The 117,032-nt window shown below is 44.9% G+C and overlaps 5 protein-coding genes across 10 annotated transcripts in view; 2 read left to right on the top strand and 3 right to left on the bottom strand.

The window, feature by feature from the left end:
* The window catches only part of VSIG1 (V-set and immunoglobulin domain containing 1), a gene marked incomplete at both ends in the record, with an annotated part of 22,468 nt that extends 17,902 nt beyond the window's left edge, over window positions 1-4,566 (bottom strand). Inside the window, 2 exons of the mRNA XM_084293801.1 lie at window positions 1,474-1,634; window positions 4,518-4,566. Coding sequence (XP_084149927.1) covers window positions 1,474-1,634; window positions 4,518-4,566 — 210 coding nt within the window. The remainder of the gene's footprint in view (window positions 1-1,473; window positions 1,635-4,517) is intronic.
* A 22,499-nt stretch (window positions 4,567-27,065) lies between these two features.
* LOC311213653 (synaptotagmin-like protein 2) lies at window positions 27,066-48,964 on the top strand (the record flags this gene model as incomplete). Its single annotated transcript, XM_084293794.1, has 16 exons — window positions 27,066-27,166; window positions 28,810-28,961; window positions 33,531-33,624; window positions 34,874-34,967; window positions 35,442-35,535; window positions 36,156-37,262; window positions 38,543-38,641; window positions 40,314-40,405; window positions 40,801-40,902; window positions 42,827-42,996; window positions 43,905-44,007; window positions 44,181-44,342; window positions 44,610-44,688; window positions 45,264-45,363; window positions 46,510-46,715; window positions 48,496-48,964. The coding sequence occupies 16 exons, from the start codon at window positions 27,066-27,068 to the stop codon at window positions 48,639-48,641; spliced, it is 2,901 nt and encodes a 966-aa protein (XP_084149920.1). The 3' UTR covers window positions 48,642-48,964.
* Window positions 48,965-56,990: 8,026 nt separating this feature from the next.
* On the top strand, window positions 56,991-65,149 carry RAB39B (RAB39B, member RAS oncogene family). Its single transcript, XM_084294390.1, has 2 exons — window positions 56,991-57,765; window positions 61,411-65,149. The coding sequence occupies exons 1-2, from the start codon at window positions 57,551-57,553 to the stop codon at window positions 61,835-61,837; spliced, it is 642 nt and encodes a 213-aa protein (XP_084150516.1). The 5' UTR covers window positions 56,991-57,550; the 3' UTR covers window positions 61,838-65,149.
* Window positions 65,150-66,311: 1,162 nt separating this feature from the next.
* Window positions 66,312-72,403, bottom strand: VBP1 (VHL binding protein 1). Its single transcript, XM_084294395.1, has 6 exons — window positions 72,300-72,403; window positions 71,566-71,690; window positions 70,469-70,535; window positions 69,918-70,016; window positions 68,046-68,184; window positions 66,312-67,521 (listed from the first exon to the last, which is right to left on the bottom strand). The coding sequence occupies exons 1-6, from the start codon at window positions 72,375-72,377 to the stop codon at window positions 67,451-67,453; spliced, it is 579 nt and encodes a 192-aa protein (XP_084150521.1). The 5' UTR covers window positions 72,378-72,403; the 3' UTR covers window positions 66,312-67,450.
* A 1,262-nt stretch (window positions 72,404-73,665) lies between these two features.
* LOC311213806 (phosphatidylinositol-binding clathrin assembly protein-like) lies at window positions 73,666-103,826 on the bottom strand. 6 transcript variants are annotated; one of them, XM_084294051.1, is made up of 22 exons: window positions 103,540-103,826; window positions 96,693-96,835; window positions 95,538-95,613; window positions 94,631-94,733; window positions 94,377-94,470; window positions 94,165-94,276; window positions 92,938-93,044; window positions 92,352-92,399; window positions 87,959-88,044; window positions 86,942-87,065; window positions 85,022-85,158; window positions 84,656-84,759; window positions 83,642-83,788; window positions 83,129-83,188; window positions 82,926-83,036; window positions 81,953-82,069; window positions 81,794-81,824; window positions 81,173-81,293; window positions 79,042-79,098; window positions 78,589-78,696; window positions 77,989-78,043; window positions 73,666-75,089 (listed from the first exon to the last, which is right to left on the bottom strand). In XM_084294051.1, the coding sequence occupies exons 1-21, from the start codon at window positions 103,667-103,669 to the stop codon at window positions 78,029-78,031; spliced, it is 2,031 nt and encodes a 676-aa protein (XP_084150177.1). In that variant the 5' UTR covers window positions 103,670-103,826; the 3' UTR covers window positions 73,666-75,089; window positions 77,989-78,028. The 6 variants fall into 6 exon arrangements, with proteins under 6 accessions (XP_084150177.1, XP_084150178.1, XP_084150176.1 ...); XM_084294052.1 differs by having other exon boundaries at window positions 73,666-73,968; XM_084294050.1 differs by having other exon boundaries at window positions 73,666-78,043.
* Window positions 103,827-117,032: the final 13,206 nt, after the last annotated feature.

Here is a 117,032-nt window from a genome sequence, read left to right as displayed (position 1 = left end):
ATCTATAGCTACGACATACAGCAGGAGGGTAAGCAGTTCCCCTGACCTGTGTTAAATTGCTCTTGCTTGCATACTGGCTATTGCTCAGTGCCAAATGTAGTAAGTACTGTACGTTCTGCAAATTGCACACAGTCTAATTCTGCTCTAATTGATAAACTGAATAGAAGGTATAACTCTATCAGCCGTGGCAAACCTCTGAATATAATGTTATTAGGAAGTTGTTAAACACGACAGGAATATCATCAGAGTGGGCTGTGCCAGTGATCTAAGTCAAACCTGTTTACATCAGCTCTCAGGTGTAACACCGAGCAGGAAAATTGAACTTGTAGGAAAAAAATGTTAGCAGTAATGTTAAAACTAGGGGGGGAGGGAGGGGGAACGGGCTGATTGTCTTAAAGGCCAAGCGTGACACTAGGGTGTCGAAAGAAGTCACGGTCTTCAAGGATGCAGTGATACTTCTAAGCAGCATTTCTTCTTATAAAGGAAAGCATTGCTGACTGCTCAGCACCTTGCTGGGTGAGTTAAGGGGAACTCAGAACCTGCATGTTATGCTGGATTAATTTCACACCCAAACATTGGATTCATTGGTAGCTCTCATAGTCTGACTGCTAGCGTGGGTATGTACAGAAGTTGCACATCCCATCCCTGACTCCCTGGAGGCAGTCCAGGCTGCTCTGCAAGGCCTTCAGAGCCACGTGAGGGGCTGGGGCAATGCTTACAGCAGGCAGCTGCCTAGTACTTGGTGTCCCTCACAGTCCTGCTGCCCTCTCCATGCTGATACTCCATCCTACCACGCTGCACTGCTGCAAGGGGAGCTGCTGGTCTCAGGAAGGGCAGGGAGCACTTGCCTTTGATCTGTAATTGTTCTGCTACTGCAGTGACACCCACGGGATGCTGCGAAATGCTAACCCAAGTTAACTGGGGCAGATTTCCCACTACTGCTGCTGACTTGGGCTGGTGGTCTGTTACGCACTGCTCTCGTCCGAGCCACCCAATATCAGCGCTAATGGAGCTCGCATTTGACCCTGAGGTGGGGAATGCATTGTCATAGGCAAGGGCGTCTCACCAGGAAAACCACGTTCACAATAGGAGGAAGTGTCTGCCAGACAAGAGAAAAGGGAGCTGGTCCAGGGGCCGGAGCACTTGTGTGATTTTTGGACACCTCAGCTTTACTCCACGTCACGCTTCCTGTGTGACTTGGAGCAAGTTGTTGAAGCATCTGAATGCCTCTCCTACCTTCTCATAAGTTTCCATGAGAGCCCAGGCATGCAGTAGGAATTGGGAGCCTCGGTAGCTTTGTACATCTGCCCTAAAATTCACTGCACCTCAGTCCTTTGTCTTTAGTGTGGGAACACCAATGTTACCTGCCCCCAGGTATTAGCGAGGATAATGCTATAAAACATAACAAGATTCTTTAAGGACATCAGGACACCTTAAACATATCTTCAAATTAATAACAAATAAATATCTTACGGTGTGCAGCTGGCTCTCTTTGGCACTGTAAAAGCTCCACTGGATAAAGAAATTTCCCAGCGGCTGAGAACTCGCGTACGTACAGAGGAGGGTTGCGTTGCCGCCCGTCGTGACATTCACAATCTTCTCAGGAACGGTCACCACAACGCTGCCGGCGTGACCTGTGGGCAGTAAGCACGGTGAGCAGGGACCTGCTGGGGCCAGCTCCGGGAGCAGGGCAGGAGAGCCTTGCTCCTGCTTTATCCAAACAACCTGAAGGAGATGTCTGTCCTTCTCCTTTCAGCAGTTTCCCTTGGGCTTGATGGGGAAGTTTTCATGATAACGAGCTGGGAGTGGGTAAAGCTAACAAGCACATAAATCCCCAGAATAGCTGTCCCCTTAAAACCAAGAATATTCTGACAAAGCAGAGCTGAAAGCAGGCCTGTTCTCACCTGCAGAGGCTTGTCTTCTCATTGAGAGCCTGCGGCTCAACGGAACCTTTCTTCTGCACTCTCAGTGCTCTCCTGAACCTCACGCTCTCGCTCACAGCTGTCCTGAGTCCTCGTTTACACCTTTGTTGCCTTCTTTTCTGCAGTTACTCCTTTAGATGTCTGATCTTTATCCGTGGCTCACCATCTGCTACAGCGTTGTCTCTTATTGTATTCTTACGTTCTGTTTCTGACTCAGTGGCACTGTTGGGTTCCCCCAGTTTGGAGCCTAGCAGCCCTTCTCCATTTTCCTTTTGCTAACTACTTTGCTTATGTTTAGGTTCCTTATGGCTTCCATGCAGAAGTTGTGTTTTTTTTCCGATGTATGAGTGACAGAGGCAAACATACAAAATATCCTTCTCTTAATGGAATATCTGTGCATCTTAGGCTAGGGTGCTGCTTTTTAGAATTTAAACAGAACCTTCAGCAACATCAAAAGAATATTTTGCTCAAATTATCACTATCACCCACATGAGAGAAAACATAGTTTAAGAAAGAATATATTTTGGCATTTTTAACCATGCAAATGTTGCAGATCCATCAGCTCCTACAGTAGGTAAGCCTATCTCAACCTAAAATCTTTGGAGTCTGACTTCCTTGTTCGATAGCTTGAGTATTAGAAATTCAGTGGAAGGAAGAAGGCAATAATCCACTTTCCATGTCAGTGTTGGCTAGGATTAGAACTAGCAAGCTTTAACTACAGCGAGATTTGCATTATATGTGAGAACAGTCTCACGGGAATGGTTGCAGACTGACCTAAATTAGTGTGGATCCTGCCTTGGGGAAAGAGGGCATCCCAGTGCTATCTGTAAGTCCTGCTTGTCCTATGAGTTCCCAATAGCTTAATCCTTACTGTAATCTAATATGAAAGCCATGTAATGTTATTTTAGCTGTCTCAGTTCATTGTTCTCAGCTTTAACAATTAGAGTTGGCCAGAAGATTATAGTTTCTTGCCACAATAATACTTGCAAGTATGTGCATTAATTTTCTCTTCTTCATTGGAATTGAGCTATGGTCCTTCAACACAATGGCAAACTACTGAAAACATAATTTTTCCAGTCATCTGCTCTGTGTGTTTCCTTCATCACTCTCTGTGTCTGGAGTCAGGAGTGCCACAGCTTGAATATTACAAGCTTTTCCACAAGAAGTTAGCTGAAATGACTCCATCTTCCATAAAGTTATATGTTTAGGATAAATACATTCAGCTGAAATATACTAGCATAGTTCTAGTAAACATATAAGGCCAAAACCTATAAAACTTTATTTGTCCAGCAAGGTTTTTAAAAGCCACTGCTAATTCTAAGATGGTGCTTTTGACGGGAAATGGAGTAAGCTGGAACCGCACAGCCTATTCCCACATCATGGAAGTTAGAGAGAGCTTTGCTTTGTGTTTAATTCACTGTTTATGGTTTCGAACTCATAATCCCATCTCATCCATACAGCCCTTTTGATTTCAGTGAAAAAAGCACATGAATAAAAAGTGACCCCATAAAAAAGGCTAGTGTGAGCAGGACTATAACTTCTTGTTAAACCATTGCTCTGTCTTTTACTCAGCAATATAACTGTGTGAGCATTTCCTTGCTACAGAGAAAGTGACTGCAGTTAACTGGGAATCATCCACTTTCATTGCAGTCCCATGAAGTTTTTAATGCTAACAAATAAATACCAGTTTGCTGATATTTTGCTGGCCTCCCCAGAAACCTTCAGTCAGTGGTTCCCCTTGCTACGGCCACACTGCTAGCCTTAAGTCCACAACATTGTTTTGCAAAGTATTTGTACCAGCACTGAATTCCTTTTAATTTCTAAGGCAAAAATCTGTGGAGTTTGTGTGCGTGAGAGAGGTGACATTGAAATACTAGGAGCAAATATTTAAATTATTTCTTTGGCATCCAAAATAGGTAATTCCATCTTGAAAAGAAAACGCGTAATCTAACTTTCATTTTCTTTAGTGGACACAGTTCATCTCCTCCTGGAGAATTAGACTTAAAATATCTACTACTGCGTATATTAAAAGTAAAGCTTAGCACAATAAATTGTCTTTGAAACATGAATAATATATTATCTTTAATATACCATATATTTCCTAGATTCCAACGAGTATTACATCCTCACTTAACTTCACGGAAACCCAAATGATTATATGCATGCTTAAAGTTAAGCATAACCCCCAAAAAATGGTGGGGATGAGCCCAAGGCATCATTTCCCAGGAATATCTTGAAGAGATAAAAAAGCCAAATGTGATGAAACCAGCCTTGAAGGTTAGGTTTTCTCACATTCAGCTTTTGGCTCCTCTTGAAACAGTCTAGCACTCTACATGTGAACTCGTTGCCTCGTCCTGTCTGTAAAGCAAAGCATTGATTTACCAAAGCTAAAATTCCGTTCTTGAGCAAAAAATTACCAGTCAGAGGGCAGCTTGCTGATTTCCACAAATTAGCGTGGCATTGTAGCCACAATATTCATTCCATCTAGAAATAAATCCAGAGTGTTTTCCCAGTTTGCCAGTCACGTTGACCTGCTCTCTTATTTCAGTAAGTTCTTCTACTTCAGTGTTATTTCAATCAGTTTGTTATTCTTACCTGCAAGGGTGGCTAGGATTGGAAGTATCTTCAGCATCGTTGCAAACATCTTGATGTTTGGAGAGAAAAGAGACCAGATGCAGGTTCTGACTTCAACTAAAACTCAACCGTGGCTTTTTTTTTTTTTCAAGTGGGTTTTTGTTTTCCTTATCAGCTATGTATCAACACGTCAATAAGCTTTTTATTCTCCTTTATCACATGTATGCCTTTCTCCGACTAGTGGCGTGATTGTTCAGTTGAAACCATTTTGTGGGGTGTGAGCAACTGAGTGTTTTGTTAATATTAAACTTTTGAGTCAGAGAAGCCCCAGTTCTCCCACCTTTAGCAAGGCCCAGCAGTATTTGCCCTCATAAGTACTCCCGCTGAGCACAACCAAAGTATTTGTGGATCTATTAACAGTCAATCTGATTACCAGTGTTGGAGTCGGGCCTAGTATGAATAAGGAATAATCTTTATTTCCTGTTAATTCAATCATTTTTTTTAAATGTGTATCTGGAGATAATACTTGGCTAGTACAGTTCTGTTTTAAAATTTATTTCTCACACCATTTTATACAGAATGGTTATGTTGGACTCATGATTGCCTTGAAATTTCTGTACTGAACTCATCAGGAAGATAACACACCAAAATAAAGACAAAATAAAACAGTTTATCCTCTAAACTGATAATAAAATTAGTTTCATCCAGTCTGAATGCATGAAGTTGGATGCTACTAACACAAAATGTCAAGGTGAATATATTGATTTTTATTTAAATCTTAATACCTGATGTATTTAGCAAAAAACAGTGGATGAAGGTTAGGACTAACTGCAGTAACTTACAGTAGATTAGTTTGTCCTTGGTGAATTTAAAACACCTTCTCTAATTCTCTGAGGCTCGTGAGGAACACGAGGTGCTCAGCTTCTTGAGGAAGGCAGCTTTGCTGTCTTTATTCCATGGCATTCGCCTGACACTACTGCAAAGCCCTGGGCTGAGATGGCAGTAGCTGGCTGTGCACCTGCAGCCATGCGGCAGTAGCTGAAGACATAACAGAGGGCAGCATTGCCTTTTAGATGTGTGCCTGCAGCTCTGCCCAAGACAATGAAAACAAGCAGTGACTTTTTTTCTGTGCTTGGTGAAAACACAGGTCTAGTTCATGCCTGATAATCCAGCCTCCGTAGTGATGGGCCACCCTTTCCACGGCCAGGGCCTTGGTGCAGCTGGTGAAGCCCTTTTGGGAAGTGGGGCTCAGCCTCTGGCCGTGTGTAGTGGGACAGCTGGGAATTTCCAGGCTCACCCTCGTCTCTGATGGCTTGTGAAGATTCTTCACAGTAGAAGCAATGAGTTGCTTGTTGGGTCAATTATAGTCAGGATCAGGCTTATGTAATTAAGTGAATTTTATCCTGCCTGCTATTGCTGTGGCGATTCCTGAATAATCTCTGGGTGGATGTCAGTGTTTGGTTGTACTTTTATATGAACCATCTCAAAAACAACTTATAAAAGAGGTCTTTTCCTTAGTTCTGACTTTCAGTGCTTCATGCAGTGTTCCCACGGGATGGGCAGTGTTTGCCTTTTTGTGACAAAGAGGACAAGACTTGGAACAGCCATATGTCTCACCGTGGATGCACAGGAGACCTCGAGTCCAAAGAGAAATATCACAGAATCAAAGAATGGCTCGGGTGGGAAGGGACCTTAAAGATACCTGGTTCCATGCCCCTGCCATGGGCAGGGAAGCCACAGGGATGTACACACAAAGTCTGACTAGGCAAAGCACTGATCCACTTGTGGAGCGGGTATGCCAGAGGTGGAGCAAAGACTCTTATCTGCTGATAAAATGGAAGGGGCCAGTACCAGGAACTGTATGTTAACAGGCTTTGTGACTCAGGTCTGTGTACACTGAAACATACTCAGAAATGTTGCCTTCCAAGGAACTCCCTTGTGCTCACTCTATAAATAGAAGTGTCAGTCATCACAAAAATGAAGCCCAGAGGCACACCCGGAGCAAAGCAGCAGGCTTTTTTCTGCGCTGCCTTGCCTAGACAAGCACTTGGATGACACTTGGGTTGCTTCTGTTGGCCCAAACACCAATTTTAATCTTGCTGTAGAATTCCACATTTAGCTTGACTAAGAGCACTTCAAGTGCTTTGTGTTTCTGAAATAGTCTAAGTAGGCTATTGTTCAAAGGCACCAAACCCAGCATAACGTGATTCAGAGCTCTCTAGTTCTGCATCACACCTGATTGCTGGGGATGCAGGGAGGAATGTAATTAAAAATTCAAACAAATGCAGTAAAGGAGCTGCCTTAACCCTCTAAATCCATCATCAGATTGACTTTCAATTACACTTTAGAGTTTATTTACTTATTGTGCAACCCTATTTGTTGTCTTAAAATATTTATAAGCTTTTGTGGGAGTATTTGGAGCCTAAAAGTAAATTTCTGTACTCACTGTTAGTTTCGGGCTCTCAGATAGTGGAGGTCTGTAAAGATACCAATAATATAAACTCTTCTGAGGAGAGCACCATGGTTTATTCCCTCAAAATAACTTGGTCATAAATACGCATAACCATCTGTATCAATTTCCAAGGACTTTTTCTTATTTGATTAGTACTTAGCAACCCATGTCAGGGGCCGTGCTCACAGAAAGGGAGTACCAAATCCTGTGCAGAGGGTTGCTCTGGATCAGCTGTCCGCGTGTAGCCCCCCTGGGGCTGGCAGCGTCCTGGGATGTTATTCCAACATTCCCACAACCCTGGACTATTGCAGTTGGTGTAGCGTAAACATTTTGAATTTCTCCAAAATGTGGCAGGCAGTTAATTCAGTGGGATTTTGCTAAAGGCATGCAAAATGCTAGACCTTTGCTGTCTGATCTGGCCTGTTTGACAGCCACAGAAGAAGTAGGAAGTTTTCTTAGCCTGTATCAGCTGTGGGAAGCTGATGCTGCTGCCGCTGAAGGCATTTATTTGTGTGCAGTGCATTCACAGAATCATAGAACAGCTCAGCTTGGAAGCGACCTTAAGATCATCTGGTTCCAGCCCCCTGCTATGGGCAGGGACACCACCCAGCAGATCAGGTTGCCCAGGGCCTCATCCAACCTGGCCTTGAGCACCTCCAGGGCTGGGGCACCCACAGCTTCTCTGGGCAGCCTATTCCAGTGCCTCACCACTCTCTGAGTGATGAATTTCCTCCAAACGCCTCATCTAAATCTCCCCTCTTTTAGTTTAAAACCATTCCCCCTTGTCATTATCTGCCTGAGCAAAAAGTTGTTCCCCATCTTCTTTATAAGCCCCCTTTAAGTATTGAAAAGCCACAATGAGGTCACCCTGAATTGTTCTATTGCAACAGAGCCACAACACCTGCCTCCACACAAGTGTTTATTTACTCCTCAGAGTCTCATGTGAAATTGGTGAAGAGTTAAGCACCTGGATACAGCTGTAGATCTGGCTTAGGCCTTTGGGGTTGATGGTAGCTCTCTTTCTGTCTTTCCTGCCTCCTACTCTGAGAAAAGCCTACAAAAAAGCAAAACAGCTGTAGCTGCTGGTGCTTGTGCTGGTCTGGGCGTGCTGGAGAGAGGTTTGTAGCAGAAGCAGAGGGGTTCACAGCAGTCATGGTGGTAGCATAAATGTTCGGTTTGCCCCCCTTGTTAGGCTGGTGAGGTACGTGCCACGAGTGCTCTGGCTGCCTCAGGCTGAAGAATGACTTTCTAACAAAAAGTACCACCATCAGAGAAACCCTTTCTGTGTCAGAACCAAAGCAAGCTCTCTGCTGCTTGGTAAATCACACTAAAGTGGTTCTGTCTCTGTGGAATTGCTGTTCCCTTGAATTTGCATTGGCTGCATAACCTTTTCAATGCCTATGATTAACTTTAGTTGTATGCCTTTTTTTTCCCCTCTCTTCTTTTTCGTGCTGTTTTGAAACTGAAGCTAATAAAGCAGAGCAAAATAGAAAATTCACAGTGAAAATCTGGGAGTTGAACTGTCTCCCTGATCAGAGGGAAAGGTCTTATTTCTAATCATCAATTGCATTTTCTTAGGCAAACAATTTTTGAAACTGTAAAGTGGGATCATTCCTTGAGTGGCAGTATTTGTCGTACACCTGTCTGAAGTGAAATTTGCTTTCAGATTAACGGTGTGAATAACCGAACTGTTTGTATGGTGCCTGCATCTCTTAACAGGTATGGCAATGTAATTTTAAGGCTAAGCTAAAACCTGAGATAAAATTCATGCAATTGTCTTGAACTTGATGGTTTCCACCTGCTTCTGTCATCCCTGAAATGGAGGTTTTGGGTAGATATATGTTAAAATGATGTTAGAGTTTGGTGCTTTTTAAACAGACCCGTTCATGTTGTAAAATAGAAGGCAATCTCACTTGTTATTTAAAAATTAACTTTTAATTCTCAGTGTTTCAAGGAAACACTTGGACACAGATATGTTGGTGCACTTATTTACATGGCTGCAGCACTCTGCAGCATGTTTAATGTGTATCTCTGCATTCCCTGAAAACCTAGCATAGGAGCACAGTACTGGGAGAAGGTTGCTGGTTTAATTAGTTTTAATTCTGGCTGAGAATGATATGACACTTCCCATCCTGCTTTGGTAGTAATCCCATTATAGCTGCTTAATTATTTGAGTTACACTGAGTATGGCAGCGTCTAATGGTGTTATGTGACAAAGTTGTCTAGCAGAGGATTGGCCATCCTGAATAACAAGACAGTGCAGAAGACCGGTGGAGAGAAACCTACACACGTTTTTGTCATGTTTTTGATTTGCCTGGGGCAGACAACCAACGTTATTCATCAGCTGATCAGGGCTCAGATCCTGCAGCCCAGCAGCTTTATGGTACACCACACTAGCAGTTTGAATTCTTCGGGAGCACTTGTTATCCTTAGGTGCTCAGGTAGACAGTGAGATTGCAAACTGGAGGGAAGCGATGGAAAATGAAACTGCCAGCAGCCCGTGTGCTATGGGAGCAGCTGGGAAAGCTGCAGGGTGTAACCTTTCAGTAACAACTCTTGTCTGGTGGCACACAGCGATGCGATTGGGATGAACTAATAAAAGTAGTGGGGCAGCCTGGCCTGGCTTGCTTCCACCCCTGTCCCGCCTTCCCTCGCGGCAGCAGGATCCAGCAGCCAGGCAAACGTGCTGCTGGTGGAGAAAGCACCGACCTTGGCCTGTAGCTGGGGCATGCTGTACACCACCACTGGCTTCGTGGTCCAACCCCTACGGCTGCACTCCATGCTGTCTCCTGGCTCCCATGTGGCAGCTGCCTTCCTCTGAGCTGATGGGCACCAGTCCCGTGGGCAGCCTCCGTGCCCTGCAACTTCCTAGCCTCCATTTGCAAGCTGCCCCGTTGTTCCCTGGCTCTCACAAGCAAAAAAAAACAAAAGCCTCAGGTTTTCACCAGCCTCCCCAAAGAATCATATTGCTTTTCAGGTTTATCAGAAGTGCAGTGAGACTCTTTTTGCTCTTTTCTGTCCCAACCACTGAATATTGCTTCTGTGCCAAGAATGATGTAAAACTCCTATTGGGTGGCCTCTTCTGTAATGTTCGATGAGTAAAGTGAAATGTTCTTGGAGCCTGTATGAAACACTGAAAAGCTTCCAATTCGCTAAGCAGACAGCTCGCAGAAAGAAATAATGGCTTAAAACGTGGTTTGTGGACTTATACCCTCTGCACTACTGATGTGACTAGCATTGAACAAGCATTAGCTCTTCATTGTGCCCTGAAATGCAGGTTAATGCCCTAGATCCAGTGGGGACTGTTTCCTTAGCACACATAATGACCACTGGCTTTGCATCTCTAGAAAAAGCTCCTTTGCAGTTTGCTGTGACTCTGGGAGTCAGGTCACGCCCCAGTGGACAGCTGACCTGTAGCTGATGGATTGGAGTGGTTGTATGTTGCTAACAGTAATTACATGTAATTAAAGTGGCTTCCTGGGACAGCAAGACCTTGACCTTGCAAGCAATCACTTGCAGCCTTGATTTTAGTCCTGTGGCGTCAGTGAGACTGCTGTGGCATTGAAGTGAGCCGTGGGGCTGGGGGCTGGAGGGGGCTATGTGTCTAACCGGTGCGTTCCATCATGGGGATGGCAGTGACCTAAGATGCAGCAGGACTGTCAAATTTCTCATGAGCCATGTAATAATTAATGCTTTTCCCTAAATCCCTAGCTCCAGGCATGCTGGTAGTGAATAATGTGAAAGTTCAGTTTGTATTCTCTGCTTCCTTAAAGTAAGGATGTTTCTGTCATTTTGGTTGCATTAAAAAAAAATCTTGAAATAATTCCAAATACATCCCAAAAGAGCATGAAACAGAAAACAAATCAACTAGGCACATTTATTTTTAATATTTTTATTTTTTTTATAGTTCTGTTCATAGTTTTTGACTATTGGGAGTGGCCCTGTGTAAGCACAGAGCTACCACAAACGTGTTGTCATATGGATTTAAGAAGGATTAGAAAAGATTAGCAACTTCTTGCAATTTGGACTTTGAAGGCAAACAGGACAATGCCTATTCCCAATTTTTCTACTTCAACATTGCATTAACAACAATAATAGTAGAATAGTTGATAACTACTTGATAATTTGTAGAAAGAAAATTATGTGAATAACATAATCTTTCTTGTAGTTCCTATACTGTTCATAGGCTATGCTCATTTTTGCAGGTGTTTCCTTTTTTAAAACATGATCTGAACAAAGGGATAAGGGTGGCAGTCTGTGAGTTCATTGCAAGGATGGACTCTTGACACCTACACCAGACTTGCTTAATTTTGATTGCACACAACTCCACGTGCCTTAAATATGTTATCCTATCCCTCTCTGTAGCAGCTTGATTTCCTATCCCTCTCTGTAGCAGCTTGATTTGCACTTGCAGAGAACGAGCAGCAAATATTTCCCGTTTCCTTAGAAAATGCTATTTTTGTGTTCTCGTTCCTGTAAGTAAACTCATTTTGTGCACTAGTCCCTGAAGGCAAATACAGCAAAAGCATTGTTTCCTCTATGTAAATAAATGCATAATACATTTAGGCATTTTTAATATCTGAATTGTATAAATTTCAGGCACAGTTCTGTTTTATGCCATCAATGTTAAGCATACAGCCTATTTTGACACCTTCTCTTGTGATGCAGAAGCTTTGTGTAACTGGTAGGTTAAAAAACCTCATTGCACCCATCTGAGACTGGAGAACACGCAGGTGAACGCCAGCCTGGCTTGGATTGGTGGAGGGAGCACAGGAGGAAGGGAGGGATGCTGCCCTGTAGCAAGGGGACAGGAAGAAAATGCTCCTGATTTCTAGCGATGAGAAATTCTAATGAATGTTATTCCTTTCTTCCTTTTTTCCTTTTTTTTTTTTTTTTTTTTTTAAGATTTATTCTTTAGAATTTTCTTCTCTGACTGCTTATAAAGACACTAAGCAAAATGCAGTTGGTCCTTGAAAATTCTGGCTACAAGCAGTTGTAAAATCCATTTGTTTTTGAAAAAAAATAATCATAAAAATCATAGAACAAGGGTTCTCACGCTAAAGTTTGGCAGTTCAGTGGGACTCCTCACAAAATAGACATTTACTGAGAGCACTTAAGATCTACTGGGCAAATGTGGACTTCTAGTTCAAATTGAGTATTTACTAAGGGTCTGGCGTAAGGCCCAGTTCAATCCATATAAATTGGCCTAAGGGAGAGACTGGGTGATGCACAGATGTAGCTGAGATTTTGAAGTGCCGGCAGTATATTTATCCTGAAACAAGTTATGCTGTGTATGCCTGTTAGAGGGTGCAAAAAGAGGAAATGGCAAAGCTGAGCAGGCGTGCCAAGGAGTTTGGTGCAACTTAAATGTGTGTGCCGAGCCTTGTGCTGGAGGAGAGCACAATTTCGTATTGCTTAGCAACACTGCTGCGTACATTTCCCATTTCCTTCCATGTTGAAAGCCAGTGAGCAGCAAATGTGCGTTTCTGGTGGCTTCCTGCTGATGTGAAGGGAGCGGCAGTGCATCCAGGGGCGGGGATGGGACGGCATGTGAAAGGGGCGTCAGGCAGCATCACTTCACCACCCGCAGCGCTTTTCTGTCTGAAAATGGAAAGCCTTTACTAATTGTCTCTCTTTGAGAAGCTACCTTCTCCTCCTTGTTGTCTTCTGCTATAGGGGAGGTTACTGCTTGTGTTGGAAGGCAGGGAACAGATTTCTCAAGATGCTTTTGGCACAGGCACCCTATGCCTAGCTTGAAAATACAGCTCTTCAGTTCAGCACTGGAGCAACGGTGGTGTTAAGCAGAGCCACACGGTGTTTCCTTCTCTGTGGTGAGTTCATTCTGCTGTACGCTGCCCTCAACCTAAACATGTATGGCCACAAATATGTGTATTGCTTCCAGAGCAGTGTGTGTCTGTACAGAATCAATGCTATTTTATTGTGTGCACATCTATACTCTCACCTGTTTCCTGTGCTACCACTGATCAATACTGGTCTTGACATGTGGTTGGAGGTCTCAGGCTTCAAGATCTGTTTTCCAGAAGTATTTTCCTTGTGCCTGCCAGGCTTTGCATGGTTACTTTGCATGGCTTTTTAGCTGTTGGAATGAAATAAGCCTTAAAACCCACCTGAGGTCTCAAAGGAGTCACTGATCTGGGGTTAGAGCTCATCTCATTTAGGAGCAGAACTCACCTCATTTAGGAGCAGGCTGTGTTGTCTCAGCTCCTTACGCAATCGGTGAAGGAATATGAGGCACCTCAGGAAGGAGGTGTGTGCTCCTCCTCACCTTCTGGAGGATGGGGCGGTTCATCCCTGCAGATGCCTGTGTTCCTCTGTGTTCTACAGAGCATCCTCACCTGCAGGACCCAGCTCCCCCCTCCAGGTGCAAATCAGGGCCTTGCCCAGTGACTGGGTACAGACTTGAGCCCCTCCTGTGGCTCCCACTCCGTCACTGTGGCCCTATGACAATTATTGGCTTTGTGATTAGCAGGCGATTAGTAACTTCTTTCCCATGACTTGGGCCACGTAATTTGTAAACCTCTCAGAAAGTTCCCTGAAGCATGAGCCAATTTCTCTTTTAAAACTGTTATTAAGTGGAAAAAAAAAAAAAAACAACCAACGAGCCTTACAATACTAACAGTGCTCAGCCAGATAGCATCAAAAATCATTCACAGTTCTCACTGCCAACCAATACAGATTTGCACATTACTGTGCAAAGGACACAGAGGCTCAGTTTTTGTTTAAAACAACTTGTTTTTTCATCAGTAAAAATTGAGGTCCCCAGTGCCAAGTAAAATAAATCCAGGTTCTTAGCTGGTTTAAACTAGATGGGCTCCTTGTAGCTTCAGTGGACCTGCAGTGTATTATTCTTGCTGAGTTTTAGCTGCTACCTGACTTTCCTTCTCTACCCAAGACGTACAACAGGCTTGCAAGGCATCAGTCCGAGGAGACACATAGCTCTTCTGTACCTGTTCAGCCCTAGATGCACAGTTCCTGCAAATACAGGTAGGATCCTGCTTATACGCTGTTACTGTCTTTTTTTTTCTTTTTTGCTTTGGAATCCAAAGTTACATTTATAGCTTGCTAGTGAAGTGTCTGCAGTAATGGATGAGAAATTTTTATCTCTTTCATTATTCCAGCACACTGTAAGCTAACATTTTAACACTCAGTAAACCAAACTGAGCACCAGTTCGTTCTCAATCCAATGTTTTTGTGACAAGACAGTGGGAAGAAAACAGCATCTACAAGCACCACGTTCTTCCCTTGGTACTCCCAGCAATTTTAGCACCCCAGCTAAATAGCTGGGGAGGAAAATTACAGAGACCATCGGTATAGCAAAAATCTGAATGAAAAGCCCCAATGAAATAGTTGCTAGTGATTTCTGCTGTGCTTCCACATTGAAGTTCCTCCAACACTGAGCCAAACATGAAGAAATGCTGAGAGCATTAATCACACTGCTCTGTACTTTTCAGCTATCTTTTGGCAGCCTTTGAAAGTCACAGCTAAAAATACTGAAAACACTCTAGGTTCAGTGGGAATCGAGTTAAGAAAAAGGATAGCATAGAAAGAAGATGACTGAGAAAGAGTTGTATCATGACTGTACTTACTGAGGCCTCAGTGTAGGTGGGAAAGCAAAAGGACTGCTCATCCATGTTAAAGGCACACCGATCCAAAAAGCAGCCAACCACTGTAGTCCAAAACATTTTCTAGGTTTTGGGGGACATTTTTCTGTTACTGTAACATAGATGAACAAACCTTTGTCGCTTCAACCATGGCACAAGAAGAGGAAGCACCCCAGAGACAAATCTCTGGCAGAGGAGTAATGCCTAAAGGTCACTGCAGAAATACTGGTGTCTTGGAGCAAGCCCAAAGCTTTTTTTTTTTTTTTTTTTTTTTTTTTTAAACTTAGTGAAGGCTCAGACAACTGTAAGTTCCCACTTCTCCCTGCTTGCCCATCTGGACTGGGTGCTCCTGGCAGTCCTTGGCAGAGGCACTGATCCAGCCCCAGGATACCCAGTCTCCTTTCCTGGGCATGGAGGTTGATGCACTTGGGCAGTATCATCATTCATACCAATCACCAGGGATGTACGTTGCTATCAAGGACCTGCCAGACGATTGCAAGAAACTGTTTAGTGTTTTACGTGGCTGCTGCGAGCTGTTCACACAAAGACTTTAAAAGAGTGAAAGTTGTGAAAAGCATAAGCGTAGCTGGCTACAGCAATAAAATGGATTTTTTCCCTGATTTTACAAGCCATTGTAGAGTTGTTCCCACTGTGTTTACTTGCCTAAAAGTGCCATTTTTCACTGTCACTGATCAGGGCTGGCCAGAAAATGAACCTTTACTAAACTATCACTCCTTCTTTTGCTTAATGTATGAGCACTGACTCTCCAGCACCCAGAAACTCACCTCTCAGTGATGCCTGGAGGCTCTGTAAGCCTGCCACTTGCGGAGTCTGTGGCATGCTCTAGGGCTGTTATTCTGTACCTGTGTTAGACATCAGCTGTAGCAGCCTGGGTATAAGGTACCTGGCTAAAAACATGAAAGCACAGGCTGCAAATCCAAGCAGGTACATGTTGTACCGAGCCATCCTGTCACAATTCTTTCTGCAGCTGCAGGATCCATCTTACACTGCTTTATCTGATGCCAAACCCTCCCAAACGGGCTCCAAGCATCCCAGCCAACTCCCGGTGTGAGCACAGCGCTCTCAGCGACCTCGCCTGCCTCAGTGCTGCTGCCACTCGCTGCGGCCGGGACGTGAGAAACCAGGCAAGTTCTGCAGTGCTTCAGGGAGAGAGCAGCAGGGCTGGGGCCACCACAGAAAGGAGCTCACATGGGAAAAGCCCTGGCAGCCCTGGGTGGGAAGAGCAGTGAGAAGATGCCGGCTGAGGTACCGCTCCCCTCGCTGCCCTCCCCACTCCCTCCCTCCGTCCCCAACCCACCTCTTTGCCTTTGGCTCTGCCGGCTGCCAGGTGTCATGGTGGTGGTGCCCAGGGGCCTTCCCGCAGCCCTCTGGGCCCCGTGGCCACCTGGGGCTCCTGGCTCAGCCCCCATGCGTGGAGAGGGATTGTGACCTGCGTTAGGAATGAGTCCGAGAGGCAGCTGCTGGCCCTCAGAGAGGAGAACGCAGGCTAAAGGCACAGCTGCCTGCTGGAGGAGACCTGAGACAGTGTTTGGAAAAAGAGGGCAGCCCTACAAAATAAAGGACGTGTCTGGTGCCTGGGCAGCCCTACAAAATAAGGGGTGTCCCTGGTTCCTGCTGCACAAACAGTGGCTCCCACGGGACGCTGCCTTGTGCACTCTGCTGCTGCCTTCCTGCTTTGTATTGCGAGTTACTGCTGAAAGCCCGGGGCATGAGGTATCGCTGCCCAGTCACTTCTCCTGCTCTTTTGTCTATATTTCCATAGCTCCCCCCTCCACCCCGCTTCTGTTTACTTCCTTCTTCAGGCTGCATTGTTGTACGTAGTTGGCACAGCTACAGGAGCAGCGTTCGTGTACTGCTGCTCCCTTTGCAGCCGGTTCTTTGTTCCCTGGTGTGATCGATGCAGTTATACAAGCTCTGGTACCCTGTGGCTGCCTCTCCTCCATCTGTTACGTCTTGCGTAGCTTTCTTTGTGTGTGCTTCTTAAACAAAACAGCTGGCAGCAGAGCTTGTCCTGCCCAGGTACGTTACGGACCGCTCTGTGCCTCTGTGCCTCTGTCCTGGGGCAGACCACACGCTGTGGGCAGAGCAGTGGAGACCTGGTGTCACACTGCTGTGGGGCTTCTCTGGGGATGCCAGCACCTGAGGATCAGCTGGTTACGAGGGCTGACCTCATGCCATTCCCCTTCTTCCTGCTGTCCTTCTCCCCATCCCACCTTTGGTAGAATATCTGAGAAGCTCTGCGTAGAGAACTAGGTCTCTGCTCTCCTGCAGGGTTCTGTAATTGAAGTGCAAACTTGTTGTTCCTCCTGAACCCATAGATCATGTCCCTTCAACAAGCCTACGTCACCGGGAAGGAGGCAGCCCTTGCCACAGGATGGCACAACAAGGGTGAAGTGTCCGCTGTGTGGCAGGCTCACTTTGCATCCAAATCAATCTTGTTATCTGTGCTTCAGAGACGGGAGATCAGTGATACCTCCTGCTCAAAGGGAGCATGAGGCTGTGCTGGGGCTGCCAGCAGGCAGCAGCCCACACTGGGAAGCAAGCGCCTGGCACTGGCCCTTGGATCAGGATGAAGTTACCTTTCTGTGAGGCAGCCCCAGCTTCACCTCGGAGGGCAGAGAGCAGCCAGCTCAGGGAGTTTTCCCTTTCAGGGGATATTTTCTGCTTGTGCCGTGGCTGCCGGACCAGGGGCAGCTATCCTCAGAGGGACAGCTCTCACTGCTCAGATGGAAGCTCCTAATACTTACTCAGCTGGAGCACCCAGAAATCAACCAGTGTCATTCAATGCTACAGGTGATTGCGTTATTCTTATCCAGAAAGTCTGGCCTCCCCACCTCCTTGCAAGATTTGTGGGTGTTCGTGGAGCTGCACAGATGGCAGAAACACCTTGTCTGCGCAAGAAAGTGGTGCCAGATCATCATCTGAAACTGATTTTATTTTTGGTCGATTTAATTAAATTGGTACAATCTGTTTGGATTTCTCACTTGAGTTTACCTAAACTTTCTCTTGAGCTAAACTAAATGGCGGTTCCCGTCCACGTGCAGGTTTGTGCTACTTTAAACACAGTTGTCTAGAATCACACCTGCAGTTAGTTAGCTCGCTGAAACTTCTTCCTGTCCTCCTCATGTCTGTGGATGTTGCACATCACCCTTCACTGGGGACATTTAAATACGAGATCTCTCACATAACTGAGTGCTGTAGGGAACAGACAGTGGGATCTGGTGTGTTTTTTTCTTGTTGTAGATAACAAGTGCTGCCCAAAATACCTTCTGTCCCACGCAAGTCATCCGGCTCATGGAGCACATAAATGGCTCTGCTAAATGAGTTCACGCCTGGGAAGCTGCATTATTCCTGGGAGAAAAGTGGCCAGTTTATTAAAAACTATTCCCATGTGTGAATTTGTTTGCTCATGGAGAAAGATCTGTGACAGAAGGTGAAGCCACTGCTTTGGTAACAGGATTACTGTTTTACAGCCACCTTTATTCCATTTTTGAGTTATTTCAGAATCACCCACTCGTGGCTGGAGCTTTAAAAGTCATCCTGGACACAGAAGGGAGGATGCTGCATTATCCAAAGTTTCCTCAGCAGACAGCACTGGTTTCCCGTGGGTTTTAGCACTGTTCTCTGTCTCATGTCATCGAGCTCAGAAGGCAAAGAAATACGAAGGAATTGGACCCCCCATGTTTTTGACTTCTGAGCTCATACCATGTTAAAAAAAAAAAAAAAAAAAATATATATATATATATATATATATATATATATATATATATATATATATATATATATACTTGTTTGTTTTACAGCAGAAATAGCCTCAGGTTCTGCCCTCAGTGCCAAGGCCCACTAGCTGGAGGAGCAGGGAGGGATAAATCACCAAGCCACCCCAGTGGAAATGCGTGCAGGGCTGGGGGCTCTGCTGTGCGTGGCTGAACTGAGCCACGGGCCCTAACCTGCTCCAGAGCACCAGGCAAGAGGCGCACACTCAGTGTTACTGGGGCAGAACAGGCAAGGTCAGGAAAGCAATTTGTAGTAGGTCACCACTGGAAGCAAACACGGGGAAATCATTCTTGGAAGAAAGCAAAGTTGTGGTCAGCAAATATTTTTCAGGGTCAAAAAATAGCAGCCAGCAGTTGTCGTGAGTGGCTGCTTTTTTCCTTCATCTTCAGGCCGGGAAGTTTCTTTGTTTGAATTTGGCCAAAACTTATTTTCTGTCTTTTCTACCAAGTGAAAATAGGTTCTGAAGAGGAGTGAGTAAAAGAGTGTTGGGATGGTTAGTCTGGATAAGAAACCTTCACCTGCAATGGTCCAGCTTTAAGCTGCTGCTAATTTCCTACTTGCAGCTACCAGGTATTTATTTGTTGTTGAACTTTCAAGTATGTGTCACAGATTAACAGCTAAGAAGATGCTCTTAGGAGTAACTTTAGAGGTGTGTGGCATCTATAGAGAATGTTAGCAGGAGAGCTGAGCTCTTTCAACATGCCTTTTCTCCCTTGGCTGAGGGGGAAGCCAGGACAGCAGGGTATTTCTCTGATGGAAAAGTCAGCGCAGCAGCAATGCAGGACAAAAGGTGTGTGAGGAGCTCAACACTACCTCACAGCAAAGGTGTGGGGATGACGGGTTGTTGAAAAACAAAAAATCTTTTAAATCTCTGTTATTTTGCCTTTCTTGCCTTACTCTTTCTGCCTGGAAGTGCCGCCTTAGTGCAAGCCTCTGCTCCCCACCCCACAGCCAAGCACATTTAGGGACAGCACGGGAGCGCTCCCCTCTGCCCTACACAGAAAGCCCCGTGTGGGGCTGGATGGAGGCAGAGCAGGGCTGGTCACAGCAAGGCCTCTGAAACGCTGCCGTCCTCTTCTGCAGCTGAGACCTGGCTGTTCTTGTTCAGTGGGGTGTTGGAGGTTTGCTCGGAGTCCTGGGGCTGTGCTTGTTTATTTGTGTTCTGGCAGCACGCGGAATTACAGTGAACTACATCCTGCAAGATCTGCAAATAGTTCCCACCTATGAAATAAACACAAGCCTCAAATATTTAAACTAAAGCATCAGACTGCCAGTTTATTACCACTGAAGGGCTTTGTTGACCTTACAGAGGCTGAGTCACGCCTTTCCTCTGATGGGGCTTTTTTTTTTTTTTTTTTTGGTGATCCCAGCTCTGTGAAATAATGGCAAAAGACTGAAAAGCACAGACTTTGTTTACCCTAGGTAGGATGTTTCATTTAATTAAGAATGGATAAAAGGAAGTAAATTGCTTGTAATGCAAATTTCACTGTGTAATTCCTTGCTGGAGGGAGATGGGTAGAGCCCAGTGTAGGTAATTATTCAGCTGACAGTTGCATCAGGCTGGGTAGAAATGTGTAAAGGACAAAAATCCTCATGCATCATTCTTTACCAAAGAACACTGAAGCCTTAACAAATCTTTCTCTAATGCTGTGGATCCGTCCTTCCTTCAGAAGCAGAGGTGTTTCCGAGGGTAAATGCAGATAAGCAGATTTCACCCACTTCTGATGTGGTCAGTGGCATATTTCCTCAATTATATATTCCCGAGGTGTTCTGAAGAGGGGAGTGTACTCGTCTTTTTGCCTGGCGTGCTGGTGTTGTTCAAATGTCTGTGACCAATGGGCTGGGCTAGAGACCCTATTGCTCTGTTAGATTCCTGCAGTTCCTAAGGCCCAGAGCATCTCAGTGCCATTCCTGATCAGTGGGGAGGAGGAGGAATGTGGTATTAACAAAGCAGCTGGACTTCTCCATCATTAGAGAAGTGTCATGTGAGACAACAGCAGAAACTGAGAGAAACCCACCCAAGGCTGTGCTCTCAATGAACTGAGAGGTATTTTTCCATTGTCGGAGTGAAAAGCCATCACCGGCCTGGCTCTTGCATCCAGCCAAAACTGCCCTCCGTGGTGCTCTCGTCTGTCCTTTCGGTGGGACGAGTCAGACAAAAGATCTGCAGCCACAACATTTTTAATGGGATGACTCTTCAGAAAAAAAATGATATTACATACGTTGTACTACCTCACAACCACTCTTGTCTGTGAAGAATCAGGCAGTGCAAAGAGAAGAGGGTGCACCATGGAGGAGCCCTTGTGGTGCCGCGGAGCTGCGCCTTGCAGTGGCTAGCCAGAAGACAGTATTTCATTTCATGACTGAGAGAAGGGAGAGATGAGCACAGAACGGAAGAAGGAGGGTTGGTGCTGTGACTGTGGCCACAGGACAAGTGCATCTGCTGCTCGGCCATGTGCCGTTTCAGCAGGACAGCCCTCAGCTGCCATCAGAGCACCTGAAGCTGGCGGTGTGCAGGCTGCACTGCCTGCTCACTGGCACCCCTCAGGGCAAGGAGGCACAGTCTGGCCCCCACAGACAGGTTTTGTGCTGCTTTTCAGCCCATCCCTCCCAAAGAGAAAGACTGTCCTGTAGTTTGTGTTTTATTTCTTCTCTGCTGCTAAAGGAGGCCAACCAAATACCATCATATTATGCCCATGAGCATAATGGCCATCACTGTTTTGGCTGTGTGATAGGGATGGCAACGCTGCTGCATATTTCATGGTGCTGACACCACAAGAAATAAGGTGAGAGAAGGAGTGTGGCTGGACCCTCCAGCATGAAACAGGGAGAGGCACAGGGCCCAGCAGGAGGAGTCCCTGCTCATGGCAGGGGGTTGGAATGAGATGATCTTTAAGGTCCCTTCCCAAACCATTCCATGATTCCGTTCATTACAGCAGAGATTGGAAACTGCTGTGTGACTCTGGTGCCAGGACCGCGTCTATCGTCAGTGACACAATGCTGCTTTTGGTTTTGACCTGCCCTACAAGAGCTGTCATGACTAATAAGGGCACTGGGAAATGTCCACGCATTGTAAAGCATAAGGAGGTTATTTCCTTACGTTGTGACAGGATATGTGATAAAGAGGTATGGACAGGGGAAAGCAGCCTTTCCCGCTTGCTGCTATTTTCATCTGGCTATGAATAGCCTGGTGAGATCAGTGTTATCTGTTCCGGGTTTTGTTATGTTTTGGGGAGGGATGTTTTCATATCTTTATTACATGGACCTATGTGCAGCCCCCGCTCTTCGAGGCTGAGGTGAGTCTGGATGATCCTGCACTGACCTTGGTGATGAAATGGGGGTGTTAAACACCCTGTTGTCGCTCGTGGCTCCTGCCTAGCTAATTGGCAGGTTAAAGTTCCTAAAGCTGTCCTCTTCCTCTGCATGCAAAGCAGCGTCTTGTCCTTGCGATCTGGATCTGCTCGTGGGGTCTGTTGTTCGTCTGGGCACATCCCAATGTGCAGTGCTGGGAAGGAGGGAAAGTACACGGTGAGAAACCACATCTGAGCATGGAGTGCCCTGCAGATGGTCTGGAGATAATTTGTGTCTGTAGGCAGATGCCAGCAAGAGCACTGAGCTGGTAACGTGCATCCGAGCGATTTGTGCTGGGGGTAGTTATTAAGAGCATTAACACAGTTCTGTTTGAGCTGGAGCTGAGTTAAATCTCCTAGAAATAAAATGAAAATGCAGCATAAAGAAGGAGGCAGCCCCTTCAGTGTCCGTCTATCCAAAAGGAGCTATGTTTTGTACCTGCCAAGCATTTAATTTCCACCCAACAAAACTATTTGGAGGCGAGTTTCCTAGAAAAACAAAACCCTCTAGAATGACACCCTTCTTCTGCAATAAGAAGAAAGGTAACTCGAAGACAGAGGATGCATTACTCCAGGCGAGAGGTCTGTAACATTCCTTCCTTCATGAACAGCTCTTACAGCTGCAGAAACCCTACCCAGCGCTGGACAAACTATTTATTTTGGAAGGCTCTCCAGAGCTGCACCTTGCAGAGCTGCGTGCCCGTGACCCCGCGCGGCCGGCAGGCTCCCCTGGGGGTGATTCACCTGCGTTGGGTCACGTGTGGGCACACGCCGCCGAGCGCCGAGGAACAAGGAAATGAGCATTGTCCGGGCCAGGGGCTGTCCCAGCGAGCTTGCGCTTGGTGTGCCCCAACGCTGCTACGAGAGGGTGTCGCGCTCTGCTGAGGAAAGGTTGGTGATTGCTTGCCCCTCCAGTCTGGGGGTTGGATGTTGGTTTGGGGCTGGGGAATGCACGTAATGCTGCTGCTTGGTGCTTTGCTGGAGGGGGAAAGGGCAGTTCTGGACTGATCCGAGATTGTCACGTCTGAAGGCAGGTTTGTTCCTTTTGTTACCGTCTCTCTGAGCTTTTCCACAGATGCTTGGTGCTCTCCTCCATCCGAGGGGTCGGCAGAGCTGTTGGCTCTGGCGTTGCCCAGCTGCAGCAGGGCACAGTGTATGCTGCCTCTCGTGGCACTGCAAAACCAGCCCTGCAGGTGAAGACAGCAGGAGCTGCAGCTGCGGGGAAAAGGCTCTTTGCACCTAAATGCTGGTAGGCAGTTCTCTGGTTCACTAGGTGGGGGCAGAGAGGGGTGTGAGGAATGATGGAAGCTCCCTGAGTAACACCTGGAACGAGCAAGCATCAAAGTCCCTTCCTCTGGAAGAGAAGCCTTAGCATGACATGGGTCTGCAGAGCGAGCAGCGTGGGGTGGGTGGAAGCAGAGCAGTTGTTACCGGGTTTTCTGATAAAAGGCTCGGGGATATCAGACGAAGCAAGCAAGCAGCAGGTCAAAACAAAACACGGGCAGATACTTTTTCACTGACTGTGGGGCTTTGAGGATATTGCAAATGCCTCGATGTGAGTTCAGCAAATAACAAGGAGGGTCTGTGAGGTGCACAGGGGTTGCTCTTGCTGCAGGGAGGCCCTGCCCTGCCCCTGCAGGATGCTGAGCATGGGCTGGCTCGCTGTCCTCTCCCCGGCTTCATCCCCTCATCCCTTGCTGAGGATGAGCTCATGTGTCACAGGGCAATCTAGCTGTCCGTGGCCATCCCTCTGTCGTTAAACTGGGCGCTGGAGAAGCTGCTGGGGGACAAGGTGTGCAGCTCCCACTGGGCTGGGTTAACAGAGCAGCCCTCGCTGCTTTGCCAGTGCCTGGGCTCTGGGCTTCCCGAGCTGCACAGCAGCTGAACGTGCTGTCACAAGTCTGCTGCTGGCTGGAGCATTTGCTTCTTCTTGCTGTGGCAGCCAAAAGAAATCAAATGCTAACAGAGGATGAGGCACAGCCAGTTGTGCCACACAGTAGGTCATGCCTCTGCTTGTCTCCGCACTGTCCTCAGCACCCACGTTGTCAACACTGCTGGGCGTGCAAGTTGATCTCTGTGATAATCTCTTCCCCCAAAAAAGCAGTTGGAAGGAAGTACGTTGGACATCCAGTGTCCTCAGATTTCTGGTTGTTACTGGAGCCACGTTAAGCTGCTTTGCCCACCCTTGTGTCATGACAAGTGGCAGGACCTGCGGGGCTGGTCCCATCACGGTGCTGCAGTGCCTGAGAGCAGCCCAAGTGTGCTCAGTGTGGGTTTCAGTGGATGCCACTAATCCAGACCCAGGTAATTCCCTCAATACTCACCAGTTTGGCTCCTGCTGCCAGAGAGCTGGGAGGGGTCTCCCACCATCAGGGGTAAAGGAGGGAGCAACTTCTTTGTGCTCAGCACTTTGTGCCCAAAGACAATTTGTTTCAGTGCGCTAACAAAGACATTTGCACCAGGAAAGTCCCAGTCTAGGATCAAATCTGCCCCGGCACTGCCTGGTGGCTCCCATCATCGCCTTACAAATCTACAAGGATTTTGTGTTTCCCATGTTTTGCCTGAGGCCCGTGGGGTCCCAGCTTTCTTGCGGCTCTGTGGAGGTGGGTGCCTGCACTGTGCCCACCCCCGTGCTCCCTGAGCTGTTCATTAGCAGGGCTTTGAGGGGGGAGAGGGTTCCAGGTAATGTCACAAAGCAAATCAAAGCTGTGTGGTGCTGCTGAAGGAGTGAAAGTGTCAGCTCTGGGATTAGGCAACCTGGGGGAGTTTTAGCCTTAATCCACTGCAGTCACAGAGCCAAGCAAACAGGCAATGCACTCTCCTGTGCCCTTGGGGGGGTAACTAGGGGTTCTCCCATTTCAAGCCTCTGAGATGGGACATCACGGTGTGCCCATCGGAGACTGCGTGGCTCAAGGCACAGCAGTGATGGTGCCGCGTGCGGGGATCCTTTGTGAGCTGTGTTTGCTCCTGTGGGCCTGGGTCGGCAGCTTTGTGGCTCCTGAGCTGCCAGCAAAACCTCCAGCTGGAGCAGTCTGCTGGACTGGCCCTTTTTCCCACAGCAAGCGCATGAAGTGGTTTGATTTTTAACTATTTTGAAACAAAAGAAGGATTCGGCTGTTTGATTTCTGTTAACCTTTTCCTTCTAGTGTAACTGTTCCAAGAAGATAAAGCATTCCCAGAAAAGGGCCATTTACAAAGAAGCATTTTTTGCAGTTTTTCTAATTGACTGCCCTCCTGATGAATAAATATGAGCTTCTGCTGAAAATGTTTTCTGCAGTAATTTCAGCCCACATGTCATGGGGTTGTTAAAAATAAATAAAAATTCTAGAGAAGCAAATACTGTGAGAAATGTGTCTCTAGATAGCTTAAAAAAAAAAAAAAAAAAAAAAAAAATCTGTCCCAGAAATTTTTGTAAACCTGTCTTTTTTAGAAGTAAGATTGTGCCTGAAAGCCAGAGAGAATAGGAGATGGGGACCAGACGTGGAAGTGCCTTGCCAAGGGGGGTGAAATACAGGTTTAAATGGTAGAAATTTATCGGTTTCATTTTTTTATTACTGTTTTTGTTCCAAATGAAGTGGTATCAATGGTTTCTCTGATTATAAAAGTTGTAAATGTAGTGTGACATGCACAGCCATGGTTGCTTTAAAGAAATATATGAAATGGTAAACTTTCTTCTTTCCCTAAAATGCTTTGTAATAATTACAGTGTTTTTATGACAAGGTCCATTCATTTCAGTGCTCAGACTTTTATTATGTCCTGTGGTGTTTGTTGTAAGCATTACAGACAGATGCCAGTTCTTCTACATGTTGTTACACCCTTTTGAAACAAACATTTGGGAATGTATCATGTGGAAAACACCGTTAATCTGTAAAATGATGTCAAAGGAGGAAATACCTGCACTTGACTTCACATAGGCCAGGTCAAGAAGAGGTGCATCAGGTGAAGGCAGTTGCAGGCGGGGTGACAAAAACACTCAGAAGCGGAGCTCTGAGGAGCACGTGAAGGAGCTGGAGTGGTGCTGGGTGGCTCGGGAAGGCTGGCTGCCACTGTGGGCAGGAGGACAATTTGGGGACAGGCAGCAGAGGAGGCTTCCTGCTGCAGTTAGCTTTTCCCCCATCAGGGGAGAATTTAGTGACCTGGCTCCCAAGGCTGTGGCTTTGGGAGAAAAAGCCACATGATGAAAGCCACAGTCACCTGACGGGCTTGGACACGGTGGAAAAATCCCACCTGGTGAGCTAGAAACTGCTTCCACGGATGGGAGCAGAGCTTCTCTTCCCTTGGAGGTGCACCTTCCTGCCCTCAGGTTGGCCGGGGAGAGGAAAAGGGATAAAGCAGCAGAGCAGCACATGATTGACTCTTCCTCCACACCCTGCAGCCTCTGGCTGGTTTTGGTGCCTGCTGAAATACCGAGTGCTCTGTTCGAACAGCAAGTATCAGTGCAGCTGAAGGCACAGCGCGCTGGTGTTAGAAGGTGAGCAGTCTCTGGCATTGCACGGCCTGACATGCAGCAGTAACACTTGCAGATTGCTGGCCGGTCGTTTTCCAGCTGCTTTGCAAAGGCCGGCTGCTTATCCTTGGTCTCATTTAGGGCAGGAAGAAATGAGGAACAGAAGAATGGAGATAAAATGCAAGCAAGCAATTTGGTAATTCATATGCGTATCTTGCTTATAGCCCGCTGAGTCAACTGTTTACCTGTTAGCAGGCAAGCAGCTAAAATAAAATCCTGCCTGGGTTAGGTTAGCACCGTGTGAGGAGCTGTAGGACGGGGAGGAAAGTAGGGCAGCTCGTTTTGGAACTTGTGCTGAAGAACAAACAAAAACCCCCAACGTACACATTCGGTTACCATATGGCGCGCTTATCATGAACGGCATCTCGGCGCTGTTTCTTTGCAGGGATGCTTGAACTCCACGGAAGCAGACTTCGCCACTGAGGAGAGCACACGCTGGAGGTGCCGGGGCTGCCGTTGGTGAGACGAGGCAGCTAAGGCGGGCGGCGAGCTCGCTCCTTGCCGTGCTGCCTGATTGACATTGGCTTCCAAATCGCTGTGACTGTGCCTGAAGAAAACCGAAGGAGCATCGTTTTGCTGGGAGAAATTTCCTGGCAAGAGATGACATGCGGAGCAGAGAAACGTGCCAGGGAAGAGCTGCCTAGCGCCTGCAAGTGCAGGTCCAGGTGCTAGCACAACTTCCACCCAAGCTGGCCATGCTGCCGTGAAGTCCTTTTCTCCCCAGCACCAGGGCGGGCTGCACCGGGGGCTGCCCATGGCACTGCGGCGTGCTGGGCTGGATTAGTTGTCGGTGTGTCACTGCTTCGGCTGGCTGAAGAGCTGAAGAACAGCACAGGAAAGATGTTGGACCTGAGCTTCCTGACCGAGGAGGAGTATGAGAAGCTGATGAAGGTTCTGCAGAGGGATGCGGAGCTAAAGAAGAAGGACGGGGATCGCATCAGGTGAGAGAGCATGCAAAACCAGCCAGATGTGAGCTCCCACTGGGGGGATTTCTTTACTTCTTTTAGAGGAGGATGTGTGTGTGTGTGTGTGTGCACAGGGAGAGATGCAGGCTGCAGTAGTGCTGTCCCTTCATGCCTGGGTCCCCAATGATCTTTTCATTGCACCTCCTGCTTTTGCAGTGAGCCTGCTGTGCTGCCACCCCTGCTCTGTGGGATTGAGGGGCTGGGCTCTCCTTTTGCTTAATCAGTATCCCTCAGAGATGCCAAGGGGAATGCCCCTTTCCTGCTTTGGGGGGAAGATGCCAATTTCTCAGTGTCAGGGGTCAGAGCAGGGCAGTAGGTGCTGTGCCGCCTTGTTTTCCTCACTCAGCAGCAGGAATCCCTTGCGGTGTTTCTAAGTGAGAGTTTACATCCTGATCCCCTCTCTGCCTGTACACAGCAGGCAGAGAGGGGCGGTGAGAGGCTACGTGATCTGCCAAAGGGCTGCGGGGAGCCAAGAATCACTGTGAGTCCAGCATGCTCGCCTCCGGGCATCCGGGGGCTCAGCTCGGGCTGATCGGGATTTGCTTGTTGCTGCTGTCACTTTTTAAATGCCAGCCTTTCCGCCATCTGCTCTGACAATATGCACCAGGCTCAGGAAGCTGCCACCAAATTCCCCATGGCTAGGAATGAGTAGCTCAGTGGGTGGGGATGGCACTGTGCCACCTTACCCTGCCCCCCAGTAAGGATGTGATTCTTTGATTTCCCATTGAGTCAAAAAAAAATAAAGGGTAAGCCCCTTGTAGGAGGGATGCATGGGGCTCGAAGGGGTGAGTGGCTTTGCAGCAGGCTTTGGGGAGCCTCTGTGTCCTGCCCACTTGGGGTCAAGAGCTGGTGGTGGCACACAAGCGGCTTGGGTACCTGTGGTGGGGGTTTCTTCTGGCCTCTGAGGTCTCTCAGGGCTCCTGAACTGTGGCTAGCTGTAGGAGGCAGTGCCAGCTGAAAGGCAGCAAATCCACTGAGCAGTAGTATAAAAACAAAATAACTGGAGGAGAGTTAGAAGCACAGGGTAAGCAAACAGAGCACTGAAGGATTTAGGTGCCAAAACCCAGCCCTGGGTGTGCCCAAGCTAGTTACAGTAAGAGAAGCTGTGCTCAGGAAGGAGAGCTAACTGTTTGTGTGCCAAAATCAGCGTGTCAGGAGGAGCAGGCTCTGGGGAGAATGCTGAGGGCCAGGTTAGCGCCCTGGATAGCCAAATTTATTCCCCCAGTGTGCATCAGATTTGATCCATAAAGAGCAGCTCATAACGACATGAACAGACAAATAAAATAAAGAAGTGCAGGACTTGTAAACAACCCCACGCCTCTTCAAACCCTCAGGGCTGCAAAGGAAATGGACAAATCTCCTTGCCAGGTGACTCGATTATGAACATGCAGTTTGTAAGAGGTGAAGGCCTGTGCTTACAAGGCTCTGTTCCTTCTTCAAAAATAAAATGTCAGCTTTCACTTTTATGCTTGTTTGGCCCTTCCGATTGCAGGGAATAACCTCTGGATCCTTTGTAGTAGCAGATAGGAGAATTGTACATATAGCTGCTATGAAAGAGCTCAGGGAAAGTTGAAACATTGGAGATCTTCTTAGTGTGTGATGTTCTCGTTGGCTTGCAGGAGGATACAAGGCTCCATCAAGGATGAAAAGAAGAAGAAGTTTGTGACAGGCGAATGGTTTTCGGAAGTGAAGGCAAAACGGTTTCAAGAAGACTTGGAGGGGTCGGATCTGCTTCGGGCATCGATAAGAAGGAAAAAGGGCAAAGTAGAAAGTAAGCATGTTACTGTGTGCCATAAGTAAACCAATTGATGGACCAGGAAACAGTGGCCAGGTGTGTGGGTCTCCCTGCACTGGGAGCCTCTTAGGGACCAGTCTTTATGTTTTAAGAAAGAGGTTCTCAGCCAAATTGTCAGTACTAGGAAAAAAAAAAATAATGCTTGTCAAAATCAGGGCCCAAAATAAAAATTACAGTGTGGCAGAGGACCAAGATAAAAGCTGTTTACCAGCTCCATGCAGTAAATGTCTTTTCCCCATTTCAACTACTTTATTCCAAAATATGTATTTGTCGGAGGTCAGTGGTATCATTTCTTGTCATGGAAGCAGGAAGTGAAAGCAATGATGTGGGGTGGTTTCTGGCATCAAGCTGATATGTGTGGGTCAAAGCCCCCTCCAATTCCTAGAGTGATCTGATGGAAAACAGCCAGCTGCTCTGGCAGGCCTCCAGGATGGAGGGGTCAGTCTTGCCTCTTGTCTCCTGGCAGAAAATTTGCCCTCTCTGAGAGGAGAGTGATGGCCCTAGCTTTTTACCCGGGAGTAATTCCAAGGCACAACATGGCTTTCAAAGTAAAAAGGGCTTTGGGGCCAAGTCTGAGTGGTACCCAGGCTGCTGTGCTGCAGTGTGGCTTGTCTGGCACCACGTGCTGATTTGAAGCAGATGTACTGCATGATGTTCAACGTGCAGCTGCACTAGTGGTGGCATACACAACAGATCAGGTTAGATTTGCTGGCTCAGGGCAATGGAGAGAAGAGAGCAGCCCCACGTGAAATGAGCAGGGCTGTGCTTCGAGTCCAAGGTAACCAGCCTAGAGCTGGCACTCGGTGCTGAACATTTGTGCAAGGCAGAACTGACTCACACCCAGTCCTCAGCGTGAAGACAGGCCAGCCGACTCTGCAGCAGCCCTGTGGAACTGCAGTCCGGCCTCCCACAACCTCCTTGCTTATTTATCAGGGTGGGTAATCACAGATATGCAGGCTTGGTGGTCTGTTAGTGGCTGTTGCTGCTCGAAAGCAATAGCCATGATAGAGAGCTCCTCATAAAGTCCTAATACGAAGACCTTATAACTGGGCTCTGGGAGGTTAGGGTTGTCTTCCATCTGTCCAAAACTCAAATGTCTCCTCCACCAGTTTGGTTCAGCCAAACTGGGTCCATATTTCCATCTTGGGGTTGCAGTAACATAAATCACTCCTTTGTTTGCTGGGCCTCATTGGCCAGGATTTCTCTGTAACATTAATTTCCTCCCCTTTCCAAACCTATTCAGGTTACCCCTCTTAGCTCCACATTACTCAGACATACTCAAAGCTAAGCAGTGGCCAGGGACTTCACTAACTGAGAGCTTCATTTTCTTTTTGCATTTTGCTTATCCCTCACAGCTCTTGTAACTCAGCATAGATTCATTGGAACCTCTGACGCAGAACTGGCCCATCATATTTCACATAGAGTTGCTTTTATCCTTGGTATTAAGGATTCATTATGTCATTAAATTTACTATTTTGTCATCCCTCCAGAATGCTAAAACATGTAAAACCTTTTACAGCTTGGCAGAGTTGCCTGGCCATTTCTGCAGGGCATACTCTGTTTGCTGAGGATGTGCATTTGTGATTTAACTCTTACTGCCAACATGTACGTGTGAGATATGGCCTGGGTACGTATGAGATATGGCCTCAGGTTAATGTCTAAAATAATCTCTTTATTAATCCAGCAGTCGTATACAAGTTATGTTTTTGCATGTGCATTTTCAGTACTTGGCTAATGCTGTTTTAAAGAAGGATGAAGCAAATATTACTGAACTACTTTACCAATTATGTTTAGACTTAGTCCTCTATTTCTTTTACCTTGTTATCTCCTCTCTCTTTATCTTTTTCTATTCGTAACCTTATTATGGTAAAGCACAGGTATAATATGACTTTATTGCCTCCTCTTACTTTGCCCACTGCTACTTTACAGCAGGGGCTGAGGACCGAGACTCTGCAGCTAGTATTTTCACCTTGCTGTTACCTTTTGCACGCTCAGCTCCCACAGTCGTTATTGCATAGGGATTGCCTCCCCTTGCCCACGGGGGCAAGCACTTCTCTCGTTGACTTGCCAGCAACAGGATTGCTCTGGTGAGAGCAGCACTTGCCCCACTGGGGAAGGACAAGATTTCCAAGTGGTTTGGCCACTCAGCTCCTGTTCGATCTGCAGTAGGTGAGATAAGGGCCTTTGCTCACCATCTTGACACCTTTTCAAGGTGATGAAGGGGTTTCTGTTCATTTGCTCAAATAAATATAACATATTTGTGGCTTCAGGGATATTAATGCTGATTTAAGTCTTTGATAATTGTGTTAGGGAGTGAAATGAGAAAACTCCTGCCCAGAAGAGCCCCACCGAGGTAATTGCTGGCATTCCCTTTGCATGGCAAATGGGCTGAGGAGAGTGGGCATCCATGCCTGCACAGAAAAAGGCCCAGTGACCTTTCCTCGAGGTGGGTGTTAACCTTCAGAAGAGACTGCTGTGTGGTTCCCTAAGGGGTTCACAATTGCTATTGATTGTAACAGATGGCAGTAATAATTGGCATCAATATAAATCTATAAAAGAGATACCCTGTATTCAATCTACAGTCTGCAGAGTGGCACAGATGGATGAATTTGGTGCTAACTTCTCCTTGAGCTTGTGTGCAATGGATGAAAGCTAAAAATTGTCTAGCGGAGAGGCTGTTTTATCCCCCTGCCCATGCAAGTCAGTCCTGACAGCACACTTAGTGCTCAAGTGTTGGGTGTCTGTGTTTTAGAGTGGTAGGAAATGGGTGAAGCAACTAAAATATTAGAGCAGGGGTGTCTCTGTCCATACACATACACGTACAGACAGGTTGAACTGGTCAAACAACCGCTAGTTTCTGCTGGAATTTGCCTCTTAGTCTGTCTCCCGCTGAAGTTACCAGGGGTATTTTGCTCATCTTGATGGATTATAACGCACTGTTAACCTTTTTGTTTGTGGCTGTCGAAGCCAGGTGTAGCTGTGTTGGTGGCTGAGCTGTTTTGACGGACAGGGAAGCGAACACCTCCTGCTGCTGCTGCCAGCCGGAGGTGGGAGCTGTCTGAGGAAGTCTCTGAGGGGGAAGTATCAGTGAGAAGCAGATTTGGTGCAGTGCCTGTGGAAGTGAGGTGAGAAATGAATGCAGACTTTGGTTGTTGAGGTCTTTTCAGTCACAGCAGGCAGAGGGAAAATGTGGGAGCCCTGTGTTTGGTTTTCTGGTTCTCCGGCAGTTATGTGCTGGCATCTCCCTCCCTTGGACTGGGGCAGAAGAGGAGGATGTGGCTCACTGTGTAAACAAATGCTCCTCAGTGCGTTTTGCTGTGCCTGCAGGTGACATGGCCTGCATGTGCCACCAGCCATGTCACAGCTTTTCTGTCCCACAATGATGTTCTGCAATGTTTTTTTGCACAGTGATGTTTCCATGGACAAAACACAGAGTTCCCAGTATGGGAACACCCAGCTGCAATCTCATGCGCACGGTCCTTGCACAGGCAGCCCCGAGCATCACCTGCGGGGACACGGGAAGGCAGGTAGGAAGGGCTGGGACAGCAGCATTGTGTCAGTGAGGACACACAGACAGCAGGGAGTGATGCTCCATCTCCTGACATGCCCCTTAGCCCTGGGCTGACTGTGCTGGCAGCATACAAGATGCACTGGAGGAGCGCTGCTGTCACAGCCTGTCTGCAGGCCTGATCTGCCCATTGGTTTTCTGCACAAATAGCAAGCAAGGCTGTATTATTTCAGGTCACATCTGAATCCTTTGAGCTTCTGCTTCTATTATAGAATGAAATATAGCTGAAAGAGATTTGGCAGTTTTTGTAAAAGGTAAATTTATTCATTAAAACAGACCAAGATGCAAGTGAAAAAATATGTGCAATCCTTTTTATTTTTATTTATTTATTTTTTTTTTATTGACCAGACTAAGCTTAGTTTGTTGTCGTTTTGAGAGTTTAATCCTTCTGGTTTTGCAGTAGCATGAAAGCCTGTTTGCCAGCTGAATGCCTAATGCAACTTTGCACCTTGGCAGGCTGCTCTAAAGGTTACCTTCTTCTATTGTTTTTTTTCTTTGGGGTCTTTGAGAGCTCAAAAGAAATAGCTGAGCCTTGTGCCAGTAAAAATAACAGGGATCTCCTCATTAACTGTATTGGCCTCCTCCTTTGTTTGCCAAGATCGGATGACTTGGAGTCAAAACAGGAAGTGGCTGAATTTAAATCCTGGAGCGGATTAACTTTATTGACAGCCAGGGCAGGGTCCTGCTAAGGTTTCCAGCAATGCGGCAGCTCCTGGCATGAGCCAGGCATTGGGCAGCAACCTGTGGGCTCTCAGGCACATGGGGCCCGGAGGAGCCACGTGGGGAACGTGGGTGATGCTGCTGTGGGGCATCCTCTTCAGAGGAGGCAGTGGGCAGGCCCCCAGGCACCCCTGCTGAATCCCCAGGGTTTGTGCTGGTGGGGCTCATTTCCCAAGCCTTTGCTTGCCCCAGATAGCACACACTGGCCATTGCAAGGTCAATTAAATGTAATTTTTCAATTCTCTGTTACATTACAGATGAGGTTAACGAGCACATCCGGAGGGGGCTGGACAGCAGAGATGCCCCAGGTCCTCCCGTCCATGAGCACGCTGCTGGCACGGGAGAGGAGAGGTAACTGCCACTGCTCGTGCAGTGCTCTGGCTGCTGCTCGCATTTCTAATGAAAATTGAATGATACGCATTAAATCCTGGTCTTTAACTGAATTTCCAAGCCCATACTGGTAATAGGTTGTATAGGATATTTTTAAAATCCTTTTTCCAGGAATTGTCAGAGTATCAATCCTCTACTACTAACTAAGTGCTAATGTGCTTATACCAGAAAGGTCTTTTCCTGCGTGATTTGATAAGGGGTCAGTAAAATGGAAGCCGTCTCTAATGCCAGGATATTCTGGGTACTTTTTCAAAGTAATTATGTTTTTTTATTTATTTATTTTTGCCATGGAGCAATGCTAACTAAATGAACTGTTTTAGAAACTGTTTGTTTCTTGCTGGTGCCAACCACTGTGTCCAGTGCTCAGTACTCACTGACGCGGCTTGGTAGATTTCAAGTTGTGCTGACTGTGCAGAAACACCCACTAAAAGAACCTCGGTGAGCAAATCAGTGACCTCACTCGATGTCTGTGGACTATGGAGAAGCCAATTAAACACCCACATTTTCATTTATTGTTGCTCCCGTCTCATTTGCATTCTTTTGTCAGCAGAATGAGGAATTATTCTTTACAGGCAGCAGTTGCTACAATTAATTGTTAAATATGGGCCTTGACAACAGTTCCAGACCTCCTGCAGCTGAACAATGGGTGTTGTGTGATGGAGGACCAGTCACATGCCCAAGACATTTGTGCTTGTTTCGGTCCTAATGTTTTTTGTAGGATTTACTGAATCCTGAGAAGCTTGCTTCATCTTCCTCATTCAGCCCTAAACATGAAGCATTTCCATCTGAACTCTCACCAGGGGTCCAACTTGACAGTTCTCTATCTGGAGAGCAGCCACCACTAGACACTAGCAAGGACAGGAGAAGCAGTGGGGAAAACTGTGATACGTGTTTCTTCCATTTAGTTACCAGGCGGATAGTAATTAACTTATATTCCAAGTGTGAAGATCTATATCCCGTACTGTAGTTTTGCCCTGACTATTGATGGCATAAGCATTCCTGGAGTTCCTGTATGCTTGATTAATCCAGTTATACCTCTGGCACCAGATCCGGGTGGCCTTATATTAGGCTGGGTTCTTAGCTAAAAGTGGCAAAGCAGCCGAGCAGAACAGACACAATGCTGAAGACTGCATTGCCTGCTCAGAAGACGCCTGATCAAGTACATCCCTGCCACTGATCTCCTTGCTCAGATGCTTCTCTTCTCCCACAGATCCAGCACACCCATTCTTGATGCTGCAGAAGAGCATAAAATCTTGCCAAAACCGAAGCCGAGACTTTCTGTCCCGCTGTCTGCATCACACAAGGTAGTGTAGCCACAGCCTCTGTGTTTGGATTGGTTATTCCTTGGATTTTCACAGCCTGTATCTACTGACAAGGACTCCACAGACTGTATGCCGTGGTATCTGTGCTCAAATAAATGTTTTTCCAGACTTACCAATGTATATAGGGACTTATAAAAGATGTTGCTTTGGCAAATAATAATAGGACAAGGGGGAATGGTTTTAAACTAAAAGAAGGGAGATTTTGATGAGGTGTTAGGAGGAAATTCTTCACTCAGAGGGTGGGGAGGCACTGAACAGGCTGCCCAGAGAAGCTGTGGATGCCCCAGCCCTGGAGGTGCCCAGGCTGGATGGGGCCCTGAACAACCCTAGTGGGTGGCATCCCTGCCGATGGCAGGGGGTTGGAACCAGGTGATCTTTGAGGTCCCTTCCAACCCGAGCCGTTCTAGGATTCTGTAATTCTATGATAAACACTGACAGGGTTTGTCTTCCATGCAGAGATCCAGTATCCATGATGTCTCTTCCTCAGAGAGTGACACTGGAGCAAGTCCATTCACGGCTACAACAGGCAGCTTACATTTGTCTAGAAAAGGTAAGGTTTTGTTCAGTGAACCAGTGGCTATTTCATTATTCGGAGTCAACACCAAGAAGCATGTTGCTTTTCTTTGTGTACAAATGAATAACAAAGAGCATTTCTTATCTTGGTGTATAAGAATGGGCTGCCAACATTTGTGTGAAATATGCCCAAGGCAGCAGCAACCAAGAAAAAAATCTCCAATGACTAAAATTTCTCCTGGCTGTCAGTATATTTTACACTGAGTGCTTGGCTAACAACTCCTTAGCGCACAGATCCAAGTTACCTTCTCTTTCTTCTCCTGCCTTGAATGTGTGGTGTATTTTTGGTTCATAGCAAATAGCCAGTAGGAAAGCTGTCAAGCTAAAAGCAAAGCTGTGAAAAAATTCCAACTCACAGCAACAATTTAGAGCTCAGTGGGTTTTTTCCCTGTCCTGTTGCAGAAAGAAGAGCTGTCTTTTTCAGGATTTTCTTCAGAGGGAAGGGGGTTTGCTGGACTCTCAAAAAAGGGGAGAATTAGAAACATATTGGTGGTTTCTGGAAACCCCTCCTGGCTTCCCTTTGAGAAACTGAAGCCCAGACCTTCCAGGTGAATAAGATGTGATGCGGTAGGTTGTGAGCCTCTGTTGTTGTTGCAGGTAATGGGCGATCTCCACTGCCTGCCATGCTTCCAGAGGATGCTGTGCCTCAGCCCAGCTGTGCAGCGGGAGGAGAAGCTGTTGATGGTGCCACTGGCACCACAGCAGGACCAAAAACTCCACCTGAAGAAACATATGCTCCCAGCAAGATACCGGTTAAGAGGAAATCAAGCAGAACTCTCCCCAGGTCAGAGCAGTTCGTGAATCACCTGGGGCCAGCAGAGAACAGCGTGGCAAAGAGAGAGCTGATGGAAAGCCCCAAATCACTGACTGCAGAGGGGGAAAGCAGCCAGTCTGTGAAGCACAGCGTGAACTATACAATCTCGTCAATGAGTAATAAAGAGGAGGATATTGGCCTCGATCGGGAACACTTCAAGAACTTGAAGAACTTCTGGGAGAAGGGAGCAGACTCTGTGATGATGGGAAGCATGCCGGAGGACTCAAGCTCGGGGGAGGCAGACGGAAAGCAGTTCAAGCTGTGCCGCTCGCTCTCCGTGCAGTCAGCTCAAGGCCAGAATGGTGAAGAAAAACCCGGTGTCTTCACCAAAACAAGAGCCCCTCACAAAAGGACAATAACTTTGTCTTCCAGCGAGGAAGAGCCAAGCTATGTAGCCCCTTCAAGGAAAGGCTCAGTTGCCTTCATTCCCAGATCCACCTACGCCAAGAGCAAAGGAGGCCTGGTTACAAGAAACAGCTTGCTGGGTGAAAGCAACGGGAAGCCGCCGGTGCCAGAGGAAGAGAAGATGGCACAACACAGCTCCAAGAAATCCAGATTGCCTGTGCGAGCGCCTTCCATCAAAATTGAGTCGCCTACCAAAGAAGTGTCTGGCAGCACATCTGAGCCAGAGATGTCTGCAGACAAGTTCATCGCGGCAGAAAAACACAAGTATGCAAACTGCCTGGCGAGCAGGGTGCAGATACTCATTGACCCTGCGCTTACAGATGATGAGAAAGAGCGAAGAGCTGACATGGGTACTCATGACAGCATGGAAATAAACGGAGAGCCAGCTGAGGAAAAAGCACTTGAGTCTTCAGACAAGCCAACAGGCAGAACACCAGGCGGAGAGACAGAAGTTGTTCAGGGAACGGACTCAGCTGTTTACTCAGGTACCAAGGGTGTAACTGCACTCTGGGAAATCCTGATAGGGAGTCATCCCTACACCTGTTTTATTCTGTGTTTTGCACATTTTATTCTCTTCTACATTTATCCTATATTAAAATTAAAAGCATGTGAAGAATGTGGTTAGCAAACAGCCCTGAAAACCACCATTCTGTGTACTGCAGTGAAGTGTAAAAGTGGGCAGTGTGATATTCCCTTTCCTTCTCCCTACTGCCAGCCCTCATACCTTCCCTGCAAGCACCTCAACTCAGGACAGCTCTTCATTTCTTAAGCCCTACCTACAGCAGGTCACAGGAAGTTATTTTACTAATTGGGAAGATTGTAAACATGTTTACTTGCCATGTAAATTCACTACCACTTTCTTCAAGTGTGAGTCTGGAGGAATTCCCTGTGGTGGTAAAGATAAGTCTGACACAAACAGCAGAAATAAAACATGAAACAAAGTTTAATAAATACCTTGGCCATTATCCTACTTTGATATAGCTGCTGGCCATTTGTTTTTAAAGGACATTTTGGGCCTTTTGGGAATCCACAGCTGAGTTTGCATCTTAAACTGCACAGTGAACAAGGAGCCTGATCTTTTGGGGTTCTCCATCACAGTGGTGTCAATAATACCAGCACTTTATCAGCCTCTTCCTCCAGGTTTGACAGGCTCTTGTAGTGACTGCTATAATGGGCAAAAGTTCATGTTAATTGCAGTTCATTTTAAACCTGGGCTCTGCTTGCCTACATCTCTGCTCCCTGCCAAGCAAAAACTTACCTATGAAGAGAGATCTCCCTATCTCCTTTTTCCAACTTTTCAGTCCTCATGTACCAGGGTAACATCTATTTGAGAGGATTTTTCATGGACTCATCTAATTCTGATCTGTAACTGTGGCATTTCCCTCCTTTTTTTTAACATGTCCATGAAAATCCTCAGTTGCACTTCAGCTAAACACAAACATTTCATTTCTATACCAGGTCATTGTTGTATTTCTCATTTTTTTTCATTATTATTTCATTAATTTCAGGTTGATATTAGCAGATGGCTGTATTCCACTGGAAGCTCTTCACAAGTGCTGGTCTCTTTTGGGGACTGGGTGAAGAGTTTTTTTCAAGGAGAGATGTTAAAGCTGATGATGTGAGGGTAGCCCTGTGTAATGTAACTGCAGCGTGCTATAAGCAGAGCTAGCAAGCCAGGAGAGAAACACACATGCATGCTTGTTGACACACTGCCCATTTGTGTTTATTTATTTACTGTGTTGATTTGGCTTTTCATATATTCCAGAGGAAGATGGAGATCATTCTCCTGCTGCTCAGGCATTGGCCCGAGCAAATAACATCAATCTTGCAAAGAGCATGGTGAACATTTACACAACCACAGAGAGTGAGTAACATCTTTCTGCTTTTTGGTTTATGTTCCCTGAAGGCAATATATTATGCCTGAGTTCTGCATCCCTGGTGCTTCTGTGCTTGTACTAGGCAAGAAAGATGACATATGGTTTCATCATCAAATTAGAGAGCTTATAGTGCCTAAAATTAAATTCAGAGCCAGGAAATTGCAGTTAGATTGATGGTATGTTACTCAGTGTGTTCAGCAAAAAATTGTGAGGGCTTTAACGAGTTGGCAAGAGGATTGTACCCATCTCTCCTCTTCTCCCACTAAGTACTCTGGGACCTGCGTGGCAGCCTGCTCAGCGGATTGATCAGCCTCTCCCCTTGCCCAGAGCAGACCTAATTTGCTGGCCTGATCTCCTCAGCTGCTGGCTGGGACACACTTAATGGTGCCAGTTAGCCCATGGCCAAGAAACCTGGCTGTGCCACCAAGTGGCCCAAGAAAGCAGCAGCCAAGGGAGAGGGCCTGAAGGAAGGCAGCAGCAGCCTCGGTGGCCAAGAAAGGTAGTAGAAATCCACAGAAGATGAAAACTGGAAGGCCCAAGAGGGAAGCTAAGGGCTTGCTTAAAAGCAAAGTGGTAAGGCCAAGGCTTCCAGGACTAAGGTGGAAAGGTTGGGAAAGCAATGCCCAGGGAAAAGGAAAATAGCTTAGAGGAAACAATAGAGCCTGTTTAAGGGAACATGACCACTGGTTATGGGATGGAGAGTCCCCTTCAGGCTGCCAAAAGCAGCCTGTGGATGGGACGTGCTGCACTGCCCTGCCTGTGTGTGGCTGAACCACACCATCCTGGAGCCTGGTGCCGAATGTGTGCCCCATCAGATGGTGCAGCAACGTCTGGCACACAGCACAGAGCTTCCAGTCCTGCTGTGCTGCTGTTTGGTGACGTGGTCTTCATGCAGGCAACCAAGATTTTAGACTTCTCCCATCACAGCTTGTGTAGAGCCACAAGCCTCATCCTAGGAAACTCTCTTCTATGGAGTTGCTCCTACTTGTTCCCAGTATAACCAGTAGCCTGTAGAGAGGGCAAAATGTAACACTTTACTCTTGGTTGAAAATAACAGTAAATGCCTTTGCTATCAGAGCAACTTTTGGGCATTTTAAGCATTGAGTGATGTCTCATCCTGGCTAATATAGCAAGTGTCACCTTGTAGTGTCACCTAAAAACAAGCCAGTTGTTTTGGGATGAAATTAGTCATCAAGGAAGTTATTGAGAAAAGATAAAGATAGAACAAAAAGGTTTATATTGTTTACAAGATGCTATGAGATGGAAATGTGAGTGTCTTTATATTATTTATTTATTTATTTATTTATTTATTTATTTATGACAGGGATGCTTGCATTTACTCTGACCGAAATCTATGCAGCTAGATAATCTGGTAGTTGCACATCTCTAAACTGATGAATGAATTGAATTATCCACTAGGGGGAGTTTGCACACTCCCACACATCAAATGAAAACGCTGAAAATAGCTTTAGAGCGTTAGCTAGCAGCAGTCTGTGCCTTGTGGAGGGCTCACCTTCAATGGCCAGTAACAGAGATGGGGCAAGTGCCTCCCACTAGCTTTTCCTTCCTCCTTGTGTCCTCTAACAAAAAGGTGACTTTCTTGTATTTTGCTGACTCTGACAATTCATCCTGATGCCATTTTTCTGTTTGTACTTACAGCATACAACAAACCTCATCTGATACCTCACCAGTTTCTTGAACCTGAAAGAGTCAAAGAGCTGAGCAGATCTTCTCCTCTCCTGTTGTCTGAGGTAGGATAGATACCAGAAATGGCTGGAATGATGTTCGCAGCATCCCTCAAATGGCAGTCAGGTTCATGAGAATCTTTTTCCAGGATGCTGACAGTACTTGTTTTTGACCCTTCAATCCTGTAGGAGTTTTAATGTTTCCCTCTGCCTCAAACCATGCTATTACCTGCTCTTCGTAAGAGCCTGGGTGGTTGCATGCAGCTCTGCTTGGAGGCAGTTAATGATGACGTTTGCTGCTGGTCGGAGGCAATGCCTCTGGGGAGATTCCCTGCACTCTCCTCTGCTCTCCTAACCTGCTTGCTGCTTAATGGGACTCTGCTGAGCTATTGGTTTTTCTCTCTAGTGTTGCAAATTGCTCGTACGGCACAGCTTAAAGATGCTTATTATTTTCTGAGCAGACAGAATCAGACACGGCTTCAGAAATCAGCTTCCAATTTAGCAAGCACAAAAAGACGCCTAGCATTGGCAGCCACTCCTCTGACATGGCATCTGTCTCCTCGGTAGGTATTTAACGCGTACGTCTCTCTAGAAAATGTTTCTCCGTTGGATAGTGATGCTGCATTTAGGCTGATACCGATGATGTGGCCTCCGGAGTATCGTGCTGTTTTCTGCATGGTACTTTATTAAAATAACAGTGATGTTTAATTACTTACTTGCATTAAAGAAGTGTCTTCAGGTACCATCTCAAATTAAGGAGCCACTGAGTCATTCTTAGACAAATTCAGAGGAAGCAATAGCCCCTGCTCCAAAGCGTAGATGCTCTGAAGCCTGGCAGCATAAGGGAGAGAGGGGTGGTCTGTCTCTAGGTGGGGAAATGAGGCACACAGCTTGTGAGTGACTTGTTTGTGGTCCACCTCCCAGAAAGCTGAGACTGCAGACTGGTGACCTCTGCAAGCTCCTCCTTCACTTTATTAGCAAATTAAAGGGAACTCAGAACTGAACAGCAGCAGTATGATTTAGAGATTTGCCTTCTAAGGAGAGTTGGCAAGAGCTGAGCGTGTTTAGTTAGGCATTTTAAAAGGATTCCTTAGACACAGTATTTTTTGGGAGCTGCTTAAAAGTGCTTTAATTCGCTGTACTACTGTTATAGGCATCTCCAAATTGTATGTGTGAGATTTAAAGAATATATGTGAAACAAAGCATGTAGGGAGAGGTTGTGACTGTAGATAAATATGTTAAAAAAAAAAAAAAAAAAAAAAGCAAAACTGAACTTTGGGGTGCTTGAGTCTTTCTCGTAGTCTGTGAAGTCTGGGAGCTATAAATGAGCCTTTTGTGTCCAAGTCATGTAGGTGTTCTTGAACATCTCATTTAGGATTCTCTGTTGCATTTGATATCCTGATGGGATGATAAATGTAGTTCCAAGGACTGAGGGGAGACATTTAGCAGATTCTTGTAGGTTACCATAGAAAGAAATTGAGAAACAAAAGAAGTATGGGTGACAGAGAAGAATTGGGTTAATTACTAGGAAAGTTTTTTGATACATGCTCAGCATTGTACCACAGAGGAGTGCCAAGAGGGTTAATTATTTGCTGGGTAAAATGCATTAGCTTTTATGTTATACCATCTGTAATCATGAGTGACTGGCCCAATAGAAAATTCTCATCTTTCTGGGGCTGTGTTTTATTTCTGTTTCATCACTTTCTACCAGTGAAGGACTTAAAGCCTTGGAAAACAGAAAGTGAAGGCCAGTTGGCAAATGCAGTTTGTTTTGGGAAAGCAAGAGACTCTTTGGTGCCTCGTTCCTGTTATACCTGCAGAAACTTCATTTTCCTGTGCATTTGTGGCAAGTAGATTCCCACAAACTGCCTCTGCTGGGACAGTGGCTTTTCAGGACAGGGGTTATTTCTGTTTCTGTTTTGCACAGCTCTCTGCACTTTGTGAGCAAGCAACAAGATAGTAGTATTTTGTCCTATATTTCTAGTCTGATATGGTTCTTAATAGCCTATTTTTAAAATTGAATGACAATTAGGTGACTGTATCTACCAGAAATAATAAGTTTATATAAAAAGATAGTTCAAGTTCTCTCGGTATATTTGTTTCTTAGTGATGAGACCGGGTCAGGAAAGCAGCTGTTTGTGGGGTTAGTGTAGGGAAAGGGAAGTTACATGTGTTCTCTCACAAGTTATACATGTATTTGGCTCTGTTTCCCAAGGCTTTGGGATTTAGAGGTGGAAATCTTCTGTGTTCAGTGGGCATTTGGGAGAACAGTGCTTCTTAGTGCTGGTCAAGGATAGCACATCCTTGTGAGACCTTTATTCAGACCCCCAAACCCTTGGGTGAGCACAGCTACAGACATGTCAAGGACTCTGTCCTACTGAAGGGCAGAGATAACAGATTATTTCTCTGGCAGTGCACATCTTTGTGCAGAACTAAGTCTGAACAGTGCCTATTTCAGCGGCACTGACCTTGTTCTCCACCTGGCAGGTGAGTGGCAGTGTGCTCAGTGTGTACAGTGGCGATTTTGGGAGTGTGGATGCCCAAGGTACTGTGGAGTTTGCACTAGATTATGACGAGAAGAACCGGGAGTTCCAGGTTCATGTGTCCCAGTGCAAGGACCTGGCTGTCGTGGATGAGAAGAAAGGCAGATCTGACCCGTGAGTGATGCTTCCCGCTGGTGTTTCATGGCTTTTCTGATGCTGAATTTTGTGTTCTAGAGAATTTTCTTTTTTTTTCTTATGAATTTTATTTTTAAATGCCATAATTTCTTCCTTCCTCTAGAATTCTGTTGTGTGTTTACTGCTGGGTCTTTCCTAGCTGATGGCTCTGGAGCCATTGGCATCAGTAAATATGTTGTCATTGACTTAGTTTTGAATAGGATTGAGAAGGCTTTGGTCACTACAGGGACAATTCCTGTTATTACTGAAATATGTTCTACACGTTTCCATGTGAACGTCTCTCCATGGTGAATACACATTGGTAATAACCAATTACATTGGTAATAACCAATTACCAATTGGTTATACGTGATGTAGACACGTGTTTATATGGGAAGAAAGTCTGAAAAGAAGTGACATTAGAGGACACACTGGTAATTGAACAAAGGCTAGTGAACTCTGTTTAATAGATGACAAAAAAAAAAAAAACAAAAAAAAAACACCTTGTATTTGAACCTTGAAATAGAGAGATTTGTAATCAGGCTTCTTGAGACATTCTACCTCTTCTCTCTAATTTCATCCTGATGCTGAGCACACAGAAATGCTGTAGTTGTGGGCATTTCAGAAAATGGATATACAGCCTTGCTGGCTTCCCATGCTGCCTAGAGAGCTGCTTGTTCTGAATGTTGGTGGCATCCACCCATCCCCAGTGCAATTTATAACTTCAAGTGCAAGCCAAGTTAATATCCTAGCAGGTCTCTTAATTAGTTTTGCCTCCAAAGAGTCAACTCCAGGTCATTTTTTTTCCCATAAATCCCATGTCACCACCCAGAAGTCTTGACTGCTTATTAGAGCATAGCAATACTGAACAGTATCCAGATGATTTTTTATTTTTTTTCCTTTTCCAGGTATGTTAAAACTTACCTGCTTCCAGATAAAGCTAGAATGGGTAAGAGGAAAACCTCAGTGAAGAAAAGGACAGTGAATCCCATTTACAATGAGGTGTTACGGGTAAGAACACCTATCTGCTCTGAAAACCTATGCGGTACCAGGGCAGGTCTGGAATGAGCCTGCCTTCTTGGCTGGGCTCCTTCACCTGCCTCTTGCTGCACTGCTCTCCCCTTGGGTTGTGAGAGAAACTGGAGAAAGAAGTTGAGCGACCTGACTTCTCTTTCTTCCTCTAGTACAAAATAGAGAAAATGGTATTGCTTATCCAAAAATTAAACCTCTCTGTTTGGCACAATGACCCACTGGGACGTAACAGTTTCCTGGGAGAGATTGAAATAGACTTGGCCAGCTGGGACTGGAGCAACAGGAAACTCAACTGGTACCCGCTGAAGCCCCGGGTAAGTGCAGCTCAGCTCCAATCCTGCTTCCCAACCCAACCCTGAAGCCTGAAGTGGCAGAAGTCCTTCCTGGCAACCTTGCTCTGAATCCTCAGGCTTTTGGTTCTGAAGGACTGAGTATGAGAGCAAAACCACAAAGTAAGGAGCTGTCCCAGCCATACAATAGCAAAGTTTGTCCATTTGTGCCCCTGCATTAAACTCAAAAGCTGTTTGCCCTGCTGTTAACAAAAGCCCTTTCTTAGTCAGTCATAACTCTTTCTGTTTCAGAGCCTTTCTGCTGTTAATGGTGTGGATCATCGAGGAGTGATGAATTTGTCTATTAAGTACGTCCCTCCAGGAAGTCTAGGTAAAATTCATTTCATACATTAAGAAGCATTGCCTGCATGTTGGCGTGCAGCTCGCAATGCCTCATCTGTATACGGGCTTGTTAAAGAGTAATGTCATTCGAGCAAGATCTTAGAGATGAGGGGCAACCACCAGTGCTTAGTAGTGCCACCTGCAGACTACATCACATCTGGATTTAGGAGGAAACAGGGCAAATGGAGGGAAGGTTCAACAAACTTAAACTCACCAGCTGTTATGGACACTGCAAGCACTGTTGGGTGCTGTGATGCTGTAGCAGCAACACACAGCCCCTCTTACTGTGGGGCAGGTAGGAGGTCGGGTTTGCCCAGCAGAGCCTTTTCCTTTCCTGCTTCAAAGCAGCACGGGCAGGTTATGTCAATGACTGGCAGTCCTCTGCAGCTGCACAGCTGCAAGTAATGCTGCGGCATCCAGGCAGAGGAATGCAGAGCTCCTAGGGATTGAGTCTGCAGAGAAGTCACATCACTGCTCCCTCAGGTTGAGGGAGCAGGATGCCTGTTTTCTTGCTAGCTATTGCAGGAACTGACCCCAGAGTTTTTCTCTTGTTCTAAATGTCAGGTCCCAAGAATCCTCCTTCTGGTGAAGTTCACATTTGGGTCAAAGATGTCAAGGACCTGCTGCAGTTGCGTCCTTCTGGAGTAGACTCTTTTGTGAAATGGTAAGTGCCTGAGCACTGTCTTGGCTTAGATGATGGGTCTGTGCCTCCATGGAGCAGTATGTTTTTTTCTCTTTTCTCAGGCTCACTCACCTGTGTTTCCATACTGTAAAGCTGTGTAGGAGAGAATTGCCCTTGTTACTCTCCTGTGGCTATATTAGAAAAAGATTTGCTGTGGTAAAGCTCTGTCTGTGACTCCCTCAGCCTCAATAACGCCTGAGTGAAAGGAAGATGGGGGACCCTGTACCTTGCTTTGGTGTTTTCATATGAAGTTGTGAATTTTGAAGTGATAAGGACTTGCACGCAAAGTTTGGGAATGTGTTAGGGACTTGCCAGAACTGACATACGTGCAGTTGGATCCTGCTTTGATCTTGTCCAGAATTCAGTGTGTGCATGTGTTCTGCAGCCTGTGACATCAGTACTGCCTGTTATATGACAGGAGGTGCTACAAATACTTCAAAAATTTAAAAATAACTCAGATTTTTAAGATTTTCTGGCTCTTTGAAGTCCTCACTATATTTTTGTATGTTTTAAGAAAGTATTCCTGCAAAAATGTTTGTTGCTCAGGAAGCTTAACAGTCTGTTTTGAAATGATCTTTTGGGCATTTGTTTGATGAATAATTATGAAAACAGAAATATGTGAGAATAGTGCCCATTTTTAAAATGTAAAGTGTTACTTTGAAAAAAAATGCCTAAAGTAGGAAATTTTAAAGTAAGTACCCTTCCTTCCTAAAAATGTTTGCTTTAAAATTTATTTTCCTGGGGGTAAAAATAGCCCAGGGATTATCAGAGAATCATAGAATGGTTTGGGTTGGAAGGGACCTTAAAGCTCATCTGATTCCAACCCCCCTGCAATGGGCAGGGACACTTTCCTCTAGACCAGGTTGCTCAAAGCTCCACGCAACCTGGCCTTAAACACCTCCAGGGATGGGACATCCACAACTTCTCTGGGCAACCTGTTCCAGTGCCTCACCACCCTCAAAGCACATTATAAACATTTCTCATTAAATCTATAGAGATTTCTTACTTTGAAATCCAGTTCCTCCTTTCTCCAGGCATGAGCCTTGTTTAGACCTGGAAGTCTGTAGGAACAACTCAAACCTCATGTGATACTCCATACTACATGCTGTCCTTTTTCGTCTCTCAAAGCTATGTGCTTCCAGACACGAGTAAGAAGAGTTACCAGAAGACCCGAGTCATAAAAAGAGACACAAACCCTATTTTCAATCACACTATTGTGTATGATGGCTTTCATACAGAGGATCTAAAGGATGCATGCGTTGAGCTGACTGTGTGGGATCATGAAAAACTAACCAACCATTTCCTTGGAGGAATTAGGCTGGGCCTTGGGACAGGTAAGTGATTTCAGTTACATTAAATGAATACTTTTACTCTATTGCTGAGCCACGAGGTATTATGGGAAGTTGCAGGAAAATTCCTGTTGGTGAGAAACCAGGTATAGGGAATCTCAGTAATTGGTTTGGGTCTTGGTACTTGCACTGTGTCGGGGTTGTAGGGGGCCCTGGTACTGTGATAGCAACCCTCTCTGCCTGCATTTTCTCCCAACATCAGCTCTGAGGTTCAGCAAAACTCAAGAATCGGCTTGAGTCCAGTAGAATCCAGACTGCATTACAAATCAACATTATATTGCTGTTCCTTCCAGTGAAGAGCGCTCAGAGCTGAAGACAAGGAAATTGAATGCCATGTGAGACAGCACCACCTGGTGACTCCATCATCACCTCCTCCCTTGAAATGCTTTAATAAGAGCAGCAACTAATATTTGAAAAACAGGGCTAGATGCACTAGTTGTTCTGGTCTCAGTCATTACTGAGAGAACATCAGCATTGATTAAACCACAAATTGAAAGAAATTGAGTTGTCCAGGAGTAGACTGAGGTGTTGTTTAGTTTTTTGTTTGTTTATTTTTTGTTTGTTTGTTTTTGGTTTGTTTGTTTTCTTCTTTTGATTTTACTAATTTAGATGATGAAATGCTGAAAGAAAACAGCGGAGGTGCCATTTGCTACACTGGAAGACAGTTGCTGTCTCTGGGAGTTTATGGCATGAGTTTCCAGTTGAAAGAAGGACTTAAACCTGTGGTTAGCTGGAAGTGTTTTACTTCATTGGGGTTACTCACCCTTGAAGATAGGAAAATTCCAATATTTTTAAGCCTAAGCTGGAAAAAATGGATGGGACTATCTCCCATAATCAAGTCCATCATGGAGGTTTTGTCCCTCTCTAACCATCCTGTTCCAGCTTTCAGTGTACCCCCATACCTAGGCTTTGATGGATAGCAAGTTCGTCTTTGTATTTTGGCAAGTGGGAGATCTAAGGGTTTTTAAACAACGTATACTTACTGCGAAGCAAGAGGAGTCTCTGAGAGATGAAAGACAAACAGAAGCTGTCAGAGCTTTGTAATAAAGAGTCACTGTCCCTTGAGGGTATCAGGAAGAGGCTTATTGTAGCTGGAAGGTCTGCCTTGCAGGTACACTTGTTTATTGGATTTGCTTGTGTGTTCTCTGTTTTCACTCTCTAGCATGTCACCAGAAGGGTTGCGAATTATCTGGTGGGAAGTGGCAACAAAAATAAGTTCATAAACAAGATTTAAAAACACCAACCCTAAGATTAGCTGTGATCCAAATTTAGACCTTTATCTAATTGGCAAGCAGTTGGCATGTGAAATTTGGTTGAATAAATTAACTTGGAATTAATGTACACACTTTTACACTATCGTATGTTTTATTCCTATAAAAACAAAGTGTAGAGCAAGAGAATTTTGACAAGTATCTCCCCCCCCCATCCACAGCAAGATCGAGGGGAAGACCAAGCCTTGTAGAACTTCTTTACCATTCTGAAAGGCGCAATAAAGGGCTTGAGCCCAATATTATTTTCCTTGGAAGGTTATATTTAGGGTTCTTGTGTTTTGGGGCTTTTACAGTGACTATATTCTGAACTCTGGTGTAAAATGGAGATCATTAGCAGAACAGAAGGTGCTTACAGTGGAACTTGGTGAGAGGAAGTCAGCATCTTTTAGGTTAAGACCCTACCTGCAGCAGTTACATCCCATTGAGTATTTTTTGCATGGCGTAGAACTTCCTCAGGCAGCTCCTGACGCTGTTGTCTCCTCATTTTTCTTCAGGTTTGAGCTATGGCATCTCCGTGGACTGGATGGACTCCACGCAAGAGGAGGTGGCCTTTTGGCAGGAGATGATGTCTGCTACCAATGAATGGATTGAGGGGTTGCTGCCACTGCGTTCACTGGCAGGGAGGAAAAAACTTAAATAACCTACTGTATGTTCTAGAGAAAGGCTGAACACATTTGTTAGAATTAGGAAACTTCCTGCCCTGAGGTGGATCGAGACTGTGGGGCCGGCAGGTGTCACTTTAATGAGGCAATTGATGGACAGCACTTTGGAAACGTTAAACATAAAGTACTAATTCCCTGACAGAGGAGCTGGAAGATGCCTAACTGACGCTATAGTTGATTTTGACCAAGAAGAAACTTTGTTTGCCTTTTTGCTTAATCATTTATATTCAGTGTATTTGAATTCCATTAAGCTCTGGGAACATTGTCAGGGAAGAGGAGGTATAGATATTTTATTTTTTTACTGTTCCTTGTGCTGTTGGTTTTTTTTTGTTTGTTTTTGTTTTTTGTTTTTTTTCCTGTGCAGAGATGTAGTTTTACTAAAGCAACAGCGTGGAATTACTCATATTTCCCTGCAAGTGGTACACTTTGTACTTGATGTAGAATTGCTCCAAGTCACCAGCCAGCAGTCTGAGAATGAGAACTTTGCGTTTGTTGCTGGTGATAACATGTCTGTAACGTGAAGGATGAATCCAAAGAAAGAGAGGACTATTTGAAGCAGAAAATGAGGCAGCCTGAGGAGGATAACGATGAGGAATTCAATGCATTAAATCTTTTCTGCTTTAAAATGAAAGAGAGAAGAGATGATCTTGCGGCTAGTGGGATTTTGCAACCAGGAGCTGCTTTCCTACCTGTCCCACAGGCTTCCTCAGTGACCTCAGGCAAGTTACTCAAGACAATTCCAGTGCAATATAAACTGAAGTGCTCACCCAAATGTAAAATATTGTTACATTGCTAATGGACCTAATAGCATCTTTGAAATGCCTTGTGTGCAACACATTTCAGTATGAAATAATGATGTAGAAAACAGTCTTGTGTTAGCCTGGCGCAGTGGGTCAGGAAGGAAAGGTCAGAACCACCGTGAAATTCAGGAGGTCTTGGCAACTGCTGGGAGAGAGGCAAGCAGGCAGTGAATGAAGACAAAGGGTAGCTGCAGAGCTGAGGCCTGGGGTGAACTTCTGCCTCTGCATATCTTGCTGCCCTTCTTATCTACCTTTCACCTGATGCCTCAGCCTCTTGTTCGGAGCTGGAGTCACCTCCCTGCCAATAGCTTGCAAGAACTTTGTGTCTGGCGCACTAGCAGCAGCCGAGGGGCATTACAAATGCGTTTTGAAATGCAGCTGTGTAATTTTTACTTTGGATGTACATATTGCAATTAAATTGAATGGTTTTCTTTAGTTATCAGCTGGTCTCCTTGTACCTATCTTTAGCGTGGTCTGAGTAATGAAGTAGCAAGCAAAAGAGGTGTTATATTTTGTCATGTCAAAAAGAACCCAAGGACAAGTGAAATGTTGTGCAGAAATATTTTTTGTAGCTATCCCGTCTTAGATTCTGGTTCTGTGAATATTTTGATATTCGTCTTTAATGTATTGATTTTATTTTTAAACTCAAACAGGATTAATTTTCAGCTTCACAAAGATGGTTCTAAATAAATGAAAGAAAATATGTATGGTTGAAGTAACAAGACTTTTTCATGAAATGAAGACATTTGGGAGATAACCAGCAGCTTTAGTGGAAAAAAATATGGTTATGCAATTGGAAAAATATAAAACTTGAAAATATGCTGGTTATAGTAATGAAAGCACTAACAGAAAGTCTGTACAGCAACAGAATTAATTAATGACTATCCTAATGAAGGACCTCATATGCATACATAGCGTGTCAACCCAAAGATACTTCGTATGGGCTCCAGCCTGGCATAATTTGTTTACCAAGATTTGGTCATTTATTACCTTTGTGGGATAAAATAGCAATTTGGGGCCATGGGTAAGAGTTTTTAAAGGATTAGCTTTACCTGTTTAGGTGCTGAACATGTGAATATTGATGCATAAATATGACTTAATTTTGACGAGGAGGCCTGCTTGTTGGAGTGGTTGGCTTGGTGCAAAGGAGTTACCTGCGGGACTGCTGCTCTCACCCCAGACTCTTCCTTGTCCTGCAGCCTTCCTCCCAGGGAGATTTCTGCTGTGGCTGCAGATGTGGTTGGTAATACCAGAGGCTTTGGCTCAGGCAGGTCCAGATCTCTCTCCAGAGGCTCCTTCGACTGCTCATCATTGCAAAAATGGAGTCATCGTGCCTGCTCCTCCTCCTCCTCATGTGCACTATTAGCACACGCGGTTGTGATGATGTTGCCAACACTGCTGTTTACAGAAATGGAGCTGGAAGTGTTTGTTTTGTGTTTCAGAACATTAGCATCTCTTTCACTAGTGTTGCCAATAAAGGGAGAAAAAGGATGTCAGTGGGCCACTTTCATCCCAGAGTAGTTGCTTTTATGAAGTTGGCTGAGAACTCTGTGAACAAACTACTTCTGTATTCAGATTTCATTGAGGGTTTTTGTTAATCTTTCGCTAGCTTGTTTATTTAAATAAAGCCCTGATTAACTTAAGGAGCTTTCTTTGGCATTTAGTGGTTTATCAGAGTAAAAGATTACACTGCCAAACCACATACACATTTGTAACACAGCTGAAGCTGAGGGAGTAAAATTTCCCATGTCATATCTGTTTCACTTACTATGCAGAAAGCACTTTATCAGGAAAAAAATAAAATAAAATAAAATTAGGCACTTTTATTGTCAGTGATGTGCAGGAGTGGAGGAGCTTGTGAATATAAGGGTAACAGCCTGTTTCTATGTGGCTTTCTGGCTGTATTTACTAGTTCATTGCAGAATAGGTTCAGCAAAGTTTCATAAGAAGGCAAGACTCGATGCTTATAGTAAATGTGTTTTAAGACTCATTTCCCTGAACGTGAGCGTGCAGGTACCAGCAGGAATCTGTGCTGATGCCAACATCTAAGTCGTGGTGCCATGTCCTGCTGTCACTGATCTCTTGCTGGATGCGGAAGTAACCCCAAGGAGTGAGTAGGCTGAAGGGTTGCAGGCTGGTACCCTTAGGCACTATCTGCTGAAAATAAAACAAAAATCTGTGACTACAGTAGAGGTGGGCAACTGCTTTCCATACATGTTCTGCATCTGAGAGTACATGTGCTGCTTTTGAGCTTATGCCTTATCTATACAACTTTTTCTTGGAGATCTTTACAAGCAAGAAAATAAGAGAAGGCAAGATTCTGGGAGTATTTCTGTCTACTCAGGCAAATCTAATATGTGGCGCATGTTCATTTGAAACTGTTCATATTACAGGTATCAGAAACTACCCAAAAATCCATGTAGTTCAGAAACTAAAGAAGAGAAAGAAAGAATTGCTGAATCTTGAACAATATCCAGTGAATGAGTGTCTCAGAGGAGATGGAAAATAAGTGGTTGAATTAATTATCCATTACTAAATATTTGCTCAGCTTTATCCTTCACCAAGGCAGGAAAAAATAAGTTGTGGTGATTCGAGGAGAAAATGATGCTGGCTAAATGAACCCATGTGATAATATCTATCGAAATATGAAATGCTGTATTTTTGAAAGCTTGTTAACTTAGAAATGTATCAAATAGACCGGTTTATGAAAAACTGAATAAATAAATACACTGGTTCCTGATAAGAGCGTGCATATTCAGCACCAGGTTGGTTGGTTGGTTTTGTTTGGCTGTTTTGTACTTGCTGTAGCTTTCATAGCTGGATCCTTTTTTTTTTTTTTTTTTTCACCTGCCTATTTTCCACCCCTCAGGTGTCCTAGTTGTCTGCTGTTATTGTTAAAACAGATGCCCAGGAGGAGATGTCCCTCGGTGTTGCCGTGAAGATTTTCTCAAGACATTGTGAAACTCACTGTAAAGCACCCTGCAAAAGCACGTTTGCAGAGATGCCATAAGGTATTTGTTGCTGGAACCGTGCTGCTGTCTCAGCAGTGCTGCTGCTGCACAGGATCTTACTGACGTGTGGGAAGTTCCCAAGATAGAAATCCCTTCCCGTGGGATCTGCCGGGTGGATCAGCCACTTCTTTCCAGGGGGTGCGCTTTTATGGGAGGCTCTGCCACAAGGAGCAGCTGTCCCAGTGAGGGTCTGGGTGAAGTCTGTGGGGCCACAGGGGGGCTTTGAGTGTGTTTGGTATTGCAGTGCCAGCTCCTGCTCTGCTGTGAGCAGAAGAGGGCTGATTTGCAATGAGGTTTTGAGCAAGAGCAGGTGACATGAGGGTGCCCATTCCTACCTTTGGGGTTTTTGCCAGCTTCTCCCACCCTTCTGAATGGGTTGGTCTGGAGGGTGCTGGGCCATCTCAGAATGGTGCAAAACTGAGCCTCAGCCTCCAGGAGGGCCATGGAGAACTCACTGTCAATGGCTTTCTTCTGGGGAGTGACAGGCGTGGAGAGCTGGAAATGTCTCCACCAGTAGGCCTACAGGAGTTCAGCAGCCCTAGACCAACCTCCCTTTTATTTTGCATTAATTTCCCTGTCAATCCACAGAAACTCCTCCTGTCAGATAGTAAAATCTGAATGAAGTTAGGTGAAGATGTTAGCAGGCGCAGCATCGTCCTAGCAGGGGTGTAAAAACGCTAGTGGGAGCAGGGGCTGAGCTTGCAAGGTTTGCTTGTCGCACCGGGTTTGTGCCCAGAGGACTCCAGCTGGCAGTCCTGCTGGAGATGGGCTGGCAGTTGTGGCGTGCTTAAGCAGGCAGATATTTGCTCTTTAAAATGCTGTAAAATCATATTATGGCTGGACTTGTCCCTGGGCTGTGGCAATCCAGGCTCCAGTGTGGACCAAAGTTAGCTAAACCAGCCCTGCTTTGATAGATTGCCCTAGGAGGAAAGGAAGGAGGCCTGAGGATGAAGGCAGTTCCCTGCTGCTCAATTGTCAGATTTTTTGCCAGGGCTGCAGTCAGGACTTAGTGAATTACTTGGTGGCCTTTATTATACACAATGCAAAATGTGTAACTCCACAAAGCCACAGTCCTACCCCCTGCAGTACCTGAAAGACCCCTACAATTAGTCTTCAGCAAGCTTTGCAGTTTCTGATTAAAAAAAAAAAAAAAAAAAAAAGGCTTGGGTTTAGAGGCATGGAGCAGCTCAAATACCAGCATGCTTTGCCTTTTCTTACTGTACAGAGCTGCCTGTGCTGTCATTAAACTTGAGGTGCTACCGGTAGGAACCGAAATCAGATCTCATGCATCTAACAACCCGTAATGCCATCCCGCTAGTTGCAAACAATCCCAAGTAGCTCTTGAGCTGTAACCAAGCACCCTGAGCACTGGGCTCAGAGGGGCAGCTAGGGAGCTGTGTTCTGGTAAAGTAGCTCAGACACCCACTCTGTAGGAAGAAAAATCACAATAACCTCTTCTCCTCTCCTCCTCTCTCTCCTACTCACCATTACTAATTTATCGTGATTGTAATGGTTTCTATTTGCTCTAAGCAGATCCTGTTCCCTTCCTAGGAAGACCTGAACAGCTACAGAGACATAATATTCCCAGTGGAGGATCTGTTTTTGGATTCAGCCAGCCTCAGGCAGACTTAATGATCTTTAGATGGGAGCGCCCCCTTTTTCAACTAGCCCACCCATGCCCATTTTAATGTGATTGTAATCTGAAATCGGACACGGGGAAGTGCATCTGGATTAACCCATCCCATGGTAGTGAGCCGACTTTTAATTTATTCTACCAGGGAAACCTTCTGAAAATGTTTTACGTCTCTTCAAAAACCCAGCCAAAGCTTGCTCCTTGCACAAGCTGCTGGTGCTGGAGGCTGAGTCCTGCATGCACCTCTGGTTATTTCACAGCACTCAGCCTGCGTCTGCTCGACTGTTTCTGGTGTGATCCCACCTGCTGCTCTGCCACAGAAGTCGACCAGTGCAACAGGCCCCTCAGCCCAGCCAAAAGCTGAGGGACAGAGGCATCATCCTGTGGCTCTTGGTGATCAGCCCTGCCTGTGCTTTCCCCAGGCTACTCTTGTTGGATTTAGGGCTGTCACCTTGTCACAAAGTCCTAAATTATGCTCCCCATGCCTGCTGTCAGCATGGCTGTCAGTTCCTAAGCACCGTGTAGTGCCCTTGGCTTTACACTTGTCTGCACCACCCGGACTAACTGTGAGCATCCTATAAATAAGAAACATTAATTTGCTTACTACTTTCCCTCTGCCCCAGGTTTTACAGGGGCACACAGGAGCTAGCAGGTCAGGGGTACCATCATGTCCCTGTCAGTGGTACAATCTGTCTTGATGTCACATCTCCTGGGCATGCCTAATTTTCCAGGGCTGTTTGTTTGGAACTAGCTAATAAATTGCTGTTGTGAGCCAGCCCCGTTGTGACCTGTAACTCTCGTAAGTGCCTGGCCTGGCCTGTTTGGTGTCATGTGCTCCCGGGGCTCCCCTTGGGTGCAGTTTATCTCATTGGTGCTGAGCGGGGCTGGGAGATAAAAACCCCCGAGGGCCAGGGGACGTCTGCCTGTGCTTTTGGGTGCCTCGCTCGCACACTGCCCCGTGCAGGGTGGGCACAGGCTGGGGCTGTCCTGCACGGCTCCTGTGCAGGCAGCCCCACAGCGAGGGACAGCTGATTGATTGTGTGTTTTGTAGCCTTGGAAACTGAAAGGGCATTAAAATTGCATAGTGTGTGCGGTGCTGATGCACTCTCCTCCTCGTAGTGCTGCCACCGGCTTGGAGACAGCTTCGATCTCCAGCTGAAAACCAAGAGGTACAAAGGGCACCGGCAGGTTTTGGGGAGAGACTAAACTACAACCAAACAGCAAAATATTCAGAGGGAAGGATCTGTGGGTGGCAGTGCTGGAGTCCTGGGGCAGGGTCTGACTTTCAGCCCCACCACTGTGGGGCCAGACGTGCCCTCCCTGTGCTGCGGTTGTTTCAGGCAGCTTTCCCCCAGCACTAGTGGCACTCACTGTCCTGTCCCTGCCAATAAAACCGCTTTAGCATCAAATCTAGGTTACTCTCCCTTCCAGACACCAGATTTTCCATTTTCTAAAATAGTACCAGAACGAGGGCTCTCCCAGGATCCCGTTTGCTCCTACCTGCCCTGTTGCTGCCCATTAATCTCGTGGCTGCCTGCTCACGCAGCGGGTGTTCATCTATACACGTGTGGTAGAGGAGGTGAAAGTACCATCTGCGTCACGGCATCCTGGGGGTTTATTTGCTGGGAAAACGGGTCCCTGATGCTCTGGGAGTGCCAAGGTTTTTCCTGTAGATCCTACTGGGATCTAGATCTGCCGGGCACCATCCCACCCATCTGTGCCCTCCCTGGCTCCTCGCAGCCTGGGGAAACTCAGGGCCCTTCAGCTGCTCCCCGTCAGGGCTCATGCTGCAGCAGCACAGCTGAGCCCAGAGTCCTCCAGAACCCCCTGTCTGGATGGGTGTCCCCTCCTGGGGTCCCCTCCTGCCACCAGAAACTGCCAAAAAACAGCCGCCGGATCTGAAGAGAAACCACACTGAAACCTGTCAGAGAAACGGACCGGGGAGGCGGTGAGTGTGTGGGGAGGAGGAGCGAAAGGAAAAGGGTTCAGAGAAACCACAATTTGTTGTGGGCTTGAAGTAATGGGCATCCAACGCTCAGAAATCATACAGCTAAATGCAACAGATCCCCACAAAGCCGTGCTGGCAATGAGTCACTGGTTAATGTACTGGTAACTTGGATTTATAGGTTTAATATTTTTTTCTGTTGCTGTGCAGATTGCTTCATCAGTTTTCTTTCCTGTCCTGAGGTACTGTAAAATAGGATCTTTTGGGTTGGTTGTTTTTTAATAAATGTACCATATTTCAAGGAAAACGTTCCTTGCCATTTTTCCCCAAGCCTTGAAGTGGTCTCTCTGATGTCCTCGTCCAATTTGCAGGCTGGCTAACTACCTCATACCTATACAAATGCCCTTTTTTGAGGATTAAAGAAGTGTAACAGTCACTGCGAATGCGTTTATTTCAATAGTGGTCATGCAGGCAGGGCTCTTGAATGAAATAAACTTATTAAAAAACATGTTTCCTAAATAATAATAAAGTTTGATGCTTATTTAACTTAATACACACAACATACTCAAGATTTTTAATAATTACGTGTGAGCGTTTTCCCTTCCAGAGACCACAGCTCTGCTTTGGAGGCGCCCAAGAAGCTGGAGCTGGGCCGTACCCCCCGAGCACGGCACCGCTGCTGCTCGGGACGTGCCGAGCGCTGCCTGTGGCCGACATCTCGGGGTCTGAGGCACATTTGGGGCGTTAGAGCTGGGGGGTGCCTGGGGATGTGTGGAAACGCTGCGTGATGGCAGACAGCGCTGCGGCTGCTGCTGTCGGGTTCCTGAGCAGTGCACAGGCCTGAGCACGGCTGCACAGAGCGAGGCAAAACGGATGGAAGCCCTGTGGCGTTGTGGTATTGACGGTGCAGGTGTTGTCAGGGGTGAGGCTCTGCGTGCACCACGCATGTACACGCGATGCAGCTCCGTGCGCGCTGCGTTTCGTCAGCCCGTTACTCACACACCGCCCCCCTGCCGGCCGCTGAGGGCCCTACCGAGAGGCGGGGTGGGGGCAGAGGCGCCGCGCACCGCGCTCCGCTCCCTCAGGCGCTGGGGAGAGCTCGGCAGCGGCAGCCCCGGCCCTGCGCCCGTCCCCCCCCCCTCCATTCGGGGTCCGCCCGCACCCCGCTCCCCTCAGCCCGGGCTCCCCTCAGCGCTGCCCGCCCTCGGCCTCCCCTCACGGTCCCGCCCCGCTCCGCCCCGCCCGGCTCCCGCGGCGGCGGCGGCGGCGGCGGTGGTCGGGGCCCGGCGGCTCCTCCCGGCGCTGCGCTGCGGCGCGGCCGCCATTACAGCGCAGCCCGGCGGCAGCAGCGGGCAGGGCCGGGCCGGGCCGCGCCACGGGGCCCGCCTGAGCGGCGAGGCGGCGGCGGCCGCCCCCGGGCCGGGCATGGGCGGCTCGGAGGAGGCGGCGCGGCGGCGGCGGCGGCGGCGGTGCGGGCGCTGAGGCGGGCGGCGGCAGCATGGAGGCCATCTGGCTCTACCAGTTCCGCCTGATCGTCATCGGCGACTCCACCGTGGGCAAGTCCTGCCTCATCCGCCGCTTCACCGAGGGGCGCTTCGCCCAGATCTCCGACCCCACGGTGGGCGTGGATTTCTTCTCCAGGCTGGTGGAGATCGAGCCGGGCAAGCGGATCAAGCTGCAGATCTGGGACACGGCCGGCCAGGAGCGGTTCCGGTGAGCGGCGGGGCGGGCCGGGGCCGGCGGGCGAGACAAAGGAGCGGCCGCAGCCCTCGCCGTGGGTTGCCTCGCCTGGGCCCTCGGCGCTGCCGTGCCCCGGCTCGTTTGTGTGTGCGTGGCCGCGGGTGGGTGCCCTGGGGCAGGGGCAGTGCCGGGGGCCGCTCCTGCAGATTTGCCCCCGGACGAGCCCTGCTCGGGCTGTGCCGGCTCAGCAGGGCTGCGAGCCCGCCCTGGGCGGTGTTTATCGCGCATCTCTGACCCTCAGCAGCCCTTTTGGGGATGCTCCCTCCGGAAGCACTCCTCGTGCCCCCAGGCCCCGCGCAGCTTCGCTGCCTTCATTGAAGAAACGACCCCTGCCCTGCCCTGCCCTGCCCTGCCCTGCCCCCGCCCCGCAGCCTTTGCTCGCATCTGTGGTGCTGGCGCCTGGCCCGGGCTGTGCCGTGCTCGGGCCCTACGCAGGGACAGGTTTTTTTGTCTGGTCCCTCGGGCTCGGGGCTGGTGCTTTATGCTGCTGTGGCGCTCCGTTGCGTCAGATCCCAGCTTCAGGTCTTCAGAAAACACGGCCCTGTGCCGACCAGTGCTCGTGCCTGCGCTGCGAGGAGCAGAAGCCGTCAGATGGCTTCAGTTCACTTTCTCCAAAATGCCAGGAGGTTCGGGGCCCTGGAGGCTGCTTACCCTTCGTGCTGGTGCTTGACCCAGCCTGGCTGCAGGTCGTAAGCACGATGAGCAGGCGACCTTCAGCACAAGGGCAGGCTGCGCTGGGCAGCAGCATTCAGCAGAAAGAGCGTAAGGGGCAAGAGCAGTGACAGACACAAAACCAGGCACTCTGCCGCTTTGGAAGGCCCTCACCAAAGTGCAGACTTAAATTCCCGGTGTGAAAGGCCAGAGCGAAGTGAGCAAACCTAGCTGCCTTCCTGGTAGACTGTGAACTATGACAAAGTTGGGCGAAAAAAATCTGTTCTGTGTTTATCTCTTTCAAGTCATCATTAACCCTGTGAGAAATCGTGCCTCTTAAAGCTCCTGAGCTTCTTCTGCAGGCTGTTTTTCTTGTCACAAGGCAAAATACAGCTTTTGGGGGGATAAGCAGAAGCCTCTCAGACTTCTGGCCATAGGCAAAAAGCATGGTGGTGCACGTGCTCTCCGGAACCCTTAAAACTTTTTTGTCATAGTGCAGGAAAGCTCTTGAGAAGGAAATTCTTCAGAATAACCTCCCTTCTTGTTTGTCGAGAAAGAGAGCTCTTTTCACAGAGAAAAAAAGAGCGCTCTTTTCACAGAGCTCTCAATTTTTAGCATTTCTAGCCTGCTCTGCACTACCTTAAGGGCTGCCCCACAAGAAAGAAACCACTGTAGTTATCTTGAAGACATTATCTTGAAGACACCTTGTTGGCATTTGCTGGTCTGCATCTGTGCTATGTTTTTGCTCTTCCTGACCCCTGTTGCGAGTTGTCTCACTGTCAATAAGGCTTAAATTGTGGTTAAGCATGTGCCTCGCTGTTTGGCCGGATCAGCCCCAACACCTTGCTCTTTGGGGCAGCGCTGAGGCTGTTCTGGAGCTGTCGAAGGGCAGGGTCCGTTTCTTCCTGGATCCAGCAGGTTTTGCCCACCTCGGGTTGCTCAAACACTCCACTTTCTTGTCTGAAACGTGATGTTGTGTAATGCTAACAAAAGGAGAAGCATGTGCAGCCCTCACCCGCTGGGAATGTGTACCACCACCTACAGAAGAGCTGCTTCCCTCCAGCTGGCAGCTCTCCCTTGGCTGAGAGGGAAAGACTCGAACAGACAGCAGAGGACCCCAGGTACAGGAGCCCCACCACGAGTACACAGCAGAGCAGAGGAGGCTTCCCACACAGAGGCAATACTTTTCTGTTAAAAATTGGTTAAAATATGTGCGAGTAGCCCCACTGCTCGGCTGCGGTGCGAGCGTGGTGGGGTGAGGGATGGCAGGAGCTGGGTAAGGGTCTGGGAGGGAGCTGCGCAGTGACGGGCAGTGTGAAGGCAGCGTAGCTCGCCTCCTGCAGCTCAGTAAGGGAAAGCCTGTGGAAAAGGCTTTAAGAAAAGGCACTGAGACCTTCACCTAGTTTTACCTCAACGCAGCGTTCAGCTTAGATCCCGTCATGTCTTTCAGGAGTACCTGAGGCATCGGTGATGCTGGCAGGAACAGCCAGGGCTGATGCACTGAACGCAAGGGAGAAGCAGAAATGCCTGTGACAGTGGTGGGGGGCGGGATTCAGAGCACCAGTATCTGCTTGCAGCTGGCTGGATAGCAAAAGGCAGATCTAATCCCCGCGGTTCCAAATGTGCAGAGCTGCTGTTGGCCCTGGGCCAGATAACGGAGAGGAAGAAGTTGTCCAAGCGCAGCCAACTCTCATTTTTTTTCCCCATTTCTGGCTTTCTTCAATTTTGGCTGTGGATTTTCATTCATTGCATGTCTGTTGATAAAGCAAACCTTGAAAAAGCCAACCAGTCCTTTTTGGGGCAGTTTCACTAGCTATGCACATTGTGGGACAGAACAACCTTTAACAAGAGTCTTGAATGATTGAAGAAGACTTGTCCCAAGGTAAAACTGCAGCAGTGCTTACACTTTCCCAGCAAGAAAAGTTCATGTCCCAGTGCAAATTCCTCCAGGGACTGAAATCGATCAGTGCTTCTGGATTTAGAACTAATCCATGACTTTGCAGAAACACCAGGTTTACAGCATCTTGCTTTTCCCACGTGTAGCAGTTGTTGAACTGCATTCTCTGTAGCCCTGTTAGCTGCTGGCACGGTGCTTCTGGCTGCATTGAAGAATCGTGGAAGATGCTCTCCAGCTCTCAGCCTGGGGTTCGGGGGGCTTCTGTTACTGTTCAACATTTTCAGGATTTGGGAAGAACAAGACCAACACTAATGCAGATTCCCCTTGGAAGCTGTTGTATCAGGTTGCTGTTACGTGGGGGACCAACCTGGCTGCTCCTGTTGGCGTTAGCTGGAGCCGTGCGTCCCGGCAGCTTGACAAGGGGCAGGAGGCACTGGGTGGATGTCTGTGTGCGTGTGCCGAGGCCCTGGGTGGATGCGGGGTGTGCAGCTCCATGGGGTGCCTTCAGACTCTGTGGCTTCCCTCCTTGCCTTTTATATTCCTATCCGTGGGTGTTTGGTCCAGATAAACCCTTTGAGTTGTTACAGTGCTGCTGAACCGATGGGTCAGCCAAACCGATCCAGGGATGGAGATCAGCTGGGGGGGGAGGGGGCTCATTCGACTAATAGCAAAGAGCAGATGGAAAGCCTCGATAGACAGGAGAGGCCAAAAATGCTGTACGGGGATGTTCTGAACAGAGCAGTAATTTATCAGTGGAGCGGTTGCCCAAGGATGATGTTTTTAAGCCAAAACTGGTTAGCGTTTTGAATGACAAGATCTCCAAAGCACAAGCCGAAGCAGTAAGACATGACCTGAATGGCATTCTCTGTCCTCTAGCCTGCAGGGCAGACAAGGTGGCAGTAATGCTGCTTTCTAAAGCACAGACAAACGTTCAGAAGTGCCACGTTTAGGTTAAGAAAACAAAAATAACCAGAGAAATGAGCAAAAAAAAAAACACACACAAAACTTGCTGTGCCTTTTCTCCCAGCCAGCTGTGACTTACGTGTTTCTTGTGGCTCATGCTTTTCCAGGTCCATCACCAGAGCCTACTACAGGAACTCGGTTGGTGGACTCCTCCTCTTTGACATTACAAACCGCAGGTCCTTCCAGAACGTCCACGAGTGGCTAGAAGAGACCAAGGTGCACGTCCAGCCCTACCAGATCGTCTTTGTTTTGGTAGGTCACAAGTGTGACCTTGACACGCAGCGGCAGGTCACCCGGCACGAGGCTGAGAAACTGGCTGCTGCTTATGGTATGAAGTACATTGAGACCTCCGCTCGGGATGCCATTAACGTGGAGAAGGCCTTCACTGATCTGACTCGAGATATATACGAGCTTGTTAAAAGGGGGGAAATTTCGATCCAGGAGGGATGGGAAGGGGTAAAGAGCGGGTTTGTCCCAAATGTAGTGCACTCTTCAGAAGAAGTGGTGAAATCAGATAGGCGGTGCTTGTGCTGAGCTCTTCTAGCGAGAAAAGTGGTGATGAACTCTACTAACCAAATGTACTTTACTAAGTGAACTCGGTGTGACAGAAGGGAGAGCGACACTCCCGTTGTGAACAGCCTCCCACCTTGTTTTGGACGCGAGGACAGCCCCAGGAGAGCGATGTTCTGTTCCATCTAACCTTCCAGAACCAGGGGTTACAAACCAGACGGCGAGTGAGCGAGGGTGCATGCAGATGTTGTAAGGAGACAGGCAGCAGAAATGAGGGGCAGCAGCAGGACACAGAGAGTACGTAAGCAGCTCTGAATGGGCTGGCACATGCCAGGGTACTGTACACGGCCTGTTTTAAGTAACTCTATAGCTCTGTGCTGGGTATTGAAGCCACAGTACAGCTAGTGTAGGAGTCTGACAAACTGGCAGACAGAGAGAAAGAAAGAAAGAGGACAGCTTAGTTTGTCTCAGCTGCTTATTACCAGAAAGGTGTAAAGGCAGCATGGGTACCATTTCCTCATAAGGCCAACACCACAAGAGAAGTTTACTGACATGGTATGCACACTTTTTTTTTTTTACTTTTTTTTTTTTCCTCTCCTTACGTTCTTGAACGTAGTTAAATAGTAAAGACTATTCTGTGGAATTTCAAGAGGAAAATAGTTATTTTATTGGTAATGAAAATTCAAAGGACCTCTCCAATAGTGCTTTTCTTGCTGTGCTGAACTGGGATTGCAAGTGGCAATGCCTGCTCCAGTAGTAAATTATTCAGTGCATTTTAAAAATATTTATTGCCTAGGTATGTACCCTGAACGTACCCCGAGTTCAGGGCTTTCCAGTAGAGTTACGTGGTCAGGAGCATAAAGAGAGACCCACGTGCTCAGATGCTGGGTTTTAAGGCTGGAATGTGGTGTCCAGGTGGGGCACGCCAACATTTCTGTCTTGCCAACAGCACTGTGCTGATATTTTGGGTGTCTTGCCAGCCAAGGCCAATAGGAGGAATGGAAAGGAGGGGGGGAAACAAACAAACTTGAAAAGCTTAACTCAGGTGTATCAGACATCCTCAAAGGTGAGATTTGCTTTTATAGAAGTTAAATAGCATGGAATGCAACAGCTTCCATCACTACTTTCTGCTGTTAAAGTGTCATTTTCTTTCTCGGCATCTGTGGACGAAGAGAACTAGAACGGGGAAGGAGGAGCACAGAACAGAAGTGTGCGAGCAGGTGAAAAGGAAAGCCACACGACAAGCTCAAGAGTAAAATCTGTTTTCCTCCATGTTTTAATTTGACAAAAGAGGATCCATCTCAGGTTGGTCATGGTGGGTGGTAGCTGTTGTTACAAAAGCTCTGTGTAGGTGGCTGTTTTCTGGGAATGCTGTTCCCCACTTGAGCTTTGCTTCCTCTAAGTTTTAACCAGCTTTTGAACTGCAGCAGGGTAACTGGGCCCCTGTAGCAAAGTTCAATCTATTAAAAACAAACAAAATGATAGTGACTTTTTTACTTCAGTGTGCAAGCTTTATACACCAGACTACTAATGGGTGGGAGGGATTAGGTGAAACCACAGGAAGCATCTAGTGTTCAATTTTAGGCCTCTAAGTAGAAAAGAAAATAATTGTCACAGATTTTTAAGCTACCCCCATCAATGAAAGTGTGGGTCTTGATTGCTATTGAGTTCAGATTATGTCTCCCTTGAACCTGTTCTAGTTTGCAGCACTTGGGTTGGTCTGTATGAATAATAATTTTAAAAAGGTTTCTGCATTTAAGCTGAAAAACCAACCAACCAACCACCCTGAAAATTAATTTATTTTTTTTTAAATGTTCTCATAGAATTCCAGTTCCTGGGCCCTGCTGGGAGGGCACCAGTTGCAAATGAGACTGAGGGAGGGGTGGCGATGGTCTAGCACCTTTCAGAAAGTTTGTCACTGCTGAGGCCCCCTGCTTAGTCTTGAATAGGCTACGAGTACATTGAAAACCTCATACTAAGGCCCACTGAATTCCAGGCAGGTTCAGTGCTGGTCAAGTTGAGTGCCCTGAAGATAGAAAAAAAAAAATCTCTTTACAAAATCTCTTTCTAGGTAAGCAAAGCTGGAGAAGATTGATGCAGAGCACCACAGGAGCGTGGTTACCATGGGCTCTCTACCTTCAGCTTCTGCTGACGCCAGTGGAGAGCGCAAGGTTTGCTCAAACCGGGACTGTTAGTCCTGTTTTCACAAAGGCAAGGACAAACAAGTACAAAAGGGTTGTTTTTTTAAATCTCTTCTTTCAAGGTCTGGCTATTCACAAGGTACGTCCTGGGTTGCCTACCTGAGGGTAGCAGCTGTCCTGAAGGGCAGAGCTCTACATTAAAGGCAGTTAAAACTTGGATCAAGCAGAGTTTTAGCAATAGTAAAATCCCGTAAGCCTCTGTGCAGGAACCTGGCCAGCAGGGAAAAGATCACTTTTCTCAAGGCGACCAATATTTTATTTAATGGGTTTGGACATTCCCCTTCTCCCTCTCTGGGCCTTTCTGCTCCCAGAGAGAAATTCCAGAAAACCTAAGTGAGAACCTTCAGGTCTTCAGAGTAAACATTCAATTAAAAAATACAAGTATCATAATTCTGACAAGGAACGGTACAGAAGGAAACGTATGCAGTCTTAACTACTTAGAGGTAATAAATGGTTATATTAAATGATAGAGAAATCATTAATATACATCTTTTTCTAATTCCTTGCATTTTCTAGACAGCTTATTAAAATATAGATGTAGATTCATCTGTACAAAATTTGGAATGTTTTTTCTAAGATGAACTTACAGGCTATGCTCAGAATTCTTTTCTAACAACTGGTTTTAATGCTTTGACTTCTAGTACAAGAGGGATTTAGAGAAACCAGAAGGTCATACCCTTCACAGGATAAAGGTCAGGAGCTCTTTTACTCTAGGACAAAAATTTCAAAAAAAAGGAAAAAAAAAAAAAAAAAAAGCTAACTTTGTGGTCTCTACCACATGTTAAAAACAATCTGCATGTTAGGTTGAAATTGCTCTGAACCTCCAGAATAAAAGCATACTATACACTTTCCTCGCTTTCTGTTATGCACTGTAACGAAATGTGAAAATAATGCTGTATTTAGCTGTCTGTATGTGACTGGAAATATGCTTGTATTTAGCAAAATGGTTACTGTGATAATGTGAATTCTAAACTTGTGAAAAAACTCGGGTGTTTTTTTTTTTTTCCTCCTTTCCCCCTTCCCATTCTTACCAGTACCTGTTCTATCTAGTACCTGTCCCACTTCTCTACAACAACCCTAACTGAAAATCTGGTATTTGACTGGCTCAACAATAAACACGATCTTTGCAATGCTATCTGCTATACATTATTGATCAGATCTTCAAAACCAGCCAGCTGCAGTGCTGAGAGAACCAATGCAACTCTAGAAACACTGGCCATTCTGAAACCAACAACACCCTGTTCCCTACAGCAGTACCCAAAAAAGCCGTAGTGTCTCCTGGAGGCGTCTCTCAGCAGGCAGGACATAGCAGCTAAGTAGCAGCCTAAGTAAAACCCTTGTTTGTACTCCAACAAAAACGTAACAGCAAAGGACAAGGCAGCACTGGACAGATCAGCTGTATGGAAGCCAGAGTTGTTTGTGAAATTTTTAACTTGGTATCAAGCAAACAAAACACCTACACCCCAACCAGAGTTTTGAGCCATCTCACCTCTTCCTCCCGCAGCCAGATACATTTTGACCCTGCTGAGCAACTCCAGCTCTGATGCTGCCCACCTCCCCCACACCAGTACCAGCATTAGGTCATTGGGAGCTGCACACAGGCGGGTTTTTTTAGCTAGTGCATAAATGCTTAACTCATCATTTCATTGTGCACAACAAAGAAGAGCAATTGCTGCCATAGGACCAGCGAGGGAAGCAGCAGTGGGGGAGGAGGGGAAGTGCTTCAGCCTGTTGGGATCTCATTAGTCCAAATGGAAGAGAAAACTGCAAAAGAAATGAGGACGTGTTTGCAGCTGCCTCTCCTGTCATTGCTGATGCTCTTAAAAAGAAAGGGAGAGAAGAAGCCCACAGTGTGAGCAGCCCCAGCTTCAGCCTAACATAGCAAAGGGCAGAGACCCCTGCTAGTCAGATAACACTCAAGATTTCAACTCAACTCTTCTAGTCAAAGACACCAGAACAAAGAGCATCTCCCTGAAAAAACAGATGTGCATGAGCCAAGCCCAGGTACACACATGTACTTGTGAGCAGCAGTGAGGACTTACCTCTTTTATTCCCATCCCTGCAGCTCTGACTCTTCCACAGCCACGGTGCTGTCAGATCAATTGCTTCTGTTCACAACTCAGATGTGCTGACTCACAGCCCCCATTTCACTCCAGTATTCAGCAGCTACATTTCCTGCTGCTGCTTCAACCAAATTTTTCACTCCCCTGCCCGCAATTAAGAGAGGAAACATTACAAAAGATTGTGCATCAAATTCGTGACTTTCTCCCACAAAGAAAGATGCGCAAAAACCAGTGTTTGCCACAATTGCTTAGTTTTACTATTTTAATATCATGAAATAAAAGTACAAAAACTTTACAGGTATATTGTTTCTTACATGAAGTTTGAACAGTTAACATTTGCATTTATTTTGCAGCGAAACCTGTATTCCTAGTCACAGAATGTGAATATTAGCCACTGACATCACCAACGAGCATTTCATTTTAGAGATACTGCAGAGGTAAAAGGCAACAATCTCGCAAGGCTTCATAAGAACCAAAAAAACATCCCAACTCTTTTAACACCAGAAGTCAGACTGCAGTCAACCACCCTTCTCTAATACAGGTTTCACCACCGAGGAGGCTGAGAGTGTTAAGACATTTCAACTGGACATCTTGTCTAAGGGATCGCAAATGGGGATTCTCGTGCTTACAGGCTGCCAGCATTTTTGTGTCCTGGTTCAAGACACTTGCAAAAAGTAAGCAGCGTGTGCATGTGTATGAAAAAGAACAGGGCGAGAGCACCTGCAGCCTTGACATAGCTTGTGCTCTTTGCTCCATTTACCATTTTTCTCTGAAGACAAGTCGCAAACGGTTGTATGTAAAGTGCTGAGAGTTAACAGGCAGTTAACTAACAAATAATTATTAAAACCAAGTTTATCCAAAGTGTATATTCAGGAATGCTTGTAGGTTGATGCTGCCAAAAAAGTACCTGACAGAAATAAAATCCAAGACGTGACAGTATTTTCCCTGCTTCCTAGAACAATATAGCTGCATGTCTTCCCAGCCCATGCTGACTTTATCAGCTGCACACAGAGATGAAAAAGTAAACCCTTGCGTTACCTTAACCTGCTAAAATGTCAGAGTCGGTTCCATACACGCACCTCACCTTTTCAGACAAACTTCCAGGTAGAAATTTAGTTGGAACAGACTGGTCTGATCAAAATACTACGTCCTTTGCTGGACCGCGTGGTGTCTTTTCGAATAATTGGTAATTTCATGAAGCATGCATGAAACCAAATTTTGAGTTTACAAATAAATAAAATGGTGCTCATAGTTTTTATATACTTTACCATTTACTGAAATGCTTAAAGTAACTCAGTCCCTTAAGAATGAACTTTGGGGGTGTTTAAATAAAAAATATTTGCAAATTGAAACCACATTTAAAATTGGCAAAACTATGCTTTGTTTTTGGAAGGATCTTCCTTGTTTCTTCTCTTTACGTCCCAATTATAAACTCTAGCCATATCTGAGGGTGTGGAATTAAGGAAACTGCACATGCATTCAGATGAAAGAGAAGAGAAAAAGGAAAAAGCAGGTTATACAGCTGGCTAGACTGCATACGCAGAGCAGTCTACACAAACCTCTCAGTGAAAGAACTGAGTTGGTGCACAGCTGTAACACATGGGAATACCAGTAACTGCAGGAAGGAAGGAAGGAAGGAAGGACAGACGGACGGGTCACTTTGCTTTGCAGTGGCGGCTGCCTGGCCATCAGCGCTGACCCACCATTGCAGCCCACTCCCAGCCCAGGCTTGCAACCATCACAGCAGGTTTCGCAGGGACCCAACTACAAAGTCGAGCTTTGTACACCCAGCCACCAGCCCTCAGCAGGGCTGAAAACAGTGTCCTTGTTCACTGCTAAAACAAAGTTCTTGGAGTGCTACAGGATTTTAATGGCGGCCAGTCCCAGATAAAAGCACGTCTGGAAACGAGTAACTACCTGTCTGGTACCTTTCATGTACACCTCCACCCCTGCAAATTAGAAGGATACTGACTTCTGTAGTGGTGAACTGATCCCTAAGAAAATCCAGGTCTTCCTCTAGAGAATCAAGGTTTCTTGTGGCTGTTGACAAATTCTTCTCTAACAGAGCCTGAGCTTCATCGATATCGTATTCAAGCATCACATTGGCCTAGAGAAAAAAAAAAAAAAAAAAAAAGATTTGTATAAGCTTTTACTCTTGCGTGGTAAGGAGTAAGCCATAGCACAGATATTTCATACTGTTGTGAATATTTCACACCATCGTTTGTAACTAATCACATTAACAGAGCCTGTCCTGATAGACCACAACAGGACTGAGGACCAGCAATGCCAGAAGCCACTTGAGGCTTCCATCACTTCAGCAAACCAGTGACAAACCCCCTGGGGAACTGAACTTTTCTTCCTATTGCTAAGCAACAGGGGAATCCTCTCTCTGTGGACTGCAGTCAACTTTTAGGTATCAGTATCTCATCCCCACCATGTTTGAAAAGCAAGAGACTCCTCAGGTTTCTTAGCCGCATCTTTCAAGGGTCACACAACTCTACCAACAATTTTCGCTGCATTCAAGATTAGCCTTAGGATCTATGTGCAACATGGAAAAACATATGGTTGTTAGCAACAATTATTACAGGTAAAGATGTAAAATGCATTAAAGTCCAATATAACATGGTGATTTTTAATATACAAATCTTCATTTCAGTAAGGAACTACCATGTAGAGTGGGAAAAAAAGCGGTACCAAGTAAAGATGCACCTGTAAAGCTTTGTCCCATTTAAGAACTCTACATTAAACAGAGCCACGTACTATTAACTAGATGCGAGTCCAGGAAATACCATGGATGCAGGTATGATAGAGGCCATTCTTTTTTAAATAACTGGAAGACATAATTTCTGCAGTAATAGTAAAATGCATAGCCCAACACACAGACTGTAAGCAACGTGGAGGATAAAAGGCAGAAAGCCCAAGAACACCTAAAGATGATGAATAAATCATTTGTGGTATTTCATGAGAGCTTTTCTGTATGAACCAGCATGAACTTTCTTTGATATTCTCTATCAAAATAAACCTGGAGCACTGTGAAAGTCTCTGTGACTTTTGAAGGCAGCCTCTTGAAAGCAACGGGGTATCAGACAGAAATCTTCTCTTTTTGTGATAGAAAAGGAGGTTGGGAATAACTGCCAAATCAGCCAGGACGCTGTACGTGTCAACAACGCTTCTGTCCTAACCAGGCTGTTTGGTTTGGCAGCCAACACTTGGGAACACCAGGCATTTAGAAGTCTCAGAATAAACATTAGCAGGTTATTGCTACAGATAAGGAAGCCTCTGCTACGGAACATCCCAGCCTGATTGTTTCAGTGCTTAGAAATCCGTGTTTCGAGCTCTGATCCCACCAGTCTTTAGCACAGACCCCACTCTCAGTGCTGGCAGGTATCTGTGAGGAACAAAATCCCATCTTTCCCCCAGAACCTGCATGAAGAGGGAAAGCAGCACGCTAAATACAAATAACGTAAAGACAAGAAGCTAGTTAACAAACTTAGTTGTTTTGTCTGGCACATTGCAATCCTAGGCAATTACTGGGGTAATGTGAACCACAACGTGATAAGGAAAATAGTCACAAATACGATTTTGGGGAAAAAACAGTTCAGCAAGACTACAAATCTCTGTGGTCTTGATATGTTCAGCCATCAAAACAGAAACACAAGCTCCACTAACGTGCTGAAATTGTCTTCCTAGGCTTGCTTCACTGACAAGACGCAGCACTACCACGTACACACCAGCACAGTTATGCCCCCATCTCCTAGAAGGACAGATGAGACAGTAACAAATGCTGACTCTTGTAAGACTACGTTATTTAAACAGTTTCAGGAGTTCTATTTTACTTACCCCCAACCACAAACAAACTTTATCTGTAGGAGGAACTGAAGCTTTGCAGTAGAGATTATCTGCCAATAAAAATCTGGTTTCCATTGGATTTGTGGATTCCTTGGAACAAATGACAACTTAAAATTACTATTTTCACTAGAAACGTATGTCAGAGACAAAACGTACAGTAAGGAGTGCACTTTTCTGCTTTTTTGCCATTGGTACAGTATTAACTTTGGTGGAACTAAACATTACTTCAACATTCAAGACAAGAGTTCCAAGACTAAAGCATTTTTAAAAATATTTAAAAGCAACGTAGACATCTCTGTAAGGACTGGAGAGAAAGTCAAAGCATAGCTGCAATCTATGCACTATGAGAAGTGAAGTTTGCATTCCAAACATTACTTGTTTTGAACTAGCTTTCAAAAAGTACTACATACCTTTAAAAACAATTCTGTTATTTATAAAGGCATATTAAGTGTGCTCTCCAAAACATTTCTTGCAATGTGTTCTGTTAGGGTGGAAAGGTAGTTAGCTTTTCTCATACTCGTTAGATATTCAAAATAGTTTACCTTTTTCTTCTGCATGTGTTTTAAAATTTCTAATGTCTGTTTAATTTCAGGAATCTGACTTTTTAGCCTGTGAATTAACAACAGTCATAATTTATTATTTGACAGAGACACAAAGTTTCCTAAACAAGTGATCAGCTTTACTATACAATCCAACCTCCATTTTAACACTTCAATCTCTGAACAGCTTTCCAGGCCTATAAATGCAGATTTTAAAGATTATGGCAGGTAAAGACATCTCATCTACTGCTTCACCTGCCTCTCAGCATACTGAGGCTCACCAGCATTCTGAAGTGAGCAACACACGGGAATTTCAAAGTGTAACAAACACAGAGCATCACAGACCTATTTGCTGAACTGCTGTGTTTCTGCATATTTCTGACCTCCACAGAGGAGAGGGAAACCTCAGCAGAAACACAGACAAAACCCACTGCAGGTAAAACAAAACAAGCGTGTTTCTGCTGAGGTCTACAAGCCACAAGGTTTAGGGCCACAAGACTTGGCACTGTTAAACTGAAAGCTCCCTCCAGAGCTGAGGGGTCTGCCGCCTCCTCAGGGATCTCCCCAGCCCTCCTGTCCTCCCACACCGGCCAGGCCCCAACTGCAGCGAGCACCAAATCAGGCTGCCGGCTGTGAATTACCAGGGGAACACCACCAGGGAAGAAACTTAACTCAAATGAAGTTTGCCTCAATGCTTTGATTCTGGGTTTAAAAATTTGCTTCTTACCTAGCTTCAGATCAAGATTGAAGCTACTGCAGAGGTAAGAGGTTACTGACCCAAAAGAGGCTTGATGCAGTAGATGCTGACAAAATGTATTCTTATCTGAATTAGGCTGAAGAAATTACAACAGTAAAGCAAGCCTTTTTAGCCTTAGAGGCTAAGGCCCAATTCAACAATACTTTTTGTTTGGTTGGTTGGTTGGTTTTGCATATAATTCTCATGAATAAGAAAAAGGAAGCTGTTATTTTTCCCAAGGTACTGCCAACATTAGTTCTAAAAACTATTTTTTACTTATTGGGGTACTTAAATAAACTAGGCTATATCAAAAAAAATAGAACCGCACTAAACATTTCCCAGTTCTGCAAAAATTATGACTTACCTCCTTTTCTTTTGAGCAAGATTAAGTTCCAAAAATTTATACTTCTGATACTGCTCATCCAACTTCTTAAGAACTACGTCTGCCGTCTCGTTTCCAGGCTGCTTCATAAAAGAATCTACGTCTTCCTTTAAGGGGAGAGAAAAACCCTCAGCGTCAGAAGGGCTTTGCAGAAATCCCAGATAGAGCTCTGCTGTCATCTTACTCGCAGCTAAGTCTAGATTTTTTTCTAGGTAAACAAACTTCTTTTTTCCTGGAGTAAAGTACAAAACCATTTTGATTTCTTTCGCACCTCTACACAGCCCCCACCCTTCTCCTGCCGAGAGCCTCCTGCCGGGGTTTGCAGCGGGGGGCTCGGTGCTGCCGGCGTTACCCGAGGAGAAGCCCCCAGCTCCCCCCAGCTCCCCCCCAGCTCCCGGCTGAGTTCGCCTGCCCACAGCGCGGGGACAGCCCCTGCCCGGCGCTGTGCAGTTTAACACTGACGAAGCAAAAGCACCAGAAGCGCCGCGGCCCGACCAAGCGGGCAGGGCGCAAAGAGGCCGAGGGCAGCGAAGCGCCCCCCGCAGCCCGGCAGCGCCTCAGGGCCCAGCCCTGCCCCAGCAGCCGGGCCCCCCCGGCCAGCCCGGCCCCGGCGCGGGGCTCCCCCCGAAGCGCCACCCCCCCCCCCGCCCGCCCGCCCGCCCGTCGCCCCCTCGGTCGGCGACTCGGCCCCTGTCGCGACAGCCCCGCGGCCTCACCACGAAGACGGCCTCGGGGATGCCGAGGGGCCCGCGCCGCGCGCCCCCCGCCGCCGCCTCGCCGCCGGCCGCCGCCATCTTGGAACCGCCGCTGCGCGCGCGCCGCCGCGGGAGGGGACGGGAGGGGAGGGGGAGCGACGTCATCACGGCCGCGCCGGGGGGAGGGGAGGGGGCGGGGCGGGCGCGGGGACACGCGGCGCTCATTGGCGGGACCGCGGCGGGGGGCGGGGCCACGCGCGCCATTCATAAATCGGGGCCGCCCGGGGGGGGCGGAGCTGCGGGCGTCAGACACAACCGCGAGGATCCAGGCGCGCAGCGAGGCCCCCTGCGGGGTTACGCGCTGAAGTTTCTGCCGCCCCCTGCCATGTACCATCGCTGCGGCAGGTGAAAGGGGCAGGCAGCGCTGGGAAGGAGACTGCAGCTTCCACAACCCCAGCTCGGCCCCGTGCCCGGGAACGCAGCCCGCTGGCCCCGTCCCCTAACAGCTGAGTGCTGGGGCCGAGCCCTTCGGCAGCAAGGGGAAGCCCTGGGCTGGCAGTGACACAGCAAGGAGGAGCTGCTGCGCAGAGCACATCGCTACAGCTACAGAAATCACAAACGCAGACCTGGGCTTCAAGGCCTCTGGTTTAGAAGCAGAAACCTCTGCAGAAGATGTGCAAATGAGCCCTGTCTCTTCCAGGCCCCCAGTGCTCGCTGAAATGCTGACTGGCTAGGCAGTAAGGCTAATTTGGGCAAGCTCAAACAAAACTAAAACACCTCTCAGAAAAAAAACACAAAACAAAACAAAACAAACAAACAAAACCAGCACATCCACCCACAACTCTCCATACAGAAAGGCTTAAAAATCAACAGAAGGCTCACAGGCAACTGCACACAAGCAGCACTGCACCATTAAGAGTTGCCATGCTCTTTTTTATCTTGAGACTGTTCACAGCGCTCATGCATGATTTGAGGGTAACACGCAAATCTAAGGAAACACCACTTACTGCTCTCTGCAGTAGTGACCAAGGGTACGCAATCATGAGACTACCAAATACTTAACTCTGCACTGACCAAAGCCGATTTGACACATGGATGTGGATGACAGGTTCCCTCCTGGGTTCAGCATTTGATACAAGCAGCCCCGTGTCTTCCCCTGCACTCCCCCCTCCCCCCAAATCACGTCCCATTACCCTGCACGAAGTCGGTCACAGCTTGTCAAAGGAAAACTGGTGTGAATTTGCAAACTGCTGTAGTTAAGATTTGAGTGAGACACATCACATTAAAGCTAAGTGCAGAAAGTTAACAGGATAATTGTCTGCCATTGGTTCTACAGAAAGCCTAAAATCCGAGCCCACAAACACTTCAAAGAACAGTCTCATACATACAGGCTTTGCATGTGCCAAAGTTTATTTTTCAAAACATTTCAAATGATTGGATATGAGCAACAATCTTAAAAAAACAATGGTTTGTGTATTAACAAAGTGTGAAGTTCCACGATTAAAATACCAACACAGCCAGACAGCTGGTCTTGTGCTTAGGCTTCTTTTTACAAAATGAATATTAATCAATAGAACATAAACCCTCATTTTTTTCCCTTCCAGTTTGTGGATAGTATTTTTCCCACACATTGTTTATTCTGATAAAATGAAGGAACTGATGGGCAGGAACAGCCAATACAAGAATACATCTGAAAAAAAAAAAAAGCCTGAAAAGCCTAAATTAAAGTAGCTTTTTAAAATAAATATCCAATAAAGGCACAAACCTGTTATGGGGAAAAACATAACATAGAAAACAACACCTATTAAATAAATAATGTAAGGGGTGAGGGTGGGGAATCTATTCCAGCACCTACTTTGTCATTGCTCCAAGATGAAATTCCAGCCAAACATTTGGTACAGGATTAAATTCAATCACAAAGATACAAGTTGGAGATATACTGAAAGATTTGATGTTATACTTCTTGTAACTGCACAAGTTACTACAATCTCTTTAAACAAACCATCTGCATAAAGTAGTGATGCAGTAAATACCAATGACAAATCAAATACATCTTCAGAGTAATACCAAGTTTTTCTATATTCCTAGCTACCAGTAAATGTATAAATGATAACATGTACAGCTTCCATTGCTCAAAAATATAATCTTTAAAATGGAAATAAATGACTGATACAGTGCCTTTAGATGTTGTCCTTACAATACAAACTACCCAAAACAGAAGTTTTCCTTTTTATATACAAATTAAGCACCGATCCACAGTGCTTACTATTCTAATTGTATCCCCACCCTCCCTGCCACAGAAAAAAAAAGCACAGATGTAGATACACCCTGTATTCAATCTTGTAGTCTGAAGTTTTTTTTTTATTTTTATTTTTTTAATTAAAAAAGTTCATTTGTCATTTTTACCTACAAGTATTCCACCACTATGTGCACAGAACTGAGATTTCTCTAGTACGTAATTTGTCCAAAATTAAAAAAGTTGAATTCAGTAACTTCTTGGAGGCAAAGTCAAACTATATCTAAAGAACATTATAAAACCCCAGTTATTTAAAAAGAGGTACACTTTTCAAGCCCAGTAGGCCTAACACAATCACCCTTTCCAAACACCCCCCAAAGTTATCTATCTTACTGTATACCCCACAAAGACAGCCTTCCTGCAGCAGCACCAAGTCCCAACAGGCAGGCTCGCATGACCCACTAAAGCACAATAATGCAAAGCACACAGCATACTTCAAAAGTCTTCCTCCTTGTTCAGACAAACACGGAGTGACAGCTGAGTTAACTGCTTTCTGAAGCATTCAGAACAGGATTCTGATCAAAGGAGTTGGAAGAAAACAAAAAGGAAAGTCACATTTATATACATCTCTCTTCAGAGTTCTCGCATCACAACCACTAGTCGCACTCTTGCAGGCCATTACAGTTACCCTCAAGAGCAACTTTTGTCTTCAAAGTGTTTTTGGAGAACAAGTTCTGAGCCAAAAAAGCCTTGACAGCACCCTAAGTCTTTGTTTTTACTTCTAATGTACAAACTATGTTGTTACTTACAACACAGTGAAAAGAAGAGGTTGATAAGAAAGCAGCACAGTGCACTTTTGTGCAGAGAAGTGTGTAAAGCAACCTATTCTTCCTAAGAATAAATCCAAAGTAACTGTTTTATTGTACCAATAATTCTGAACAAGACTGAAAAGGTAGCTTAGCAGAGTCTTTAGGATGTACTTTATGGCTGTTTCCCCTTTTCCAATACTAAACAAACTGCTAGCAGACAGCTTTGCTACAAGAAAGCACACTGAGAACCATTAAAAAAATCCAGAGCAAACCAGAAGTTAAGGTAGTGCAAACTATAGCCAGTAATAAATCAATTTCTGAGTGAAGTCCTTTCCAGAGATTCAGAGTGCTCTACAATAAAATTTCTGACAAATATATAAATAAATACCTGGCAAACAGTGTATATTTTATTAAAGTAACTGAACGTTACTTATACAACTCAATATGAGAGATCTAGCAGGCTGCAGTGCTAGAAACTGCCTGGCTGTAGCACTCTGCCATTAATGCCCAGATATTTATTACTAGAACTACTGCTTTAATTGGAATTCACGACTTTCCAGTGCTGAATACATCAATGGAATTAACAATTTCTTAAATAAACGGCCTCCTCAACACAATGACCCATTCTAAATGGCATCTGTTCCCTCAGCATGTAGAGGGTAACTACAGGCACTGAAGAACATGGGCTTAAAATTATACAATTGTTCAACCCAAGGAAGGCGGATTAAAGCTTGAAGCCCTTTTGTAATTCCAACTTGAACATTGTATCATGCTATACCAGTCCAAATTCTTTTAAATCAATACGCATCCAGAGTCTGTTGTGAACTCCTGCAATGTCACATTTCCCAGGAAGTTGGTGGCTACAAATTTCAAGTTTATTTTTATCATTTTTAATTTTTACACTGTTTCACTTGACAAAAATACTTCTGTAGCATTAAGAAACATTACTTTTGCACTCTATCTAAACGCTTTATCTGTCCGAAGAGAATGCTTGTTCCCACTACGTAGAAAACGTTGCATTTCATACATTCTCTAAAAGACAGTTTGACAAGATGTTCAGGACTATCTGCATTTATAGTCAGAGGGAGATGTCTGCAGTTACATAGCCTACTATCTACAGATAAAAGACGTGCTACTCTGGAGGTTCACTTATGGTAAAAATAGAATACTATTCATTTTTTGAAAACCCAGCTTTAATATTTACTATTCACAGAATTTACCTTACAGGAGAGATTTTCACTGTATTCTGCCACAGAACTCTGGAAGAAAGGTTGCTCCTCATTCTGTTTAATCTTTATTATTAGCCACTTTTTTCATTTATACTATCACTTTTCACTGGACATTGAAAACTACAAGATTTGGTGTTCTCATAGCCCACCTAAACTTTGGGGAAAGACTACTAAAACTCAGGATATGCCAGAAGTGTGTACATCTGACCCATCAACAACAGCGTACTTCAGAAATTAGTTCATTTACAAGATTTTCCTCTTAGAAGCCCACGTTTCTTAATATAGCATTTTTATCTTGAAAATAATACAGAAGAAAAAGATTACTGCAGCATTAAAGAAAAAGGTATTTAAAAGTTTACATATATTTACACGTTTAAAAATACTTTTATATGATTTGCAAATAGGTTTTTGTTTCAAAAAAGCAGCACAAGCAATTCTCTAGAGTGGGACAGTTTCAGTGGAGTTGCCAGTTCTGAAGTGTCAGCATTATGGCAAGGTCTGCCTTTTTTTTTTTTTTTTTTTTTTTTGGAGCTAACAGACTTCTTTTTAAAGTTGTTGTTTTGTTTTTAATAAATTGGATCTCTTACCTCATTAGCAGTTGGCAAACAGGTCTTTGAATTGCTCCCCTTTGCTGCTATTGGGAGCACCTAGGTTCATTGTAACAAAACCTGGTCTTCCTTGAGCTACAGAAGATGCCATCTGCAGAGAAGACGCTCAGTGGAAGTGCACCTACTGTCACCTGTTGGAGGCTACACGTGCTATTCTGTAACACGCTTGGTTCCCCTACCCCACAACAGCCCACACCAGAGCCTGGCCCTTTCAACTAGCAATGTAACACTGACAACCCAATGGAGCAATTTATTAATTTACTCTCTTTATATATATTTAATATGTATATATCTTGTTGATTCACAGCATTTAAAACTCACATTATAAAGTTTTCAAATTACTTTAAACTATTCTAATTGGAAAGAGCTGTCTGATTTTGCACAACATTGGCCTTATAACGCAAGCATTACTCTATCAGAGTATTTATTAGAGCATATCAAAGTTTTATTGCTCAACCTCATTTGAGTTGTGTCTTGGTTACAACAGCCACAGAATTCATGGAGAAAATAAATAGATTTGACATTCTCAGTTAGCTTCCTAATGCAATCCACTGATGAACATGGTTGCAGAGCAATCGTGTAAACCTATTCTCAGCTCTGAAGATAAGAATCCAGCTTGTGCCTTCCAAGTCAACCTCAATGAATACAGTTTTCTGCTGAGCAATCTAGAAATCAGTGAACAAACAATTTCACACAGCAGTGACTGTTATAAACAAGAATCTCTAAAGCACTGCAATTCAAAATAATATTACATTATACAGGGGAGAAATGGTTGCCCTGTTCAGGAATACATCATGAAAAGAATGAAATTCAGTCTTTATTTTTTACCAGGATTTGGTTGTTCTCACATCTTGCGGCTTTGGCAGCTCTACATGAACTGTATCTGTGAAACAGGGATTACATGTTAATGCCACTTCCTTAGCACATTGTTTCATTATGAATCTATTTGTATGCTTTGTTACTTGCAAGCTGGGTTTTGGCACCTCAAAAAGTCCCAAAGAACATTAAAACCAACATATTTGGATGACAATTTCTTCAGCTTCAGTGATCCCTTCTCCATTCCTTTTTTTTCCCACCACCACCCATCCTTCAGAAAGCTTTCATCGTTGTTCTAACCGTTATGACTAAAGGAAGTATCTAGCTAATACCATAGGAATTCTACGTGCCTTCATCATTCTCATTTTCTTAATTCTGACACAGTGAAAAGCTAGCCACTAAATTTCAGATTTTCAGTTTCTTCCTTACTTCCTGCACTTGCATGCCCTTACTATCTGAATTTGCTTCCTCACCAGGAAAAGCTGTTGCCCCTGACTGAGAACCTCCCACTTTCAGATGCAGAAATATATTAGTAGCCCTTCACGAGGTATTTAGTTGCTTTTGCTAAGATTAAAGTTTCAGTGTGATCTTTCATTAAAAAGAACAGTTCACCTGAGTTCCAGAGACAGGTGCAAAAGGGTTCGTTGGCCTTAGACCAGGCTGCGTATATATCATTGACTGGGGTGCCATCAAAGGAGCAGCTCCAATCTGAGGAGGTACCTGAGAGAAAAACAAAACAAAAACATACAACAAACAATCCACAAAACAGGTCTATAAAACTCAAATTCTAGAAGCTCTCTTATTGCGTTGTAAGTATAACAGAAAATAAGCAGGTAAATGCAAACATACATAGCACAGATTTTTTTTTTTTTTTTAAAATCTTTCTGTATGAAGTTTAAACTAATTTCTTCCAACACACAGTGAAAAATCCACCTGATCTCACACGCTGTTGATGTTACAAAACAGAACACAAGTTGCAGGACAATTCAAACAATAATGCCTCCCATGAGCAGGCAGGAGTAGACAACTAGGTTTTCAAGAAGGTCAGACTGTCACAATTCTTACCATTCCATATACAGGCACTTGAGGTGTGGTCACTGGGTAGGTGATAGGAGCAGGTACCTTCGATCAAGAAAATCATTATATATTTTAGATAAGCTTGTGCATACTAGTAATATACACAAAACATTTTTCAAATAGTTAATATAACCAACATTTACAAGAAATGGACTTACATATCCAGGATAATGTACTCCATTCTGGCACAGCAAAAGGAGTAAGGACAGAAAATTACTTAAGGAGATATTCAAACTGGAAATTCTAATCGAGGGATGGATTCAAGTCTCATAATGTGACTGACTAACTATGCTCACCTCACTAAAATCATTAGAGAGGAGGAGGGAGGGAAGTGCAAGGACAGTAACGTGAGTGATAGTGACTGTTAAATTGGATAGGCTCTCAGCTTAGGAGGCTATCACTTAAAAGACTTACAGCAAAAATAGAACTTTTACTAAATTTAGCCAGATCTGAGTATATTGCAGCCAGACACTACTCACATACTAATTTCAGATGTCTGCAACATATCAGAATATGGAAAAAAAAAAAAAAAAGAGTAGTGAACATCTTAAGCTGATAATATATATTTTTAATCAGGTTATGTTCGTAGACAGTGTTACATGCATTTCATAGTGCCATGTTATTAACTAGCACTGATCATATCAGAAATGAAGTGCTAGTTAAAGGACTTCACTATGAAAGGTTATACAGACCGTACATGAACTTGAGGGTCATTACTCTGAATGCCGCAGACCAAACTAGCATACTTGGACCTTTCCAATGTCTGGGCACTGATTTTTAAAGGCGTTGATAGCTGAGCTAGTTCTTTGCATCCTACATTGCTGGAATTCCAAGCAAATGTGTGAACAAGTACCTGGCACAGAGCATTCAAATGCCTAAGACCAAACAGCATTAGGCATGAAAATAAGAACTAAAAATTACACAACCCAAACCCAGTGTTCCATATTTACTAAGGTGTCATTTATCTTTTAGAAATGAAAATGTATCAGCACTCTAACCTAACGTTCTGGAGCATCAATAGAGAACAAAAAGTCTTTGGTCTCAGAAGTCTCGCATGTAAGCACTATACAACTGACATTCTTTCACTTGAACTGTCGGGTTTCATTCGAGTTCAATAATGGATTTCAGTCTATTCAACTGTGAGTTTTGAGTGAGCAGACTCTCATAAGCTGAGGAAAAAAGGCACTACAGACAAATCTAATCTCATGGGGAAAAACAAATCAGCAGTCTAAAACTCATAGTAAATGTGTCAGTTACATATAACACATGGCAGTAGTACATATAGTCACATATAACAGTTACATATAACGTATAGCAGTTGTTCATATAGTTACATATAACAGTCATATATACAACTGTCGTATGTTATACGTAACTGAGATGAACAATCTACTTCCCTCCAACACAGCTATAATATTTCAGAAGTACTCATACAAATACAAACTACATTTGTGTGGAAGACACCAGGAAAGTGTCTTAAAAGCATAGGAAAATTCATCTGCCTAAAAACAGCCCTCCAAGAAGTTAAAGTCCTTCACTGAAATTACTCTATAAGCTTCCACTCAGTGTTTTGTATTGCATTAGAAATGAGACGAAGTTGCTGTTAAGCATATTTGGAAATCCAAAGTGCTGCTTGAACTAATAACAGAGGTGCCTTGCCAGGATGCAATACTGTTTCATATAATATAACTGAAACAGTATTGCAAAAAACAGAATGAGCATTGTTTTTTTCCCCCCTTATAATAGGTTCTTAGCAATCTTGCATGCACATGGGAAATGTCTAAGACAAACACACCTCTTATTTTGTTTGTCTTGGGGTCATTCTGGTACAGCAAAAACTCAAGCAATTCTACAGGTCTCAAGTAAGGAGCTTCCCTCTCAAGTGTGTTTTTTTTTTTTTATCTGTTTTTTTTTTTTTTTAAAAACAGACAATATTGACAATGCAAGGAAATAAAATACACTAAAATCTCTGCCTTGCTCAGTTTGAGAAGTGATCCCACAAACATTCCCCCCACGCAAGTCTTGTCCTAAACAGCCTTTGCTATTCTTTTTTAATTAAATCATACAGGGAAGAGACATTTGATAGAATAAAGTGCAATTTCAGCAGTACAGAAATTACCATATGTGGCATAGTGGGTAGGGGAGTAGGGTTCCACGTGGTTGATGTGCTTGTTTTTGCTTGCCAGTTTGTTCCACCAGTAAGTTTTTTCTCAGTAGGCTGGGTCCACTGCATATCTGATCTAAAAGGAAACTGTGGTATTAATTTTCACGCAAAGACAAAAGATACAGTAACAACAACATAATGAACACATGCCTTAAAGCATGTGGGCATCTGAAAGCTATGGGCAGTAGAACCACTCAGGGTTTCAGTAACTACTTGTAATGTTAAACAGAATCCCCAGACTTTATACTATACTCATTGCAGCAGAGATATGCTATCTAATGATAGAGATTACTATCATTACTGGAATGTACAGCGCAATGCTCACTAGAGTTTTATATAATTGCAAGATCTTCTATGGTGCCTCAAAAGACTTAAATATAGAGCAATTACAAGACTAAATTTTTTATATAAAGGCTGACTGTTACGGTGACTGACCACAGACTCACTGTTTCAATGCTGGTCTTGGTAGCAGATTACTTTGCAGAGTGGAGACTGTTGCCATGTCAGTGCTGGTAAACTGCGCTACTGACTAGCAGCAGTCATGTCAGAATGTTATAAATATACATATGCACTTACTTTTTGGATGGAGTTCCTCCAAAGCCCAGATCTGTGAGGGTGGGAAAAACAGATATATAAACCCCATGTTTTTTTGTTTGTTTGTTTGTTTTATAGTAGAGGGGAGCTTTTGGTTGGTTGGTTTCAGTAACAAGTGGGAAAATAAATCTCAAAACTTACTTCCCACTAGATTAGCAAGAGAAGAATCGAGGTCATTTGCCAAAATTTTTCCACTTTGCTGGTTGGTTGAAGGGGCTCTTTGACTTTGTAGTGGTACTGTGGGTTGCAATACATCATCTAGAATGTTAAAAGCTAAACAAAGAACATAAAACCAACTCTTAAGAGAAGTTGCATCAAATTTAATAAAAAGACATCCACAGACTAGAAAGGTAAACACTAAGCAGCTTGAGTATTCGTACATGGAGGTTCAACATGCTGGAACTGTCTAAGACTTAGGCAGAAGCAGAACTTAACCACTTATTTTTTATAGAATACTGATCTGCCACTCTGCTAGAGTCTTCGGTTTTAATTCCGCAGTAACTGCTGTTACTTTTAAATTAAGCAGGAACTCCCCTAAAATTCCAGAGCAAAAGTTGTTAAAGATAATTTCAAAGTGTTCTAGTAGCTACTAGCAGTAATTTCACAATACTGCAAGCATCTTGAATGTACACAAGTGTTCCTTTGCTATATGTTTATAAGGACTTTGGGACAAAGTAGAGCCAACCAAGAGAAAGATCATAACTCAAGTTACTCTTAAAGCAAAGCATGCACACAAGTAGTTTTGCATTTCTGTAAGTACAATGCCTCTCAGTGAAGTTATAAGGAACTCGTTATCATGTATTAATAGAAAACACTGAAGTCATAAGCACTGAAAACAGATTACCGTAAACTTACCCGTTAAGAGATATCCAGTGGGTCGCATTCAAAGATTATCCCCCCAAAAGAGAGAGGAAACAGTTAGTACACAGCAGGAGATAAGTCAGAGCTAATTTTAAATAACTACAATTCAACTGATTGCCTGTTATCTCATCAGCCCTACAGTCAGCTTACAACTGGATTAAGCTATTAAGTTCTGCGTTGCAAGAGCAATTATACAAAACTGTTAAACAACTGCTGCCTGTAGGGTATGAATTAGTCATAAACTAGTTTTTACCACTTGTAGTCCTATACTCTGGTGCTGTAGATTTTCCTCCAAAAACAGCATCAAAGTCCACATTAATTGTTGAAGGGGTTGTACTTGGAGGAGCTGAATGAAGAGGAAAACCTGAAAAAGAAATTTAGGGTAAATCAAATACACCCAAGAAATAATAGCACTCGCTACAGTAAAAACAAAGTTTTTTAAAAAAATCAAGTTACCATCAACAGGCAGAGGATGATACACAGAAGCATATGCAGATTTATGACCACTGAAGTCATCTTTGTGAAAGAGAGAAGAAAATAAAGTCAGCTTCAGAGAGAAAAAGGAAGAAAGGACCCCCAAATTAGGTCTGCAGTTAAAATTTAACAATATTTAGGAATAAAAAGATTTTTAACCAGAAAATTTGATGTTAAAATCTCCTATGTTCCCCACTACAAAAGAAAAAGGAAGTTGCACTTTGAAAGAAATCAGCAGAAATTCCAGAAAATATGCAAGTTTGAATTTAGGTTGGGCAAGTTGAACAAGATAATGAGTTTTTTCGACTCTAGAAATAAAACTTTAAGAAGCCACATGTTGTTTACTACACCTGGAATTAGTGCATCATTTTCACTTGTTAACAAAAATTAAAGACTGGTCCAAACCACAAGAACGCTGCACAACCCAGTTTATTAGTATTATTATCTTCAGTTGCAAAGAAATAATATGGTTGGGTTTTTTTGTTCGTTTTTTACCACTAAACAGTTCCACTGTGTGTTTGGAGGAAAAGGTAGAATTGATGAAAGGGGCGGTAGATTTTACAGCTTCTTCAACTGGCTTCATGTCAAAGATGTCCAGATGAGGTGGAGAACCAACACAACCATTTGAAGACGAGAAAGGACCTTTCAGATGCAGAAGTAAAGGAAAGAATACAGAGTACAGAGAAGACAGACTGAAATGACTGCACGTGAGAATCTCTAGATAAAAAAACAAACCGTAAATTTCCCACAAACTAATCAGACCACTTAAGATAAGAACTCTGTTTCAGATAAAAGCATTAACAGCTCTCTTAACTTAGAGAAAGTAATTTCATTAGTGCCACTGTGTGGAAGGGGGAGAAGGACAATACAGCTATCTACCAAAAAAAAAAAAAAAAAAAAAGAAAAAGAAAAAACAGTCATTCCACCTTTGGCTTTGGGAACATACCACTTAAGGTATCAATTCCACCTATTGAAATACCAAGATTTCCATTGCCTTATTTCAGTGTTCAAGACATCTGACATGTCTCCTGATAATTCTTTGGAAGAAGTGAGGGTATAAAGAAAGCTGTGCCCATGAAACTGGGAATGACAGCTTTGTTAAAAGGACCCTGAAGTCACCAACATCTTTTTAATGAGAGTGTATTAAGTAACAGCTTAATAGAAAGAAAATAGTAGATCAGCACCTTTTCAAGTAAACCTACTTAATTTACATTCCAAAGTTTTTGAACTTTAATTTATTTACACTTCTTCCACCCATCCCCTTTACTGAATAGCTCCTTCATTCCATATACTGCACACTATTGCTATTGCTAAGCATTAGAAAGCAACTTTTCTCTTGACAGCTCTGTCAGACTGTCAAATGTCTTTATATTCTCCCAAGATTAGAAATGTTTGGGCACAAAATAATCAAGGTTTAAGAGGTAGATTCAATTAACTATGAACTTGTATTTCATTTCTGCATTGGAAGAATTCACCCATCACTTAGCCAATTCATCCTCCTCAGCTTACCTCCCCATGCACTGCTTGCTGAAGTTGATATAGCTGGAGTACTCTGTACAGTTGGAACAAAGGCAGGCTGAAGATCAAAAAGATCACTAGAGAGGTTGGGCATGCTGAAAATGAACACAGACAGAGAAAAATGAAGATCTATAATATGCATCGTATCCTTGTGTCATACACAAATTCACACCAATCACATCTTTTTTTCCCCCCAATTACTTTTGTTTTGTTATCGCTTGATAAGAAATGCTACAAGAATCCAGTGAATCCACCAGGAAAGCAAGAAGTTATTCTTCAGAATTACTTCAGAAATGACTAGGATCAACACTTTGCTGATTGCAAACTGTCAAGACAATGCAAGAAGTTACCTCTCACCTATTTGTTGTGGGTGCTGGTACTGCAAAGAGGTCAACAGCTACAGTGGTATTCACACTTTTTCCTGATAAGGTGCTTGGGGATGCTGATGTGGAAGTGGAATTTGATACTACAGAAATCTCTCTTAATCGCTGCTCCTGAAAGATGAGGTATACAGTTTGAAGTTTAGTGTTATTTATTAACCCTTCAGACCTTTTCCAAAAGGCTATTTTAAGCACAGTCTTAAAAAAAAATATTCTTTGAAGTCCTGAAAATTGAAAGCCAATCCGAGTTAAAGATAAGAGTACTTGTTTTAACATAGCCTTAATAGGCTACAGAAAGAGAGTCTGGAAAGCCTCAAGTCCCACCTTGGTACCTATAATTGTCTAGAAGCAGAACACACAAGTTACACATTTTAGGCTACCCTCATAGTCAGAAAGACAGGTCAATGGACCTCTGTTCTAAAAGACCCCTTATAATCTGACCCAGATGCTCAAAAGTTAAAGTGACAGTGTGCATCCTAATATCACCTATGTGATATTGCTTTCAAACTAGATTTTTCTTTTACTAGTTTATACTGTTAGTTTCAGGTCACATCCCTTGTTGCTTTTAGATGTGCTCACTGCATTTACATAGCATGTGTCAAAGCAGAGGTGTCTTTTATATACCACTTACATCAGGCAAGTAGAAGATGAGTTAGCTTGCAAGTTTGCCCCCAACCCAACTGAAGTTCCCCGATTTAATTTGACAATTACAGCAGTTACAACACCTGTTACAGGAGAAGCAGGAAAGATAGGATACACCTGATAGAGCCCCACAAAAAGAAAAAAAAAGAAACAACAGCACCACAGCACTCGCAGAAGTTTTCTAGTAAAGCAGTTCAGCAGCCAGCAGCAATCTTATAGCTTCCATCACATGGAGTTGGAAAGTATGCCTCGCATACAGTGAGAAAAGTGGAGACACTTCGCTAGACTCCTGTAACTCCAGGGGTAAAGCTCAACTCAACTTCTACCAGAGCTTACTTTCACACTCCAAACAGATTGAAGGGTCTCACAGCATGGCCTTCTGATGGTAAGAGCAGAGATGCTTCATTGCTTAGTGGCTCTAACGATACTAAAGCAACACAAGGAGAATTGTCAACTGCCCCATTTGTGCGCGGCTTGGAACACAACAGAACTAAGGACTCAGCTTTCAAGAGAGAATTATCATGCCTTGTTAAAGATTGCATTATGCATCTTCTCAGTTAACAGTGATAAACAGCTTAGAAGTACCTGAAGGACTGGGATTCAGATCTTTAGGAAAGGATTTTACTAAGTGGGCAGTTCAATAGGTATGGCTGAGCAAAATAAAGTGCATTAAGGAACCAAAAGAGAACACACCAGTTCTCTTTCATGCATTATTGTTCAAAGTCCATTAATTATACCTAAACACTCATAAATACTTTAAGATGGTGCAAGTTAAATGATAGAATTTTAAGTAAAAGCAGCTAAATTTGGACAGCACTATAGCAAATATTCTCATTATGAGTAACAGTACTGAAGAATGACACTACAGCAATGTTCCATACATCATAGGGAAAAATAATTCCCTCCTACCAATAATCAGTCTTACAACAGCAATGTTGGATGTCCAGCTGTCGAGACAACCCAGAGCTGTTCTACACACATGTCATGAATCCTTGAGATACACTCTTCCTTACAGGAGATTGTTCTTTAATTGATCTACTTTAGCTATCTACTATTCAGATCACAATCCTTAGAGGGGTCACCATATACTGGCAGCCATCACACCTGCATCCTACAGAAGCTTGGCCACTGAGATGAGTACCACGGGACATTTTAAGCCAATCCCATTTTTCACTCTTATCCAGTGAAAAACATCTTGGAATATATACTTAAAAAAAAAAAAATATATATATATATACACACACACACACAGTACCTTAAGTGCCTGCAGTCTAGCTTGTTCCTCCTCTAATGCCTGCTGCTTTTCTTTTTCATCCATCCTGCTAAATGACATTCCTGTGTTGGAAAGTGTGGAAACAGCACTGGATAGGGCACTAGCTCTAAAAAGAAAAAAAAAAAAAGTAATAACATTTCATTAAGAAAACCAGTCAGATATACATCACATAGTTTAAGTACCAAATTGTACGTTATTTCCTCCCACCCTGGTCTTCTCTTACCTTACTCTTGGGTACAGAAAAGCAGACACCCTAATACTGAGGGGGTTTGGTGAAGAATCAGAATCATTTAAGTTGGAAAAGACCTTCAAGATTGTCAAGTTCAAGCATCAACCTGACCTCCTGAGTCCCATCACTAAGCTATGCCCTTTGGTGCCACAGATGTGCCATGGATACACAGGATTTCACACTCTTCAATTAGAAGTATTGTTCACATACATTGTTAACCTTTCTGTCAGGAAAGGTATCAACTCCTGTCAGCACAGAGCACCTAAACTAATTCAGTAGTTATGAGAAGGGACTGAAGAACTTTCATAAGCAGGTTAAGACAGATTCACACTCTCAGAAGTAAACAGCTGACAATGAAGACAAATACCAGCCTATCTTGGGTAAAAGAAAAAAAAAAAAAAAAAAACCACCAACACTGTACAAGTCTTTTAAGCCACAGGACTTGAAACAAGAGGAACAAAGAATAATATACAAAGTCGCAGCTCAATGGATTATTCCAGAACAGTAAATACCTGTCAGACACAGACAAATATATATCTAAATATCAAATGTGACAATGCAATCAGAATATTACTAGATGCATCATTTACACTTTAAGAAAACACATTTGGAAGTGAATTAAATTTGAGAGGACAATCTCAAGTGACTGAATCCGAAAACTTCTCAATAAGGTTATTGATTAATCATCTTATATATTAATAATACTTCTCAATAAGATTATTAAGACAAATCCTAAGTAGAGGCATTGTTGCCATTCATTTGGCACTCACCTGCTGGCAGCAGAGACTTCTTTTGTTTTCTTTCCCTCCAGAGAAGCCAAATGCTGCTCCAGTGCTTCAAGCAAGCTGCTGGGTGCCTAAAATCAGAGCATTCATAAACCACTGCTTCTAGACAGGACCTCATTGCTCAGTACACAGGTCATTTTCCTCATCAAATAAACAAAAACCCCACATCACTAACTGTGCCTTTGGGTATTGCTGCGACCCTGCATGCCTGAATTCTATCTAGCCAGTTGTGGTTCTTTAAAAGGAGGGGAGCCAGAGACACGAAGCAAGGATCCTTTCAGAGCAGGTCTGCTTCTGTGTGCACACGCTGGACTCTGGCTTTTAGCAACACTATCTGCTATGTTAAGATTAATCCAATATGTTAAGATTTATCCAACAGTGCTCATTCAGCAGTAATTCTATAAACTTGCAGAAATGAAGCTCTGTGCATCACTGATCCCTTCCCTCATCACAACAAAAAGCCAATCACTTCTATTGAATCATATATTCACAAAGGCTTGCATTAGAAACACTTAACACGATGTTAAATTGGATTAAAAAAAACAAATAAAAAAAAACAACAACAAGCAAGCTCAACCTTATCCCACCAATATAATCACAGACAATATCTATCCAACACACCATTATACAATAAACCAACCCCATTTATCCAAAGCCTTTGGCAGCCTAATTAGAAACTAACAACATTACGTTGGTTACATATTCCATGCCCCCAACAGCATTACCTATGAGAAGTTTTTAAGCAAAGTTTTTAAAGAAATGAAGATTCCTAAAACCAGACTTCCCTCCACTTAAACCCAGCAGCAAGCCAGGTATTAGAGTGCCACACTAAACACAAGGTGAAACTTCGGACATCTGAATGAGTTAAGTGAACACTGCTCATGAGCTATGAAGACTTGAGAAGAGTGGTGACATCTTTCAACAGCCAGGACAAATACGTAACTGATAGGCAGCAAAAGAAGAGCAAGCTTAAAATATAAAGATTGAACCCCAGCAGTAGTGCTTTCATTCCTACAGAAAGTAAGGAAAAAAAGTGCCAATCACAACGTTTCCTTTCCACTATGTACTTAAATTTACTACAGAAACGTTTCTTACATGCTAAAGGAAACCTCTTCAAAGCTCACACAGAATTTGAGCTGATCTTAATTACAGTCTTAGCAGGAAGTAAAATATCTCAGAAATCATGCTATGAAAAATCTACCAGAAAGCAAAACACTTAGGCTGGCACTGCTGGAAGAGTTCAGTGCCTTGCTGTTCCAGCCACGTTGCTCTCATGGCTGTTTAACTACATAGCCCATGCTTCACAGACCGAGTGCCTTAAATCCTACAGCAGGTTCAGATGAAGGGAACAGACCTCCAAAGTTTTAAGCTAGTTGCCAACTCAGCTGGCAGGGTTTTCAGAGGCTTTAAGCCTCTCCTGCCACTTACGAACTTGCAGTGAGTAAAATAAACATGATGGCATTACCTGGAAGACAGAAAAACATTCCAACAAACAAGCTTGCTCGCACTAGCCCTTCCATACCAAAAGCTGAACCGATGTTTTCCAGGAAATATAATCAGACAAGCCTTTGGCAAGTTCCCCTTTGGAATACTGAACACAATCTGACTTCCCACATTCCATAAAAACTGAGTCAAGCCACAGGAGATGCAAAGAAGAACAATTAGAATAATCCTATAAAAAAATCCTGCTTTAAAAGTTAAGGCCCAAGTTGATATGTAGCTCTGTTTACAGAAAGAGCACGTTAAAACAGCGTAGGTACCTCAGTAACTGGTTGTGAATAAATTCAGCATCCCAACTAAGACAATGAACCCCAAGAGGTAACAATTTTGTTAAACACCTTTCTAGAAAGATATTAGGGACCAAAAAAAGAACTACACCCTTTTCCTCCCAAGAACACCAGTTTTGTAAAAGGTATCACATGACACATTTAGGTATACAGAACACAGTCTCCTGCTACTAACACTAACTCCAGAAAGATTTTCCTGGTCTGCATTTTTCTTCAAGGTAATGCTAAAACCTACCAGTGTGGAAAAAGCATATTCCATACTTTTCTGCTCTGTTTTAGACCCTCTAACCAACCCCCTCCTTGACCATAAAACCCAACAAAACAAAGCAGGAACTTTCTCTGAACTTTCTCTTTGCTGCAGACATCCAGCAGAGCATTACAGATTTTTATTTATTTTTAAGTGAACAGAACTTCATAGCCTTGTGTCAGAAGAAACGTCTGGGCTAATACAGATATTATGACTTGAAAAAGTCTGCACTTTATGACTCAGACTACTTCCCTCCACCCAAAGACATCTGCCAGACTCACATCCATGCAGATGAAAGTGACTGGGTTGCATTTATGAAATACAGTAATAGCTACAAACAGAAAATAAGCAACAACATTGTGAAACAGGGCAACTACAAGGGAAGATATTTTCTCTATAGAAACTGGCAAAAGCAGCAATAGTGTGAACATGAGAAATTACTGCTGCTATACATTTTTTTTTCCTTCCTCAATTCTGCCTGATGAGAAATCAATTGTTCCCAGGAACAGCTTAAGGAAACACTGAAATATGCACATCCCAGAACAGAAAATACACCAGAAATCTGAACTTCTAAGTACTTTGAAAAAAAAATGATCCTGTCAGAACTCAGTGCCACAGGCACACTAAGAACTGGTATTTTTGTGAAAGCCCGCCATTAAGACATTTCAGCAAGTCATTTTAACGTGGCACTAAACTGCTATACAGTTATCACTATGAAATGTCCTGCGATTTACTACAGAATGGAATTGGAATGTGTAACTGACGATGGCGCTGTAACTGACAATATACAAGGTGCTGACACCCACCACCACATTTCAGACAGTTGCCTTGCGTATTTAAGTGAACTTGTAATGGAGTAGCTCAGCTATTAGAAAGAGAGATGTTTCAGCAGTAACTATAAAGGGTTTTGCTCACAATAAGTTTTAGAAACAAGAAGCAGCAAAACGCAGTTAAGTACCCTATTCTTGGTAAATCATTTCCCCCCAGTGCTTTGAAGAACCTTATACTCAATTAACTGGGCAAAGGAGAGTACACAAACCCAGTGTACAAGCCAACGTCCTGAAGCACCACCTGAGACTCAGGTGTGATTTCATAACATACCACAGAGCAGCTGAACATGCAGTACTGATCAGAGGAGAGTAAGATGCTAAAATCAAACAGCAATGGGCAACATCATGCCTGTCTTCATTCACTACTTGCCCTTATCTTGCTGGTTACAATCATATTTCTTTCCTACTCAAAGGCCTAAAAGTTCTTAAAAAGGTTAATATTACTGCTGGGAGCAAGTATTACAGATTTGTATGTGTACAACTTGAGGGGGATGTCTGACCTTCATCAGTAGTAAAAAAAATCAACAATACAAGTTTGTGATTTAGGTCTGATTTTCATATTATAAAGACACTGAATGAAGTTCAAGAAAATCTTCACAAGAGATTGATTAACCCACTAAATTAAATTTCACGAAGTTAGTGTAGGATTAGGTATGACAATTCACCAAAATTTACGTTAGCTGTAACTGTTTCACACTGACTCCAATCCAACACGTTGAGTACTGTAGGCCTCAGTGGCACTCCGGGGCATTGCCTGAGTCTCCTGACTGTCAGGTTATGCTACACCACAGAAAGAACACCACAAACCCTAGTCCTACTGGGCTGCTCCCAGGTTAGAAGTACCGTATTCCTATGAACTGAAGGAACTTGTAAAGAATAACTTTGTGTACTTCTGCAGATGCTCAGCAGTTCCCATTCGCCATATCAAACCACCCTTCTCATCTCTTCTCTGCCCCTCATTTTATCCTCAGTACAATGTGTTGGCCTGCATTCCACTTCTTAGACTAAGTTTTCCAGCGTGCTCACACATTCCTCATACTACTGGGTAATACTCAAGACAACGTTAAGAGCTAGTATAGAAACACTGAATCTATTTAGAATTCAGAGCAGTAAAAAACAAAACAAAAACAAACAAACAAAAAACAACTAATTACTGCATGAGCTAGCTATAATCTTTAGGAGTTGGAATACCTGAAGTTACAGTGAAATGGAGGTTTTCCTCAAGACATGCCAAGGTGTCTGTAGCTTATAAGCCAATTAGTCCTTTGTCGTAACACAAAAAATAAAAGTTCCTAAAAGAGCTCTTCCCTGAGTTTTGTTTTAATAAAAAAAAAAATCTTAGCTGCAAAGTAAAAAAATGCTGAGCGCATTTGATCCATGGGAAAACACACATATATACTTCCTTCAGATAAACAGAGACGAATAGAATACATTGAAGATAATTATTATGATACACACCGATCTCAAAAGACGCAGAGGACAAAATAATTGGATTATATCAGTATGATACGTACACTGACCTGAGTAAGATCTGGAATATCACCCTGATCAATTCCAACTTGCTGGGTTTACAAAAAAGGAGAAGAAGTAAGTTACTACATGCTGTGACAACAAACAAAATCTGTGAGGTCTGAGTGTTACACAGAAGCTAACACATTGAAATGGCTATTAATTACTTCCAGAACTGGCATGAGCTTAGCTAAGATCACACCTTAGAAATCTCAAGCACATTACTCTGCATCTCAAAGCAGAAAAGCTTATTGGAAGCATCAGAAACATTGACACTGCTTACTGGAACTACTCCATTTTAAGCAGTTACTGTAAAGGAGCGTACTGTAAATACACTAACACTTAGTTCAGTCTAGACCGTTAATCAAATTTATAGTAATCTTTTTGAAGTGTTAATATGTTGTCTGGCTATTAAAAGAGATGCCTGAGAATCTCATTTCATGTTAATGAGAGTGAACAGAATTTAAAATACTTAATCTGCAGAGTAATTCCCTGCATAGTGAAGGTTATGTTACATGATTATGAATACAGACTACTGTACCAGTACATATAGCTAACAGTTAGCCTTCCCATACATGTTGAATTATTTACCTCTGCTACTTTGAGGAATTCTGACAATTTGGTCATTCTGGCTAGAAATTTCTTGTAAATATCCAAGCCTTCTTTACACTGGTTCTTCTTCATATCAAAGTATTTTTCTGAGGATGCAAATAAAAACACTCTTGTAAGATAACATCTGTCCTGGCAAAAAGCTGACACAGCATACTAAGTGTAAGTTTAAGACAAGCTTTGGGGAGAGAAGATAGTAGTAACTCAAAGCTATCCATGTTCTAAAGTTGACATAAATTCCTGTAATACAAAAGTCCTCAGCTAATAGAAAAATGTGATTATTAAAATTCAGTACCTTAGAATAAAATGTAAAGCTTTACAAGCACAGAAGTAAATCACTGCAATTGTTTAATTAGGCATCTGCACTAGTATTCTAAGGTATTCATCTTATTAGCTGGAAGTGATGTACATACAATATTCCTGGTATATGGTTACATTTCCGGCCCCTGTATTAATATGTTTTACTATTTGTAAGTGAACCTGATAGCCAAAAGCCATCAGAATGACTACTGAAGTGGTATGTGTATCACACTGAACTGCCAATAGCAACCACATCCTTCACTTTTTGTGGTTTTGCCTGAAATGCCTGCAAATATCTGAGTAAAAATTACTGAATTAACAGAATAAACCAATCAGATGATGTTTTCATTCAGAAATTTGCTTGCATAGTCATTATAAGAATTTCCTAATAGCTTGTCACTCTTGAGCAAAGCGCTGTAGATGCCATGTACCAGGCTCACATAGATTCAAGTACCACCTACAAGTAACCAGGCAAAATACAAAGTAGAGGAAAACAGAAGTCATTTGTGTTGCGAGTGCACTAAGCATTCAAGAGCGTTCAGCGCTCAAGGCTTGCTAACTGTCACAGACCAAACGTCAGAGTTTAAGGAAACCAAACCAGGTCCCTCACTAACCTGTAGCAATTGGACTGTAAAAGTACTACACACTGCATATTTATGGTATCTTTGTTTTAGTCACACCAGTCACACTCTCACTTCCATTTATGTTTCAGGCTGCGTTCAAGGTAAAAGCATATGTTTAAGCCTAAACCAGTTGCCAGTGACACTAAGACATGCTTAATTTCATCAGAACAGAGACAGACAGTTTATTAATTACAGTCAGAAATTATCTACATTATTTCTCTCAACAACTTGCACACAATTTCAAAAGCTAAAACAAAAACCCAACAACAACAATAGTTCCACATACCTAAAAGATTAATTATCCCCTCATTGTATGCCGCAAAAAGTCTAATGGAATCTTTAAAGAGGAGCATAAAGGCAGCATTTATAACACCATTTGTTAGTTCATTTGGATTTGCCTGTGTAGAAAGCAATGAGAAAATAAATTAGTGTTTAATGAAATAAACTTGCACTTCAAAATGAGTGACTGTTACCTAACAATGAGCTTAAAGTACTTACATCAAAATCAAGGAGTGCATCGAGCTGGTTCTGTATGATTGGAAGGGTTTTCAGAAGCTTTTCAGCATTCATGGTTCTCATCACTCCATCTATCCTGCAGGGCAGAAGATGTTTACAGGTTACCAAGAAACCTCAGCAGGTTATGCTGTTTCAACACTACTATACTGCCTCAAGGGGTCACAAGGAGCACCAACCCATGGTAAGCTCGACAACAGCCGGTATTTCCCAGGCACAAGAAGCAGTAAATGTCTTACCCTCTTTTCATTTTGGTGAAGTCAACTGCTACAAGTCTATATGAAAGTGCTTTTTCATTCAAGTATCTGCTATATCGCCTAATGAAGGTAGACATATCGTAGCCTAAAAGTTAAGAATATATAGGTTAGATATTTTGAAGAGAAACAGTTTCCTTCAAGTCCTTTTCAAGAACTATTCTACTAATCCATTTTGCATCAACTTGCATAAGAGCAACACTTCACCAGCACAATCCAGGGTCTTAAGATTCACTATTTTCTCTTTGCAATGTAGTGTTACAGCTTCTTCCCAACTTGCTAAGATTAGAAAAGCCTTCATTGAAATTATCAGAATAAATGCCTACAACAAAAAATATAAGGCAAGAACCAAGCAGCTCTTATTGTGATGTTCTAGAAATCAGACTGAAAATACATTCCTAGTGAAATGCCAAAGTCTTTGGTAGCTCATCTGCAATGCCTCATACCACACAAAGACTAAATACTTTCTAGCACTGGCAAATAACCAAAACATCTCTCAGAGACTTGAGGGAGTCCTTGCTATCTATACAGTGCATTCCATACACCTTAGCAGTTCATGTTTACTCCTGAGACACTAAAATGTAATTCAGAAATAGATCAGCATGCTAATAATCATCAGGTTTCTCTAGGCAGTGCAAGTGTTCACTATTTCAACTCGACAGCTCTGTAAGCACTACACATACATTGCAGGTAAATTTCTACTCAGCTAGGTAACCCAATCTCACCTTCTCATTTCTAAATTCTTGGTCGGACATTCTTTGGTGCCTGATGCAATACAAATCATAATACTCTTTCATTTAAATGTCACTTGTCTCCCAGAGCGCACTGACCCAGGCACTAATCACAGAGCAAAAAAGCAGTAGAGTTTTTTCCTTCAGTGAAAAATCCTTACCCTGCATGGCACTTTTGTCCAGGTAGTTATTTAGATTGAACAATGTGTTTCGCGATGCAAGATACTGGATAAAGCGCTGTTGGGGAAGAAAAAGTTGAGAATCTAACTTTTGTTGCGAGAGTCAACACACTTCAGCATATTACAAGAAAACTACACTTCGCTTGTAACTGTTTCTAATCACCTCTGCCAACGATAGAAATTACTTTAAAAAGTTCACAAAAAAGCCCTTGAAACTACTGATGACCAAAGCATCAAAATACAAAGTTGCGTATCTGGCAAAAGTGAGACTTTAAATAAAAAGTCACTGCTGCCCATGAATAAGACTAGCAATCCTAGAGGGAGCTGTTTAGGTTAACTTTGTCGTTTAGAACAGATAAGCTACAAGTTGCAAGCTCCACTTGAATTATCTGAGCTTCCACACATCCACTGCTGCAGTAAAAGTCAGAGACCAGCTTAGTTGCAAAGTTTAATTAGCAACAACAGTACTTCTAGAGCCCTGGTGAACAGCAGCACTGGGGAATGGTATAATTCAGACTTACAGTTGTGCTGATCTGAGTAAATAACATTTAAGTTTTGAGGAATAATAGCTGGCTCAACAAATAATACTAGAGAAAGAAACAACACATTCAGATGGTAAAGTAGTTTTAAAAAAGTTTCTTTCCACTTTTCCCATACATATGTTCTATGAGTTCTGTACTTTTTAACTTCTTTAAACATGCTTGAATCCATAAACAAGAATTACAATCAGAATGGCCTATGAGACTTGTCACACCTTTGATCTGAATCCCTGGATGCATCCATTCAAAGCTAAGGAGCAGTTTTGGTACAAACAAATTCATGTCTTTCCTACCACTAACTGCTGCATGGGCAAACAGATGCTGACTGGTGCATCCAGGACTCGATGCTCAGAATTTTTTCTATAGTCCCACGTCAGCTTTTGTTTCTTTCAAGTTTCAGTATGAACAGTACTGGAAGTAGAGACTAAAACATACATACTGATTTACAGCATTCAGTTTAGCTTTGTATTTGGATTACCTAGTGAACTCCAAGCAGTGAATTTTACTTCATATTATCCCCTAATGTCAGCCTGTCATCTGTTGAAACAGGTTAACAAACACTGTTAAGGAGGCCTTTACAGAACTAATCACGTCTTACCTCGTTTCCATACATCATGAGGTGGTGTGTTGTAATTAGAGCTTTGAACACTACGACCCAGCTACTGTTTGCAGTTCTCTCAAAGAGTGTGTCTGCCAACTGTGGAATATTCACATTCATTTCATTTGTGCACTGTATTAGATCTAAATTAAAGAAGAAAAAAAATAAAGCTTTAGTTGCATGCTCAAAGAAGATTACCCATGTGAAAAAACACAAAGCAACATGATAATTCATATTGGAAGATTTAACTTCAGTTCTTTACGAAATAATTGAGCTATTTTACACTTCCTGCTCAAACTCATTAAGTTTTACTGAAAAGCACTGACTATAAAGTCAAAGGCATTTCAACAGTTTTATGGAGTTCCAACAGCTCATAAATAACCTGCCCCAGCAGAAGATCTAGTCCCAAGGTATCATCCAAAAGCCAGTGCAGACACACTGAATACCCAGTGCCTGGAGTCATTCAATCTAACCAGAATGAAAGAGAGACAAGAGCAGAAAAGCTGAGACAGCTGCAGCCCACAAGATCAGCAAGGAGCAAGTACCCAGAGCTCAGGTCCAAGCCTGAACACTAACACCTGAGAGCAAACGAGATGCTGCAAACCTGCACTAAGCCTCTTCCCCAGCAGATTTATGGGCAAGAGCCTGCACCTAGACACCTCTCCACTCAGCTCGAGTGACCTAATCGCCAACCTGCTGAGTGCACTGTGCTGGATCATGGCAGATTTCAAGCTTTTGCATCAAAAAAAAGCTCTTTGTGTCAGAGACTGCTCATGAACTCAGCAGTAAAACATTAACGTGGAAGGTCAGAGAGCTTCAACCCACTGCCTGAGTGCTGGTACAAAACCAGAGCAGGCTCCAGCAGACACCCAGGGAAGAAGCAAGGGCACTCGCTGCGTGGAGAACTGCAAGCAGGACTATTCTAAACCCCTGAGACACGCACACTTGATTTATTCTCTTTGAGCTAACTTTGGCTCAGGTGTGATCAAAGCACGCCTCAAGGACTGGGCAAGGCCGGTACAACAAACACCTACTTTGAAAAGCTTCCTTTGTGGCTTCTTCTTCAAGCCAAGTCTGGGAGCAGCCCGCTGGCTGGAGCTCAGCAGTGCTGCCTCTGCGGTTTTGCTCTGCAAGTACCTGGAGAGGTGCAGGTGCTTGGGAAGCCAGGCAGCAACCCAGCACCCAGGTGCCAGCACCACCAGCTTCACTATCACGCTGTGAGCATCGTGCAGAGGACCGATGACATTACCAGCAGCAACTTGACTGAACTTGGAGGTCACGTATTGAGATAGTTTAGGACACATTATGCGATGGAAATATTGCATTTCATCTTTTTATCTGCTCTAGCGCACTGAATATATTACAGATGTAACTTCATTAGGAACCTGTTTAATAAGAGTTTTTTTTTGTTTTAAAGTCCTATAATTAAGGATCACTAATGGATACTTTGAGTAATTTTACTTTCAGTTTCTCTGTCTATTAAGAGTTTTAGGTAGCTTTCTGCTTCAATAAGATACTTGAAGACACTAGTAACCTTACTAATGTCACTCCAACATCAGAAGTTTCCAAATACGTACAAAACACTCGAGTTGGGATGAAAACTTTCATCCCTAATAATAACAGGCAAAAGCACTGAAATAACTGTACAGCTAGAAGAGCCCTGAAAAGGAGCCTGAGGCAAGCTATACAGCAAAATCCGATTGTTTAGGAAAACATGTCACTGCACAAATACAAAGAACCTCAAAGAGTCATTTTACAGATGCCCCTCACCACTTATGGCTGTGTCATCCTCAGATGCTGTGCCAAAGGAAATCATATTTTAAGATCTCTTGAAGCCCCAGCTGTCCACAGACAGTTACTGTTCTGTATAATGAAGCAAGATCCAATTCAAAAATCTATACATAGACGAGAACCTGAATTTTAATTCAGTAGTCTCACCTCCTGAATGAGAACTTCTAAGTAATTCTGTCAGAGCACATTAGGACAAATAAGTCTTCCTGAATCCATCCATTTTCTAAGCATTATCAAGACTGCTGCTAGCTTTAGCTCAGTACGTTCATACAACTGGATTGTAACCAGCAAAAAACGTTGCAGAACTCTTACAAGTGGCAATTCCTCTTCTCAGCTTACAAAATAAATAAATAAATAAAAAATCCACCCCAAAGGACACTGAACAGTATCTGTACCACCACTAATAGGTAACAGTTAAAGGAATTCCATTAAACTGCTGAGGGCAAAGACCACACAGATAGCCTGCTGAAAGCAGCATTTCCGCACAAAGTTCTTCTCCTTCCCATGACCACGAAGCAAGTCCATTTTTTTCTCTGATGATCTAGTGAACATTAAGAGTGCTTATTATTTAATAAGTAGAACTGGGAAGGAAGATCCAAGCTAAAAACAACTTTCTGCTCTCTGAGAGAAACAGCAGCCAGGCTCATCTCCTGGGTATTTTACTAGAGAGATTTTTGTTTCATGCAGTCTTGTCACCTGCCCTCAGCTAAGGCTAAGACGATGCTGAACACCTGGGAGATTTCTTGCCTATGTATTTTTTTAAACACACAATTAGTAATAATACTATTAAGGGCTAGTCCCACATCTGAATTCCATCACTCGAAATCTTTAACAAAAAAAAGCAAAAATTTCTCTAAAGTCTTTTTTTGCCTTTTTTTTTTTTTTTTTAAGGCTGCAGTAGGATCCCTAGATTAAAAAAAAAAAAAAAAAAAGAAAAAAAAAAAGCATGGATTTGTTACAGCTGGCAGCAAAGGAAGAAAAGACTATTAACACCCTGCATCTGGGAACACAAAGGAACACATGCACCTGAGAGACTGACAGCTGGGCAATGGTAATAGGGATGTTGGCTGCAAAACCTGCCTTGAACGGGATGAAACGTGTCGTAGGGCAAGCAACGCTCGCTCTCTTATCACACCACTTCCATAAACACTTTCTAACTCAAAACATTTTGCCAGTCACACAGAGGAACTGCTTCCACTGCAAGTGAAACCCTAGTGCAATTTCTAGGATAGACTTTAGAAACTTGTTAACATCACACAGGAAAAATAAAATAAAATCAATCAGCTTTAAACCAGAAGAGCACTGCAGGGGATTTCAAGCTGCCTAGATCTGTGGAAACCCTACTGCCTAGAAGAGCACTAAGGATTTTTCTTCGACAGCTCATCTGAAATACTGGCACATCATCTGTGAAACCACACAGCTCTTCAGAGAGCAGCATGTGTAAATCCAGATATAAAAATCAGTTCGCTGGAAATTCTTCAGCCAGGCGCTGACAAAAACCAACATCCTTTTCAACGTTAAAGCAACAAGAAAGTAATCATTTTCTTCATTCGGAAATAATTCTTTCAAGACACCTGTAATACAGGAGTTAAGGCAACTACAGTTGCTGAATATTCCCATATTTCTTCCCTTCCACCATGGGAGAGAAAGAGCTCTAAGGCAGGCAGATACAAGAATTAAGACCAATTGTCTTAAGCCAGCAGTCTTTAAAAAAATGGCTTTTCTGAAAATTACACCGTGAAGTAAAACCAGAAGGAACACTTGAGCAGACTTTCTCAGTGCAGCCTAGGGAATGCCACAGTCCCAGCTGGCGGATTAAGGAGTATCACCTGATTAACAGAAGTGTTTATGTCCATGTGTGCTTATAGCGAAGATCTGATAGCAACCTACGTTTCTTTTACATGGTAGCTAAATCTGAACTGGCTTAGAATTACAGTTGCTAGAAGCAATATTAATTCAGGTATTCTGTCCCACTCCCCCACGAAACAAGGTTACAAGATAAAAAGTTTTCATAAAGCCTTTTAAAAAAGTTTTAAGCAATTGCTACATTAAAAAAGTAAAGCATTTACAGATTCCAACATTAACTCAGGTATTTCTGTCGGTGTTTTCATTTTGTTGGTTCAGTCAAATTGAACAGCTTTGCAGAGGACTAGAGAGTTTCACATTAAAGACTGGCACCTTCCTGCCTGGGCGTGTGTCTCCGCGCAGTATCACAAGTGACATATCTCTAAGAGCCAAACTGCATCAGCACTCGCCAGCCAGTCATGAGCTCCAGCTGCCAAAAGAAAGGGCAGATACAAAACATCCCCGACCTGTGACAGTCATAATGGGACATTACTGGCAACATTTGAATCCCCAATGGCTTGGTGGAGCCCTCAACTTTCACCAGAAGTGGAAGGCTAAATAGCCCAATTTTGTTACATAATACAATTTTGAAGTACCTAAATTATCACTTCTTACAAGACTTCTAAAGCCTGTACACCTAGAGCAGCTTTAAGTCTTGATGAGCAACATTAACCACTTTCCCCTCCCATCTGCTTCTTAAGAGGGCTGTGTACAAGGTATAAAGAGAGAAAAAACCTGCAGTTTTACTGCGTTCATTTACAAGTTTAATATACAATTCACTTTAGGGCTTGCGCTTTCTAAATTTCGGTCCAGCTTGGCTACAGCTTTAAGTTATGTATTTTTTTTTGATGTTTTTTCCACAGTTAGCCAGGAAGAGAGATGTCACCAAAAGAAGCACCGAGCCCCACTCCACTGCAACCCAAATTCAGGAGGCTGAGGCAAAGCAAGACAGCCAAAAATGTGGGGAAGAAAACACAAGGCTTCGAGAGCTTCACTGAGGAAAAAGAACAATCACTGTGTAACATTTTATTTTATCCTGAAATATTACAAAATACTACAGAAATAGATCTGCTGACTTATTTAGAACACTGCGACCTACTTTAAAAGAAAAAAATACATCAAGTATCCCCATTGACATTGCTTAGGTTTTTTTTTTTATTGCTCTTTAAGAAAACTCACTATACCACCCAGCAGCTCAGCAAGACCGGAGGCTCCACATACTAGCTCACACATTGTATGCAGAACATCTTCCTGCTTATACCCAGACCGTAATATTAAAGTCTCCCTTGCTAAGGAAGTTTGGCAATAAGGGGACTTTAAGAAATTATCTGAATCGAGTCCAGAGACTGATACTTCTCCGTGATCCTCAATACAACTGTCAACTCTCAAAACATGTTCTTGGGGAACCTTTTTTTTTTTTTTTGAGCAGCAACTGCAAGTAATACCAGATGGCGTACATTTGTAATGACACGCACATGCAGGGACCAAGGTGCAACTAGCAGTGTTTTGCATTAAGTCCAAGCTATGTTTTATGTCATGCTTTGGAAACTACTTGCGCTGTGTCTTTGAAACTACGCTGTGTGATTGTTCCAGAGATAACAGTATTTGAACTTGTATCTCATCTGCTTACGTTCAATACAACTAAGTTTTGCTTACAGATGTACAAGTTAAAAAAAATAATTAAGAAGTGCAATACGTAGACTTGCAGATGTTTGAAAAGCAGCACATGCATATGCTCAATGAAGACTGAAGAATATTTACTGGAATTTTTTTTTATTTTTTTAAAGCTCTTTGCAAAGGTATTCGCAGTCCCACATTTCACATCTTTTTCTTCCACCCCACCACGGTCCTCCTGTACTCCAGAGCTACAGACAGCACAACAAGCTTTTTATTTTTTTTAGACACAAGAATAATAGACAGCAACTGACAGCAAAACACAGAGCTCATTTGGGAGGTAAGAACCTTCACAGAGACTGACAACTCTGAGCAGATTTCTATCAGTAAACATCCAAAGGAACACGACAGTCACAATACCACTTTATCCTATTCTCAAGACACAGTTTTTCCAGATGTCCATTTTCTTACTTTGCACAGTGAATGGCATCAGTTTCGAACAACACACCCCCTCTTCTCAGCTTCAGAAACTTTTGAACTATTGAGCAAGCTGTCACGGATTTCTGGCTTCCTGTCATGTTGCCATTTCTGGACATAAGGGTTACCTCAAAGTTGTTCTACCTCAGGCAGAAAATAAAACAAGGTAACAACAGTATAACGAAAAGAATCATCAATTACCCAGCTTTAAGACTTTCAACTTCAACCCCGTAGCTGCAACATTTACTACTGCACCTGGCTTCCACGCATCCAGATCAGTAAGAAATACACTCGGTTTCTCTACCTGACCCGTGTCAAAGGCTTTCATGCAAGATGCCTGTTTCACCAGATGAGTGCCACAGCACCAAGAGCCGAACTGTCCTCACCAATTAACAGAACACGCTTGTTCTGAGCGCCCGAACAGCAGGCTCCCCGTGGTACCGTCAGCTGGAAGGAGTCCCACACATCCACCAGCCTGGTCCCCAGCCTCTGACGGGAGCAGCACCCAGCTTTGCCTCGCCTTTGCTCTCCCTGGCGTGAAGGCACACACTTGGTTTGCTTTTCATCGAAGGCGTGTGGAGGTACTGCCCGGCGCGCAAGGTTTGCAGCACTCATTGCACAACTGAGCAAAGAGCAACTTCAAGTGCTATGCAGTTATTAAAAACTGAAACAAAGCAACACCACCGATAATTCTGCAGATAGCGGGGGCAGCTTCCGGCATCTTTTGGTACATAAAAAGGGAGTTTCAACATGCTGAGTTGACAGATACCAGCAATCAGGCGCTGCCCTTTAGGGAAGATGCACTCCGCCTTCCCCCATCCCTTCACCTCACCCCAGCCTTCCGGCACGGCCCCAGGACAGCCGCATTTCGGGACGGGCTGGAGGCAGCTGCATCCCCCCGGGGGGGCACAGAAGTGCCCGGCAGCGCCCCGAGAAGCCCGAGCAGTGCCGGACAGCCCCTGCCACCGCACCGCCCGCCCCGGGGGCAGGGCTCGGCAGCCGGGAGGCTCTCGGGGGGCTGCCGTCCCCACACAGCGCCCCGCGGCTCGGCCGGGGCTCGCAGCTCCCACGTGGAGGCGAGGCGGGGGAAGCCGCGGCTCCCGACACGGCCGCTACTCACAGTCCAGGTGCTTCTTCTTGGGGCCCATCACCTCGTGGGTCGTCGCCTTGCAGACGGCTTTGGCGACGGCCGAGCCGGTGACGCTGTGCTGCGCCGCCGCGATGCGGTCGGTGAGCGACTGCCCCGACATGGCGGGGCTCCCGCGGCCTCCCCGGGGAAGGACGACGGCGAGGAAGGCGGCCGGGGACGGTGATGAGGAGGAAGATGAGGAGGAGGAGGAGGAGGAGGAGGAAAGCAGCCGGCCCGGGCTGCGCCGCGCCTTCCCCTTTCACATTTCCACTCCCCGACAAAATGGCGGCGGCGGCGCCGTCAGGTGACCGAGCGGCCGCCCCGCTCCGCCCCGGGAGGCGGCCGGAGCCCCGACACGGCCCCGACGCGGCCCCGATACGGCCCCGACACGGCCGCGACACGGCCCCGACACAGCTCCCCGGCTCTCCCCGCCGGCCCCCCGGGGTTGTGTGGAGGCTGAGGGGCCGGCTCGGTGTCCCCGCACCACGTACGCACACATCGCAGCCGTTGCCCGAAGTATCCCCTGCGGCAGGGGCTGCCCAGGGGCTGAGCGCGGAGCGAGGCGACCCCTCCTGTGCTCGCCTGAGGAGAAGCACAGTCGAGGCGGTGGAAGAAATGATTTAGTGGCACTTTTTCACCATAGTTTTTTTTGGGCCGGGTGGTCTCAGTTTGCCTTGGGCAGTGGCATTGGCTCCTTCGGGACCATGGGGGTGTACAAGTACCATACAGTATCACCTCATCCTGTCGGAATAAGTGCTCCTCAAAAAACTTGTCCCTTGCTGGATTTATCTGCACGAGCAGATCCATAACAGGACGAAACACAGCCCATCTCGTAGAGCCGATGGCATGCCCAGTGTGTGGCACCGAGTCCCCATCCTTTGGCCACGCACCCACCCCAGGGCCGCTGAGGAGCCTGACAGGAGGTGACCCTGGGGCCAGCTTGCCTGTGGCGGGCATTGACCCGCTATTGAGGACATTGTTTACTTAAAGTACAGCAGAGAACAGGGCAGGACAAGAACTGCGTGAGGGGTGCAGCCAAAACTGGGGTGAAGAGTGGTAGTTCACTGTGTGGGAGCTCATTTGTTTGCTATTTTCCTGAAAGCAAGCGAGAGTGTGCTTAGCTTTTGCCAAGCGTGGCGGTGGTTTCTGTCATGCGGCCACCAGCCTGTTGCAGCTGGACTGTTACCAGCAAAATACTTCGAACAATCATCAATCAAATGTTAATGACACCTCGCCAGCAGACTTAAATAAACTGCCTAACACTGGTAGGCTCAGTCGCTCACAAGTGATTCCCTTGATCCTGCTCTCCTGGCTGTCTCCATACCAACTCATTAGGTGGCTACAAATGTGACAGAGATTTACACAGTGTGAGAGAAATGAGCAAGGTCTTCTCCTGAGGAGAGCTGCTCTACACCAGGAAATCAATAGTCCTGTTTGGGATCTGGCTCGCTCAAATGGGTCAGCTCAGCTTGATTTTCAAAATATTCTTTAAGAAGCCATCATCTCTTCTCATCCACATAAATGGCAGCTCTTCCTGGAGTAAGAAGAGAGAGCAAAAAGTATTTCTGCAGAAAACATCCAACTTGGGATTTGCTCCTTTGCCTGTTTGGTGACCACACACACTTTGCCTTCTGTGAAAGTATGTTTGAGTTTCCAGACCAAGATGAGGAATTTCCCTTTTCTCTTTTGAACATTTAGTGGAGTGAGGAGAGGTGTTTTCTGCAGTGGAGTCCAAGAGTATCAGTGAAGTGATAGCACATTACTTCAAACTGGACATCACAGGGAAACTGAGGTAAAAATAATTCTGATTTATGATTCCAGCCTGAAAAGGACATCCATCCCCACCATGAAAAGTAAATGCTTACTTCTTATATTCTGTGCTGCTCCACAAAGCTCTCCAAATGGCTGTTGTGACGTGATTGTTATTATAACGTTATGGTTTCCAAAGACAGTATTTCCCTGAATGACAATGAGGAAGTTTCGCTGCTGCTGCGAATCATTAATTATTTTTCCATCATGCCTTGAGGCCCTGGTGAGGACTCATTCAGTACTCAACTGCACAGGAAAACTTTGGAAGAGACCGCTGCCTCAGGTGCTGCATTCTCGGTGAGTGTCTTCAGACCTGATTTTATCTTAAAAAACGTGTAGCCATTTGTCCTTCAAAACATGCATACAGTACAGATCCTGTTGAAAGGCATGATGCCACTGTAGAAATATTAGCGGTCCTATGATCCTGGGTGGATAAAGTTGTGAATGAAGCATTTCTATAACCCTAAGGGCATAAATACATTAAAACGTGGTCACTGCTAATGAAGATCATGAACATTTCCTGTGGTGAAAAAACATATAAACTTTTTATTCCTACTGGCAGCAGTCAGTTTCTAGCTGCCTGATTTTTGCCTTAAGACTTGTAGTTTCTGGAAAAATAATTTTGAATCTTCAAAGCCTGAGGAAACATCAAAACAGTAAGAAAAGAGATGGAAAGATTAAATACTCATTATAAATGTCTCAATCTCTTAGGGCTTGTCTAAACAGGGAAGCTATTTCGAAATAAGTGAGGGTGTGAGCTGAAGCACAACAACTATTCAGCACTACCTTCATCCTCAGCGGGGAATTTCCTATATTGTTCTATTTCAAAAAGCCAAAATTTCACAAAAGTGCCAGAGTTCAGTGTGTCCCATTGGCTAGGCAGTCATATTTCTGTCTGCACTTGGTTTACTGGTCAAATATGAGTTTACTCGGTTTACAGGCCCAAATATGAGTTCAAATTTCTGCCTTTATTCAGGCCATTAAGCTCACCCCAATTCAGTCCACCCTGTGCACAACTTGGGTGACTGAAGATCATGCCCTTCAGCATGAACTTCTGCCCAGGCTGTCACAACAAACAATCTGTGAAACCTAGAAGCCCACCAATAGGAAACACTAGTCAGGTTTTTTTTGGTGTTGAGGCCAAGGAAGGACCGCTGGGGATCATGTAGTTCAGCTTGACCTAAAAGCAGGTCTGGCCTCAGTGGGGGATCAGGTTGCTCAGGTCCCATTCAGAACAGCACTGGAGATCTCCAAGGAAGGAGACTCCCCAGCCAGTGGGGGCAACCTCTGTTATTCATATCCATTGTCAATATGGTGTGACATTTTCCAGAAGGAGCAAAACTAGGGTAGGCAAGATGGCTATTGAGACACCTGATATCTTAGGGATCTGTTGGTGAATCTCAGCAACCTTCAACAAAAGGATAAAAATCATATATGTTGTTGTTCTTGTAAGGTTCTTGGAAATAGTGTGGTCAAGAAGGCCAAGCTGTCTGTCCAGAAGGAAAATCAGAGGTATTAGCACACACTGTGTATATGTCAGTGTACTTGGGAAAGAATCGCTGTAAATATCTGTAAATCAGGTAAAACATTTCTCAGGAGCTGCTTCTTCTTCGATACTGAAATTATTCCGCTATGCCACACAATTTATATGTGTAAGGAAATGAGGTACATGCTACTTATACATTTATAAGGAAACCAGAACCATTTGCTTTTTTTCCAAGTGCATCTATTCCTAGATATGTGTTAAAATACTTAATATTTTACAGAAGTGCTTGATAAAGAAGAAATAATAGAAATAATTTGTAGGGACTTGGTTCAAGTTCACCCCTGCAGTTCTCTGGGATGTTGCACCCTGCCATCAAACACCTCTTATGTCCTGCAGCTCAAAGGGCCTACAGGCAAAAAGGGGATTTGTGTTGGTCTGAAGGAGAAGAAATCAGTGACAAGCTAATCCAGGCTGTCAGCCATGCACCTTGAGATACACATCTATGTTTTTGATGCAATGCAGAACTTTGTTTTGTTAGTAACAGGTGCGTCTGGGTGAAATTCTACACCCTTCACATCAGATAAGGAAGAAGAAGTCTCAGCTACCACCCCCTAGGGTGGATGACAAGGTGCATTCATCATCCTGAATTGCAGGCATATTTACAGAGGGCTCTGCCATGGCACTATGAATGATGCACAATTAGCTATGCAAATTGTTGCATAGAAATTTGATTGGGAGGTACGTAAATAAGGAGCAATACCTTACCCACCTCTCCTCAGCTTGCTGGTGCTGAACGCATCATTAGTCCCGAGGAGACAAGGAAGCATCGATGTTTTTAGGGCAGATATTATCCCTGTTAGCAGCTCTGCAGAGTGTGTTTCTGCAGGAGCCCTTGGAGCTGGCCTGCTTGTCTCTGCACCTGTGCTTCTGGCGGGCTGCAGCCAGAAGGACAGCACGCTTTACGTGCAGTTGCTGGCAGCTCTTGTGTTTACACCAAATCGGTACCTCTGTAATGCTCCTTTCCTTTCTCTCTCGCCTTACCCCCTTTAATGTGAAAGCAGCACATGACGTAATTCAGTTCAGGTTGCTCCATTAGCAAATCCTCTTTCTTAGCCACACTTGCACCTTTAGACTCTCAGACTCATATTTGTGAGGATGAAAAACTGGAAATGATATAGTTCATTCAGTTTGCTGCCCTGTGCTTACTGCAGCTCTAGTGACAAGGGCTTCTGGAGAAAGGAGACGGGAAACATAGTCCAGATCTGACAGCAAATAAACAGTCTGGGGGAGCTGGTGGTGGTGGAGAGAATGGGACATTTCTGGACTTCTGCCATGACCGAATGACACAGATGGCTTTCTGGGAAAATGAGTATTTCAGTAATGAGTAGTGAACGTGCTTCAGGCTGGCTGCACCTACAGCCTGGAGAATGCAAACAGTTTAGCAGTAGTTTTGTCAATAAATACCATCTGCTCAGCAGCATGGAATCCAAGCTATGACAGAACCCACCTCACCGGTGCCTGCTGTTTTGCTACATACAGGTGAGATAAAAATGCCTACCACGTATTTTTTGTAAATAGTGTGATTCTGATCCCAAAGGTGTGACACGCTACATTTAATGAGAGTTGTTCAATCCCAATTCAAGTCTGAGAGAATTGAAGAGTTGCAGTTAGCTTCTTTCCTGGAGGACAGCAAGGCATCCTAGCAGAAGTGTAAGCTGTAAGTAAAGTTGCTTCTCACACGGATTCAGACACTTAAGTCTGATACTTAAGCGTCTGAAAAATGTGTTGCTGTCACTCCTGCCCACAAGGGAAGGAAATGCAACTCTGTGAGCCTCAGAAGTAGCAGGGCCTGGTTTCCTTGTTGCTGTCTTGGGGGCTCCATGCTGGTTTCCTGCCTGAGCACTCCGATAGCCGATAAGGGGAGAATTCCTGCCACAGCCAGTCTCTCTGCAGAGGCACTAGTAGGCCTTGCTGCTTGGCTGCCTGTTTTCCACAAACTTTGCAAAAGCAGAGCATCTGTGGGACCTTTACTGCTGCTAGGTTTGGTTACGATTGGCTGCTGGGTTCAAAGGTCTCCAGGAGAGAAATGAGCCATGAGCATTGTGTGAAAAAGTCTAAAGCCAAAATGAGAACCTTAACCTGCTCGTAGATTAATTCTTCCCTTAGCAGAGACATGAAAGAAAAAAAAAATCACACTTTTGTCCAGCTTGGATTTGTGGGTGCGATACTGTGCTGGTTTGTTTTTAAAGGTCTTCATTTCCCTCCATCTGTATTGTAAAATGTGGGTAAGAAGTTTAGCTACATAACTGGGACTCTTTATGGCTAAATTCATCCAAATCTTGCATGACTGCAAAATACCAAGAGATCAGATCAAGAGGCTGTCATTGGAAGTTTTCATTGCCTGGCTGAAACTCAGACTCATTTTTATGTCTGAGTTGTTTTTTTTTTAGTGAAGGATCAGAGAGAATTCCAGGGAGAGACAGGCCTGAATAAGCAGCTCTTACAGAGAATAATTTAAAAGAAAAATGTAGTGTAAGAGTAATGAAACAAGGAGAAAGGTGAAGATGCAAAGGAAGATCAGTGCCAAGGAGTGCAATTCCCAGCTCACTTTCTGCGTGGAAGGACAAAAGTGATGTACAAAGAGGAATCATAAAAGAGATGGATGAAAGAGAAAATAAAAGTTTGCTGGGCAAGTAAATCATAAGAGGTCCTTTTTAAATGGAGTTTGCTTACTTTTATGTAAACCTGGAACAGATCCACTTACCTCTGTTTCACTGACATCAGTGAAGTTACTGAAATGTACAGAGTGGCAAACAAATGCGGCCTGAAAATGGCAAGAGAGAAATTGGTTGGAGGAAATTTGCTCTTAGGAAAAATACGATGGGGCTGGGAGGGCTGTGAGGAAAGCTCGATGAAGCGTGCTTCTTGGGAATGCAACAGAAAGCAGTGTCAACACCTCAGATACGTGTGTGCCTCTGAAGTCCTAAAGAAAGCTGCTTCCAAAATCAGGTGCACGCTCAGAAAGCTAAAGCTTGTCTTCATTGAAAAGCTTGCCATCGAGAGACGCCACCTGCGTGGCTGTGAGCAATCCCAGGGGCAGTTTGGAGCTCCTCTAAGGGGATACCTCTGCTACCCCAGCCAGCTGCAGCACCCAGAACGGCCCCAGCACCTGCGGGGAAATCCAAGCTGCTGTTGAAGTTTCAGCTTTTGAATCACTGACTTTGTCCACAGAAAGGAGAAAAGCAAGAAGGGAAAGGAAAGAACAAACTGGAGTTATGCCCCTTTCTTGGACTTCTTGACATTGCAGGTCAGTGTTTTTTAAAAGATGAAATGAATGCCACAGCACGAAGTAAACACTGTAATCGAATTACTGCAACTTCCAGTTCGGACTGTCACATGATGAGTTTAGTGATGGCTCGTCAGCTCCGAAAAGCAGGAGGAATCTCACGGAAATTCAGGATCTGAAGTTTAGGCTGAAAGATGGGTCCTGGTGTAACAGTAGGGCTCCAGGTCCAGGTTCGGCTTTGGGACTCCCCCCGGATGAGCTGTTGGCTGGCCAGAAGCCCGTCCGTGTGTGCGTACACGTGAGCAGTTCGGATCATGACAGTGGCTGCCCACATTACCTGAACACCTAATAAAATGTAATTAATTGGTATCTGAGCACGTGGCTTGCCTGCCCTCCTCTAGGCACTGCAGAAGCCTCGGGCTGACAGCTGACCAAGGAATGGCTTCACCTGTTCTCTCCCCATCACCTTGGCACTCGTTTCAAGGTGCTTCTCTGCAAGAGGCTTTTTGGGGAGCTTACCCAACAGCGTCATGTAAGCGCAGGTGCTGCAGCTGTATGTCTGGGGCTGATTTGGCCATAATTAGTGAACTTTTGGGAACCTTTCCAAGCGGGAGAGCAGGAGCCTTGTGATCCTCTCAGCCTGCCGCCAGCCCGACACCATGGTTTGGCAAGGTCAGAGCAGAATGACTGAGGTTGTGTCTCAGAGCACGAGACAAAGGGGCAGAAATGCCATTTAAAGCCATCTGTAGATATTTGGTGGGTTCCCGATTTGGCCACATATTTTGGGGGTGTGTTTGCTTCCTGGCCTTGCTTGGAGGAGCCTCGGTCAGGACAAGCACAGCCATTCTTCTGCTCTAACACCAATCATTTTAACTTAATAACCCTGGAGAACAAGGACAGCTAAACTCATCAGCTAATACAATTACACAAATCTTTGTACTGGACCGAGGAGGATCGGAGATGTTCCCATCCCCACCGAGGAAGAGGAGAGGACCTGCTTTACAAAAGAAGGATTTCGGGCTGGGGCACTGATTGGATTGTGGGGCTGCCACCATGACAACAGAGGAAGGAACCAGCAGCGTAGCTTTCAGACACACATAAACCTGACAATAACAAACAATCTTGCATTAAAATCAGCTTAAAGCAGTCCTGGAAATTACAGTCCAGCGGGCATTATTTGTGTACCAAATAAATGAATGGCAGTGAAAAATAACGGCTAAATATGAGGCGTTTGGCTAAGCCTGAATTCAGAGGGACAAAGATGCAGAAGTGTATAAAGGAAAATCTTCCATCTTGTAATGTATAAAATTCCTTTGGTGTGCAGGAACACAGGAGATAAGGGCAAACCAGCACGTATCTTTTATCTCAACTGTCAAAGAAATAAAAAGGTCACGGATAAACAAGCTCAGGCACTTGTGCATGCCCTCCAGGCAGCTCCCTGTGTTACTAGGTGCTCACAAACCTTTGAAAAGCTGATCCTGAAAGGAAGAAATGGAAGTAGAAGTAAATAGGAGTGAGTTACAAGTGTTTGAAACCCAGATGCTTATTTTAATTCCCTGTCCTTGCAAGTGAAACAAGAACTAATTCAATGCCATTGAAACACAGTGGGTTCAAAACCACGCAGGAGATGGATTTTTTTATATAACATAAAATTAACGCTGCTGGGAGCACCTGGGGAAGGCAGGGGTGCTCGTGGTGGGGAGGGGGCCCAAGCCAGCTCTTCCTTCCATCTGTGTTATGGGAAAATGCTGGATGCGTGGCTGTAGGACAATTAGATAAACCAGTAACTAACCTGCTAGGGGTTTGTCTGGGGACTGACAGACTCATGAACGTCCTGACCACAGGAACAGCCTAATGGGAGCTCACACCGTATGAAGCACCAGGGTATCCATGTGAGAGAGAAATCTTGACTACGAGCGGTGTGTTCATGTCCCGTAAGGCATGACCTCCCACTGAGGCTTTTCCCAGGGTTTAACTCATTCCGTGGCCTGCCTCTTGGCCGCAGATTGATGCTTCTCCCATCACAGCTTCTTTTTTCTGCCATTTGGGCTCAGGCGTGCCGGGGGTGCTGAGCAGCACCATGGCACTGCAGGCCACTTTGACCTGGCTGCTGAAAGCCCCGTGACTGCTTTTCATGCACGTTTCCGAACTCTGGAACCCCTACGTGTTAACAGCCCTGGCCCACGCACATCTCACTCTCAGCAAGTATGTTTTCATGTTGCCTGTCATTGTGGTAAGTTGAAATGAAGGCTTTCATTAGCTGCTTATGGTGTTATTACTTTACCTCTTAGATATGGCCAGTTAGGGATGGGATTTCACGTTGCAGTTGCTTTGACTCCTGTTTTCTTCTGCAGTACTAGACTTGTCTGGGTTGGTGGCACATGCAAACAGCAGAGAGCTTTGTGTGCTGAGAGCTGCTCTCTGTTTTCTCCAGCCCCACTGTGCCTGTCGAACACCACCTCTCACCCTAGCACCCGTTGCATTGCCGTGGGTCGGGCTGCCCCACACGGCCGCGCCACCCAGCGCTGTGCCAGGGCAGGTCAAGGGAGCAGCTGCAGCCCCGGATTACAGAATCACAGAGTCACAGAATCATCTAGGTTGGAAGAGACCTCGAGATCATCGAGTCCAACCTCTGACCTAACACTAACAAGTCCTCCACTAAACTGTATCACTAAGTTCAACATCTAAACGTCTTTTAAAGACCCATTAGCTGTGCTGGGCGCCGTGTCCTGCTCTGGGTGTTTTGCAAACAGCCCAAAGACCGCAGAAGCCCATATGCCATGGTGAGAACAATATCGGTAACGTGGACGTTAGTCTGCCTACTTAGCAGTGAGAGTGGAAGAGTGGCAAAGATAACAAGAACAGGGACTACGAAGCCTCCTGCATCCCAGACTGGTGGTGTTCCCTGCATGGGAGCCTGCACAGCTGCTGCAGCTCCAGCGGGAGGAGAGGCAAAGTCCTGGGAATGAATCCCCTACAGAAACGCACAGCAGGGAGGGCAGCCCAGCAGGCAGAACGGGGACACCAGTGGCTTGGAGCAGGTGGCCACGGCACATCACAGAGCACGTCGATGCTGTTGGGACCACACATGCAAGCGCAGCAGCACGGCACAGTGAGATGCTGCTGTCTCCTGGGACAGGGGAGCCTGGGCACTGCAGGAGAGGAGTTTGGACCGAGGCTGACCCGTGCTCCCAGCTCACCAGGTGCACACACTGATGAAAAATGCTGTTTTGCAAAAAAGAAATCCAAAGGAATTACTTTTACTTGAGGTCTAAGGATTTGTCCATTGCATTTTGGGCCGGGCTGCAGGCACCGCTGCTGGTCACACGTCCCCCTGCTGCTTGTGAGCGCGAGCAGCCCGAAAAATCCTGCCGAACGCCAGCCTCCTCCAGCACCCTCCCTGCCTCAGCACCACCTCTGGCAACAGCGCCCTGCTCACTTAGCTTAAAACCAGCACCCAGCTCTCAGCAGAGCCGTGAGATCTATTTGGAGACTCCCATGAAAGTTAACTCCAAACGACAGTTAAAAATCTAAGACTTCCCGCAAAGGCTTTGGGGGCTGAAGAGGAGGCTCAGCCCCAGGCAGGCCCCGCTGCTGGCTCCCCACACGTCCCCTGGCACTTCCCGAGGCTGTGTTCACAGTCCCACCAGGGGACCCCAGCCCTACGGCTCACAGTCCCACCAGGGCACAGCCTCGCCCCAGGACCGGGAGCTTCTCTGGCTGCCTTCCTCCCCGCCTGCCCCGGCCTTGGCCCTTTGTCCCTGGCCGGGTTGCAGGAGGGGAAGCGGCTGTGCCGGGGTTTGCCCAGCAGGTTGCTCAATGCCGGGCTGACGTTGTGCCCACATCGTGCTGCCGCCCCGCTCACTGAGCTCTCCGTGCCAGCGCCTTCCGCCCCGACACTCCCCTCGGCAGAGGTGTGAGCGGCGGAGTTACCGGGGAAATCGAGTTTTTAATCCTTTTCTGGCCGTTCCGGGAGGATATTGCTTTTCTGACAGCAAATTTGTATTGCAGTGGGGGCCTGCAGGCACGGCTTGGGGTCCGCATGCCGAAGGGCCCCTGAAGGCGAGCTCTGAAGGCTGGGTCTGCACAAGCCATGGAGCTGCAGGGAACGCAAAACAGAGCTTAAAGCAAACAACCAACAAAACCCCACCATGTTTTAATCACTGCTACAGAATAATGCAACACAGGTCTTTTTCTCCATAAGGAAATTAGGAAAGATCTAGACTTTGTCCTAGCCTGTAGAAGTGACTGTGGGGTTGTTCACCTACACAGCCCTTTCTGTGCGGCATCTCATTGACAGCAATCAAACTCCATGCCCGCAGCTGCTCTTCTCTTGGCTCCAAGCCCTCGCCCATCTCTGCTGCTCACCTCCCTGTCCATCTTCCCTCTGTTTCCCTGTCCTTTCTGCTTTGTGTGCCAGTCAGCAGCTTGCTCTCGAGCTGTCCCTGCGGGGTCACGCAGCTCTTCGCCTGGGAACACAGAAACCTCCCTCGCCTTCCCGTCCGCATGCACGCGCTCCTTCTGCTGAGCACGCAGATGGGGAAGGATTTCCTTAGGTGGCATTTCCTGATGATTTCTGACTAACTGCAGAGGAAGTCAAGCCAAAGAAATGATGAATCTTCCATTTTTTTTATTTTTAAAATAACTTAAAAACCCTGACGTCTCTTATTTTTGTGCTGCAAACAGCCTGCCCGCTATCCTGCTCATGGCCTCATCCTCACAGATAAAACATGCACCAGCGCCAAGCACACCTTCTGCTGGAAAGCCCCTGTGCTTTTCTGGGAGCTTTATTTGCCAGCTTCCGTGGGATTGCCCAGCAGTTATTTAGGAGTAGCTCGCAGCCTGAAAGAGTGCTCCCTATGGTGCAAATGCTTCTTTAAGAAATTAAATCAGAGGCACAGGAGCCTGGAATAAGTGGTTTTATGCAGGGTAGCAGCTCAGACCTCCTCCCTAGGGAGCTTCCTCTCTTGGTCTGGCTTGGGCTGTTGAGAAGGTCACACATCAAGCTCTGAAACCCTCAGCAGGAGCCCAGCAGCAGAGCCAGGACTCCCGAGGGCAGCCCAGCATTACAAGTGGGTGGAAGGGGCCGAGCCCCTGCCCCACTGCTCCTTGCCAGGCGCTGGAGGTGCTGCTGCTGCCACCCAAGGCTATAGCGTGTAACCAGAACAGCCAAGTCCCTGGCTGCCCAAAACAACCAGGAGAGGAGCCCTGGATGGCGTCTGGGGGAAATGCAGATCTTAAGACCCGTCAAAACGCAGCAGGCAGCCCACGTTAACTGGGGGCAGAAGGACAGGGCTATGGCCCAACACACCCAGAGGATTTTTGCTGCTGGCACTGGGCCTGGGCAAGTCCCTGCCCCTCCAAGCACACCTGAAAAATCCCTGAAGTGCTTTGTACAGAGGCACAAGAAGCCCGAGAGCTTCCTGAGCCTTCCGTAACCTCATTCCAGTCCCATTATCTGCAGCCCCCGAGTGTGATTTCGGGCTCAGCAGGCACACTCCCAAGGCTGGGCTGCCCCTGTCCAAGCTGCTCGGGGTGCCCCTGAGCTAGGAGGTGCCCACAGAGGGGCAGGGGTCCCACCAGGACCATGAAGGTAAATATGCCCAAAGCTCTATGTAAACGGCATCCCAAATACCTCCCTTGTTAGCAGCTCTGCTCCCATGGCCTTGCTCTGTTCATGAAATCCCAAGACCCATGTGCTGGGAGGATCCCACCTCACCTGCTCAGTAGGAAAATTGCACTGACAGCATCCAAGCTCCTCAGCACAGGACAGTCAAAGTATCAGATGGAACAGTGACCAGTCTTCGTATCCAAACCCAGAGCATTTCCTGAGCAAAGTGGCGTTTGGAGGCTCCTTCTTTGGGCAGCAAAAGCACAGCCCCTTCCTCCCGGGCTGCAGCAGGAGCCACTCACCCACATCCCAGGGAGGATGTAGCCACAGCTTCATCGTTGCTTGTTCCTCAAGGCACCTGCAGATGATCTCCTGACACACGGGTGTGTGACATCGGGTGCAGATTTGTTTGAATTTACATTCAGATAATTTCTATCAACAAGTCACAGCCTAGAAATGGCTGGAAAATGGAGGAAGCATGAAATGAAAGATGTGGGAGTTTCCCTTTGCTAATCAAAATAAATAAAGAGCACTGCTATGTTTTATATTAATTTATTAGAAAAAAAAAGATACACAGTTTAATGTGCAAATATATACAACCAACATTACAATGAAACGTCGGGAAGGGAGAGCCCCTCCGCTCTATCAGTGACTTACTCCTTCATAACAGAGATGACTGTTTAATGCTTCCCCACAGATTTACAAATACAAAAACAAGTATAATGCTTCATTTGCACAACACAAAAAGTTTATTCTTATTTGAACAAAAAATATTCTGGCTTCGAAATGGCAAAGTCTGCTATTTTGGTGGCTTTTTTTTTTTTTTTTTTTTTTCAAACCTGAGCAATTCTCGCGGAACAGGGGAACAAAGGAAAGGCATTGCCCTGTGCTTCATTCTCATCACAGCATCTGATGGTCTTTGAATTCCTCAACCACTGACTCACTGAAAGTCAATGCAACTCCCAAACGTACATCCAGGACGTAATCAGCTCAGCGGCGCGGAGAGCGGGCACTACCCTGGGCAAAAGCGAGCGGGTAGCAACCACCTGGCTCGAGTTAAATGGCTGTTGGCATTTCTCAGGTAAAGTGTTCCTATCTGACGGTAAGGTATTTAATGCTGTCTCCTGTAATAAAGGAGTTATAAATGGAAAATACGGTTTAGTCCAAAAAGCAAGAGTCCTGGATCCTGCTACGCTTTGCGTGATCACCAGAGGACTGCAGGAGGCGGCTGTGGTAACCTCAAATCGAGCGAAGACCTCGGGACCGAGCGCAACCCCCAGCAAGCACTTAAA

Source organism: Netta rufina, assembly GCF_964035555.1.
Source record: "Netta rufina genome assembly, chromosome: 12".
NCBI classification, from domain to species: Eukaryota; Metazoa; Chordata; class Aves; order Anseriformes; family Anatidae; genus Netta; species Netta rufina.
Note: the sequence above shows the minus strand (reverse complement) of the source record. Positions and strands in the feature narration are given on the sequence as shown.

Excerpts from the sequence above, each read along its gene's own strand:
- RAB39B (XM_084294390.1), top strand. The coding sequence starts at position 57,551 with ATGGAGGCCATCTGGCTCTACCAGTTCCGCCTGATCGTCATCGGCGAC. Across the intron at positions 57,766-61,410 it reads GCCGGCCAGGAGCGGTTCCG|GTCCATCACCAGAGCCTACT; the intron begins GTGAGCGGCGGG and ends ATGCTTTTCCAG.
- VBP1 (XM_084294395.1), bottom strand. The coding sequence starts at position 72,377 with ATGGCGGCGGCCGGCGGCGAGGCGGCGGCGGGGGGCGCGCGGCGCGGG. Across the intron at positions 70,536-71,565 it reads CTTGCTCAAAAGAAAAGGAG|GCTAAAAAGTCAGATTCCTG; the intron begins GTAAGTCATAAT and ends GTTAATTCACAG. Across the intron at positions 67,522-68,045 it reads GTTCACCACTACAGAAGTCA|ATATGGCTAGAGTTTATAAT; the intron begins GTATCCTTCTAA and ends CCACACCCTCAG.
- LOC311213806 (XM_084294050.1), bottom strand. The coding sequence starts at position 103,669 with ATGTCGGGGCAGTCGCTCACCGACCGCATCGCGGCGGCGCAGCACAGC. Across the intron at positions 92,400-92,937 it reads AATTCCTCAAAGTAGCAGAG|CAAGTTGGAATTGATCAGGG; the intron begins GTAAATAATTCA and ends TTGTAAACCCAG. Across the intron at positions 87,066-87,958 it reads GAAGTCTCTGCTGCCAGCAG|AGCTAGTGCCCTATCCAGTG; the intron begins GTGAGTGCCAAA and ends TTTTCTTTTTAG.